The sequence below is a fragment of the Molossus molossus genome, unplaced genomic scaffold (genome assembly GCF_014108415.1).
Source record: "Molossus molossus isolate mMolMol1 unplaced genomic scaffold, mMolMol1.p scaffold_m16_p_6, whole genome shotgun sequence".
In the NCBI taxonomy this organism is placed as follows: domain Eukaryota; kingdom Metazoa; phylum Chordata; class Mammalia; order Chiroptera; family Molossidae; genus Molossus; species Molossus molossus.
The window spans coordinates 49663731-49807909 of NW_023425399.1; the positions used below are offsets into that span (position 1 = coordinate 49663731).

General features: G+C 39.4%; 2 protein-coding genes across 3 annotated transcripts; one reads left to right on the forward strand and one right to left on the reverse strand.

Annotated features, from left to right (window-relative positions):
• Positions 1-539: 539 nt before the first annotated feature.
• On the forward strand, positions 540-9938 carry GZF1 (GDNF inducible zinc finger protein 1). Of its 2 annotated transcripts, XM_036245616.1 has the most exons (7): positions 559-570; positions 921-1112; positions 3111-4501; positions 5831-5925; positions 7424-7591; positions 8304-8461; positions 8844-9938. In XM_036245616.1, the coding sequence occupies exons 3-7, from the start codon at positions 3132-3134 to the stop codon at positions 9192-9194; spliced, it is 2142 nt and encodes a 713-aa protein (XP_036101509.1). In that variant the 5' UTR covers positions 559-570; positions 921-1112; positions 3111-3131; the 3' UTR covers positions 9195-9938. The 2 variants fall into 2 exon arrangements, with proteins under 2 accessions (XP_036101510.1, XP_036101509.1); XM_036245617.1 differs by lacking the exon at positions 921-1112 and having other exon boundaries at positions 540-570.
• A 6262-nt stretch (positions 9939-16200) lies between these two features.
• NAPB (NSF attachment protein beta) lies at positions 16201-83847 on the reverse strand. Its single transcript, XM_036244960.1, has 11 exons — positions 83709-83847; positions 70025-70104; positions 65177-65293; positions 49892-49938; positions 49670-49747; positions 37355-37410; positions 37147-37231; positions 19147-19251; positions 18268-18336; positions 17850-17900; positions 16201-16694 (listed from the first exon to the last, which is right to left on the reverse strand). Exons 1-11 carry the CDS (start codon positions 83804-83806, stop codon positions 16584-16586), a joined length of 897 nt encoding a protein of 298 aa, XP_036100853.1. The 5' UTR covers positions 83807-83847; the 3' UTR covers positions 16201-16583.
• Positions 83848-144179: the final 60332 nt, after the last annotated feature.

Here is a 144179-nt window from a genome sequence, read left to right on the forward strand (position 1 = left end):
TTGTCGGAGGACCGTGCCCATTGTTGATGATCTCCTTGGGAGAGGCGAACCCCAGTCTGGGTAACAGGCAGTGCGCAGGCTATGGGAGCCGCAGACACGCAGCTGGAATAGACCCAAAAAGGACAACCAGCCCCATCGCTCACGTGACCTTTTGGGGCTGCCAGCACCACGCTCGCCGAATCTCAGCCGCAGTGCCTTGGTCGCAGCCTTCTGCGCAGGCGTAGACCTTGGCTCACGGCCAGTGACGTAATCTCGCACCGCTGCAGGACGCGAGACCCCGGTTTACAGCGGATCACGTAACTCTGGCCGAACGGCCTCCGCAGGTTGACGTGCGTGCGTAGGACCTGCCGCCGCCCCGTGGGGGGGCGGGGCCGGGCCGGGGCTGGAAGCAGCCAATCAACGGTGCCCGCGCCAGTGCCGCGCCCCGCCCAGCAGGCCAGCAAAGCCCGCAGGCCTGGCACAGTGGAAGAGCCGCGTAGTGGCGGCGGCGGCGGCGTAGGCGGTGGCGGTGGCGGTGGCGGTGTAGGCGGTGGCGGTGTAGGCGGCGGCGGTGGTGGCGGTGGCTTGAGGGTGAGTACTCGGCCCACGGGCCCGCCCAGTCTCCCTCCAACAGCTGCCTCTGGGTAGTCCGTTTAGGATTATCCGGGAGGAGCGGCGGGCCTTCAGAGGGCGGGCGCGGCCGAGCGGGAGGAACAGGCCGGATCACGCGGGCGCCATGGATGCCTGCAGCGTAGCAGGCACCCTGGTCTACTAGCAGCTGGTGCTGTGTGTCCTTGAGAAGTATGTGGGTCGGAGGGGCCGAGGGGCAGTCGTGCGCCGGCAGCGAGCTCGCTGTGGGGGCCCGGGAGCGGGCGCTGTCGGGTGCTGTGCTCAGTCAGGCTAGGGCCAGGCTGGAAAGCCACAGATTCCCTTCTGTGCAGGGGCGGACCGCAGAGAGCGTCCGACGACAGAGGTACTGCCGAGGTGCCAGCCAGTTACAGTGGGAGATGCCGCAGTCACCCAAGCCGAAACGTTTTTGTTGCTTTGATCACTGCTTCCCATAACCTGCTCGGGCAAAATGGGAAATAATGCTCGGAAACCATTTGACTTAGAAGTCACCGTCCGGCCGCCCTGTAAGTTCGCACATCTGCTCAAGGGCCGGGTACACAGACGTTTAGGGAAATGGAGGGCTGCGGGTGAGTATGGGTATGAGGCCAAGAGAGCCATATTATGCCATTTCTCCCAACATTGAGGCTGGAATCAGTGACAGTCCATGTGTTAGTGTTCCATCCCCCACACACTCCTCATATAGCCCTGACTTAGGTTTGGTCAGCCTTTTCAGTTTACTGTGGAGTCTCCTTCAGGTGACACTGCTCTGGTCCAGTAGATGTCCATTTTACAATTAAATCCCAGAGGGCAGTTGTTTTTCATGTTGGGATAGGAGTGATGGTCGTTGAAGGGAGCCAGTTGTAGCCTCAGGTATCACTGATGGGACTGGAGAAGTGGGGGGAGGTGAGACCGGTTTTCAAGGAAGACGAAGAAAGTCCTGCTGTAGACATATGGATTCTGAGGTGACATCTAAGATCTGGCTGAAGGAGATTAGTAAAAGGCGAAATATTTATACGATCTGAAGAGAAACCAGAGTATAGCTGAAGGAGATTAGAAGGAAGGTGGGCACTTAGGATGCGTGGGTGGAGATTTAGGAACCAAAGGGATCTTGGAAGAGGAAGGAGATTCAAGAGGAGAAGATTGGGGATGAACCTTGAAGAGAGAACACATGTTCACAGAGTCTGAGGTAAGAGGAGAACCAGTCAAGCAGAAGAAATGACCCAAGATGATTTGGGGTATCAAGGAAAGCAAGGAGAGGAGACCTCCGGATGGGGTGGGGGTGAAATCTACAGTGCCCATGGCTGTGGACAAATATAGGGAGTAAAAGCAGCCCTTTTTATTTGGCAAGGCTAAGGTGAAGGGTGTGCTGAGCAGTTTCAGTGTGAGTCCCACCAGGTGCAGGCTCAAGTCCCAGCCCAACCTCTTCCTGTTACCTTTTTAGTTCTTTCCTCATCTGTGAAATAGGGTTAATAGCACCTAGGTCTGGTGCATAGGAAGCCAGTAACAACTAGCTAACAAGTCTCACTTGGGGCTGTAAGCATTTGACTTATTTGCACTCACTGAAGCCTTGCAACAGCCTATCAGCCTCGTAAAAAGGAGCAAACTGAGGTTCATAAGTTACTTGCTCAAGGTAAAAGCTGTGAAACTTGGATTACTTCTGTAGAGTAGCAGTAATGCAAATTATGTGGTGTTTAGGGGTGTTGGAAATGGTCATAGATTGTGGACTACATTTCCATGAAGTTTTCCCATAGAAGTAGTTATTTTTCTTATCATTTGGTTGTTTTCAAAGGTAGACATGATTTTCTAAGGTTTGTTCCCAGATAGTGATAGCCATGTGTTTGGTTTGGTTTGGTTTCCTTATTAAAGAACTGGACATTGCTATTACCATAAATTCTGTTAATAGTTTTGGGTCTGTGTCCATATTCAAATTAGAAAGTGAACTAGCAAATTTACTGCTTTAGTATAGTTTTATTAATCATAGTTTTAATCATTTATGTTTATCCTTGGGGAAAATCTTAGTAATATGCTATTTTTTATTCAAATATCTTACAATGGTGCATCAGGACTTCACTTCAGAAAACTGTTAATAAGTGAAGTGTGATTTCTTTTTTTTTGTTGTTTATCCTCACCAGAGGACATTTTTCCATTCTTTGTTTAGATAGAGCGGGAGGGAGAGAGAGGAAGGGAGAGCAAGAGAGAGAAACATCGACTTGAAAGGGACACATCCAGTGCTGCCACCCACATGACCCAACTGACCCAACCAGGGCTGGGGACAAACTGCAACAAGGTACATGCTCTTAGTGGGAACCCATTCTGGGTCTCTCTGGACTGCAGACCGACGCTCTAACCGCTAAGCCAAACCAGCTAGGGCGTGAAGTGTGATTTCAAATTTTACATGAGAAAAGTTAGGTTTAGGTTCTTAATAGGTTTACATCCTGTAAAGAACTGAAATCATTATTTTTTAATCATTTTACTTCAGTAGTTGCTCATGCATGAAATAATTCTTATTTTTGTTTTCAAAGCTGTTTTTGGAAAGAAGAAACATGGAAAGTGGTGCAGTTCTGCTGGAATCCAAATCCTCACCGGTTAACCTTCTGCATGAAATGCATCAATTACGCCTTCTGGGTCACCTCTGTGATGTGACTGTCAGTGTGGAGTACCAGGGTGTCCGAGAAGAATTCATGGCCCATAAGGCGGTGCTGGCAGCCACCAGCAAATTTTTTAAGGAAATGTTCCTTAATGAGAAGACTGTAGATGGTACTAGGACTAATGTCTACTTAAATGAAGTGCAAGTTGTTGACTTTGCTTCATTTCTTGAGTTTGTCTACACCGCAAAGGTACAGGTGGAAGAAGATCGGGTGCAGCGAATGCTGGAAATAGCTGAAAAGCTAAAATGTTTGGACTTGTCAGAAACTTGTTTTCAATTAAAGAAACAGATGTTAGAGTCAGTACTTTTGGAGTTGCAGAATTTTTCTGAGTCTCAGGAAGTAGAAGGGAGCAATGGCTCCCATGGCAATATTACTTCTGACATGGGGGCAAGTGTTACTGTGGACAGTGCTCTCATCAATGGCCTTGTGGACTCCTCACATTCTCCAGTGCATAGAATCAGCAGTGGAATGTTGCCAGATATGCCCCCAAGGAAGTCCAAGGAAAAACCAGACAAGAAGAAAGATATAGTTAAGCCTTCCTACCCTAAAATTAGAAGAGCTAGTGGAAGGCTGGCTGGCAGAAAAGTATTTGTGGAAATTCCTAAAAAGAAATACACAAGAAGACTCCGAGAGCAGCAAAAAAGTGCTGAGGATGATGGGGGGGACTACAGGTGTACCCAAGACCCCAGCCCAGACACTGTGGGAACAGAGAATGAACCAATGACAAAAAATGAGAATTTCAGTGCTGGAGTGGAGTTTGGGGAGGTGCTACAGAAGATGGGGCAGGGGGGAGAGGAGGAGGAGGAGGAGGAGGAGGAATGTGAGGAGGAGGATAAGAAGAAGAGCAACTTTAAGTGCACTATCTGCGAAAAGGCCTTTCTGTATGAGAAGAGCTTCCTGAAGCACATCAGGCACCATCACGGTGTGGCCACTGAGGTGATTCACCGCTGTGACACCTGTGGCCAGACTTTTGCCAATCGCTGCAACCTGAAGAGCCACCAGCGCCACGTGCATAGCAGTGAACGTCACTTCCCATGTGAGTTGTGTGGGAAGAAATTCAAGAGGAAGAAGGATGTCAAGCGGCATGTGGTACAGGTCCATGAGGGCGGTGGTGAGCGGCACCAGTGCCAGCAGTGCGGCAAGGGCCTAAGCTCCAAGACAGCCCTTCGGCTCCACGAGCGGACACACACTGGCCATAAGCCCTATGGCTGCACAGAGTGTGAGGCAAAGTTCTCACAGCCCTCAGCACTGAAGACCCACATGAGGTATGAGCACCTGGCTCCAGCTGATTGGTGTGGGAAATAACAGAAAGCTTCAAAATATATTTTCCAGAATGTGGCTTGTTTACTTAATTTTCTTGAAATATGTGTCTAGAAATTGAGGTAGTTCTAGGATTTGGAACAGTGGCTACATTTCACTTCATAACTCACTTGTTCCCTATGTAAGTTGGGGGCCTGTTTTAAGATATTGAATTCTTTCTGGGTTGAGATGCTATGAGATGGTCTTGTTCTATACTACAGAAATCCTGTAGTGTTCCAATAGGCCTAAGGCTGATGACTATAGACAGCTCCTCCTGTCTGTAGTCACAGCGCAGAAGCTTGGACACAAAACCCGGGTGGCAGACAGCTGCTGAACATGCTAGGTCCTGCAGATCAGTTCTGGCATGTACTGTAGGCAAGGGCCCTCCCACTCCCAGAGGAGCCTCTAGTGTGTACACTTCCCACCACAGCTGGATGCTAATAACCTTTATTTTTCTTTTCCTGACAATTTAGAAATTGGGTTTGTGACCATCTGGGTCCCACAATTCCATTAATGAACTCAGATGACATTTTGGGGCTTTCAGACACTTCTCTGATTATGTTCTCCGGGCTTGGAAACTGCCATTGGTTAGTCTGAACTCCAGAATTAGTACGGACAGTGTTTTCTCTTTGTTAACTTTTGTACTATAGGTGAGTGATACTGTTTTTAAATAAGTTTCCTTGTGGTGCTCAAATCCAGACAAGCAGTTTTCTACCCTATTCTAGATCTGCCCTCAAACTTGGGCTAGTCTTTGGGGCAGTAGCATGGTGTTCCTCTTTTTACTCTATAACAAGTTAAAAAAATTGGCTTATTAGGAAGTGCTCAGTAAATCGTCGTTGATAGCTGCTTCACATTAGTTGTGAAATTAAAATGCTTATGCCTTTTCAGACACCAGATTTCTTCAGCATTTTGAGAACAGTTTTTTCTACACTGGTTATGTTATACATATTAGGAAATTATATAGTTAATTTTCTGGTCATGTGGTTCTTCATTGAAATAGTTCCTAGGGTGTTTGTGGTTGATTAGTATGAAGAAGGAAACTTTAGAAACATTACCATATGCAAAGGCATGGGCTCTGCCTGAATGGGCTGTACAATATAAACCCTAAGGCAGGTGTGGGTGGACATGCAGATGAGGATTTGGGGATGAAGATTATGGGCCTCTTTACCTTTCACTCCAGTCATTCTCATTAGGTCTCATTGACCAAACTATCTTTGAAGGTTAAAGTGGAAATTGTATTGCAAAGTGAGGTTTGAAATACATCCTAAGTTACCATCTGAATGTTGTACTTTCAGAACTCATACAGGGGAAAAACCTTTTGTCTGTGATGAATGTGGTGCAAGATTCACTCAGAACCACATGCTGATTTATCATAAAAGGTGTCACACAGGTAAATACCCCTGCTGTTGTGATTGAATGTCTTTCCTCGCTGTAGAAGGAAACTGCAGCTTATTAATTCAGAAGTTGACATCTACCAAAGTAGTGCAGGTTAAAGCCATGATCTCTTTCCCATTTAGAAAGTGAGCAAAAATGAATGAATAAAATATGCTTGTGGCAATGCCCTATTGCGCACTTGGCAGTAAGAACTGGCATGTGAGTCTTACATATCAAAAAGGCATGAAACAGTTCCTACTGTTTTAGCCCCAAATTCTGTTTTTAGGAATCTCTTAAGGAAATTGTTTAGAATATGGGAAAAGCTCTACTTTCCTCCTTGCTATTTCTAATAAAAATGCATTGGAAACATCCTGACTGTCTAACCACAGTGGTTCAGTAAACTGGAAAATCTATCCTCTCCTGGCTCACCCATTGGCCATTTGAGATTAGGGCTCTGGACATTATGAAAAATACCTGTAGATGGATATAGATTGAAAAATGCACAATAAGTCCCAACTATATTAAACACCTGCACAGAAGACTAGAAAATATATGATGTATTAAGGTAGTAGGATTATTTCCACTTCCCAAAATTTTTGTGATATTTTATGTGAGGGACGAAATTTAAGTTGGCTATATTCTGATTCTGCACAGTAACCCTGAGTTTCAGAAAACCCTATTAATGACACAGAAGTATACAGAATCTGTTTTATACTGTAGTTATCATGCTAACCCACTTCCTTATTTGCTTGTATTTTTAATTTTTTACTTGTAAACTCTATCATATGATCCTGAAGTTCAAATGCAAGTGAGACAGACATGAATCATTTAATGATGTGAATTACTAGTCTGTAAAATGAGCAGCAGAACTGGTGTCTAATGGATGCTTAGGGATAGAGGTGAAATCAAGTTACACTGAAGGATTAGGTTAGAATCAATCATTTGATGAAAGTATTACTATATTCAGATTTTATTAAACCTAATATTTTTATTTTGATGTTTGTAAAATCAGGGATATATCTAATAATCAGATGAACCTGACTTGCAGAATTAAGGATTCAAACTGCACAATGTGAAGTGGTGTTTAAACTTTTGTCATATAATCCAATCCAAATTGCTTGGGAGTTGCTGCTCTAGAGCAGTTTATGTATATATACCAATGTAAACTTCTTCTCCCTTTCAAGAGGTATTTTTATTCTAAAATATATCCATAAAAGTGCTTCTTTGAAAAAATCTAACAATTTCTCCAAATAAGTTGTATACTTATTTGTTTGAAATGACTAAATTTCCAAAATGTGAGTTGGATGGACTCTTTATTTCTTTCTTGAGATTTCCAAGGATATTTTACACCAACTTTCAGCAAGTAGCAAGCATCTTACATGAACAGATGTTTTATTGACAGCAGGCTGCCTGCGCTTTTGGAGTTCATATGGATATTAGAGTTTGGACCCACTGTTCCTGTGTGTTCCTATCCCTGTATCATTTCTAACTTTTTGTTTCATCTTTTCATGTAGGTGAAAGACCTTTTATGTGTGAAACATGTGGCAAGAGTTTTGCTTCTAAGGAGTATTTAAAACATCACAATAGAATCCATACTGGGTCCAAACCCTTTAAATGTGAGGTTTGTTTCAGGACTTTTGCCCAGCGGAATTCACTTTACCAGCATATTAAAGTCCACACAGGTATGGCTGGAATGTCACCAGAGAAGGGAGTTGGGTGTGCCAAGAAAAATATCCCAAAGGTTTTTTACTTACTGGAAAACTTGGAATTTAGTTTTAGGAAAAATCTTTGCTAAACTTTGTGTGTCATAATAGCTTTTTTAAATTTTTGAGTTTTTAGTTTCTGGCTCTAAGAAATTGAAAAGGAATGGATATGTGAACATTTTAACATCAGATTATAGTTAGGAATAATCTATATATATTAGTGTATATACACATGCAAGCAAATTCCATTGTGGGACTTGGGAATTTTATATTCCATTACTATGGAAATAGATAAAATTTGAGCTTATTATAAGTAGATTTTGGCCCTATTTGGTATAGACCATATTATAAGTATTCCTCCCTTCCAAAAGTTTGCATTAGGCCACTTTGCTTTCAGTTAGTTCTTGTTTTCACTAACTGAAAAAGCATAATATGAACTTTCAGAATGTGAGAAATATTCTTCACTTTATGCCATTTTGGCTTACAAAGGTTTCATGGGAATATTACTTTTGGATCATGGAAACCTTATAGTAGTAGTAGGTTTTTACGTGTCAGTTGACCCTCAACCGATCTTCCTTATGGTGGAATGCTGGCCCTTCCCACTAGTTTACCAACAGCATTATTCCAGATTGTATTTAAAATTATATACACCATGCTAACAAGATCAACCAGTCTTCTCTTCCTGTCTCAGGGGATCGTCCCTATTGTTGTGACCAGTGTGGTAAGCAATTCACCCAGCTCAACGCTCTCCAGCGCCACCATCGGATCCACACGGGAGAGAAGCCATTCATGTGTAATGCATGTGGAAGAACATTTACTGACAAGTCTACTCTCCGGCGGCACACCTCAGTAAGCAACAGTATGGCTTAAGAATGACAAATTGCTAGTCCCTAGGTATGCATAACCCTAGATAGTCAGAAATGCCTGTTATTCCATAAACTGGTTATAGAAGACAAACAACAGGTATTTTCTTCCTCAGGTTTTCTCTGCAGTGAGCAACAAAGACCTGAGGTCCAGGAAGGCACAATCCATGATAAACACTTTCTAACAGTGACGGTAGTGGTAGAGATACTTGATAATAAACAAAAGGTGTCTGCTGCAGTAGAAACTTAAATTGAAGAGAGACTATTGTTTTAAAAGATATATTTAATAAGTAGCAATGAATTGGAAGATTTACAGGTATTTGTTCAGAGACACATTTGGTGATTTTTGTTTTGTGTTTGGTTTGTAGGTACATGATAAGAATACGCCATGGAAGTCTTTCCTTGTTATTGTAGATGGCTCACCCAAGAATGATGAAGGGCATAAGACTGAGCAGCCTGATGAAGAATATGCATCATCCAAACTTTCAAATAAATTGCTATCTTTTGCAGAAAATAACCATTTTCACAACCTGGCCACAGTCCAAGGCAGCATATCTAATTTGCATGAGAATAGTTCAGCAGACACAGCCTGCAAGTCAGACAGTTCTGTGGTATCCCAGGATGCTCTGCTGGCCACCACCATCAGTGAGCTTAGTGAGCTGACTCCACAGACAGACTTGATGCCCACACAACTTCACTCTTTGACCAGCATGGAATAAAGGCTTGAAGTTACCTGCCAAATACGTCCCATCCTGCATCTTGTGCGGTAGCTGTATGCAAGACAGTGTGTTAGGAGCTAAGACAAAGAAATATCTGTAAGCAAAGAAATGGGCAAGAATGGCTTCTGATTTTCCTAAATGTCTGATACCTTGCACATTTTTATCAAAGTATTTTTAAAGCTCTTCCTTAAAAATCCTGATCTGCATGACCTAAGTTACACTTTATCAATACATAAGGCAATTAAACCTCACTTAATTCTGGTGTAGGCTACTATATGCATTAATCATTCTAATGCTTGATTGTCTTAATGTTTATGAAGTTTAGACAACTGTTTAATAGAGTACATCGCATTAATCCAGCTCATGAAATTGCTCCCTGATCTCTCAGCCTGCCTTATACTTCTATGTGGGTTTATTTCTCTGATACTTTTAAGAGCTTTCTACCTAGCTGTTGAATCAAAGCAAATCAGATTTGCTGTAGGGACCCTTGAATGGGACTGAAGAAATGAATTACTGCATTCATTCTCCTCCACTCCCCCAACCCCACACTAAAAAAAGAAGACAGATTGAACACTTGCAAAACAGTTTAGTATAACCTCTACTCACAGCACATATGTAGCTAGGAAATTCATCATAAAAATAGCTTTTGTGTTTTCGTTTTTTTTATCCTCACCCCAGGATACTTTTCCACTTTCTGTTCAGATAGAGTGGGAGGTGGAGAGAGAGAGAGAGAGAGAGAGAGAAACATCGACATGAAAGGGACACATCAAGTGGTTTCCACCCGCACGACCCAACCACGGCCAGGGACAAACTGCAACTGAGGTATGCGCCCTTAGCGGGAACCGAACCCGGGTCTCTAGGAACCACAGGCCGACGCTCTAACTGCTGAGCCAAACTGGCCAAGGCTTTTTTTTTTTCCCTCATAAAAATAGCTTTTGAAATGAAATGTGGCTGTTCAGTTTCGTTCCTAAAAATCTGATAAGGTAAAAGCTGTCCTACCAAAGATTTGAGCAGTAAACTAGATTGTGTGTGTGTGTGTGTGTGACTCATGCAAAGAGGTATGAAAAATTAAGCAAGAGACTCTAGAACATTGTGTACTCATTTTACTGAAGAGTAGCAATGATATAATTGTGGCAAATCTTGAGCACAGAGTATTAGTATTTCTGCCTGGGTTTTCTGACTTAATTTCTGCAATTTTCAGAAAAATCACCGAACTTTCTCATTGCTAAGTCAAGAGCTAGAAACAGGCAGGTAAATGTCACATTTGTTTCCTTGCGAGTATGTGAGAATATAGCAGAAGGGACCAAAAGCCTTGGTGCACATCACTGATTGTGCCTTAAGAGTATATTGTGAAGAACCAATAACTTGTCTTAAATGCTTCTTTGGCTGTCTCATGCTGGACTTAATGAATTTACAATGAAAAGATAATTCTGCTGTATTAGTTAAGCTTGATTCTTGGTTCCAGTAGTTTTTCTGTGTAGTCGTGACTCATGTAACCCTAAACATTAATTTAAAGACAACCTTAAAGGAGAAATCTTTTGTTTACCAGTTTTTCTACATTTTAATTTATTGACTTGCTGTGACAACACTTTCATTTTTAAGAGAAAACCTCTAAGAGAAAGAACTTATCCATAAGTTCCAAGATGAAGACAGCTGCAGTGCCATAAACTAATGAGGGAAGACTTTCTTCCTATGTGCTTATTTTGTTCTAGTTTGAAACACATTACATACTAAAGCCACTGTGAGGTCCTGATAACGTGTTTCACACATGTTCTTAAAGACAGCAGTACGTAACTACTTCAAATTCAATATGACAACATATCCTAATTGTGTTTACAGAACAACTACAAAAAACAGCGACTCACATAACCATTTTACTCTTGGTAAGAGAATGAACCCGGCCAACTGATGTACTGTTTCATGGAGTAAAGTCATTTTAATAAGGAATTTAAAAAATAGATTATTTTGTTACCTACTAGAATTTTTGTCTTGAATTTATTTCTTTAGAAATTAAAACAAAATCAATGTGTTAATAAATGTTTGTTTTGTAAAATGGTTTTGCAAATCTTAAGGTTTTTTTCCCATTAAAATTTAGGCTTTGTATATTGAAATAAGTATAATTTCCTTAATTTCACAGATAATGCCGTTTAAAATCAAGGTTATAGTCCTAGGAGTAATCTATTTTCTTTAGTTATAACTATGTGGACTGCACATTAATTCTTGAGAAGTGAAAGGCCTGATAAGTAACACCTCTGGCTTATGTAGACATAACCTGTACAGCTGGTGCTGTGGAGTGTGTAAATGAACTGGTTTCTTCAATGTTACGTTTAAGTTTGCATCATAGAGACATTTCCAATATATCGATTTCTTTTTCTGTTTTCTGGGAGGGTAAAGCTACCTCTAAGAACAAATCTGGAAACCTTGTGCAAGACTCATTGAGGGATTTGTGGGGCATCTACCCCTATTTCTCTTAATTCAAGTACAGCCTCCCTGAATGAAAGCAAGCTACCATCTCACTATGTCAGTCCTAAATCCATGATTAGGAAAGTGCCCTTGGTGCTGGCACTGCTTCTCCCAGAGCATCAAGACAGGCAACTAATGGTGGTGATTTGGTGCTTTCCAGCCATATTGTGGGATATATTCTCAGCCCAAACTACAAAGATCTCTACCACTTTTGGTTTTACCAAAACATTTGTGTTACAACTTGGAAAAAAATGGGTCATGTGGTGGGAGAAGACCTTTATAATAGATCATTTTAAGAGAAATGTAGTTTTGTCTGGCCAGTGTGGCTCAGTGGTTGAGTGTCAACCCATGCACCAGGAGGTCACCAGTTCAATTCCTGGTCAGAACACATGCCCAGGTTGTGGGTCTGATCCCCAAGTGTGGGGCATGTAGGAGGCAGCCAATCAATGTTCTCAATATTTCTATCTCTCCCTCACTTCCTCTCTCTAAAATCAATAAAGGGGAAGAAAAAAAGAATGTAGTTTTACAGATGATAATCCAAACCAACAAATTTGAGTATGAGAAAATTTTATCTTAACCTGTTAAGTTTTATGCCTTGTCACAAAGGGTCATTTTTTGAGACAAAATGAGTGACTGTCCCTTTAAATAAACTTGACAGTGGGAAACATGAAGTAATCTCATTATTTCAGTGGTGGAAGGGCACTCACACGAATAGCCATTTGTTCATATGTACCTAGATGAGTGCAGTATAACTGAGCAAACTTCAAACACAGGTCAGAGGGCCAAAGATATCACCCAGCCAAGCCCCAGAAACCACCCAGATACCTCTGCCAATTTGTACAGGGGCTTTTACCAAGGCTAGCCAAACCAGGTTTTTAAACCACCATGGTGGCTTCTCTCTGTTAGGAATTAATGATTGTGAAATAAACTAACATTGAATAATCAACAACTCAGAATACCTAAATTGGGATAGCCTGTTTTACCATTTTTTCAAAATTTGCTTTGACTTATCTAAATTGTAAATATGCTCATAGACCTTAACAATGCTTTTTGACCTGACGAGCTGACCCACGGTACTCCACATGGCATTCTCTTCCTCCACAGAACTTGTGGCCTGAGGGGTCAGGGGGCTCAACCATCCCTAGGGGCATGTACTGACCCTGTACAGATATCTCCAAAATTACATAAATGCCCACACTGCCAAGAGTTAAGTGGTTTGAGGGTTACAACCCTACCTTATAGTTTTCTGTGAACCAATCCTCCCTCAACTTTGCAAGTCACTGTATCCCAAAGGATACAAGCAACATGGGGCAGCCGAAAGGGATGAGCATTTGAGGCTTATAGAGTCATTGTGTAAACTTAGCGGACTGTACCAACAGACTATAACCAGGTCTTCTTTCATAAACCCTGTTTGCAAAACCATCACAGTGCCTGAATTTCCACCACGTAATGGAGATTTTAACATGGTCAAACTCATGTTTCAATGGATATTCAAAGAGCCTAGAGAATATTTATGTTCAATGCCTTAAACTTAATAGGAATAAGTTCAAGAAAAGGAAGATATTTGTGATCTGTGTAAATTTAGGTAGGAAAGACCTGTCAAAATATTTATAATTTCCACTTTATTTAATAATGTACAAGTTAACATAAAACATACATACTCTTTTCTGCTAAGGTAGAGTTATGGTTAGTTTTTATAATATAATCCACCTGAGAGCATGAGAGAGGAGAACACCACAGTGACCGACTCAGAACTTCACAGGCAGGAACTTGCACTCACACCACTGGTGGTGAATCACAGCATGCTGTGCTGCCAAACCCTCCAAAGCAAGCCACATATGTTTGCATTTGAATATTTTAAATGCACACTATCAAAGGAAACAATAAATGCACACACATTGGTTACAGTGACACCATCACACAGTCACGATTGTTCAAATAAACTCACAGAAGCTATAAAAATGTTGCCACAACTGATTCTATGAACTAACCCCAGATTTGCTAAAATACAAGAACTACAATCTAAACAGATATTACATTTTGTTCATAAATAACATTCTATAAATACTGAGAACATACCTTGGACCTCTGAGTTATGTCTGTCTGACAATGGAATATATCAAGGAAGGAAGTTTGGACACCATTAATGGGACTTTTCCCCTCTTGTTTTCCTTTTGCCTAATAGCAAATCTGTTCTAGTCATTACAGTTATTTTTACTCTTCCAGGTAAAATATTTAAAAAGTTCTTAACTCGGGCACTGATATCAGTGTTTATTTCAAAACAGACAAGCAAGTCTCTGACTGACAAAGTGTTGCCAATATTATTTTAAAAAACCATACCTCTTTTTTAGACAGGATTGTTAGGGGATCATGATAAAAGCTAAATAGAATTGTCTTAAAGCATTTAGTTTTTACTTTAAGTAGTCAGACCAGAAGTTTCTTTTAATAAGTGGAAACAAACTAGACTAGTGATAAAAGAAGCACGATGACTGGCTAGGATTTAAATGCTCTCCAGATGGGGCAGACCTATGGCCAAAGCACGTGGACTTACAAAATCACTCCCCATGCCTCTCTTTCACAAAAGTGCATCTGGAAAAAAGCTTTTTACAAAAGTACATTTGGATAGTTGTGGAACAGATTAGGTAAAGCAACAAAACTCCACTCTTCTATAATATTTTCATAAGAAATTCCAACAGAAAATAAAATAGTACAAAATAAACTCCATTCCAAATTGTACTATGATAGCCAGTTTTCTTGACTTTTGAAGGAAAAAAGAAATTCTTATCAGATTCCAGGGCCCAACACCAGAGTGTCCATGTCTTCTGGTCCCTTCCCTCTACCCTCAGTTGATAACTATAACACCACTAACCTTCCTCTCTGTCAACCCACCTTGCACACATTACTCTACATTTAGTGGTTCTCAACCTTCCTAATGCCACGACCCTTTAATACAGTTCCTCACATTGTGGTGACCCCCAACCATAAAATTATTTTGGTTGCTACTTTATAACTAATTCTGGTACTGTTATGTCTTAGGCGACTACTGTGAAAAGGTCGTTTGACCCCCAAAGGGGTCGCGACCCACAGGTTGAGAACCGCTGCTCTACAACTATAGCCAGCAATCCTCAAAGCCACCTGAGAAAGCCTCCACAGTCGTGCCTCAGCTGGCCCTTTCAACTTCCTTTTCTGCTGCCTTCTCCTTCATCCCAACTAACCTATTCACCACCCCCAAAGCTTCTTCCACACTGAGCCCTTGGTCTGGGCACACCCTCTCCACTGCTGTCCAACAAAGCCTACCAATTCTAGTTGAGGGCCATCCAAAAATGAAGACATCATTTTAATACCAGTTACTATCTAATAAAACATGGAACCTTTCATTACCTGTCATTAATGACAGCAGCACAATTTAGAAAAAAACACAGGCTATATCTGGCAACAAATGTATGTCAAACATAAATAATTTAAGCCTAAAAATATGCACAGAGGAGATTCAAGATACAAGACCACATTTAAAGTACAATGTCATCATGTAACCTAATAGATAGGGATCAAGTTCATTAATCAATAGAACACATATTATGTAAAACAAAATGAAAGGTTAAAGTTCAAAGTTCAAATGCAAAAGCCAAAACAAACCAATCAGTTAAGAGGAAAATCGGGTCTCCTTAAAAGCTATTTGCCCTGAGGCATAGAGTAAATCTCTGTGCTATATTAACCCTACCTAAACCCATCATGTTCAACACATGGATAAAATTATTGAAATCTTTTCTCAAACTTTGATTTATAATTTCCAGGCCCTCATGAAAATGTACATGACCATGAAAGTAAAGAGAAGGGATGTACCAGTTAAAACACCTTTATGTGAATATAAAGAAAAGGATTCTCACCCCAACAAAAAGTGGAAACTATGTCTAAGAAAAAGAAAAATTCCATTTCTGCCCTGGCCGGTTTGGCTCAGCGGTTAGAGCGTCGGCCTGCGGTCCGGAGAGACCCGGGTTCGGTTCCCACTAAGGGCACGTACCTTGGTTGCAGTTTGTCCCCAGCCCTGGTTGGGTCGTGTGGGTGGCAACCATTCGATGTGTCGCTTTCACGTCGATGTTTCTCTCTCTCTCTCCATCTCACTCTATCTGAACAAAATATCAAAAAATGTCCTCGGGTGAGGATAAAAAAAAAAAAGAAAAAGAAAAATTCCATTTCTCATAGATCATGTGTGTGTGTGTGTGTGTGTGTGTGTGTGTGTGTGTGTGCAAATACAAAGCAGTCAAATTCACCTTGACATTCATCCACATACATAAGCAAGCACTGCCAGGAAGCTCCCTTTTCTCATAGTGTTAAGTGATGCAGGCAGACCCTGGCTGTTCTGAATTTTCACATGCATGTTAGCATAGGGAACAATATCAAAAGCAAATAAACTGGTTATTAGCATCATCAAAAAACCAAAAGATAACAACAAATAATTTTTAATAAAGGTCATAAAATCATTCCTAACCACCACCCTAAACTAAACACATACACTTAGAGAATACATCCAGATGCAAATTTACAGAGAAAATACAAAGCATTGATTAGAGCAATGGGTTAAGTACTCAAGTCCAAGAAAAAGGACAGAAAAATACATGGCAAAATTAAACATGGGCTCTGCAAATATCAAATAACAAGAATACAATTCTGAAGTAGTACTCAGAAAAGTCGGGGCACTCTGGCAAGCATTAAATAGCCCATCACACCCACATAATGCAAAAGAGCTTCTTTTATTCATCTGCTTAACAGTCACATAAACACAGCAAACTTGAACCACACACACATAGATCATTTGGTTCATGTGCAACAAAACTGGGCCATTAAATGGGCATCCCATAAAGGTCACTTGACCCTAAGAGGAACTAAAGAGGATTTAGCCGCATGCCACAAAGACTTATAAATGTTTCACTTTAGGTCTCCATCTCCTTCTCCATTCCCTTGGATGGACTTTTTGATACGAAGCAACATGGTAGTAAGCCACTGATCCAAGCGAGATATTGAGTCAAATTCCTTCACCTAGTTTAAGGTTAGAGGAACAGAAATTAGTCCATGAAAATGCAATAAAAATAAAACAACAGCTGTTTAAACATAGTGATAATCCACCAACTTTCTTCATTTAAAATTATGTATTCTAATTCATAACTTTCATTAAAAACTTTATTTTTTCATTTTCTGTGCCTCCCTGGCCAGTGTGGCTGAGTGGATTGAGCATTATCCTATGAACTTAGAGGTCCTGGTTCAATTCCCAGTCAGGGCACATGCCCGGGTTGTGGACTCAATCTTCAGTAGTGGGCACGCAGGAGGCAGCTGATCAATGTTTTGCTCTCTCTCTCTCCCTTCCTCTCTCTCTACAAAATCAATAAAAACATATTTTTAAAAAAGTTTCTGTGCCTTTTATATTGTTCTGTATATAACATGTGATGACAAAAATTCCTAACAGCTTTTATAACTGGAATAAGAACACAATATGGCAAAGAAAATTAGACCATGTATAAGACTTAGAAGAGAAATGGAAAATTATAATAGTGTTCCAAAATCCAATGAACAAGAAAAAAGGTATTTGCAGAGACAGGATGTGTGGAAGCAGAATTCCATTAACTCATTTCAACACATTACTAAAGAATGATATTTCAATAAGATGGAAATGGTTTTGTAGCAAAAGTTAAATGGGAAAACATTCCTTCCCACTACTATGTCAAAGCACGATAAATATACTAATGGGGGATATTGAGAATCTTGCTTGATTCTAAACATAAGATGGCAAAAGATGAAAAAACAGAAGATAGATAAATATAAAGAAAACAATCTTCCATTTATTTTATGCCAGGAATATAGCAAACTCTCAGTACTGCTTTTATATTTTAAATTGTATTTAACTGATTTTACTATACACATATTTATGGAGATTATTTTCAAAAGAAAACATTCAAACAGCAAATTGTAACAATATGTGATATTTTTTTTCTTCAATGCCTTACATCTCAATTCATCATTGGCTAATGAAATTGTACAAATATATAGGTTTGTGGAATATATAAAACATGACCTTTGGAAATTACAATTTAGGTATTGGAATAATGTTCAAATAAATGTTCAGCATTTATATAATGAAAATAAAAAGTTTCTGTAACAAATCTTCAAAGACTGCATTATCTCAAAGACATGACTTACTGCTTCAGTGTAAGCTTCACTGTTCTGTTCTTCATGAGCTTCTAGAAGTTTCTAGTAACATAAATATAGAAAAATTAGTTTGGTAGGTAGAAAAGTTCCACCTATGAATAGAGATACTTTAAATACAGAAATAGCTTAGTATCACATTAACTGATATTGTTAAATACTTTACAAAATTGGAGAAATATGCAAAAACAAAGAATTAACTCAAGTCATGGATCTAGTATTTGTGCTAACAGTTCTGAATTGCCTGCTTCAGAATACAAGTCTATATTCCTGACTCTTAGTGGCATTTGAAACCTATTATGCAAAAGCAGGAAAGGTTCGTCAGCAGACTTCATAGAATTAAAACTTCACTTCATATCCAGTCCCATCTGACAGCAAAGGCTTTTTTCTTCAAAGTTCTAATACTACTTACTTTCAACAATTTACATTCCCTTGAATCAGTAAATGCTGGAAACATTTCCTCATATTTCTCAAGAGCAAGCTGAGAGAGAAAAACCATTCATTAATGTCCGAGTCACTAAACCAGGAAACAAAGCTTTGAACGTTCTGTTAACTTCAGTAGGACTCATCTACATCCTATTTAAGTGTATATGAAGTATGTATTAAATTCAGCATCAAAATCAACACAGGAACCTATCTATTCTGACTTTCAATTCCAGTTAAGAATAAATTTCTAAACCAATTTTTCTGAATTAGGTTGCTGTAGAGAAGATGTTGTGAATCAAATCTAATTCTGCAAACCTCATAAACTAGTGTCTCTTTGCATCCATTAAATGGAATTTGTTCTTAAGACTGTTATGATTCCCAAAATATCTGTTAGACCACTATTCAAGGCTGGAAGGAAAACTGCTTTTCTTCTTAGTGATTTTAATTCTACTCTTCCAACTCCAACTGAAAACAACACAGTTACTCAACTCTCTGTCCCTTGTCTCTCAGCTTTCACTTGGCTTTTCATTTTCTCCCCAATCCTCATTCCAATTACAATTCCACTTCTAAGTTTTTAAAAAAGGAAGTCATTCTATTTAGCTCTCTAATTTATTTAAGGCAAAACTGTTGACGAAAACGTGGTAACCAGGGAACTTTAACAGAACAGCTTAGGCAGCTGTTACAAGATTACAGCTGGGATACATACCATATTATTATTATTATTTTTAATGTACTCAGTTTAGTCTTGCAAATAATGAGTATCACCTAAACACAGTGATATAAAGAACAACAGAATACCTGACTGGGGCCTACTCTCATGGGTAATGTGTAGCAGAAAACTAGTACTAAAGAACTGACTACTTACCTTGGCATTTAACTCATCGACTATGAAGTGACAGAGGGCAGCTTTAAAGAAGTAATCCTTTGCACTGTATTTCAACAGAGGATTATCCATGGTGTTTGCCCCAACCTAGGCAAAGTAAGCAGAATTATTTATTTATTTATTTTTAATCCTCACATGAGGACATTTTTGCATTTATCTTCAGATAGAGCGGGAGGGAGGGAGAGAGGAAGAGAGAGAGAGAGAGAGAGAGAGAGAGAGAGAGAGAGAGAGAGAGAAACATCAATGTGACAGACACATCGAGTAGCTGCCACCCACACAACCCCAACCGGGACTGGGGACAAACTGCAACCAAGGTTCGTGCCTTTAGCGGGAACCAAAACCTGGACTCTACGGTCCACAGGCCAGCACTCTAACCACTGAGCCAAACCGGCCAGGGCCAGAATTAGATTTAAAAGATCTGGCTTGACCGAAAAATGGCGGCGGAGTGAACGGAGCTACACAGACCGTCTCCCAGAACCAAACTGGAATTCCAACTATAACACAGACAAATCGACGGGGAAAACCAACAGAAAAGCAGCTTGCGAGGACCATACAACGAAGGACACTGACTCCATCCCGGTAGGCTTGCGAAGGCGCGAGACGGGGCTGGGAGCCCACGGTCGGCAGCTCGGCAGCGGCCTTGGCTATAAGCGGCGCCCGCGGGTTACACTCCCAGGCGGCCCCACAGCGCAGCCGGGACAGAGGCTAAAATGGCCACAGCCACTCACCTTGGGCTCCGGCGGAGGGAGGGCAGACTGGACTGGAACTGTGTCGGGACACTCGGGGTTTGGAGGGCGCTCAGAGCTTTGGCTGAGTGCAGCCACTCAGGACGGTGGCCACATTGCTCTTTCCCAGAGCTCTAAGGAGAGGCAGCAGCCCCTCCCTCGGAGATCCAACCCCACCCTGTGGGCCATTGAAGTGCTAATTGAGGCTCAATAACAACCAGCATCTGCCCCACCCTCATGAAAGCCCCTTGGCTGAGCACCAGAGGGAGTTTTTCAATCAACTGACAACCCAAAACTCATCAATTAACCTAGACTGCTAGCTTCCAGGCAAAAAGCTAGAGGATAACAGTACGTTTCCTGGGCTGGCAACTTTAACCAGGAAAGTAAGACTTGACAGTGGTGTTCAACGTGGGTCCTCCCTCGCTCATCTAAACACAGGAGAGGGAGCCACAAACAGCAGAACACCAACACCCAAGGGAGAACTTGACAGGCTCCAAACCCCACAGTGATAGCCAAAATGGTGAAACACAGAAACAGAAGCCAAATGAAAGAGCAAGACACCTCCACCGAAGATGACATCAATGTGGAGCAATTAGGCATGTTAACAGAGCTAGAATTCAGAGCCATGATCTTGAGGAAGCTGAACAGCATGAGTAAGGACATAGAGACACTGAAAATAAGCCAAATGGAAATTAAAAACCAACAAGAAGAGATAAAAAATGACATATCAGAAATAAAAAACACATTGGAAGGTTTAAATAGCAGAGTAGGGGAAGCTGAGGACCGGATCAGTGAATTAGAAGACAGGGTAGAAAAAATCAACCAATCAGAAAAACAAAAGGAAAAAACTATTAAAAAACAGGAAGACAGCTTAAGAGAACTATGGGACAACTGGAAACGTAATAATATTCGCATCATAGGAGTCCCTGAAGAAGAAGAAAAGGAGCAAGGGATAGAGAATATATTCAAAAAAATAGTGAGAGAAAACTTCCCTAATTTGGTGAAGGAAGAAGGCATTCAAGTTCAAGAAGCACAGAGAGTCCCAAGTAAGAAGAACCCAAACAGGCCCACACCAAGACACATAGTAATTAAAATGCCACAAATTAAAGACAAAGAGAGAATCCTAAAAGCAGCAAGAGATAAGCAACAGGTTACCTACAAAGGGAACCCCATAAGGCTCTCAGCTGACTTCTCACAAGAAACACTACAGGCCAGAAGAGAATGGCATGAAGTTATCAAAGTCATGAAAAACAAGAATCTGAATCCAAGACTACTCTACCCAGCAAGGCTATCGTTCAAAATAGAAGATCAAATAAAGAGCTTCCCAGACAAAAAAAAGCTAAGGGAATACATTAGCACCAAACCAGCACTGCAAGAAATGTTAAAAGGACTGCTGTAATTAGCAGTAGAAATGGGAAGAAAAATAGAACCACACTAAACAAAAATGGCAATAAATAAGCACATATCAATAATCACCTTAAACGTAAATGGATTGAATGCTCCCATAAAGAGACACAGAGTAGCTGATTGGATAAGAAAGCATGACTCATCTATATGTTGTTTACAAGAGACCCACCTCTCAACAAAAGACTCACATAGGTTGAAAGTGAAGGGATGGAAAAAAATTTTCCAAGCAAATGGAAAGCAAAGAAAAGCTGGGGTAGCAATTCTCATATCTGATAAAATAGATTTCAAAATGAAGACCATAACTAGAGACAAAGACGGCCACTACATAATATTGAAAGGATCTATCCAACAGGAAGATATAACCTTGATAAACATATATGCACCCAATATAGGAGCACCAAAATATATTAAAAACCTTCTGGAGGACTTCCAAGGAGAAATCGACAACAATACAATCATAGCAGGGGACTTCAACACCCCGTTGACAGCACTGGATAGATCCTCTAGGCAAAAAATTATCAAGGAAACAGAGACTCTAAATGAAGCACTAGACCAAATGGATGTAATAGATATCTACAGAGAATTACACCCCAAAACTACATAATACACATTCTTCTCAAGTGCACAGGGGACATTCTCAAAGATAGACCACATGATAGGACACAAACTAAATCTCTACAAGTTCAAGAAGATTGAAATCATATCAAGCATCTTATCAGATCACAATGGCATGAAACTAGAAATCAATTGCAACAAGAACATGCAAAGACATTTCAACACATGGAGGCTAAATAGCATGTTATTAAACAATGAATGGGTCACCGAGGAGATCAAGGAAGAAATCAAAAACTTCCTGGAAACCAATGAAAATGAAGACACAACAACACAAAATCTATGGGATGCAGCGAAAGCAGTTCTGAGAGGGAAGTTCATAGCACTACAGGCCTACCTCAAAAAACAAGAAAAATTTCTAATTGACTGTCTATCCTCACAACTTAAAGAATTAGAAAGCAAACAAAAAGAAAACCCCAAAGCAAGTAGAAGGAAGGAAATAGTAAAGATCAGAGCAGGAATAAATGACATAGAGACCAAAAAAACAATTCAAAGGATCAATGAAACAAAGAGCTGGTTTTTCGAAAAGATAAACAAGATTGATGGACCCTTAGCTAGACTCACCAAGAAACAAAGAGAGAGAACCCAAATACACAAAATCAGAAATGAAAGAGGAGAAGTAACAACCAACACCACGGAAATACAAAAGATCGTTAACAACTACTATGAACAACTATATGGCAACAAATTCAACAATCTAAGCGAAATGGACAAATTTCTAGAGACACACAGTCTCCCAAAACTATTCCCGGAAGAGATAGAAAACTTGAACAGACCAATAACAACTAAGGAAATTGAAGAGGTAATCAAGACTCTCCCAGCAAACAAAAGCCCAGGCCCAGATGGTTTCACGGGGGAGTTTTACCGAACATTCAAAAAAGAACTAACACCCATTCTCCTCAAACTATTTCAAAAAATTCAAGAAGAAGGAAGACTTCCAAACACGTTCTATGAGGCCAGCATAATTCTAATTCCAAAACCAGAAAAAGACACTACGAAGAAAGAAAACTACAGGCCAATATCCCTGATGAACATAGACGCCAAAATCCTTTACAAAATACTAGCAAATCGAACCCAGAAATACATCAAAAAAATTATTCACCATGACCAAGTGGGATTCATCCCAGGGATGCAAGGCTGGTACAATATTCGCAAATCAATAAACGTGATACTCCACATAAACAAAATAAAGAATAAAAACCACATGATCATATCAATAGATGCTGACAAAGCATTTGACAAAATCCAGCATCCATTTCTGATAAAAACGCTCAGCAATGTAGGAATAGAGGGATCATATCTGGACATAATAAAGGCCATATATGAAAGACCTACAGCCAACATCATACTCAATGGACAGAAACTAAAACATTTCCATTAAGAACAGGAACAAGACAGGGATGTCCACTTTCGCCACTCTTATTTAACATTGTACTGGAAGTCTTAGCCACAGCAATCAGACATGAAGAAAAAATAAAAGGGATCCAAATTGGAAAGGAGGAAGTGAAACTGTCATTATTTGCAGATGACATGATATTGTACATAGGAAACCCTAAAGACTCCATCAAAAATCTATTAGACTTAATAAATGAATTTGGCAAAGTAGCAGGATACAAAATTAACGTCAAGAAATCGACGGCATTCTTGTACATCAATGATGAACTCACAGAAAGAGAAACTGAAAAAACAATCCCATTTACCATCGCTCCAAAAAAATTACGATACCTAGGAATAAACTTAACCAAAGAAGTAAAGGACCTATTTGCAGAAAACTACAGGTCATTGAAAAAAGAAATAGAGGAAGATATAAAAAAGTGGAAGCACATACCCTGTTCATGGATTGGAAGAATTAACATCATTAACATGTCCATACTACCCAAAGCAATCTATAGATTCAATGCAATCCCCATCAAAATACCAACGACATATTTCATAGAACTAGAACAAATACTTCAAAAGTTCATATGGAACCAAAAAAGACCCCGAATAGCCACAACAATCTTGAAAAAGAAGAACAAAGTTGGAGGGATCACAATACCAGATATCAGGTTATACTACAAAGCGACTGTAACCAAAACAGCCTGGTACTGGCACAAGAACAGGCATATAGACCAGTGGAACAGAACTGAAAACCCAGAAATGGACCCAAGGCAATACGCTCAATTAATATTTGACAAAGGTGGCAAGAGCATAGAGTGGAGTAAAGACAGCCTCTTTAATAAATGGTGTTGGGAAAATTGGACAGCTACATGCACAAAAATGAAACTAGACCATCAACTTACACCATAAACAAAAATAAACTCAAAATGGATAAAAGACTTAAATGTGACCCGTGAATCCATAAAAATTCTAGAAGAAAATGTAGGCAACAAAATTTCGGATATCATACGGAGCAGAATTTTCACTGATACATTACCTAAGGCAACAGAAATAAAGGAGAAAATGAACACATGGGACTACATCAAACTAAAAAGCTTTTGCACAGCAAAAGAAACAATCTTCAAAATGGAAAGGCAACCCACTGTATGGGAGAACATCATTGCCAATGATGTATCAGATAAGAGGTTAATTTCCAATATATACAGAGTGCTCATACAACTCCACAAAAGGAAGACAAAGAACCCAATTAAAAAATGGGCAGAGGAGCTGAATAGACACCTCTCCAAACAGGACATACAAATGGCCAGGAGACATATGAAGAAATGCTCAACATCACTAATCATCAGAGAGATGCAAATTAAAACAACAATGAGGTATCACCTCACACCTGTCAGAATGGCCGTCATCAACAAATCATCAAACAACAAGTGTTGGCGAGGGTGTGGAGAAAAGGGGACTCTAATACACTGCTGGTGGGAATGCAGACTGGTACAGCCGCTATGGAAAACAATATGGTGCTACCTCAAAAAATTAAAAATTGAACTTCCATTTGACCCAGTGATCCCACTGCTGGGAATATACCCTAAGAAGCCTGAAACACCAATCAGGAAGAATATATGTACCCCCATGTTCATAGCAGCAGTATTTACAATAGCTAAGATGTGGAAACAGCCCAAGTGTCCACCAGTAGACGAATGGATAAAAAAGCTGTGGTACATATACACAATGGAGTACTATGCAGCGGTAAGAAAGAAAGATCTCTTATCCTTTGAGACGACATGGAGGGACCTGGAAAGTATTATCCTAAGCCAAAGAAGCCAAGCAGAAAAAGACAAATACCACATGATCTCACTTATATATGGAATATAATGAACATAACAGTCTGAGGAATACAGTAGACCCAGACACATGGAAGTAGGGCACAGACTGACATCCCTCAGAAGAGGGGATGGGGGGTGGGGGGGTGGGAAGAGATAAACCACAGAACTTATATGCATGTATGCATGACCAATGGACATGGACAACTAAGCCGGGGACATGGTGGAGGGGGGGGGGTGCCAATGGGGTAAAAAGGTAAAATGTCTGTAACAAAAAAATAAATAAATAAAAAAATTCAAAAAATAAAAAATAAAAATAAATAAAAAAAAAAAGATCTGGCTTTTTTGCTTTTTCTTTTACTGAATTTATTGAGGTGACACTGGTTAATAAAGCCATATAGGTTTCAAGCATACAATTCAATAAAACATCATCTGCATACTGCATCGTAGACTCACCACCCAAAGTTAAGTAAGTCTATTTCCATCCCCACTTATCCCCCCACCTTTGCCCACTTCCACCTCCTCACAACTACATTTCCCTCTGACTATCACCACACTGGTTTCCATGTCTGTGTGTCATATGTGTGTGTGTGTGTGTGTGTGTATGTATATATATACACATATATTATTTTTTAAAAGGGTTGACTTCTTATATTAGGCAAGCTGATTCTAATCTATTGTCTTTAGAAAATAATTCTGTATCTTGTGTTAGTTTAGCTATGAAATACATTCTTTTAATCTAATATCATAACTAAAAAATTTTACTAAAATAAATAATATTTAATACATAAAGTGATGACCTATTAAAAATGACTCAGAACACTTCCACTTGTAGAAAGATGGAATAAACATACTTTGCTCTATTTCTCCTAAGTACAACTGAAAGCCCCAGTCATTTTATATAAAACAAATGTAAAACTGAAAGGTGAAGAAAAAATAGCAGACTAATGGGACCTTGAGACACCACGGAAAACATGGGTTTTCTTTCTCTTTCATATATTCCTCATTTTTTATAGAAAAAAGCCTGCAACCAGCAACCTATAAAAGTCATTGGATATGTGTGTGTGTGTGGTGGTGAAAGAATAGACAAAAGTCTGCTGTCTCTAGTCAAAGGACCAGGAAAGGGGCAGCCTAACAAAAAAGAAGATGTTTAGATAATAACTGTTCTACCTCAGCCGAACAACACAAGAACACTGTGGACTTACCCTCACTCACATCATCAAAGGCCAAAGAGGAAATCAAGAAGTCCATCCTTTCAAGACTACAAAGAGGAGCCCAATATTCTTACTGAGGTGGCTTCAGAGAAGGCCAAGAAGGGAGCCAAGCCTGCATCGCTGCCAGCTAGTAGTGAACTCACTCCTCCACGCCTGTTGCTGAGGCAGTGTAGACCACACGAGTAGCCTAGATTATACCTCTCTCCTGTAGGAATGAGGTATTTTCATCTATCGGCAGGCATGGTTTCAGAAGATGCCTTCTCATCTATCAGCAGCCATGGTTTCAGAAGATGCCTACTGGAGGGTTAAGAATTTCACCATCACCTGGCAATAGCAAAGATAACCACAGGATGGAGGTGGAGGTGAGCAAGGAGGAGCTGGAATAAAATAAGGGCCCACCCCAGATGTCAATGGAGGCCAAGTGAGAAGCCTCTACCTGGTAGTAGTGTTGCAACACACCCTTTCAGAACCAGAGCAATGTCACAGAAAACCAGAAGACAGAGAAGGTTTAAGTAATATCCAGTCTCATAACATAACGTGAAAATGCCCACTTTTCAATGGAAACTTACTCACCATACAAAAGAAAGAAAATCTTAGGCTAAAAAAAAAGGAAAACTAACAGATGACATGTCTGAGATAGCATCAATGTTAGAATTATCTAACAAAGGTTTTGAAAGAGCCCTCATGAAAATGCTTCAAAATAGTAATACAAAAATACCTCAAAGCAAAACAAAACAATAACAAAACAAAACAAACAAACAAACAAAAACAGAAAGCATCAACAACAACAAAAAAATCCACAATAAAAAAATCCCTGAAGACATAAAGAAGAACAAAATGGAAATTTCAGAACTGAAAAATACAAAATCACATAAAAAGTAGATGGCTCGAGGTTGTTAAAATGGTGGCTGAGTGAATAGAAACTACATAGACGATCTCCCAGGACCAAATGGGAATTACAACTAAAATAAAGACAAATCATCACAAAAAAGCAACAGAAAAGCAGTGGAACAGGACCGTATAACCAGGGACACTGGTAGGTTCTGCGGAGGTACTAGAGGGTGGCGGGCTAGAAGCCCACAGACAGCAGTGGTCTTCGCTGTCAGCGGTGCCCTCGGCAATAAAAGACCAAGCCTGCTCCACAGTGCACAGAGCCAGGACAGAGCGCTAAAACAGCCACAGCCACTCAACTTGGGCTCTGGCGGATGGAGGGTAGACGGGACTGGAACTGTGTGGGGACAGCGGGGATTGGGAGGGTGCTCAGAGTTTTTGCTGAGTCTCGTCCACAAAGGACCGTGGCCAGCTTGCTCCTTCCCAGAGCTGTTGGGAAAAGCAGCAGCCCCTTCCTCAAAGATTTAGCCCTTTCCAGGTGAGGCAAAGAAATGCAAATTGAGGCTCATTAATAACCAGCATCTGTCACACCCACTGAAAATCCTCCCACTGAAAATCCTCTTACGCAGAACACCAGGGCTACATTAAAAGGCCCCGAGTAACTGAGACTAAGAGCCTGCAGGCAAAAAGCTAGAAGATAACTGAACCTTTCCTGGGCTTCAAAATCTACCCAGGAAAGTAAGACTTGACAGTGGTGTTTAACGTGGGCCCACCCAGGCTAATCCAAACCCAGTAGAGGGAGCAACAAACAGCAGAACACCAACACCCACAGAAAATGTTTGGCAGGCTCCAAAGCCCACTGAAATAGCCAAAATAGTGAAACAAAGAAATAAATCCGAAATAAAAGAACAAGAGAACTCAATTGAAGATGAGATCAGTGAAATGCAGCTAAGCTAATTAACGGAGGTAGAGTTCAGAACTATGATCTTGAGGATGCTCAACAGCATGAGTAAGGACCTCAACACCATGAGTAAAAATATAGAAACATTGAAAACCAACCAGATGGAAATAAAGAATGACATAGCAGAAATGAAGAACACATTGGAAAAACTAACCAGCAGAGTAGAGGAAACTGAGTACCGGATCAGTAAATTAGAAGACAGGGTAGGAAAAAAATCAACCAATCATAAAACCGAAAGGAAAAAAACAATTAAAAATAGTAAAACAGCTTAAGAGAACTGTGGTACAACTGGAAACATAATAATATTCACATCATAGGAGTCCCCAAAGAAGAAGAAAATGGGCAAGTATTAGAGAATATAACTGAAGAAATAGTGACAGAAAGCTTTCCTAACTTGGTGAAGAAAGAAGGCATTCACGTTCAAGAAGCACAGAGAGCTCCAAGTAAGAATACAAACAGGCCCGCACCAAGACACATAATAATTAAAATGCCAAAAATTAAAGACAAAAAGAAAATCCTAAAGGCAGCAAGAGATAAGCAACAGGTTACCTACAAAGGAACCCTCATAAGGTTATCATCTGACTTCTCAACAAAAACACTACAGAGCAGAAGGGAGTGGCATGAAGTAATCAAGGTCATGAAAACCAAGGATCTGAATCCAAGACTACTCTCTCCAGCAAGGCTATCATTCAAAATAGAAGGTCAAATAAAGAGCTTCCCAGATAAAAATAGTCTAAGGGAATATATTAACACCAAAGTAGCAGTGCAAGATATGCTAAAAGGACTGTTGCAATTAGTAGAAGAAATAGGAAGAAAAATATAACCAAAATAAACTAAAATGTCAAAAAATAAGTACATATCAATAATCGCCTTAAATGTAAATGATTTGAATACTCTGATAGAGAGACACAGAGTAGCTGACTGGATAAGAAAGCATGACTCACATATATGTTGTTTGCAAGAGACCCACCTCACAACAAAAAAATACACATAGGTTGAAAGTGAAGGGATGGAAAAAAGTATTCCAAGAAAATAAAAAGAAAAAAAAAGTTGGGGTAGCAGTACTCATATCTGATATATTAGATTGCAAAATGAAGGCCATAACTAGAGACAAACAAGGCCATTACATAATATTGAAACGATCTATCCAACAAAAAGATATAACCTTGGTAAACATATATGCACCCAATTTAGGAGCACCAACATCTATTAAAAGTCTTCTGGAGAACTTCAAAGGAGAAATAGACAGCAATACAATCATAACAGGGGTCTTCAACACTTTGCTGACATCTGGATAGATCCTCTAGACAAAAAATTAACAAGAAAACAAAGACTCTAAATGAAGTGCTAGATCAAATAGATTTAATAGATATCTACAGGGAATTATACCGCAAAACTACAGAATTCACATTCTTCTCAAGTGCACATGGGACGTTCTCAAAGATAGACCACATGTTAGGGCACAAACTAAGTCTCTACAAGTTCAAAAAGATTGAAATCATATCAAACATCTTCTCAGATTACAATGGCATGAAACTAGAAATCAATGGCAACAAAACATGCAAAGATATTTGAACACATGGAGGCTAAATAGCATGTTATTGAACAATGAATGCGTTACCATGGAGATCAAGGAATAAATTAAAAACTTCCTGGAAAACAATAAAAATGAACACACAACAATACAAAATCTATGGGATGCAGCAAAAGCAGTTCTGAGAGGGAAGTTCATGCCCTACAAGTGTACCTCAAGAAGCAAGAAAAATGTCTAATAGACAATCTAACCTCATAACTTAAGGAGCTAGAAAGCAAGCAAACAAACAAACAAAAAACTCCAGATCAAGTAGAAGGAACAAAACAGTAAAGATCAGAGCGGAAATAAATGACATGCAGACCAAAAAAAAAAAAAAACAATTCAAAGAATCAATGAAACAAAGAGCTAGTTCTTTGAAAAGATAAACACGATTGATGGATCCATAGCTAGACTCACCAGGAAACAAAGAGTAAGAACCAAAATACACAAAATCAGAAATGAAAGAGGAGAAATAATAACTGACACCACAGTAATACAAAGGTTTGTTAACAAATATTATGAACAATGCTATGGCAACAAATTCAACAATCTAAGCAAAGTGGACAAATTTCTAGAAACACATAGTCTCTCAAAACTGAATCAGGAAGAGATAGAAAACTTAAACGGGCCAATAACAACTATGGAAATTGAAAATGTAATCAAGAAACTCTCAGCAAACAAAAGCCCAGGCTGGGACGGCTTCATGGGGGAGTTTTACTGAACATTCAAAGAAGAACATCTATTCCCCTCAAACTATTTCAAAAAATTCAAGAAGAAGGAAAACTTCCAAACTTGTTCTATGAGGCCAGCATAATTCTAATTCCAAAACCAGGAAAAGACACTACAAACAAAGAAAAGTACAGAACAATATCCCTGATGAACATAGATGCCAAAATCCTGAACAAAATACTAGCAAATCGAATTCAGCAATACATCAAAAAACTATTCACCATGACCAAGTGGGATTCATCCCAGGGATGCACAGCTGGTACAATATTCGCAAATCAATAAATGTGATACTCCACATAAACAAAATGAAAGATAAAAATCATATGATCATATCAATAGACCCTGAAAAAGCACTCGACAAAATCTAGCACCCATTTCTGATAAAAACGCTCAGCAGTGTGGGAATAGAGGGGTCATATCTCGACATTACAAAAGCCATATATGAAAGACTTACAGCCAACATCATAGTCAATGGGCAGAAACTAAAAGCATTTCCCTTAAGAACAGGAACAAGACAGGAATGCCCACTTTTGCCACTCTTATTTAACATGCTTCTGGAAGTCTTAGCCACAGCAGACAGAAAGAAAAAGTAAAAGGAATCCAAATTGGAAAGGAGGGAGTGAAACTGTCATTATTCACAGATAACATGATATTATACATAAAAAATCCTAAAGACTCCATCAAAAATCTACTACACTTAATAAATAAATTTGGCAAAGTAGCAGGATACAAAATTAATGTCAATAAATCAATGTCATTCGTACACACCAATGATGAACTCACAGAACAAGAAACTAAAATAAACAAACCCATTTACTATTGCAGAAAAAAAAAATTAAGATACCTAGGAATAAACTTAACCCAATAAGTAAAGGATCTATTAGCAGAAAACTACAGGACATTGAACAAAGAAATAGAGAAAGATATAAAAAAGTGGAAGCACCTACCTTGCTCATGGATTGGAAGAATTATCATCTTTAAAATGTCTATACTATCCAAAAAAATCTATAGATTCAATGCAATCCCCATCAAAATACCAATGACATACTTCACAGAACTAGAACAAATACTCCAAAAGTTCATATGGTACCAAAAAAGACCCCAAATAGCCACAGAAATCTTGAAAAAGAAAAACAAAGTAGGTGAGATAACAATACCGACTATCTGGTTATGCTACAAAGCTACTGTAATCAAAACAGTCTGGTACGGGCAGAAGAACAGGCATATAGAGCAATGGAATAGAACAGAGAACCCAGAAATGGACCCAAAACATTATGCTGAATTAATATTCGACAAAGGTGGCAAGAGCATACAATGGAGTAAAGACAGCCTCTTTAATAAATGGTGTAGGGAAAATTGGACAGCTACATGCAAAAAAATGAAACTAGACCATCAACTTACACCATACACAAGAATAAACTCAAAATGGATAAAAAAACTTAAATGTGACTTATGAATCCATAAAAATCCTAGAAGAAAATGTAAGCAACTAAATTTCAGACATCATACGCAGCAGAATTTTCACTGATACATCACCTAAGGCAACAGAAACCAAGGAAAACATGAACACATGGGACTACATCAAACTCAAAAGCTTCTGCACAGCAAAAGATACAATCATCAAAATAGAAAGGAAACCCACTGTATGGTAGAGCATAATTACCAATGACACAACAGATAAAGGGCTTATTTCCAAAATATATAGAGTGCTCAACAACAACAAAAAAAAAGACAAAGAACCCAATTAACAAATGGGCAGAGGACCTAAATAGACACTTCTTCAAAAGGGACATAGAAATGGCCAACAGACATATGAAGAAGTGCTCATTGTCACTAATCATCAGAGAGATGCAAATTAAAACAACAATGAGGTATCACCTCACACCTATCAGAATGGCTGCCATCAACAAATCATCAAACAACAAGTGTTGGCAAGGGTGTGGAGAAAAGGGGACTCTAGTACACTGCTGGTGGGAATGAAGACTGGTGCATCCACTATGGAAAACAGTATGATGTTACCTCAAAAAATTAAAATTTGAACTGTCATTTGACCTAATGATCTCACTTCTTGGAATATACTCTAAGAAGGCTGATACACCAATCGGAAAGAATATATGCACCCCTATGTTCATAGTAGGACTATTTATAATAACTAAGATCTGGAAACAGCCCAAGTGCTCATCAGTACAGGAGAGGATAAAAAAGCTGCGGTACATTTACACAATGGAATACTATGCATATGTAAGAAACAGAGATCCATTGCCCTTTGAGATGACATAGAAGGACCTGGAGAGTATTATGCTAAGCGAAATAAGCCAGTCAGAGAAAGGCAAGTATCATATGATGTCAATTATATGTGGAAGATAATAAACAAAATAAGCTGTCGACCAAAAGAGATCCAGAATCATGGAAGTAGGGAACAGACTGACAAAGCTCATAGGGATGGGGGATGGGAGGGATGGGAAGAGATAAATCAGAGAACTTATATGTATATATGCAATTCAACTGACCTGGACACTAGGCTGGGGAAGGCAGCAAGGGGGGATGGGAGAAGGAAGGAGAGGATCAATGGGGAAAAAAGGGGGACATCTGTAATACTTTCAATGATAGAAAAAAAAAAAAATGAAATGAAGTCTTGCAGTGGGACATTTTGATTCCTTTGAGGTAAAGAGAAAAAGAGAGTAGCTAAAAATGTACTAGAAGAAATATAGCTAAAAAAATTCCCAAATTTGATTCAAGAAGTTTATTGAAACCCAAATAGGATAGAAGTAAAACTATTCATGCTAAGCCACATTAACTGCTTAAAACTAAAGACAAAGAAAAAAATTGAAAGCAGCCAGAGAAAAATCACCCCTTGTTTACCAGGGAAAACCAACAAGAATGACAGCCAACTTCTCATCAGAAATCAGAAAGACCATAAGTGGCACTTTTTCAAGTACTAATACTAAACAAAACAACAAAACATCAACCTAGAATTCATACCCAGAAAAAATATGCTTCAAGAATAAAAAGGAAATCAAAACATTCCCATATGAAGAAAAACAAAAATAATATATTGCCAATAACCTACTCTAAAAGAATGGTAAAAGAATATTCTTTAAACAAAAAGGAAACAATAAAGATGTAATCTCAAAAAATCAGGAAGGAAGAAAGAATACAGCAAATAAAATGTTATGAATACAATAATCTTTTCTTCTCTTGTCTTTTCTAAATTATGTTTGATGGTTGAAGCAAAATTGTGACACTGAACAATGTGGTCCTAAAAGTATATAATCAATAAATCCAATGAAATAAATTTTAAAAAATAAAACAATATAGTAGAATTTTGAGACACAGCCAAAGCAGTGCTGAGAGGGAAACTGATAGCACTAAAGCTGCATGCACACAAAGAGGAAAATCAGTAAGCTAAATTCCCACTTGAACTCACTACAAAAAGCAAAGTAAACCCAAAAATAGTGGGAGAATTAAAAATAAGAAAGGTAACCATGAAAATCAATGAATTTGAAAACAGAAAAACCATAGAGCAAATCATTGAATTGTTGTTTAAAGAATGAGTACCAATCCTTCACAAACTCTTCTAAAAAACAGAAGAAATGGGAATACGTCCCAACCCATTCCATAAGGCCAGTATTACCTTGCTACCAAAACCAAACAAACACATCACAAGAAAACAAAATTAAAGATCAATATCTCTTATGAATATAAATGCAAAATCCTCAACAAAATATTAGCAAAATAATTCTGGCAACTTACAAAAAGGATTACATGACTATACAGTTAAGGATTAATTTTGTCTAAAGTGAGGTCTGGCCTTTGCCCCTGACTCCTGGGAGGTATTCTCTAAACCCTTAGAATGTCCAGCCTTATAAGAGTGTTTTTTGTTTATTTGGGGTCCTTGGGTAATGTGGTTTGACTCAACCTATGGAGGACCTGGAAGAACTGGAGAATATGGTCAGCCACAGAAAGTTCCACACTTGGAACTCTCCTGGACCCTGCCCTATGGCACCAATTACTTTAGCTGATTTTAATGTGTATCTTTTTTATAATATAACATAACTGTGTGTATAATAGCTTTCATTGAGATCCATGAGCTCCAGAGAATTTTCAAATCTGAAGGTTTTCTTGGAGATCTCTAAACTTTGCAATGAACAAGAAAAATTTATCCTAGGAATGTAAAGTTGGTTCAAGATATAAAAATCAATGACATGTACTATCTAATAGACTTAAAGGACAAAACAATGCAATCCTCTCAATAGATGCAGAAAAATCAATTGACAAAATCTAATATCCTTTGATGATAAAACCAGTTAAGCCAGAAAGAAAATGAAACTTCCTCAAACTAATACAGGACATCTATTAAAAAAAAAAAACACAAAAAAAAACCCCACAGCTAACCTCATACTTTATGGTAAAAGGCTGAAAGCTTTCTTTCTAAGATGGAAACAAGACAAGGATGTCTGCCCTTGCTGCTTCTATTTAACACTGTACTGGAAGTTTTAGCCAGGACAAATGACAAGAAAATGAAGTAAAGGGCATTCAGATTGAAGAAGTAGTAAAACTATCACTATTGGCATATGACATCATTTTGTATATTAAAAAATCCTTAAGAAATTCACAAAACAAACATTAGAGCTAATAAATAAGTTCAGCAAGTTTGCAGTATATAAAACTAGCAAACAAAAATCTGAAAAGAAAATTAAAAAAACAATTCCATTTATAATAGTATCAAAAAATAAAATACTTAGGAGTATACTTAACTAAAGAAGTGCAAGACTTGCACATCTGAAAACTATAAACATTGAACAAAATTAAAAATCTAAATAAATGAAAAGGCATCTTGTGTTCAGACTGTAAGACTTAATGTTGTTATGATGACAATATTTTCCAAATTGATCTACAGATTCAATGCAATCCCCATCAAAATCCCAGCTAGTTTCTTGCAGAGATTGACAAGCTGATGCTAAAAATCATATGGAAATGCAAGGAACTCCAAATAGCCAGAGCAATCTTTAAAAAATAAAGTTGGAAGACTCATACCTCCCAATTTCAAAATTTACTACAAAGCTACAGTAGTTGAACAGTGTGATACTGGCCTAAAGACAGACATATAGATCAATGGATTACAACAGAGAGCCCAGAAATAAACCTTTGCATACTGGTTAAATAATTTTCAACAAGGTACCAAGACCACTCAATGGTGAAAAAGACAGTGTATTCAACAAATAAACAATCTACAGGCCAAAAAAAAAAAAGAATGCAGTTGAATCCTTAACTAACATCATATATACAACATTTACTCAAAATGGATCAAAGATTAAACCTATAAAACTCTTAGAACAAAACATAGGGGGCAAAGGTTCATGACCTTGGGTTTGGCAATTTCTTGGATATGACATGAAAAACACAGGCCAAAAAAAAGAAAAAAATAGAAAAATTGTACTCAATAAAAATTTAAAAATTTGAGTATCAAAGGACACTAACAACAGAGTATAAGGGCAACCCAAAGAACAGGAGAAAATATTGCAAATCACTTATCTGATAAGGGATTAATGTGAAGAACTTCTAAAACTCAATACCAAAAAAACAAATAACCGGTTTCAAAAATGGGCAAGGGAACTGAATAGACATTTCTTCAGGGAAGATATATGAACAGCCAATAAGCATATGAAAAGATATTCAACATCACTAATCATTAGGGAAATGAAAAATCAAAGACACAATGAGAGACTGTTTCACTAATTAGGGTGATTATTAAATAAACAAACAAATAAACAGAAAGCAGTAAGTATTGGTGAGGATATGGAAAAACTGGAACTCCTGTATATTGCTGGTAGAAGAGTGAAATAGTGCAACAACTGTGGAAAACAATTTGGCAGTTCCTCAGAAAGTTAAAAAAGAACTTGTCACATGTTCCAGCAATCCCAATCCTAGGTATATAGCCAAGAAAACTGCAAATATACCATCAACAAAAATTTGAACACGTCATAGCAGCATTATTCATAACAGCCCCTAAGTGAAAGACACCCAAATGTCCATCAATTGATAAATGAATAAACTACGAAATATTATTCAACTATGAAAATGAAGTATCAATATATGGTACAATATAAGTGAACCTTGAAAAAACTTATATTAAGTGAAACAAGCTAGTCACAAAAGGCCACATATATTGTAAAATTTCACATATATTAAAGGCCTAGAATCAGCAAAACCATTTAGATGGACAATAGATGGTGGTTTCCAGGGACTGGGAGGAGAAAATGGGGGTTTTTTTGGGGATGATAAAAATGTTTTGGAATTAAGTTATGGTGATAGGTACACACCCTTTGTGAATATACTAAACACCACAGACATGGTAATCCTTAAAAGGATTAATTATAGCCCAGCCCAGTCTCAGTGGGTTGAGCGTCACCCCATGGACTGAGAGGTCCCAGTTTGATTCGTGGTCAGGGCATATGCCCAGGTTGTGGGTTCCATCCCCAGTAGGGGGCTTGCAGGAGGCAGCCCATCCATATGTCTCTCTCACACTGATGTTTCTATCTCTCTCTCCCTTCCTCTCTCTCTAAAAAATCAACAAAAAAATCTTTTTAAAAAGGATTAATTATATAATGTGTGAATTAGATCTCAACTAAAAGACATTAAATTTAAAAGTAAAAAAAAAAAAAAGATTCAGAGTAAATTTTACTGGAAATCGAACAGATAACTGGAAATTTTACTGGAAACTGAATCTCACCTGCTCATAGATCTCGATGGCTTTCTGGTATTGCTCAAGCTGGGCAGCATATGCTGCCACCTTTAGCAGGCACTTGTTAGCTGAACTGAAATCAAGAACAAGAGAAGAATAAGTAACAAATTAATAGAGAAATAAAAAGATATCTCAGTATACTTTCATTTGGTATGGTATAAAACACTCACAAGTACAGTAGAAAACTAATACTTGCCTATTGGATTCTTCTCCTTTGTAATAGTCAGCCGATTGTTCATAATGTGCGATAGCCTAAAAATACACACATGTATTATTCAAACTACTTGTTTAAAGAGTTGCATCTAAAAAACTACATTTGCATAAGTATTTTTCTTATAAATAAGCCTATCCCAACAGTAAACCTTTCATAACTTGGTCTACTTTATTTAGGGCACACAAAAATGTATGCAACTCTGGAAGCCTGGTGGCAGAATGCTCAATATCCATCAAAATCTCTTCTCCCTCTCCCCTGTGGCAAATACTCAAGCTACACCATTTTCCCAGCCTGTACTGCAATTACAGTAGCCTAAGACCTATTCTTTCCAAAGGAATATAAACAAACATGCTGTAAACTACTTCCAGGCTTGGTCCATACATCTGACTGCATCCTTCTCCAGGCCTTTTCCCATTCTCATGTGCTACAATGGCAAAGGACAAGTCTAGAGTGACAATGGAAGCCACAAGCCAAAGGAGGCAGAACTTTTGTCAGCTTGGTTCCTAACTAATTACAAAGGGCAGCAAGAACCTCAACACGCAAACCCCCACTACTGCCAAACCGAGAACAGCTACACTGGATTGTGATTTTTGAGATATGTGAAGCTCTATTAAATTTAGATTCATGGCTTGCTAAAGCAGTACAGACTATCCTTACAAATAACCCAAGTGTCATCTAGAATAAAGATGTTGTTTTCATTTTATTTTTTTTAATCCTCACCCGAGGATATTTTTCCATTTTTTGGACAGATAGATTGGGAGGGAGAGAGAGGAAGGGAGAGAGAGAGAGAAACATCGATGTGAAGGGACACATCGAGTGGCTGCCACCCGCACGACCAACCAGGGCCGGGGACAAACTGCAACCGAAGTACGTGCCCTTAGCGGAAACCGAACCCGGGTCTCTCCAGACTGCAGGCCGACGCTCTAACCGCTGAGCCAAACTGGCCAGGGCTAAAGATGTTGTTTTCAAACTAAAATGATGAATTAATAATTAAGTGGAGAAGAAATGGAATGCAGGCTGGAAAGCCAGAAGCTCTTGTCCTGCTGTGACATAAGATTTAGTGAAATCAAACATGTGTCAATTCAGAAGGCAAAACACATGCAAGCTCACTCTTTTTCTCTCTTCAGAACACCTGTGCTTTTTCCCACCCCCTTCTTTCCCCAGGACTCACTAGTTCTCTCTCTCTCTCATCCCCACCCTCCCTCTTTCTGGAGCAGGCTGGAGACTTTCTGCCACTCCTTCCCCCAGCACATTTTCTTTGCCTTTCTTTTTCCTAAGCTCCAAGGGCCCTTCTTTTGCCTCTGTAACTTGTTTCTTGAGCCCATGTAGCCCAGCTGACTCACTTCTTCCAGGGCTCCCTTAGTTCTACCTCTGTGGCTTTCTAAATAAACTCTTGCTTGTATTTAGAAAAAGAAAAAGAAAAGCCCATGTGCCTACTAGAGCTAGAAACTATGAAAATAAGGTCTATGGAAAGAACCAGATGATATTGTATGCTGTTATTTTCAGCCAGGTTTTATAAGAAAAAAAGAACTCTTAAGGAATTAGCCAGTGTGTAGGCAATTATGAAAGAAAAGAGACAAAGTCCAGAAATAGGATAAGATTGGAAAGGCCAATACCTCTAATGGCAGTCTAAATAAATTATGGGTGAGAAAAGCTTTTCTGTAACAGGCCACATAAGAAATATGTTAGGCTATGTGAACTATACAATCTGTTCTCACTATGTTTTCTCTCCTGTGGTAGCACAAAAGCAGCCACAGATGATGCATAAATGAAAGAGTGTGGCTATATGCAAATAAACTTTATTCATGGACTATGAAATTTCAATTTCATTTAATTTTGTGTCATAAATGCTTTTCCCCTCAATGACTAAAAAATGTGAAAACCATTCTTAGCTTGTAGACATACATAAACAGCTGGTGAGTTTGTAAACCGCTGCCTTAAATTTCAAGGTTTTTCTAGTAAACCTAAAAGAAACCTATGTGAAAATCAGATTTCAGGTGCTGCTCATCAATTCAATGGCTTCAAGGCAGCCCTAATGAGTTAAGAGAGGCCCAGAAACACACACACACACACACACACACACACACACACACACACACACACAGAAAATATAACAGGCTAGGGAACTGTATTATGAAACCACTTTGGTGTGGTTATGGGCACAGGGAACTGACTGGAGGCAAACAGACCTGGCCCACAATACATAAGGTCCCCTTTCCTGCAGATGTTAAGGGTGAGAACCAAGAATGCAGATCCACAGGCTGATGGGGGCAGAGGCAACATTGACAAAACTGGACAGTTTATATTTATTTATTTTTTCTCTCACCATTTATCCCCCTTATACCTTCATCGACCTCCCCCATCTGACCCCCCTGCAATCACCAAACTGTTGTTTGTGTCCATGGGTTCTTTCTTTTATTTTTTTTCCTTTTTTGCTCAATCCCTTCACTACCCTCCACTCCCAGAAGAACTGTATGCCTGCTCTCTATGAATCCAGACAGTTTTGTGAAAAATTGACATTTCTGTGTTTGAATGATTATTTTGGGGTCTATTTGTTTCAGCCACTTAGCCTACTCAAACTAATATGCTCCCCTCCCCCAAATATTCTCAGCATTATTGAAAGGGTTCATAATGTTTTAACAAAATTAAATTCCATTCTGACGAGTTATTCCTGCACATAAACACCCGAATAGTTTTCTAAAAAACATGGGAACCATAAAGATAAGGGGTTAATGATGGCCTTGGGAAACTTGAAGGGACCATAAAAAAGAAGGAGATTAATGATGGCCCATACCTCTGCTAGAGCAGACTCCTTACCTCTAAGACCACTTATATCAGCCCTGACACCAATTATGCAGTGCAAAGAGAATGTGAGTTTTTGAATGTAGTTTTTTTGTGGTTTATTTCTGTAGTTTGGGCCTATAAAAACCAGAGAATAAAGAGATTTCAATGTTGGGCTCTTTTAAGAAGTCAGCCTGCCTGCACCCAGGCATATGCAATAAAGCCATTTTGCTCTACATTGGCCTTGCGTTGTAGATGTGATCTCCCACTGGCTCAGACCTTTTAATTATTAATTTAAGTGGTTAAATATAATGGGCTACCTTGCTATGATTAAAAGTAATGGATAGAGTCCTGGCCAGTTTGTCTCAACGGTTAGAGTGTCGGCTCATGAACCAGAGAGTTCTGAGTTCAGTTCCCCACTAAGGACACATACCTGGGTTGCAGTTTGTCCCCGGCCCCAGTTGGGGTCATGTGGGTGGCAACCACTTGATGTGTCTCTATCACATGGATGTTTCTCTCTCTCTCTCTTCCTCCCTCTCTCCCTCCCACTCTATCTGAAGATAAATGCAAAAAAAAAAAAAAAAAAAAAAAAAAGTCCTCGGGTGAAGATAATAAATAAAAAACAAATGAAGGTAATGGATAGAACCCAGCCAGTGTGGCTCAGTGGATTGAGCATCATCCCACAGACTGAGAGGCCCTAGTTTGATTCCCAGTTGGGGCACATGTCTAGGTTGCAGGCACAATCCCCAGTGGGGGACGTGCACGAGTTAGCTGATTGATGTTTCTCTCTCACATCAATGTTTCTCTGTCTCTCCCTTCCTCTCTCTCTCTTTCTAAAAAATCAATAAAAACATATTTTTAAACAAGTAATGTATAGAAAATTCAACATGAAAGACTTCCAGTCAAAATGGCAGTGTAGGTAAACATGGTACTTGTCTCCTCCCATAACCACATCAAAATTACAATAAACTACAGCACAACCATCATTCAGAACTGCCTGAGATCAAGCCGAATGGAAGTCCGACAACTACGAAATTAAAGAGCAACCACATCCAGGCTGGTAGGAGGGTAGGAGGTACAAACGGGCTGGTCCCACACCCACATGTGACAGATAAAAATCAGGAGGACACCTCAGCTGTGAAGGTCCTCCCTGAGAAATGAGGGGTCCTCATCCCACACCAGGCACCAAGCTCAGGGTTCCAGTGCCAGGAAGAGAAGTCCCCATAACCTCTGACTATAAAGGCAGTGGGAACTGAGGCTGAAGGAGGCTGAGGCTGCTGGAGCCCCAGGCAGCTCCTCTTAAAAGGCCTGCACATGGCCCTGGCCAGTTTGGCTCAGTGGTTACAGCATTGGCCTGTGGTCCAGAGAGACCTGGGTTCAGTTCCCGCTAAGGACACGTACCTCGGTTGCAGTTTGTCTCCAGCCCTGGTTGGGTCGTGTGGGTGGCAACCACTCGATGGGTCCCTTTCACATCAATGTTTCTCTCTCTCTCTCCCTCCCTCCCACTCTATCTGAACAAAATATCAAAAAAATGTCCTCGGGTGAGCATAAAGAAAAAAAGCCCACGCATGGACTTACTGGGACTCACTCCTTCTGAGCCCCAGCATGGAGGGGAGGTAGCTTGAAAGGCACCAGAGACATATGGGAAGCAATAACCTGTTTGGCCTTGGGGCAAGGGCTGGAGAGGCAGCTTTCTCATAGACAGACTTGCTGGTGGAGGCCATTGTTCCTTTTGTGAGCCCTTCCCTGGGGCGGTAGACAGCCCCCATACCTGGGACTCCAGCAACCTGGCTCATGCCGTTTGCCCCACCCTGGCTATTCCCTGAGACGCTGCCACACCCAACTTTCAGACCTATGCAAGCTGTTTCCAGTGGTTTTGCTACAGGATTTTGTTTGGCTCCTGCTTCAGATTTTCCTAAATTCTCTCACACAAGCAGCATCTGGCCACAGAGAGCCCCATACCTCTCACTACGTGGTCCCAGGCCCAGCACTAGAAGCAGCCAGCCTTGGTTCACAATTTGGCTTTGCCTGGGCACCTCTAAGCCCAGCACAAGCAGCAGCCATCAGCAGATCGCTTTGTAGCTTATGTCTGGTGGCCCCAGGTAGAACACAGATAGTGGCTGACCTTGCCCCAGAGCCAGCACACCCAGTGGACAGCTTCAGACCACGTCAAAGGGCCACTACCCAACCACCTCCACAAGTGACACATAAGGAATAGACTCAGGGGGTACCAGACCACTGCTGAACTAAGTCTTGCTCTGTGTGGTGGGCTCCTGCACAGCTGATCTTCCAAGAGAGTCAGAGGTTCAGTGGTCAGTGGTTAGTGGGCACAGCCAGTCCTTATAGTTGATAAGTGTCAGTAAAACCCCACGATCTATGTGCCAACAGAAATTCTGTTCAATTACAACAGAAGGGTGTAAAGTCCACACAAGTGATACACCTCGAGGACCCAGCTGGGTGATCAGGGAGGCTGTGCCACTGGACCCTACAGGACACCTACAACAACAGGCCACCCTAGAAAACCTAGGAAACATAGCAACTCTACCTAACACATAGAAACAAACACAGGGAGGCAGACAAAGTGAGGTGACAAAGAAACATGTCCCAAATGAAAGAACAGAACAAAACTCCAGGAAAAGAACTAAACAAAATGGAGATAAGCAATCTAACAGATGCAGAGTTCAAAACAATGATTATAAGGATGCTCAGTGAACTTAGTGAGAATTTCAAGGAACTTCATGAGGATCTCAAGAGCATAATAAAGGACCAGTCAGACATGAAGGATGCACTAATTTAAATATAGAATAATTTACAGAAAATTGATAGTAGAGTTGGTGAAGCCAAGAAGCAAACCATCAATTTGAAATATAAGGAAGCAAACAACACCCAATCAGAACAGCAAAAAGAAAAAAAGAATCTAAAAAAATGAGGATAATATAAGGAGCCTGTGGGACAACTTCAAATGTGCCAACACTCGCATCATGGGTGTGCCAGAACGAGAAGAGAGAGGGCAAGAAATTGAAAACCTATTTGAACCTGTCTGGTCTCGCTCAGCAGTTGAGCGTGGACCCATGCACCAAGGGGTTACTGGTTCAATTCCTAGTCAGGGCACATGCCCAGGTTGTGGGCCAAATCCCCAGCAGGGGAGGGGGTGGGGCACATGCAGGAGGTGGCCAATCGATGTTATCTCTCATCGGTACTTTTTTTTTTTGGACATTATTTTTTATTTTTATTTTTTATTTATTTATTTTTTTAATTTTTTTTTTTATTTTTGTTACAGATTTTTCTCCTTTTTTACCCCATTGACACCCTCCTCCCCATCCCCCCCCACCCCATCTCCAGCTTTGTTGTCCATGTTCATTGGTTATGCATATATGCATATAAGTTCTGTGGTTTATCTCTTCCCATTCCCCAACACCTCCTCTTCTGAGGGTTGTCAGTCTCTACCCTACTTCCATGTTTCTGGGTCTATCCTATTCCTCAGACTGTTATATTTATTATATTCCATATATAAGTGAGATCATGTGGTATTTGTCTTTTTCTGCTTGGCTTGTTTCACTTAGGATAATACTTTCCAGGTCCCTCCATGTCATCTCAAAGGATAAGAGATCTTTCTTTCTTACAGCTGCATAATACTCCATTGTGAATATGTACCACAGCTTTTTGATCCATTCGTCTACTGATGGACACTGGGCAGTTTCCAGATCGTAGCTATTGTAAATAGTGCTGCTATGAACATGGGGATACATATATTGTTTCTGATTGGTGCTTCAGGCTTCTTAGGATATATTCCTAGGAGCGGGATCACTGGGTCAAATGAAGTTCAATTTTTAATTTTTTGAGGTAACACCATATTGTTTTCCATAGTGGCTGCACCAGTCTGCATCCCTACCAGCAGTGCACTAGAGTCCCCTTTTCTCCACACCCTCACCAACACTTGTTTGATGATTTGTTGATGGCGGCCATTCTGACAGGTGTGAGGTGATACTTCATTATTGTTTTAATTTTCATTGGTGTTTTTATCTCTCTCTCCCTCTTCCTTCCTCTCTCTCTAAAATCAATAAAGAAAAAAAAAATTGAAAAAAAAAGAAAACCTATTTGAAAAAATAATGACAGAAAACTTCCCTAACTTGGTGAAAGAAACAGATATACAAGTACAGGAGACACAGATATTCCCAAACAAGATAAACCCAAAGAGGTCCACACCAAGACACATCATCATCAGAATGCAAAAGGTTAAAGACAAATGGGGAATCTTAAAAGCAGCAAGAGAAAAGAAGTTAGTTACTTACAAGGGAGCTCCCATAAGGCTATCAGCCGATTTCTCAAAAGAAACTTTGCAGGCCAGGAGGGAGTGGCAAGAAATATTTAAAGTGATAAAAAGCAAGGACGTACAACCAAGAGTACTCAATCCTGCAAAGCTATCTTTTAGAATCAAAGAATATATCAAAAGTTTCCCAGACAAGAAAAAGCTTAAGGAGTTCATCACCACCAAACCAGTATGATGTGAAATGTTGATGGGTCTTCCTGAAGAAGATAAAAATGGTAATAAATACATATCTGTCAACAATGAATCTACAAACAAAATGAGCAAGCAGAACAGAAAAATACTCATAGATACAGAGAACTTTTTGTTGCTTGCCAGATGGGAGGGGAGTTGGGAGAAAAAGATGAAGGAATTAAGAAGTATAAATTGGTTGTTCGACTGATGAACCTCAAAGGGAAGGGGGGAAGTGCAGGGGGAAGAGAGAAACCAAAGAACTTATATACATATATGCATAACCAATAGACATTGACAATAGTGTGCAGAAAGCAGGAGGTGGGCAGGATTGGGAAGGAGGTGGTCAAGGGGTACAAAGAGTGATATCTACAATACATTCACTAATAAAGATAAGTTTTAAAAAAAATTCAACATGGAAAATTCTTCAAGAAATATTAAAGCCATAAAAGAACAGATACACTATAGTCCTCTCTTCACAAATACCTGTATATAGACACATCCAGAAAACGTCTGGTAGAATATATTCCTTTAGAGCACATGTCAGAGCTATTACATACATACATATGTACACGCATGGGATTATATGACGAATGTGTATTTTCTCCCACTAAAATATAAGCTCTGTGAAGGCAGGTCTCATGATGGTTTTGCTCACCATTATGTCCCTAAGCCTAGCATAATGCCTATCATACAGTAAGTGCTCAATAAACAGATACTAAGTGAATAAATGCAAAATGAATTTCAAATGAAGTCCCTTATTAAACTATTACCAATATCTTGATTAATTTGGAATGCCCAGGAAAGTTTTTCACTGGATATATGATTAATCAAAAATAATCTTCTTTGAACTGTCCTCATTCTCTCAAGTATTTAGCACCAGTTTGTACCAGAATAGGGGAATAGGGTAACATGAGAAACATTACCAAATCTTTTTGTAAAGAGTATCAGTTATATAACCTCTTCCTAAAGAGGAAATGTAGCTACTTCCCAGTTCTAACAGCACCAGAAGTCAATGAATAGAGTTGGGTTAAACCATATGTAACTGCTGTTTTGGAGGTTTAAAAAACAAAAAAGGCTCAATGTCAACACCTTGGTTTAACCTAATATTTACTAAATAATGATACTGGTTCATCAACATGTTATACCTGTAAACTATAGCTAGGTTTATCATAGTAAAAGAAAAAAATTAAATTTAGTTTTTAATAATGCTAATTAAACCAATAATCAAAAATCATGGTCTTCCAAACATTTGAAAGAGACTAAAGTTGAAAGGAAAGCTTATCTAGTGGCTTAGAGAAGTTTCAGAGAAAAGAGATTGGCCACAGGTTATCTTCGATGTTCCACCTAGTTTGGAATTTTAACACGTAGTGAAACATAACAGGCAGAAACAGACCCTTACATACTAGAAATCAGCCGACCGTATCTTATAGTCCCAAAGATAATAATATAAAAAGTAGAACACGGCAACTAATAACAATAGCACACATAACAATAAATCTAGAAAAACCCAGCTGATTATCCTATTATTTAAGTAGCAAGCCAAAGGGATCATAATACTCCTTGGGAGAGTTGGTAAAGAGGTACAATGCTGGCGAATACATAGATCGTGAAATAAAAGACAAGACTCTCTAGGACTGCATCCATCATCATTAAAGCAAATGCAATTTCCAAGATTCATGCTTAGGGGTTCACTCTATAGGTAAAATAGCCTGAAATAGCCTTAATATGAGATCCATCCTTTTAGAACATATAACCCCAGACAGAACCTAGCAGGAACCTGACCTATTACATGTAATACTACATTGTAATCAAGAGTATTAAATCATGTTCTCTGGGGACTTAAAACAAAAATGAGTCACAATTCCCCTGGATTATTTAAAAAAGACCCATTTATCATATGGTTTAGTGTTTTACTTCATGAAATCAAGAAGTGATATACTCATATGAAACTTCACACTTCATTGTTCTCTAGCTAAAATCTATGAATGAATCAGAGGACATATAGAGGCTAGTATTAAAAGGAAAGAAATTCATTTGTTAGAAATGAGATGTGAAGTACCTTGGTGTAACTGATTTTTTCAAACTTGAAGTTCACATACCACCAACCAAAATCTGGTAGGTTCAACCAGAGATGCGAAGGCAATGATGTTTCTAAACACAGGAGGCCAAACATGAGTGAACACAAGTTAACCCTGTGTGTGTGTTGAGTAATATTCTTAAATTGCATTTTAAAAAGAGAACACATGCCCTGGCCGGTTTGGCTCAGCGGTTAGAGCGTCGGTCTGCGGTCCAGAGAGACCCGGGTTCGGTTCCCGCTAAGGGCACGTACCTCGGTTGCAGTTTGTCCCCGGCCCTGGTCGGTCGTGCGGGTGGCAGCCACTCGATGTGTTCCTTTCACACTGATGTTTCTCTCTCTCTCTCTTCCTCTCTCTCCCTCCCACTCTACCTGAACAAAAAATGGAAAAATGTCCTCGGGTGAGGATAAAAAAAAAAAGAAACTTTTTAAAAAGAGAACACATCAATGAAAAAAGATGTCACCTACTGGCCAACTCACAAAATGGCAGGAACACTGTGAGCAGTGAGTAATGAGGGTTTCGGAAACTGCCATGGCAAATCATCAATTTTTTTGAAAAGAAAGAAACAAGAGTACACCATAAATCATTTTTCTACCCTCAATTCTAAGGAACACCATGTGGTGAAGTAGTTGCCCGAGACTTAGCCCTGGCAGCAGACATGGCACAGAGCACATCAGGCTTTTGCCTCTAGAATGCTCTTCTGACCACTGTGGACAAGGAGCTGATGCAGTGGCCTCAGCTGGCAAGATGATACACAAACGGTCATCTCCCCAAGACTGAGTCTACTTTAATAAAGACAGTGAGAAGTATTGAGACTTGGGAGTTTTGCGGACAGTGTCCACAGAAACTGCTCACAGGTTGGATGTGGAGAAAGAGAAAAGGCAAGTATGCCTGTGGTTTGGAGGGGAATATCAGGGTGGGAGAGAGGGCAGGATCAAAATTCATTCATATAGCCCTGGCCGGTTTGGCTCAGCAGTTAGAGCATCAGCATGCAGTCGGAGAGACCCGGGTTCAGTTCCCACTAAGGGCATGTATCTCGGTTGCAGTTTGTCCCTGGCCCTGGTTGGGTCGTGTTGGTGGCAGCCACTCGAAGTGTACCTTTCACGTCAATGTTTCTCTCTCTCTCTCTTCCTTTCTCTCCCTCCCACTCTATCTGAACAAAAAAATGTAAAAATGTCCTCAGGTGAGGATATAAAAAATAAATTAATTAAAAAATTTCATTCTTACATATGCTTGGCTCGAGACTACAGTAGAAAGGTTGGCAGACATCGGGGCATAGAAATCTAAAGCTCAGAGAGAGAGGTCTAACCTGCAGACAGATTTGCTAGTTACTGGGAAACAAGATATTTAAAGTTGCGATGCTGAGTGAGTACAGAGAGATACCAAGGGAGCAAGACTGAGAAAAGACAATGACCCAACTCCATGGCACGTCATACTACAGGGTGAGGAGAAGAAAAGAAACAGCTAAAGAGTCAGGAAGGGGGCGTTCATTGAGGTGGCCAGAGAACCAGGTGGGAGATGTGTTCCAGCAGCCAAGGAAAGAAGTAAAACAGAGTAAGAGTGACAGCTGTCCAATGCCACAGCAGGCACAGGGAGTGCCATGACCACTGAGATAGGATGCAACTGGAACCTTTCAGCATGCTTAGTGTTCATTAGTCTGAAAGCGATGACCTCCACTATCATTTCTCTTTCTGATTCAAAACTGTTGTCTTCCATAGTACTTAGGAAGACAGTTTTACATAAATATTTGTTTCCAGTCTGAGTTGAGGCAGCCTCTGAAGTCTGGCAAATGTGTTTTTCTCTCACCAAGGTACACTCCAATCCTGCTAGAGATCCCCTAACTGAGAAGACAGCAGAAGATAGGAGAGTGCTGGGGCCAGCTCTGCATAAGCTCCACTTGTTTCAACCTGAGTAATCCTAGGCAGTGCAACTATTTTGAGTCCTAGTTTTTCCACAGCCATAAAGCTGAAATGTAGTAAAATTCATTGCATGCCACCAAGAATAAAGTTTGGAAAACAACAGATGCTCAATAAATGTTTCCTCCTTTCTCTTTTCTTCTGCTACTAGAGGCATACCTCGTTTTATTGCATTTTGCTGATATTGCATTTTCATTGGCATCAAAGAAACATCTCCACCAGTTGAAGGCTCAAATGATGGTCAGCACTGTCTGGCAGTAAAGTCTCTTTATTAATTAATGTAGGTATACATTGTTTTAATAGACATAATGCTTTTGCACACTTAATAGACTACAGTAAGTCCTCACTAATGCTGTTGATAGGTTCCACCACCTTAAGCGAGACTAAATAACATAACCCATTTTACCATAAGCAATTGATAAACACAAGAGTAAGTTCCTACCGTATCTATCAACATTATAATGGAACAACACTGAACAAATAATGCTGTACTAGTATGTGCTGTACATTGTAAACATAGCTTTTATATGCACTGGGAAACCAAAATATGTGTGACTCACTTTGTTATGATTTTCACTTTATGGTGGTAGTCTGGAACCAACCCACAGTATCTCCGAAGTATACCTGTATAAACCACTGCTTAGAAAGCCAAACTTGAGTGAAGCAGATATGTGGCCAAGTTGGTGTTCACCTACCTTCTTCCCCAAGTTCAAGGCCTGAAGATAAAGATGTGTAAATGTCCACAGCACTTAAGCTGCCTTCGCAGGCCCACAAAGGCCTCAGCAAAAGAGATGAAGATTATTCTGATGTGAATTACATAAGCAGAAACAGCAAGTAAATCTTAACTAGCTTTTATCTCAGATACTTACACCAGAAAAACAGTCTATCTACTCCTTAGTCACCAGGCCCCTAAAACTTCCATGTGAAACCATGTATGATTGATCATTCTATTCCACTGAACTCGGGTCCTTGGAGTCAACCATCTGCTTCACACCAAGTTTGAGAACATGAATCCATTGCTTACCTTCTCGATGTCTACTAGTTCAGTCTCATAAATCTCAGCAATGGTAATATGGTGTTTGGCTGCGATTGTAAACCTTCCCTAGGGAAAAACAAAAAACACAGCCACATTCCTGTTTTACCTATTTTAATTGCAATCAGTTTAAAAACAAAATAAAAAAGAATAAAACTCTAAGCCATTTCAAGGAGTCCACCCCATAGTCACTCAAGCAAGGCAATGTCTTACCATGTCTGTGTAAATGTCGATGGCTGCATTTAAGCAGTTGATAGCCTCTGAAGCGTAGGCATTTAAAAAACACAATGAAAAATCCATTCAGTTAAAGAGGGTTCAGTTGAGCCTATTTTCCTGGCTGCTACTAGAACATTAAGGAGGTCCTATTTGGGGCAGAGAGTGGGCATGCTAGTTAAGGAGAAGAAAAAATGAATCACGTACAAGTCCAGACCCCCTCAGCATGCTCTGCCTGAAGCAGCTGCAGTACAACTTAGGGAACTGGAATTAAGAGTGGTACTGCATTATAAAGAAAACAAATGGGGGTTGTCATCAATACTGATCATCTACATCTGCTAAAACACAAATGTAAATAGTATTTTTCAGTGACACAATATATGTATAAATTTGGAAGAAAGTTCTTTATAAGAAGGATGCTTCAATAGAATACTCTTCCTGCAGCCAAAATCAAAAGCACTTTCAAATCTTTGTTCAGACAACTCTTAAGCAAAGTCAACATTTTGTTGTACAATGTTAAAGGTGCTAACTTTTGGTGTACTAACATAGACACAAAATGAATTTAAATATCTAATAAATGACAATATTAATATAGTATATTAATTTTCTTTTTAATATATTTTTTATTGATTACATTATTTATTATTGTTGCAGATGTTTCTCCTTTTCTCCCCACTGATTTCCCCCAGCTTCTCCCTCCCTGCCCTGACACCAGCTTTGTTGTCCATGTCCACTGTTCATGCATACACACATATAAGTTCTGTGGTTTATCTCTCCCCCACCACCCCCTCATCTGGGGATTGTCAGTCTGTACCCCACTTCCAAGTCTCTGGGACTACCCCATTCCTCAGACTGTTATGTTCATTATATTCCACAAATAAGTTAGATCATATGATATTTGTCTTTCTCTGTTTGGCTTGTTTCACTTAGGATAATACATGCCAGGACCCTCCATGTGGTCTCAAAGGATAAGAGATCTTTCTTTCTTACAGCTGCATAGTACTCCATTGTGTGTAAGTACCACAGGTTTTTTTATCCATTCGTCTACTGATGGACATTTGGGCTGTTTCCAGATCTTAGATTTTGCAAATAGTGCTGCTACAAAAATGGAGGTACATATATTCTTTCTGATTGGTGCTTCAGGCTTCTTAGGGTATATTCCTAGAAGTGGGATCACTGGGTCAAATGGAAGTTCAATTTTTAATTTTTTGAGGTAACACCATATTGTTTTCCATAGTGGCTGCACCAGTCTGCATTCCCATCAGCAGTGTACTAGAGTTTCCTTTTCTTTGCACTCTCACCAACACTTGTTGTTTGATGATTTGTTGATGGCGGCCATTCTGACAGGTGTGAGGTGATACCTCATTGTTGTTTTAATTTGCATTTCTCTGATGATTAGTGATGTTGAGCATTTCTTCATATGTCTCTTAGTCATTTGTATGTCCTATTTGGAGAGGTGTCTAGTTCCTCTGCCCATTTTTTAATTGGGTTCTTTGTTTTACTTTTGTTGAGTTGTATGAGCACTCTAGATATATTGGAAATTAACCCCTTATCTGATATATCATTGGCAATGATGCTCTCCCATACAGTGGGTTGCCTTTCCATTTTGATGATTGTTTCTTTTGCTGTGCAGAAGCTTTTGAGTTTGATGTAGTCCCATGTGTTCATTTTCTCCTTTGTTTCTGTTGCCTTAGGGGATGTATCAGTGACAATTCTGCTGCGTATGATGTCTGAAATTTAGTTGCTTACATTTTCTTCTAGAATTTTTATGGATTCATGAATCACATTTAAGTCTTTTATCCATTTTGAGTTTATTCTTGTGTATGGTGTAAACTGATGGTCTAGTTTCATTTTTTTTTTTGCATGTAGCAGTCCAATTTTCCCAACACCATTTATTAAAGAGGCTGTCTTTACTCCACTGTATGTTCTTGCCACCTTTGTCAAATATTAATGGAGCATATTGCCTTGAGTCCATTTCTGGGTTCTCTGTTCTGTTCCACTGGTCTATATGACTGTTCTTGTGCCAGTACCCGGCTGTTTTGATTACAGTGGGTTTGTATATAACCTGAAATCTGGTAATGTTATCCCTCCAACTTTGTTCTTCTTTTTCAAGATTGCTGTGGCTATTCAAGATGTTTTTTGGTTCCATATGAACTTCTGAAGTATTTTTTCTAGTTCTCTGAAGTACGTCGTTGGTATTTTGATGGAGTCTGCATTCAATCTATAGATTGCTTTGGGTAATACGGACATTTTAATGATGTTAATTCTTCCAATCCATGAACAAGGTATGTGCTTCCACTTTTTTATATCTTCCTTTATTTCTTTTTTCAATGACCTATAGTTTTCTGCGAATAGGTCTTTTATTGCTTTGGTTAAGTTTATTCCTAGGTATCTTAATTTTTTTAGTTTCTCTTTCTGTGAGTTCATCATTGGTGTATAAGAATGCCATCGATTTCTTGATGTTAATTTTGTATCCTGCTACATTGCCAAATTTATTTATTAAGTCTAGTAAATTTTTGATGGATTCTTTGAGCTTTTCTATGTATAGTATCATGTCATCTGTGAATAATGACAGTTTCACTTCCTCGTTTCCAATTTGGATCCATTTTTTCTTCCTGTCTGATTGCTGTGGCTAAGACTTTACGTACTATGTTAAATAAGAGTGGCAAAAGTGGGCATCCCTGTCTTGTTCCTGTTCTTAAGATAAATGTTTTTAGTTTTTGCCCATTGAGTATGATGTTGGCTGCAGGTCTTTCATATATGGCCTTTATTATGTCGAGATATGATCCCTCTGTTCCCAGAATGCTGAGAGTTTTTATCAGAAATGGGTGCTAAATTTTGTTGAATGCTTTTTCAGCACCTTTTGATATGATCATATGATTTTTACCTTTCATTTTGTTTATGTGGTGTATCACATTTATTGATTTGCGAATATTGTACCAGCTTTGCATCCCTGGGATGAATCCCACTTGGTCATGTTGAATGTTTTTTGTGATGAATTGCTGGATTCGATTTCCTAGTATTTTGTTCAGGATTATGGCATCTATGTTCATCAGAGATATTAGTCTTAGTTTTCTTTGTTTGTAGTGTATTTTTCTGGTTATGGAATTAGAATTATGCTGGCCTCATAAAACAAGTTTGGATTCTTAATTTTTTCTGAAATAGTTTGAAAAAAATGGGTATTAGTTCTTCTTTGAATGTTTGGTAAAATTCCCCCCTGAAGCCATCTGGGCCTGGGCTTTTGTTTGCTGGGAGAGTCTTGATTACATTTTCAATTTCTTTTGTTTTTACTGATCTATTCAAGTTTTCTATCTCTTCCCGGTTCAGTTTTGGGAGACTATGTGTCTCTAGAAATGTCTCCATTTCACTTAGATTTTCGAATTTGTTGTTGTATAATTGTTCTTTACATCTGTTAACAATTCTTTGTAGAAGAACAGAAAATGGCGGGGAAGTGAATGGAGGGACCCAGACCGTCTCCCAAGACCAAACTGGATTTACAACGAAAACAAAGGCAAACCGTCAGGAAAAGGGCAGCCGAAGGACACCTTGGAGGACCACTTAACCAGAAACACCCACTCAGTACTGGTAGGCTTGCGAGAACCGGAGAGGGGACCAAGAGCCCAGGGTCCGCAGCGGCCTGGGCAGGGGCCAGGGAACTAGAGGGGAAGTTAACTCCCACCGTTTCTTCCCACCGTGCACGGCCCTGGAAACTCTGTAGCCGGCTAGGCTAGGCTAGGCTCTCAGCTGAAGCCGCACAGACTCCTGGCCCCCAGGGAACTGGGCGGGACCAGTGAACTCGGAGGGACCGGGGAACTAGGCGAAAAGTTAATTCTACTGCCTCCCCTCCTGCCGTGCAAGGCCCTGTAGCCACTGAAGCCGCACAGACTCCTGGCCCCCAGGGAACTCGGCGGGACCGGGGAACGCGGCGGGGAGATAATTCTACCGCCTCCCTCCCCGCTGTGCACGGCCTGGAAACCCTGTAGCCGGCTGGGCTAGGCTCTCCGCTGAAGCCGCACAGACTCCTGGCCCCCAGGGAACTCGGCGGGACCGGGAAAGGCGGAGGAAAATTAATTCTACCGCCTCCCTCCCCGCCGTGCACGGCCTGGAAACCCTGTAGCTGCTGAAGCCGCACAGACTAGCAGACCCCAGGGAACTCGGTGGGACCGGGGAACGCGGAGGAAAATTAATTTTACCGCCTCCCTCCCCGCCATGCACGGCCTGGAAACCCTGTAGCCGATGAAGCCGCACAGACTAGCAGACCGCAGGGAACTCGGTGGGACCGGGGAACGCGGCGGAAAATTAATTCTACGGCCTCCCTCCCCGCTGTGCACGGTCCTGGAAACTCTGCAGCCGCTGAAGCCACACAGACTCTCAGACCCCAGGCAACTCGGTGGGACCAGGGAACGCAGTGGAAAGTTAATTCTACCGCCTCCCTCCCCGCCGTGCACGGCCTGGAAACCCTGTAGCCTCTGAAGCCGCACAGACTCGCAGACCCCAGGGAACTCGGTGGGACCGGGGAACGCGGTGGAAAGTTAATTCTACCGCCTCCCTCCCCGCCGTGCACGGCCCTGAAAACTCTGTAGCCGCTGAAGCCCCACAGACTCACGGCCCCCAGGGAACTGGGCGGGACCAGGGAACTCGGCGGGAAATTATTCCCACCGCCTCCCTTGCCACCCTGCATGGGCCCTCCTAACGCTATAGCCTGCTAAACTCTCCGCTGGAGCCACACAGACTCCCGGAGAACAGGGGACTTGGCGGGATTAAAGTGGGTCCTCCCTGGTGCATCCAAACCCAGGAGAGGGAGCCACAAACAGCAAAAAAACCAACACCCACTGGGAAAACTTGGCAGACTCCAAAGCCCACTGTGATAACGAAAATGGTGAGAAACAGAAACAAAAGCCAAATGAAAGATCAAGAGACCTCTAAAGAAGATGAAATAAATGAGGTGCAGTTAAGCAAGTTAACAGAACTAGAATTTAGAGCCATGATGTTGCGGAAGCTCAACAGCATGTGTAAGGACATGAGCAACATTAGTAAAGACATAGAAATGTTGAAAATAAACCATCTGGAAATGAAAAACCAACAGGAAGAAATGAAGAATGACATATCAGAAATGAAAAACACACTGGAAGGTCTAAAAAGCAGAGTAGGGGAAGCTGAGGACCGGATCAGTGAATTAGAAGACAGGCTAGAAGAAATCAACCAATCAGAAAACCAAAAGGAAAAAAAGATTAAAAAACAAGAAGAGAGCTTAAGAGAATTGTGGGACAACTGGAAACGTAATAATATCTGTATCACAGGAGTCCCCGAAGAAGAAGAAAGTAAGCGAGGGCTAGAGAATATATTCAAAGAAATAGTGACAGAAAACTTCCCTAATTTGGTGAAGGAAGAAGGCATTCAAGTTCAAGAAGCTCAGAGAGCCCCAAGTAAGAAGAACCCAAACAGGGCCACACCAAGACACATAGTAATCAAACTGCCAAAAATTCAAGACAAAGAGAGAATCCTAAAAGCAGCAAGAGATAAGCAACAGGTTACCTACAAAGGAACCCCCATAAGGCTCTCAGCTGACTTCTCACAAGAAACATTACAGGCTCGAAGGGAATGGCATGAAGTAATCAAGGTCATGAAAAACAAGGATCTGAATCCAAGACTACTCTACCCAGCAAGGCTATCGTTCAAAATAGAAGGTCAAATAAAGAGCTTCCCAGACAAAATAAGGCTAAGGGAGTACATTAGCACCAAACCAGCACTGCAAGAAATGTTAAAAGGACTGCTGTAATTACCAGGAGAAATGGGAAGAAAAATAGAACCACACTAAACAAAAATGGCAATAAATAAGTACATATCAATAACCACCTTAAATGTAAATGGACTGAATGCTCCCATAAAAAGACACAGAGTAGCTGATTGGATAAGAAAGCAAGACTCATCTATATGCTATTTACAAGAAACCCACCTCACAACAAAAGACTGGCATAGATTGAAAGTGAAGGGATGGAAAAAAATCTTTCAAGCAAATGGAAAAGAAAAAAAAGCTGGGGTAGCAATACTGATATCTGATAAAATAGACTTCAGATTGAAGGCCATAACTAGAGACAAAGAAGCCCACTACATAATATTGAAAGGATCTATCCAACAGGAAGATATAACCTTGATAAACATATATGCACCCAATATAGGAGCACCAAAATATATTAAAAATCTTCTGGAGGACTTCAAAGGAGAAATCGATAGCAATACAATCATAACAGGGGACTTCAACACCCCGCTCACATCACTGGATAGATCCTCTAGACAAAAAATTAGCAAGGAAACAGAGACTCTAAATGAAGCGCTAGACCAAATGGATTTAATAGATATCTACAGAGAACTACACCCCAAAACTACAGAATTCACATTCTTCTCAAGTGCACATGGAACATTCTCAAAGATAGACCACATGTTAGGGCACAAACTAAGTCTCTACAAGTTCAAGGAGATTGAAATTATAACAAGCATCTTCTCAGACCACAATGGTATGAAACTAGAAATCAATTGCAAGAAGAACATACAAAGACATTTTAACACATGGAAGCTAAATAGCATGTTATTAAACAATGAATGGGTCACCGAGGAAATCAAGGAAGAAATAAAAAACTTCCTGGAAACCAATGAAAATGAGGACACAACAATACAAAATCTATGGGATGCAGCAAAAGCAGTTCTGAGAGGGAAGTTTATAGCACTACAGGCCTACCTCAAAAAAGAAGAAAAATCTCTAATAGACTACCTAACCTCACAACTTAAAGAACTAGAGAGTAAACAAAAAGAAAACCCCAGAGCAAGTAGAAGAAAAGAAATAGTAAGGATCAGAGCAGAAATAAATGACATAGAGACCAAAAAAACAATCCAGAGGATCAATAAAACAAAGAGCTGGTTTTTCGAAAAGATAAACAAGATTGATGGACCCTTAGCTAGACTCACCAAGAAACAAAGAGAGAGAACCCAAATACATAAAATCAGAAATGAAACAGGAGAGATAACAACTGACCCTACAGAAATACAAAAGATCGTTAACAACTACTATGAAAAATTATACAGCAACAAATTCGAAAATCTAAGCGAAATGGACAAATTTTTAGAAACACATAGCCTCCCAAAATTGGATCAGATAGAGATTGAAAACTTGAACACACCAATAACAACAGAAGAAATTGAAGATGTAATCAAGACTCTTCCAGCAAACAAAAGCCCAGGCCCAGATGGCTTCACAGGGGAGTTTTACCGAACATTCAAAGAAGAACTAATACCCATTCTCCTCAAACTATTTCAAACAATTCAAGAAGAAGGAAGACTGCCAAACTCGTTTTATGAAGCCAGCATAACTCTAATTCCAAAACCAGAAAAAGACACAACAAAGAAAGAAAACTACAGGCCAATATCCCTGATGAACATAGATGCCAAAATCCTGAACAAAATACTAGCAAATCGAATCCAGCAATACACCAGAAAAATTATCCACCATGACCAGGTGGGACTCATCCCAGGGATGCAAGGCTGGTACAATATTCGCAAATCCATAAATGTGATACACTACATAAATAAATTGAAGAATAAAAACCACATGATCATATCAATAGATGCAGAAAAAGCCTTTGACAAAATCCAGCATCCATTTCTGATAAAAACGCTCAGCAGTGTGGGAATTGAGGGATCATACCTAGACATAATAAAGGCCAACATCATACTCAATGGGCAAAAACTAAAAGCATTTCCCTTAAGAACAGGAACAAGGCAAGGATGCCCACTTTCGCCACTCCTATTTAACATAGTACTGGAAGTCTTAGCCACAGCAATCAGACAGGAAGAAAAAATAAAAGGGATCCAAATTGGAAAGGAGGAAGTGAAACTGTCATTATTTGCAGATGACATGATACTGTACATAGAAAATCCCAAAGACTCCACCAAAAGCTTACTAGACTTAATAAATGAATTTGGCAAAGTAGCAGGATACAAAATTAATGTCAAGAAATCGATGGCATCTTATACACCAATGATGAACTCACAGAAAGAGAAACTAGGCAAACAATCCCATTTACCATTGCGGCAAAAAAATTAAGATACCTAGGAATAAACTTAACCAAAGAGATAAAGGACCTATTCGCAGAAAACTACAGAACTTTGAAAAATGAAATAGAGCAAGATGTAAAAAAGTGGAAGAACATACCCTGTTCATGGATTGGGAGAATTAACATCATTAAAATGTCCATATTACCCAAAGCAATCTATAGATTCAACGCAATCCCCATCAAAATACCAATGGCATACTTCAAAGAATTAGAACAATTACTTCAAAAGTTCATATGGAACCAAAAAAGGCCTCGAATAGCCACAGCAATCTTGAAAAGGAAGAACAAAGTTGGAGGGATCACAATACCAGATTTCAGGTTATACTACAAAGCCACCATAATCAAAACAGCCTGGTACTGGCACAAGAACAGGTATATAGACCAGTGGAACAGAATAGAGAACCCAGAAATGGACCCTAGGCAATATGCTCAATTAATATTTGACAAAGGTGGCAAGAGCATACAGTGGAGTAAGGACAGCCTCTTTAATAAATGGTGCTGGGAAAATTGGACAGCTACTTGCCGAAAAATGAAACTAGACCATCAACTTACACCCTACACCAAAATAAACTCAAAATGGATAAAAGACTTAAATGTAACTCATGAATCCATAAAAATCCTAGAGGAGACTGTGGGCAACAAAATCTCAGACATCATACGCAGCAGAATTTTTACTGACACATCACCTAAGGCAATAGAAACAAAGGAGAAAATGAACACATGGGACTACATCAAACTCAAAAGCTTCTGCACAGCGAAAGATACAATCATCAAAACGGAAAGGCTACCCACTGTATGGGAGAGCATAATTGCCAATGATATATCAGATAAGGGGTTAATTTCCAATACATATAGAGTGCTCATACAACTCCACAAAAGGAAGACAAAGAATCCAATTAAAAAATGGGCAGAGGAACTAAATAGACACCTCTCCAAACAGGACATACAAATGGCTAAGAGACATATGAAGAAATGTTCATTATCACTAATCATCAGAGAGATGCAAATCAAAACAACAATGAGGTATCACCTCACACCGGTCAGAATGGCCACTATCCACAAATCATCAAACAACAAGTGTTGGCGAGGGTGTGGAGAAAAGGGGACTCTAGTACACTGTTGGTGGGAATGCAGACTGGTGCAGCCACTATGGAAAACAATATGGTGTCACCTCAAAAAATTAAAAATTGAACTCCCATTTGACCCAGTGATCCCACTTCTGGGAATATACCCTAAGAAGCCTGAAACACCAATCAGAAAGAATATATGTACCCCCATCTTTGTAGCAGCACTATTTACAATCGCTAAGATCTGGAAACAGCCCAAGTACCCATCAGTAGACGAATGGATTAAAAAGCTGTGGTACATATACACAATGGAGTACTACGCAGCAGTAAGAAAGAAAGATCTCTTATCCTTTGAGACTACATGGAGGGACCTGGAAAGTATCATCCTAAGTGAAACAAGCCAAGCAGAGAATGACAAATTTCATATGATCTCACTGATTTCTGGAATATAATGAACATAACAGTTTGAGGACAATCCGCTAAGGAGTGGGGAGCTGAGAGAGGGATGAACAAGAGAATTTATATGCATGTTGGCATGAACAGTGGACATGGACAACAATCGGGGGAAGGGGCAGGGAGGGAAGGGGGAGGGGGGAATCACTGGGGGAAAAAAGGAGAATCATTTGTAACAAAAATTAATCAATTAAAAAACAACAACAATACTTTGTATTTCTATGGTGTCAGTTATTATTTCTCCTCTTTCATTTCTGATTTTATGTATTTGGGTTCTCTCTGTTTCTTGATGAGTCTAGCTAAGGGTCCATCAATCTTGTTGTTCTTTTCAAAGAACAAGATCTTTGTTTCATTGATCCTTTGAATTGTTTTTTGTTTTTTTTTTGAACTCTATATCATTTATTTCTGCTCTGATCTTTATTATTTCTTTCCTTCTATTTGCTCTGGGGTTTTCTTTGTTTGCTTTCTAGTTCTTTAAGTTGTGAGGTTAGATACTCTATCAGAAAGTTTTCTTGCTTCTTGAGGTAGGCCTGTAGTAGTATGAACTTCCCTCTCAGAAATGCTTTTGCTGCATTCCTCAGATTTTGTGTTGTTGTGTGTTCATTTTTATTGGTTTCCGGGAAGTTTTTAATTTCTTCCTTGATCTCCATGGTAACCCATTCATTGTTCAATAACATGCTATTTAGCCTCCATGTTTTCAAAGGTCTTTGCATGTTCTTGTTGCAATTGATTTCTAATTGCATGCCATTGTGATCTGAGAAGATGCTTAATATAATTTCAGTCTTCTTGAACTTGTAGACACTTAGTTTGTGCCCTAACATGTGGTCTATCCTTGAGAATGTCCCATGTGCACTTAAGAAGAATGTGAATTCTGAGGTTTTGGGTGTAATTCTCTGTAGATATCTATTAAATCTATTCGATCTAGTGCTTCATTCAGAATCTGTGTTTCCTTCTTAATTTTTTGTCTAGAAGATCTATCCATTTATGTCAGCAGGTTATCAAAGTCCCCTGCTTTGATTGTATTACTGTTGATTTCTCCTTTGAAGACCTCCAAAAGATTTATAATATATGTCGGTGCTCCTAAATTGGATGACGTTGATTACTTCATGCCAATTCCTTCTGGCTTGCAGTTTTTCTATTGAGAAGTCAGCTGAGAGCCTTATGGGGCTTCCTTTGTAGGTAACCTGTTGTTTATCTCTTGCTGCCTTTAGAATTTTCTCTTTGTCTTCAATTCTTGGCATTTTAATTCCTATATGTCTTGGTGTGGGCCTGTTTGGGTTCTTCTTACTGGGGGCTCTCTGTGCTTCTTGAACTTGAATGCCTTCTTCCTTCACCAAGTTAGGAAAGTTTTCCATCATTATTTCTTCAAACATATTCTCTAATTCTTGCCCATTTTCTTCCTCTTCAGGGATTCCTATGATGCAGATGTTATTTCTTTTCCAGTTTTCCCACAGTTCTCTTAAGCTGTCCTCCTGTTTTTTAATTGTTTTTTTTTTTTTCCTTTTGGTTTTCTGATTGGTTGATTTTTTTCTACCCTGTCTTCTAATTCACTGCTCCGGTCCTCCACTTCCTCTACTCTGCTGTTTAGTCCTTCAAATGTGTTCTTAATTTCTGCTATGTCGTTCTTCATTTCCACTTGGTTGATTTTCAGTGTTTCTATATCTTCACTTATGGTGTTCATGTCCTTACTCATGCTGTTGAGCTTCCTCAAGATCATGGCTCTGAACTCTACCTCTGATAATTTGCTTAGCTGCATATCATTGATCTCATCTTCGATAGAGTTCTCTTCTTCTTTAATTTTTGGATTAGTTTCTTTGTTTCACCATTTTGGCTATCTCAATGGGTTTTGGAGTCTGCCAAATATTCCCTATGGTTGTTGGTGTTCTGCTGTTTGTGGCACCATCTGCTGGGTTTGGATGAGCCTGGGTGGGCTCACGTTAAACACCACTGTCAAGTCTTACTTTCCAGGGTAGATTTGCAAGTCCTGGGAAGGTTCAGTTATCCTCTAGCTTTTTCATGGTGGCTAGTAGTCTCAGTTACTCAGTGCCTTGGAATTTAGCCCTGGTATTCTGCATAAGAGGATTTGCAGAGGGTGTGACAGATGCTGGTTATTAATGAGCCTCAATTTGCATTTCTTTGCCTCACCCAGGAAAGGCTGAATCCCCCGGGGAGGGGGGGGTGCTGCTTTTCCCCACAGCTTGGGAAAGGAGCACACTGGCCACTGTTCTTTGTGGCCAAAACTCAGCAAAAACTCTTAGTGCCCTCCAAATCCCAGTTTTCCCCACTAAGTTCCAGCCCAGTCTGTCCTCTCTCTGCTGTAGCCCCCAGGTGAGTGGCTGTGGCTATTTTAGTGCTCAGTTCTGGCTCTCTGCACTGTGGAGCAGGCTTGGTGTTTATTGCCCAAGGGCACTGCTCAGAGCTAAGACTGCTGCTGTCCGTAGGCTCCCAGCCCGCCACCCTCTGCACCTCTGCAGATCCTACCAGTGTCCCTGGTTATATGGTCCTGTCCTGCTGCTTTTCTGTTGCTTTTTTTGTGATGATTTTTCTTTATTTTAGTTGTAATTCCGGTTTGGTCCTGGAAGATCATCTGGGGAGCTTCTATTCACTCCGCCTTCATTTTTCACATCCTCTATGCCTATCTTGTGAGCAGCGGGTTCATACAGGCCTTTCTGGTGCCCCAGAACCCTGCAGGTCCCGAGGGTAACTGGGTTGTACAGTTCCTTTAGGGATAGGCCTCTATGCCTATGTTATGGACTGCTGGGTAACACAAGCCTCTCTGGTGCCCCTGCACCCTGCAGGTCCAGAGGGCGGGAAGCTGGATAGCATCAGTCTCTCTAGGGCTCTGGCTTCCCACTGCTCTTGTGAGCTACTGGACTGCACAGGCCTCTGTGGAGCCACAGGTCCCGGAGCTGGTAAATGGGGAGTGCTGCTGTCCCGTGGGGCTCAACTCCTGCTCAGCTTTTGTTGTAGTTTTTGGGGATGGGTCTCAGCTGCTGGTCTGTGCTTCTGTTGCCTGGGGATGGATGTCTGCTCCCCAGCCTCTGTTGCTGGGGTTATATCTCAACTCTAATTGGGCTGCTACTGTGGGGGATGGTGCTGGGCTCCGGGCTGTCTGCAACTTCCATGACCGGCACCTTGGGAGCTCCAATACTGGGCACTGGTTTGTGTTGACACAGAGTGTACACTGGTGCCAGGTACGCTGGTGGGCTCAGGATGCTGGGCCCTAGCCGCTCCCACTGTATCCTCCCAGGGAAGACCTAGGATCTTCCACAATGATGGGACCTCTCTGAGGCGCAGGGAGAAGCGCCCTGAAGGGCTGCTTACCGCGGTAGCCGGCTACTCCTGTCCACAGCACAGGAAACTTCTGCTCCAGGTCTCTACACTGTTCGGGTTTGGTCGTCCACCTTTGTGTCCACTCACACTCTCTCATACACTCACTCACTCACCCTCCCTCTGGTCCTGCCCGCCGCCATCTTTAAAGTATATTAATTTTCCAAAAGTTAGGCTGTGTTCAGAGCCAGCACACTGTCATAAAATAGTGGTGTTTATAATTCTGGCACATGTTTGACAGCTCCACGTTTATTGCTTCTGGAAAAGAGGCAGTAGAGTAAAAATGCCTAACTAAAGAATTAGAAAGTAGATTAACAAACATTAAAAGCAACATTCTCCTAGAATATATAAGAAAATGTGAATTCACTGTCACTCCTTTAAAAATACAGGAAAAATAGACTGGCTGGTGTGGCTCAGTGGACTGAGCTTCATCCCATAGACTGAGAGGTTCTGGTTCAATTTCTGGTCAAGGCACATGCCCAGGTGTAGGCTCGATCCCCAGTAGGCGGTGTGCAGGAAGCAGCCTCTCTCACATGGATCTTTCTACCTCTCTCTCCCTTCCTCTCTCTAAAAAAAAAAAAAAATCAATAAAAACATATTTTAAAAAATAAAAAATAAAATAAAATACAGAATAATACAAAGAGAAACTTTAGCACCCATATAATCCCACTCAAATTAACTCAGTATTTGATATTCTTTGCCTTCCAGTGTTTTGTTTTTTTTTTTGACGCATTTCTATGTGCATGGACCTTACTATGAATTTGAGATCTCAATTCTCATTCAGTTCTTTAACTACCATGTAAACATTTACCAGGTCACTAAAGGTTCTCTGAAATCAGGGACTGTAATAATGACATCATATTCTACAATACTAATGTATTATAACTTTACCATTCTCATCTTATTGCTCATTTAGGCTGTGTTCAGTTTTTCACTTTTAAAAATAAACTGTGATCAATCTTTATACAAAAGCCTTTGAAAATGTTATTTCTGTATGATATAGTAATAAAATTTGAAATTTCTATGTTAAAGGGGACTGCTAAAAGAAAAAAGAGAAACTTCATAGCTACCAGTGCATATGTGGGAGGAACTAAATTAATGCTTTTATTGCTAAGTATGCATTCCTCTAACTAAAAGAAAAATCACTTTTTGCAAAATTTTACCACTTTACCCAACTTCGTTCTTTCCTTAAAACAAATACCAGGAAAAACACTTTTAAAAATCATGTGAATACTGTGTGAATAACTGGCCAGGCAGTTCAGTTGGTTTGAGCATTGTCCCCAATATGTCAATATTATAGGTTCAATTCCCAGTCAGGGAACATATAAGAATCAACCAATTGCCGGGCCGGTGTGGCTCAGTGGAATGAGTATCGTGCCATAGACTGAGAAGTTAGGGTTCGATTCCCAATCAAGACAACATGCCTGGGTTGCAGGCTTGATCCTCAGTAGGGGGTGTTCAGGAGGCAGCCAATAGATGTTTCTCCCTTACACTGATGTTTCTATCTCTCCCTTCCTCTCTCTCTCAAAAAAAAAAAAAAAATCAATTTAAAAAAACAACAACAATTAATGTATAAGTAACTGGAACAACAAATCGATGTTTCTCTCTTAAAAGCAAAGAAACAAACAAACAAAATACCATCAGATATTATAATTTCCCATTAACTGGATCTTAAAACACATTACATATTTAGGAGTGAGGGAACATGGCAGTTTCCTTTAATAAGCAATATACATATTCATAAAATTAGAATATAGTGAGTCCTAGATAAAATTAAAGCCAATTTCCAAAAAATTCTCCAAAATGCAACATAAATGAAGTTTATGAAAATGGTGCTAAGCAACTAAACCACCTGGATAAATTAAACATATCTTCTCCCAATTAAAGCTTCAAATGATTAAAGAAAAATTCCTAAAGTTACCAAAATCTTTATTATCCCAAAATACAAATATTTATTTTTACCAGGGCTCAAAAGATCTAGCAGTATAAACTGAAAAAGGTCACCAATATTGACTCTATCATCCTAGACGAGCGATTTTCAACCTTTTTTATCTCACGGCACACATAAACTAATTAGTAGAATTCTGTAGCACACCAACAAAATATATTATATTCTTTGCAGATCCAATAAAAAAAAATAGGTATAATTCTGATTTATTCACACTGGATGGCTATTGTTCCATTGGCTACCATCATTTTTTAAAATTTTACAATATAAGAGAAAAGAGGTCAGTGCCCCTGACTAAATAGTCAGGTATTGCATGTTTTAAAAATTCTTGTGGCACACTGGATTGAAAATCGCTGTCCTAGACAGAGGTGTGCCTTACCTTGAGGGTCTGCCTTTTTGTAAGCATTCCCAGCATCCACAAAGCTGGTGGCAGAATCATGTTTGCTCTGAAGCTGCATATGGAGCTTGGCTGCCTGACAAAATGCATTTCCTGCAGCTGAGGAAGATAAATTACTACAATAAACAGAGATGAACAAGTATCCACACAGAGCAGCCCATGTCCTAAGTGCTAGAAAGTTCCATTCCACTTAAAAGCAGCATTTCATTCAGAAGCAGATAAAAATGAGATCAAATACATCTTATGTGTATATAAGCCAGAGTCAAGTCAAGCAGTAATGAAAGCTTTTCTTGGCCACAGAAGACCTCCCAAACGGCCCTGGGCAATAAGCTTCCACTCAGTAGCAACAGCCTAGTACCAAGAGCAACAGCCTAGTACCAGGCAGTTCAATTCTGTTGCAAGGCATATATTGAACACTGACTGGCAGATTCAAACTACTAATTTTTAAAGAGAGGTAAAACACTGAAGTCAAGGATATTATTTGGTCATCTTTCTATCTTACAGGTCCAATGGACTTAGTTGTGCTTGTTGAAGAAACTGCTAATGAAGGCTTCATGGACAGTTTCTCAATAGACCCACAATTGAGGAATTCAAAGTTTTTTACTTAAGTTTATGACAAAGTCTGACTGAAATGTATAAGAGGTTTATTCTGTCTGTATCCCACTTAGTCTGAAAACCTGTACAGTTTCCTGCAGAATCACAGATAGCTTTGGTTATGGGGTCTTCCACCAGGACACGGCACAGTGTGAAAGATTTGTGCACTAAATTTTTCAGAAACGGTTCTAGATCAGGGACTATGAATTCTGGAATGGCAAAACAGAATGAGGGAAGGAACGCCTGGCAGAGAAGCCACATGAACAAGGAACAAATGCTTGAAGGCAAGAAAGGGCTGGAACTAGGCCAATGACAAGCCCATGCTGCTTATAGGAGGAGGAATGAAAATGCAAGGGCAGTGGAAATCAAGGCTGAAGATGCCAGCTGACAGGTCAGTTCAGGAAAGGTTTCTATGTCAACATAAGGGCCCTGGCCAGTTTGGATCAGCGGTTGGAGCACTGGCCTCTGGTCGAGAGAGACCCGGGTTCGGTTCCCGCTGAGGGCATGTACCTTGGTTGCAGTTTGTCCCCGGCCCTGGTTGGGTTGTGCAGGTGGCAGCCACTCAATGTGTCCCTTTCACATTGATGTTTCTCTCTCTCTCTCCCTCCGGCTCTGTCTGAACACAAAATGGAAAAATGTCCTCGGATGAGGATTAAAAAAAAAAAATTTAAATGTTAACATAAGGAACCTAGACAAGGATTCATCATGAGGTTCTCAATTCAGAAAGAATACCATGGCAGTGCCTCATAAAAATGAGCACCATAGACTGAGGAGCACAAAGGCCTATGGAGACATAGCTCAGTAAGGTCTGGAATAGAGAAGTCAGTACTAACAGGAATGGAGAGGAAAACATTTGTTTTACTAGGAAAAGCACAATTAAGAATATCACAAAATCTTTTGGTATTATAAAACACAATTCAAAAACATACAGAAAATAGAAACAGATGCCTAAGCACCCACTGCTGGTGTTAAATATTTACTTTAAATTTCTTTTTAAGAAATAAAACATTCATTTCCATTAAAACTTTATCTGCTATCCTTTGTCCCCATCTCTTCCAGAGGTCCCCACATAATTGCCACTTAAGTTTTTGGACTTTCACTTGGGGTAAAAGACACAGTACAAACTCCCCAGCCAGCCTTCCCAGGTTTAATTCTTGCTCTGTGCAAGCTAGAAAGAGTGCCCAGGAAGTTTTGAAAATATTTAACCACCAGCATTGAACAGAGAACCTCTCCCCACTAGACTTTAACCCTTTCTTTGGTGAATCGTGAGGGTTTCCCAGAGGAGGGGCCAATGCCACTGCAAGGGTAGTGGACAGGCCCCCTGAAGTATTTGGGGCAGCAGCTAACTTCTAAGTGGCAGTTCCGGAATGTATCAGCTAAATGGAAGCTTTGATAGGCTCTGCCCAGAAGAGTGTCATAATAACTTGGATCTCCCAGTAAAGTGTTTAGAATAGACTGGCTCCAATTACATGTACCAGTCATTATCATTATTATCTATAAGTCTGTCTTACAACCAATACCAGTGGTTTGGCATGATTAGATGTCCTTTATAACCTACATCTTTCCTTTTCTATCATTAATTTCATTTTTTGTAGTTTATCTATGTTGACTGTCCCAGAACCAATCATGGTCCATCCTTTCCTCACTAAATATAATATCACAACATCCAGGTTCTCGAGGCTAACTTCATTTCTCCAGACAACAGTAAATGCTTTAATTTTATCATTTCATGCTCTCACCTTTCAACACTATTTGCTTGCTTACTTTTTCACTGAGCACTCATTTCAATCACTGCTTACAAATGCCAGGTCGATTTCCCTAAACTTAAAAGTATCTTTAAAGGAGCATATATTAAACTAAAGTCATATAACTTCTCAAGCTAAATTTCCTCACCTGTAAAATTAGTCTAATACCTGCCAGGATAATCTCTCAAAAGCTCAGTATCAAACAAATTAACTTAATCTTTATAAAAGACTTTAAAAACTAGAGATGCAATGGTGCTATGATAACCACCATTGAAACACAAAAATAATTTTACAGAATCTAATATTTATTTAATCATTTACTATATAAATATTCTGAGCATCTCCCGTGTTCCAGGCCCCAGTCCAAGTCCTGCAGGGATAGCAGAGACAGAACACAGAAACATCCAGGCCTTCTATGGTTTATATTTTAGTGAGGGGGCAGCACATAATAAAAACACATACACAATATAAATTAATAAACATTTTTTTTTTTTTGTTAATCCTCACCTGAGGATATTTTTCCATTGATTTTTAGATAGAGTGGAAAGGAGGGAGGGAGAGAGAGGGAGAAACATCAATGTGAGAGAGACACAATGACTGGTTGCCTCCTGCACAACCATGACAGGGCCAGGGATCAAACCTGCAACCCAGGTACATGCCCTTGACAGGGAATCAAACTTGCAACCCCTTAGCCCACAGGCAGATGCTCTAATCACTGAGCTAATCTGGCCAGGACATAAATTAGTAAACATTTTTCACTTTATTTTGCTAGATGGTGGATTGCTATCTTTAAAAGGGGTGGCTAGAAAAGCCCTCACTGAGAAAACAATTGAAGGAGATAAAGGAAACAGAGAATCAGTCAGACTCTATTTTGGGAAAGAGAGTGCCAGAAAGGCTCTAAGGAGGAAGTCAGGTGAATGAGGGGAGTGGGTAAGAAATGAGGTCAAAGACAGAAAGAGACAAGGATCAGTAGGTCCTGGAAGGCCACAGTTAAGGACTTTAGCTCTTATTTGAAATGACACAAGCTGACTTATATTTGAACAGAATTACTCTGGTGGTTCATTAAAACAGACTAGAAAAAAATGCAGAAGCTGAGATGTCAGAGTAAGCAAGAGATGATGGGGGAGGATAAATACAAAGCCACTTTAGATATATTAATGTTAATAGCCTCTCTGAAATAGAATTTCCTGAGGGTTAGACCATCTGATCATCAGTTAAAATAATTAAGTGATCTTTCTCGATAAGATCACTTTTTACCTATGATTACAAGACTTGAACTAAATAAAAGATGTGAATGCTGAAATAAGACTCTTTTCTCCTCCACTTTAATTTTTTGTAATACATTATAATTCAGCATAAGTGTGCTTTGAAAACATATCACATAATCTTTTTATCTAAAACTAAACCTATAAAAAAGATTTAGAGCCAGAAAAGACCTTTCAGATTCATCTAGTTCAATAGCATTTTCTTCACTGATTTTTTTTTTTTTCATTGAAAATTTTTTTAAAGCTGGCCTTGAAAGCAAATGGGCAAATCAGCATGTTATACCTCTTAAACTTATGCAAGGTTTTGTGTCAATCATATCTCAATAAAGCTGGGTTGGAGATAGCAAATGGGAAAATGAACCTATAGAGGACCAGGACCTCATTGTAGGTCATGTAGCAGGTACAAGCCAAGGCCCGAGACCATGTCCCTGTTCTGGTTGAAGCCCACCTCCATTTCAGTCCAGAAATACCTTACCATTTTCCAAGGTAAGGATAACTTAGTTTCTCAAATCGGTGTTAGAAAGAAACATCCCCTCTCAAACCAATGAAAATAATAATTCTGTTGATTCTGTTATGTGTAATTTCACTGGGTAGAAAGCATTACTTTAAAAAAATTACAATAAGTCTGTTGAGGGTTATATAAATAACACTCCCACTGTCACATTTCCCAATGGAACCACAATCAATGATCACAGAACTGTTCTCAGAGTAAGAAATAGAAGTTCTCTATTAATGTTTACGTAGTAGAAATTTATTCTACTTGCTTTTTGTTGAGTGTTACTATAACTATCCATCTTTATGGCAATAGATTTACTTGAGCACATTAGTTAGAAGCAAAAATTATGGTTTGATTTCTAGTCGTAACACATTCAGGAAGCAACCTATGGATGTATTTCTCTCACATCAGTGTTTCTCTCTCTCCCTTCCTCCATCTCAAAAGTTAAAAAAAAAAAAGAAAGAAAAAAAAATTACTCTTACTGTATGAAGTGGTTTATAGACACTAAAACAGACCCAGTTCTTATGTTTAAATTTTATGTTAGGATTTCAACTTCATTCACTAAATCAAGGTCCTTTAATCCCAGTTCATGGCCACACCACTTATTCAGCACTGACACGTGACTTGGGGACAATAGTCTTATTTTCTAAGGGGAGTAGTCATCTCCTCCTTCAAAATAATTGTAAAGTTATCTGCCCGAAAAGCAAATAAACAAAAACTGTATACATACCATTCCAATTTTTAGCCATCTTGAACATATTTGCAGCTCTGGTATACATTTCACAAGCCTCTTCTATTCTTGTGTTTCCTCTGAGAAAAATTTTAAAATGTGATTAAGTTTCAATATAATAACCATACATGTCTTTAATCTTCAAATAAGCAAAGCCTTCTCTCACTCACACCTCATGCTCCTTTTCCTCTACTTCAAATTACATATACATACAACTTTTTCATGTTAGTAATTTTTCATTGTGGAAATTAGCTAATTGGTGTATACCAATGAAAAATTCCTAATGTGAGAAAGTTTTCAATCTTAGCCATAGCTCCTTGGAGCTAACAAAGGCCATTTTCTTGTGTCTTATTTTTTCAGAGCTACAATGCCTACATTATGCCAGGTTTGATGCTGGATATTTCCACAATATGTCTTTCACTATTACAACAACTATGAAAGATGCTATATATATTTTATGGAAGAAAAAACTATATCTAGAGGTGAATGGCTGACCCAAGGTCATTCAGGCAATGTCAGTGGTAAAACTGACACCTGATTTCAAGTTTAGTGATCATTATAAAAATATTAAGTGAACCCTGCTAAACTCAAGATCCTCACCTCTCTTAAAACAGATGTATTTTTATTTTAAAAGTACTAGAAAAAGTAATTTGTCATAGAAAGAAGTTTAAAACTTAATGGAAAAAAGGGCTTTTGAAATTATTCCAAATGCCTACTTGTTTACATATAAGAAAGTTCATTTTTACACATTTTAAGGACAAATATTCAGAGTTCACAATTAAATAATTCAACTGATTGGTATCCAGAGACCACATAAGAGGTAGAAGAGTTTAGAAAACAGAAACAAGTTTCTGTGAGGGAATCTACATAATAAAGTGATATAATGTATGTACATGGCACTAAATTGACATTAAGAAAGCTAAATTGAGTCAAACTATTTTTTGGCAGTATGGTATCTTGATCTTGAAAAAGAAAACACTTTTACCACCATGAAGAAACAGGGACCAGCCTGCATAAGGACAACAAGCACCAGCCCCACCACCAAGCAGCCCCAGGAGACCTTCCCCCTTCCCTCCAATTTCTGAGCTCCCTCCTCTTTTTGACCATGCTTATTCAGAAATCATTCATTGAGATAAGTGTGTGCCAGAAAACACAGAAAATAAAGTTTCTGCCCATGAGGTCATAATGCTTATGAAAGAATATTATAGTTCAGGTTAGAAAAAAATTAGAGTCCAACCCCCAGCCATGTTCCAAGGAAGCTTGGTCAGAGCCACATGTCCCACCAGACACCAATGAATGGGGGAGCTGTCTTGAATCCTTAAGTTCAGCCTCTGAGTCCCTGCCTCTCTTCAGTATGCCATTCTGTTCATTCCCATTTATATGATTGGTGGGGAAGCAGCTCAGGAAAATTATGGGCCCATTATTTCAGAAAACTCAGATGATATCTACATGCAGACAAGTCATTTGTCTTTTAAAAACCAATTAACCCTCAAATAAACTAAAGTTGTGTTTTTTCCTTGTGAAACTAAATAAATGAAACTTCATTTAAAATGGAGTTGGAGCCCTGGCCGGTTTGGCTCAGCAGTTGGAGTGTCGGCCTGCAGACCAGAGTCCCAGGTTCGGTTCCTGCTAGGGGCACATACCAATAAATTAATTAATTAATAAAAAAATGGAGTTGGAAAGCCCTGAAAGGGGAACATCTCACCCACCTATCACTTGTTACAGTCTGAATAATCAACAGGAAAAAGGAAAACTTACTTTGACAAGGGAGAATATTAATCACGTGGAATGTCATCCCTACTTTTAACACAAAGGAGGAATATCCTTTCCTTCCCCAGGAACAAACACATTAACTACTGCTTTCAGCCAATGAGAAACCACCAAAACTTCAAACTCTTGCTCTTTCCAGTGAACTTTTGTTCAAACCAAATCTTCCCAATTTCCTCCTAAAACCTAATAAAAGCAAGCCCTTCTTCTTTGTTCTTTAGACTGCAATATGATTTTGCCATAACTTGCTTGTCCCAATTTGTAATTCTCTGCTATCCTCAAACCCATTTTGCTCATAAAGTAATTGGTTGTTTTATTTTCAAGATCGACATTACCATCCAGAATAACTATTTTGGAGCACTGTGAAACACTGGCAACTACAGAATATGCTCTTTTAAAACTGGGTGGGAAGATAGAGAAATTAAAGTAGAATACATGGGCACAAATGGCACACACGTCATGAGATGTATCCAAAATAAAAGTAAAAACTGCTGAGGTAGTAATAAAGTTGCTTCTAAAAATCACAAGATAAGCCCTGGCCGGTTTGGCTCAGCAATTAGAGCATTGGCCCATGGACCAGAGAGTCCCAGGTTCGGTTCCCGGTAAGGGCACATACCTCAGTTGCAGTTTGTCCCTGGCCCAAGTTGGGGTCGTGTGGGTAGCAGCCACTCAATGTGTCTCTCTCACATTGATGGTTCTCTCTCTCTTCCTCCTTCTCTCCCTCCTGCTCTATCTGAAGATAAATGCAAAAAAAAAAAAAAAGTCCTCAGGTGAAAATAAAAATAAAAAACAATCATAAAATCACAAGATATTAGAAATATAAAAAGTGACTGTGACAATGTTGTGATGATGTAAAAGCAGAACTAGAGACAAAATTCAGGTCTATCATCAGAATACCCTGAAGAATGTCAAACTGTGTCAAAGGGCTGAAAACGGATCATTTTTAGCAGTTCTCAGGACCCTCTGGGGAAAACCCCACCATCTAGGATAACTCTTATTACTTATGTTTAGGATAGGGAGATTCAGGGAAATTTTTACTTTTCAACTGAAATAGTTCTGTATTCCTTGCATTATTCTACCATATGTAGCTATTATATTTATAATAAATAGATATTTAAGTAAAACATAGAAGTGACATGAACTCCCGTTCATGTTGTTGCTTTTGCTCTTGAAAACCAGACAAAAGAGTAAAAAAAAAAAAAACAAAACAAAACAGCATTTTTATTAGCATTCACACATTCATTCTCTCCACCAATATTCACTAAGTGCCTACTGCATACTATGTGCTGTATGACTGATTGTACAGAGCAAGAACAGAGGGAACTTTTTGGATACTTTTGACAATCTAAAATGGACACAAACATGTGTGACTGACTCCTTTTGGGAATGTTCCCTTGATCACAATGAGGTATACCACAATAATAAAATAAGACAGACTCCCCAGGAGCTTACATTCTAGACCCATATACCACCACTGGGTTATCCCTACCTTTTTCAAACAAGTCTGTACCTCACAAGGATCACAAGAATGAGAATACAGAACACTACAAAAATAAAAATAGAATAAGACAGATCTGATAACAGTTCATTATTTGATACATAAACTGTAACCTGACACTATAATTTGAACACTCAAATTATTATAATAGCAATATAGCTCTCTGTACCTTAGTAAGAATTCTGATACCTCATTCAATCCTTACAATTCTGAAAAGCAGATCTGGAGAGAGAAACATAGATGTGAAGGGGACACATTGAGTAACTGCCACCCGCACAACCAACCAGACTGGGACAAACCACAACTGAGGATTCCAAAATGGCGGAAGAGTGAATGGAAGCTACACAGACCATCTCCTAGGACCAAACTGGAATTACAACGAAAATAAAGACAAATCGTCAGGAAAAAGCAACAGAAAAGCAGTTTGCAAAGACCATATAACCAGGGACCCAGACTCGATCCTAGTAGGTTTGCAGAGAGGGGGGCTGGGAGCCCAGAAATTCAGCGGCCTTAGCTGTGACCAGCACCCTCGGGTTAAACTCCCAAGCGGCTCCATAGTGCAGAGCTGGGACAGAGGCTAAAATAGCCACAGCCACTCACATTGGGCTCGGGCAGAAGGAGGGAAGACTGTCCTGGAACTGTGTGGGGACACTCGGGATTTGGAGGGTGCTCAGAGCTTTTGCTGAGTTGCAGCCAAGCAGGACTGTGGAAATCTTACTCCTTCCCAGGGCTCTGGGGAGAGGCAGCGGCTCCTCCAAGGAGATTCAACCCCACCCAGTGGCCACTGAAATGCAATTGAGGCCCATTAACAACCAGCATCTGCCCCACCTTCTGAAAATCCCCTTATGCTGAACACCCGAGGGAGTTTTTCACTCAATTGAGCAGCCAAGGCTCTTCAAGTACTGCTACTGATAGCCACCAGGTAAAAAGATAGAGGATAACTGTACCATTCCTGGGCTAGCAAACTCTAAACAGGAGAGTAAGACTTGACAGTGGTGTTTAACATGCGTCCTCCCAGGCTCATACAAACCCAGGAGAGGGAGTCACAAACAGCAGAACATCAACACCCACAGGAAAAATTTGGCGGACTCCAAAGCCCACCATGAAAGCCAAAATGGTGAAACACAGAAACAAAAGCCAAATGAATGAATAAAAGACCTCTACCGAAGATGAGATAAATGATGTGCAGTTAAGCAAGATAACAGAACTAGAGTTCAGAGCCATTAACTTGAGGAAGCTCAACAACATGTTTAAGGACATGAGCACCATGACTAAAGACACAGAAATGTTGAAAATCAACCAGTTGAAAATTAAAAACCACCAAGGAGAAATGAAGAATGACATATCAGAAATAGAGAACACATTGGAAGGTCTAAACAGCAGAGTAGAAGAAGCAGAGGACCAGATCAGTGAATTAGAAGACAGGGTAGAAATAATCATCCAATCAGAAAACCAAAAGGAAAAAAACCATTAAAAAAACAGGAGGACAGCTTAAGAGAACTGTGGGACAACTGGAGATGTAACAATATTCGCATCATAGGAGTCCCCAAAGAAGAAGAAAATGAGCAAGGGTTAGAGAATATGTTTGAAGAAATAGTGACAGAAAACTTCCCTAACTTGGTAAAGGAAAAAGGCATTCAAGTTCAAGTAACAAGAACCCAAACAGGCCCACACCAAGACACACAATAATCAAAATGCCAAAAATATAAGACAAAGAGAGAATCCTAAAAGCAACAAGAGATAAGCAACAGGTTACCTACAAAGGAAACCCCATAAGGCTCTCAGCTGACTTCTCAACAGAAACACTACAGGCCAGAAGGGAATGGCACAAAGTAATTAAGATCATGAAAAACAAGGATCTGAATGCAAGAGTACTCTACCCAGCAAGAATGTCATTCAAACTAGAAGGTCACATAAAGATCTTCCCAGACAAAAAAAAAAAAAAAAGGCTAAGGGAATACATTAGCACCAAATCAGCACTGCAAAAAAAAATGTTCAAAGGACTGCTGTAATTAGCAGGAGAAATAGAAAGAAAAATAAAACCACACAAAACAAAAATGGCAATAAATAAGTACCTATCAATAATCACCTTAAATGTAAATGGACTGAATGCTCTATAAAAAGACACAGAGTAGCTGATTGGAAAAGAAAGTATGACTCACATATATATTGTTTACAAGAGACTGACCTCACAACAAAAGACTCACATAAGTTAAAAGTGAAGAAATGGAAAAAAATCTTCCATGCAAACGAAAAGGAAATACAAGCTGGGGTAGCAATACTCATATCCGATAAAAATAGATTTAAAAATGAAGGCCATAACTAGAGACAAAGAAGGCCACTACATACTATTGAAAGGATCTATCCAACAGGACGATAAAACCTTGATAAACATATATGCACTCAATATAGGAGCACCAAAATATATTAAAAATCTTCTGGAAGACTTCAAAGAAGAAATCAATAGCAATACAATCATAGCAGAGGACTTCAACACCCCGCTGACATCACTGGATAGATGCTCTAGACAAAAAATTAGCAAGGAAACAGAGACTCTAAATGAAGCACTAGACCAAATGGATTTAATAGATATCTACAGAGAATTACACAGCAAAACTACAGAATTCACATTCTTCTCAAGTGCACATGGGATATTCTCAAAGGTAGACCACATGTTAGGGCACAAACTATGTCTCTACAAGTTCAAGAAGACTGAAATCATATCAAGCATCATCTCAGATCACAATGGCATGAAACCAGAAATCAATTGCAACAAGAACATGCAAAGACATTTGAACACATGGAGGCTAAATAGCATGTTATTAAACAACAAATGGGTCACAGAGGAGATCAAGGAGGAAATTAAAAACTTCCTAGAATCCAATGAAAATGAACAAACAACACAAAACCTATGGAATACAGCAAGAGCAGTTCTGAGAGAGAAGTTCATAGCACTACAGGCCTACCTCAAGAAGCAAGAAAAATCTCTAATAGACTATCTAACCTCAGAACTTAAAGACCTAGAGAGCAAATAAACAGAAAACCCCAGAGCAAGTAGACGGAAGGAAATAGTAAAGATCAGAGCAGAAATAAATGACATACAGACCAAAAAAACAATTCAAAGGATCAATGAAACAAAGAGCTGGTTTTTTTAAAGATAAACAAGATTGATAGACCCTTAGCTAGACTCACCAAGAAACAGAGAGAGAACCCAAATACACAAAATAAGAAATGAAAGAGGAGAAGCAACAACTGATACCACAGAAATAGAGGAGATTGTTAACAGCTACCATGAACCATTATATGGCAACAAATTCGACAAACTAAGCAAAGTGGACAAATTTCTAGAAACACACAGTCTCCCAAAACTGGACTTGGAAGAGACAGAAAACTTGAACAGACCAATAACAACAGAAGAAATTGAAGATGTAATCAAGACTCTCCCAGCAAACAAAAGCCCAGGCCCGGAAGGCTTCACGGGGGGGGTTTACCAAACATTCAATAAAGAACTAACACCCATTCTCCTCAAACTATTTTAAAAATTTCAAGAAGAAGGAAGACGTCCAAACTCATTTTATGAGGCCAGCATAATTCTAATTCCAAAATCAGAAAAAAACGTTACAAAGAAAGAAAACTACAGGCCAATATCCCTGATGAACATAGATGCCAAAATCCTGAACAAATACTAACAAATCAGATCCAGCAACACATCAAAAAAATTACTCACCATGACCAAGTGGGATTCATCCCAGGGATGCAAGTGGGATTCATCCCAGGGTACAGTATTCTCAGAGCAATAAATGTGATATACCACATAAACAAAATGAAGAATAAAAACCACATGATCATATCAATAGATGCCGAAAAAGCTTTGGACAAAATCCAGCATCCATTTCTGATAAAAACGCTCAGAAATGTGGGAATAGAGGGATCATATCTCGACATAATAAAGACCATATATGAAAGTCCTACAGCCAACATCATACTCAATGGGCAAAAACTAAAAGCATTTCCCTTAAGAACAGGAACAAGACAAGGATGCCCACTTTCACCACTCTTATTTAACATAGTACTGGAAGTCTTAGCCACAGCAATCAGACAGGAAGAAAAAATAAAATGGATCTAAATTGGAAAGAAAGAAGTAAAACTGTCATTATTCACAGATGACATGATACTATACATAGACATCCCCAAAGACTCCATCAAAAATTTACTAGACTTAATAAATACATTTGGCAAAGTAGCAGGATACAAAATTAACATCAAGAAATCGATGGCATTCTTATGCACCAATGATGAACTCACAGAAAAAGAACCTAAGAAAACAATCCCTCTATTTTGTTGTTGTTGTTAATCCTCCACCGAGGATATTTTCCCATTGATTTTTAGATAGAGTTGAAGGGTAGGAGGGGAAGAAAGAGAAGGAGAAACATTGATGTGAGAGAGACACATCAATTGGTTGCTGGGAATCAAAACTGCAACCTAGGTACTTGCCCTTGACTGGCAATCAAACCCATGACTCTTTGGTCCACAGGCTGAAGCTCCAACCACTGAACCAAACTGGCCAGGGCAGTTATTCTATTTTTTATTAGTTCATAAGAAATATAATATCTGTCTCTAACTAATTCTGAGCTAATGACTTTTTTTGAAGTTCAATCTGCATTTGAATATCTATTGTAAATGAGAAAGACCTAAAGCTTTACAAATGGTATCACAAATCCCCATATTTTAGAAAAACTTAAAACAAAATCTTCGTCAAAATAAAGCTGAGTAAATACCGAGCCTTGGCTGGACAGCTTAGTTGGTTAGAGCACTGTCAAAATATGCCATGGTTGTGGGTTCAATCTTCCATCAGGGCATATAAAAGAATAAACCAATGAATGCATAAATAAGTGAACAACAAATTGATGTTTCTCTCTCTCTCTAAAAAAAAAAAAAAAAAAATACTGATAATTCATGGTCTACAATGATTAAGAAACATTCCCTATTTTTACAAGTGAATAAGAAATTATACTTATAAAACAGGGTTATTTAATTAAATTGACTTTGACACTGCCAGATTTATGCCTCTTTTATAAACTTTAAGATTGAGGAACATTCAAAAGCAAGAGAAGAAAGCATTACCCATCCAGAACATCTTCCCATTGTCATTCTTAAGCAGCCACTCTCTTCTATGTGCACTATGCAGGCTATCTCTAATCGGGGTCTCCTAGTAACAAGATGGAAAGGATGGTAAGAGAGACCTTAGCCATTCAAAACCATCTTACTAAGGTTTCAAAATCTTAGTAAGATGGTTTTGAATGGTCAAACCCAGGCCATACTAAGCAGTTCATTTAGAAATCATTCTAATCATTCCCTATTTTCACTAAGATTTTAAGTTGAAATTTGAAATCAAGTATCAAATTCAATAGCTCACCTCTGGAGACATAAAATGAAAACTAATCTTTTGCGGGCAGATTTGCTGTACTATGGTAACCCATTCAGAAAATGTAAGTGTTTATTTTTTGTTTGTTTTATTTTTTAACGTTTGTTTTGATTTTTTTTAGAGGGAGAGAGAGATAGAAAGATCAGTGTGAGAGAGAAACATCGATAGGCTACCTCCTACATGCCCCCTACTGGGGTTAGAGCCCGCAACCCAGGCATGTGCCCTGATCAGGAATTGAACAGTTCATGGGACAACGCTCAATCCACTGTTCCACGCCGGCTGGGCAAGTTTTCATTTAATTCCACAACTACAAAATGCATCACTGTTTAACTGGCAGTCAAGAAGAAATACATAATACCACTTACTAACTGGTGTCTTGTGATGGTTGTGTCTCCTTGGCATTTCTTTTTCTATGGGGGGATATGGGGAAGAAACACTGACATTTCTAAGACAACCATGGGACTTGTGCCTTACACATGAAAGAATACATGATTTCTTCTTGGAAATATACAATGCATGTTTTTATTTAATTTTACTGAAAGCCACAAAAAGGAACAGATTAACAGAATAGTTGTGAGAATACAGTATTGCCATAAAACCACTGTGGGTGGTGGATAAACAGTACGTGAAAATGAACTCCTAATAGGTTTTAATGTGCAGTTAAGAATGAGTCCACGAGCCCTGGTCGGTTTTGCTCAGCGGTTAGAGCATTGGGCTGTGGTCCAGAGAGACCTGGGTTTGGTTCCTGCTAAAAGGGCACGTACCTCGGTTGCAGTTTGCCCCCGGCTCTGGCTGGGTCATGCGGGTGGCAGCCACTCGATGTGTACCTTTCACGTTGATGTTTCTCTCTTTCTCTCTCTTCCTCTCTCTCCCTCCCACTCTATCTGAACAAAAAATGGAAAAATGTCCTCGAGTGAGAATTTAAAAATAATAATAAATAAGAATGAGTCCATGATATAAAATATCTGCAAAATGCTGAACATTTTAATGCCATTTTAATGGCTGCCACATCCTCAAAACAGTATCACTGTCCCATTTAAAGCACCAGCAGGTCAGCTCTTAAATATACAGGTGCAAATGATACTAACGACAATCATATCAATATGTATATTTTGTTATTTCCGGAGTTTGACATGAAGGAATACACTGTGGTTTAAATAAAAGATAAGAAATACCTGGGAAAATTCTATAGCTAACGGAAGGGGAGATGGATGAGGTAACATGAATTCCAGCCCAGAGGGACAATGACATGTGCAAGTGATGCCAGATATAATGTAAGGTTCAGAATATCAAAAACTGATACAGAATCTGTCTTCGTATTGTCACTGAGAGAGCAATTAGGCCCGTTTTTTTGCTTCAAATAATTATACACTACGATGAAGAAAAAAAATCACTGAACGGAGTACTCTTCTTCCCTAAACTTCCCTGGAGCCAAGAATAACAAAATAACACAGTGAACCATAGTATATATAACATTTATATGGTACAAAGCTCTTTCATATAGTTTATTTCCTTAAAAGGCTGCCTTGGCCAGTGTTGTGCAGTGGTTAGAGTACAGAACTTCAAACCAAAGGGTCACAGATTTGATTCCCCACTCCAGTTGGGGCGCATGAAGGAGGCAATCAATTGATGTTCAGGAGACAACCAAGCAACTGAAGTGTCTCTCTCACACTGATGTTTCTCTCTCTCCCTCCCTCCTTTCCACTCTATCTAAAAATAATAATAAAAATAATAACTGGGACTGACAATTTTTATGAATATGCTAATTATTTCCAACTGTTCTAAATATTTTATAAACATAAACTCATTGAACCCTCATTAACTATGATAAGAACTATTATTACCAACAGCAGAGGAAACTGAAGCACTGGCCCTGAGGTCCCAAGGCTAGTAGAATACACTGACCTGCTGTATCCAGTCAGATCTAAGATGATACAAACTGAGTATGAATGGTGAAAATGGCCTGTCAATAAAATAGGTGGTCACCAGCCAAGGAAGAAAAAGATGTTCCTTTCAAAAAAAAAAAAAAAAAGGAAAATTTTCAAAATCCTTTTAGGAATAACAAGATTTGGCATAGTTTCACAAAAATAATAATGCAACACCTCTTAAAAAAAAGGCAATGTATCATGAAAATGGAAAGGCTACCCACTGTATGGGAGAGCATAATTGCCAATGATATATCAGATAAGAGGTTAATTTCCAATATATCTAGAGAACTCATACAACTCAATAAAAAAAAGACAAAGAACCCAATTACAAAATGGGCAGAGGAACTAAATAGACACCTCTCTAAACAGGACATACAAATGGCTAAGAGACATATGAAGAAATGCTCAACATCACTAAGCATCAGAGAGATGCAAATTAAAACAACAATGAGGTATCACCTCACACCTGTCAGAATGGCCACCATCAACAAACCATCAAACAACAAGTGTTGGCAAGGGTGTGGAGAAAAGGGGACTCTAGTACACTGCTGGTGGAAATGCAGACTGGTGCAGCCACTATGGAAAACAATATGGTGTTACCTCAAAAAATTAAAAATTGAACTTCCATTTAACCCTTGATCCCACTTCTAGGAATATACCCTAAGAAGCCTGAAACACCAATCAGAAAGAATATATGTACCCCTATGTTCATAGCAGCATTATTTACAATAGCTAAGGTCTGGAAACAGCCCAAGTGTCCATCAGTAGACGAATGGATGACAAAGCTATGGTACATACACACAATGGAGTACTATGCAGCTGTGAGAAAGAAAGATCTCTTATTCTTTGAGATGACATGGAGGGACCTGGAAAGTATCATCCTAAGTGAAACAAGCCAAACAGAGAAAGACAAGTATCCTTTGATCTCACTTATTTGTGGAATATAATGAACATAACAGTCTGAGGAATGGGGTAGTCCCAGAGATGTGGAAGTGGGGTACAGACTGACTATCCCCAGAAGAGGGGGATGGTGGGGAGAGATGAACCACAGAACTTATATGCATGTGTGCATGAACAATGGACATGGACAACAAAGCTGGGGAGAGGGCGGGGAGGGAGGGAGAGGGGAAATCAGTGGGGGAAAAAGGAGAAACATCTGTAACAAAAATAAATAAATTAATTAAATAAAAAAAATCAACAAAGGAAAAAAAATTTTTAAAAAGCAATGTGTGCACCCAGATGTGGCTCAGCGAACTGAGCGTTGTCCTATGCACTAAGAGGTCACAGGTTCGATTCCCCATCAGGGCACATGCCCAGTTTCCAGCTTGGTCCCCAGTAGGGGGCCTGCAGAAGGCAGAGGATAAATGATTCTCTCTCTCCCTCACCCTTCCTCTCTCTAAAAAAAAAAAAAAAAATCAATAAAAACATTAAAAATAATAATAATAAAGCAAAGTGTTCCCCTGAAATAAGCATCAAGTGCTGTAAAGCTTTTTCCTTCTGACAATTACAAATTGTCTTCCAGGGAAGGACATCCTGACTTGAAATATGCTGTTAAATACAGTAAAACATCTCCTGGCATGAGGCACTATGAATTAAATTTTATCTAAATAAATTTTAAACATCTTCTGATTCTGAGAAAGGAGCTATTGTTTGGTGTTAGCATGAAGTATTGGGTAGTGTTTCCTATTTACTGTGGTATCTTTTAAAGGGGAACAAATTTATAATTCATTGTTGCATTTCAAACTACACATCACTTGAGAAATTTAGAACCCAGCTGGGATAAATGCCCTCTGAAAGGTTCTTGAGGACAGGAACCCTTACCCTTATGTATCTTTGCATCCCCACTACATTGCATGAAACCTGCATTTACGCAGTTCCTGGCGCTGTGTCAAAAATGGTAAAGTATTGTAACCAAAACATCGAAGCTTTTAAAACAAAAGCATATTCCAAACTGAATTTGTACGGAAATAAAACCCCGTCTAATAACGCAATGGTTAAGTATGTGCCACTTGCCCTTTTCAAGAATAAAAATATGCTCTTGGTGTCGGCAGAGGATCTTTCCCTTTCAAAAGCAAAAGCAAAAAAACACGAAATTTCTGCCTTTCTAATCCTACTGAACAGCTGAATCATTCGCATATTCAACTGCCCATAATTCTTCCAAGAACTGTCAGAGTAGGCTTTGCTTTTCGTCAAGTCCGAATTTAAGACCTTCCCTGGAAGAGCATGGAAGAATTACAGAAAATTAAAGTGATTCCCAAAAGACGCTATTGTTATTTATTTATTTATTTATTTATTTATTTATTTATTTATTTATTTATTTATTTTGATGTGCCCCTAGCGGGAACCGAACCCCGGACTCTCTGGTTCGCAGGCCGATGCTCCAACCACTGAGCCAAACCGGGCAGGGCGCAATGTCCTTCTTAATCAACAGGAGGCACTGGCTATCACATCAAACTCTGGTGAAGGAAAAATACTATGCTGATAAAATATTCGTTCATCCAAGGAGTATTTATTAAATGTCTACATGGCGCAATGCAAATAGGCAAAGGGACGCTGGGATGGGGCAGCTGAAGGCCGCCTCCTACGTGGGGCGTTTCGCCCTGCCGTTACTACCCCAGATGCGCGAACCAAGGGTCCCAGAACAGCCCCTCTGGCTTTACCCGGGCCATCTCACTCTGACGCGACAAAGGTCTCCCTAGCTATGGGGTTCAAGAGTGGAGAAACGAACAAATTGGTCTGGCCACCACGGTTAGAGCCAACGCATACCCCGGGCTGCCGCGGACCCGTGAGGCCATAGGATCCTCGCACCAACACGAGGATTACGCTGCGCCCGAGGAGACATGGAGGGGGTGGGTCACAGGAGGGGGTCTGGGGTCCCTCTCTGGAGGATGCGTTGGGGTTGGGGGTCCCTGGGCTTTCTAGGAGTTTTAGACATCGTCTTGTGCGGAGGCCTGGGAGCCCTAGAGGCTCCCTGGGGGATGCGTGGGGTGGGGGTGGGGGGTAGCGCTGACCGGGATGGGGCCTGGGGTGGAGACACCCTCAGGGCACGCACGGTGTGACACTCACCCAAACAGCCCTCGGAGAAAGGAGTGGGATGCCTTAACTCTCTTCTCTGCCTCTGCCATGAGCTGGACTGCTTCCCGCTCCTTCCCTGCGCTGTCCATACTGCCTAACGCTGCTGCCACAGCCTCCTCTGCCGGCTAGAACACGCCTTTGGCGCCTTCGCTCCCTCCTAGCGCCGATGTCAAGCGCAGGCGCAGTGTGCACGGCCTGACAGAATTTGTAGTCTGGGACCCACCCTGGAGGCGGGGAGCGCAGGCGCGGCGTGTACATTTTGCCGGGATCTGTAGTCCTAGGCCCTGGCTAAGCAGCTGGGGATTCTGAGTCAAGGACAGTTCTCAGCACTGTGCAGAGCTGAACCAGGTGGGATCGGCTCTTGCTGACCGCTGGCCCCAGCGGCCAGGGGGCCGTAGACGGAGTTGAACTTCAATCCTTTAAATATGTTGGAAATGGAAAATGACCCCTGGTTTCCAGTAAACATTACCTCCGCAGTAGGTTACACTCAGCAGTATGTTGGTTCAGGAATTCCTGCCCAGCACAATTAACATGTGGCAATGGGATGGATGAGAAAACAGGATGACATAATGTAACTCTCAACCTATAGGCTACTTCCTCAAAAGGGAATCTAATGCAGCCAAAAAAAATAATTAACTATGTGATGCAGTCATTTTTATCTCCAGAGCAAGACATTTAAGAATGTATCATCTTCTCCCACCTAGTATAAATTCAGAGTTAATTTTCAGTCTCCCCACGTTGCAACCTTCTTCTAATGATCTTTCCTTGCTTGGTTGTAATTGAGTTGTGTATGTGCAATATATGGATAATCCACTCTTTTTATTGACTGAATTCTTTTTTTTTTTTTTTTCTTTCTTTCTTTTTTTTTCTTTTTCAGAACAGGAGAGAGAGAGACATCCAGTGATTGCCACCCACAGGACCCCAGTACAAACTGCAAGTGAGATGAGATATGTGCCCTTAGGGGGAACCCAACTCAGGCCAGCGCTCTAACCGCTGAGCCAAACCTGCCAGGGCAATTGACTGAATTCTTTTAGTGGATGTGAGCCATTGAGCTCTCTTATCCTGTCTATAGGTGGTGGATCTCCTGGGACACAATTTCTGACTACCAGGAAGAATTCTAATCTCCTGGGAGACATATCCATAGGTAGATGTTATCTTCTGCCAAAGATTTCCAGGACTGTCCCAGAGGGATTATTTTTTTTAATACAAAGTCTAGTCTAGATTGTTTATATTTAGCAATGTGAAAGCAGAGGTGGTGAAGCAAATACAAAGATCATTTCAAATGAAAACTTGTGACAATTTCAAACTATTAATAAGTATACTGTGGGAACTGGCACACAAAACATATCTAAGAAAATGTAGTCTGCTTTTAGAGAACACTGCAAAAAGACCCATACTCCAAAAAAGAAAGATAACTAAAACAAGTGTTACAGAGTTTATGCATTGCAGTATTATCTGTGAGGAGCTCTCCATGTCCCACCTGTTATTAGGGAAAATGGGCTTCTTTCTATGTCACACACACACACACACACACAATTTTCTGAGACTCACACAGGAGGATGCAATATTGTAGAAAGCTTTATTTCTGTGGAATTAAACCCCTGAGTTTCCAAGGTCCCATTTCCCTTTGTCCCACCAAGGAAGAAATCTGGCTGTGCCTTTAGCAGGGCTAGGTTGAAAGCTGTTTCCCAGAGTTTCCATTCCATTCCAACTTCAGGCTAGCTTAGTTTGTGTTCCTGCTACAGTCCATCAGTCCATTGCTTGTGAGGTCTGCATTACCATTGGCCAAATAGCTATGGAGAAACATGGGTGAATGCAAGAGAGCCATAAGAGCCAAGAGAGTGAGAATTTATTTGTCTTGTGATTATCTATGCCCAAATTTCCATGGGTTTGCAGTGGCCACACCACTTCTAGCCAATGATTTCTGTTCCCAGGATTGACTGACAGGTACCTTTCCCAGTCACCCAAACTTTACTGCACATGTGTCCATCTACCCACATGTGACCCCTTCCCTCTGTGATCTGTGGGGAATGGGCCAGTGGTTCCCTAAAGTTGCAGCTTCCTGGTGAAGCTGCCCAGAAGTTTGTGCTTATAATGTCTGGTCTCCCCTTTTGCTCCTTGCCTGTTATTAAGAACTAATTACAACTACATCAGCAGGATGCTAGAGATAGAAGGAAATCTCAGATCTTCAAGCAGAGTTTATTTACTATTACTACATCCATTACCTCTAACTTGTGTGCTTTCAGGACAGGAAGTGGCAGTAAATGGAGGAGTAAAGAGGAAAACTGAAAATTATATATATATATATATATATATATATATATATATATATATATGAAAAGCAGAGCAGTTTATGAGTGAGGCAGGATAGTAAGAAGCTAGGAAAATTCCTTGACAAATGGAATAGGGAAACTGAGATGAATAGTTAAATGGCTGAGCCGTTTACAGCTATCTAGTAAATCACAAAATCCTTTTTCCATAACCAAGAACACTTAAGAGTAAATGGTTTACACTTTTCCTTCCTAATCAGATGGTAAATAGCTTAAATCATCCTACTCAGGGAGATAGATAGCAAAAGTCCAACTACCCCATTTGACAATCACATCCAAGGATAGATGAATTTAAGGAAATAAATCTCATTTTGATGCATCAGCATAAAGCTGATGACTATTCTATTGAAGTCTTTCCCCTAAACTCCCAGTCTTTAAAACTTTCAAAACAAAGGACTCAGTGTACACTGTTCCTCCCAGGACCATGCCCACACCTTTCCCATACCCCTCATCTTCCCTCATAGGTATGCATCTTCTAAACTCTAAGGGACCCCAGGATATTTGCAACCAGGGGAGTAATGGGCAATGGCAGCTTGTCCAGGGCTAACCCCCTAAACCTGTCTCCAAGGACCCTTTTCTCTGGCTATCTAGTGAGCTGACAAAAGGCCCACCTTGGCTTACTTCTTTCCTTTAACATTTCTAGAGAGCCAAAGCAGTTCCACCTAATCTCTCTCTTGTTGCTTCTTCTATCCTAGGCCCTTCCTTGTTTCACTGTCCCCAGCTTTAATAAACATTCTCTCAAAATCACCTGTACTCATGTTTTGAAAAATTTCCAGCATGAAATAAAAAACCCACACACTACAGGCTGTCCAGAGGCACACCCACTCTGGATGGTCCCTGTCCAGTAATGTGGGGATTTAAAGTGGAGGGGCCAAGTCAAAAGCTCTGAAGTTCAGCATCAGTATGTTGATTAAAGCAGTTCCCAAACTTGGCTCAATATGAAAATCTAAACGATGTTCAAGAAATACTGATTCCTAAGTCACTAGCTTTATTTTTATTTTTTTAATTTTTTAAGTGTTTTTACTGATTTTTAGAAAAAGAGGAAGGGAGAAGGAGAGATAGATAGAAACACCAATGTGAAAGAAACATTGATTGGCTGCCTCCTGAATGGCCCCCAACTGGGGATTGAGCCTACAACCAGGGCATGTGCCCAGACCAGAAATCAAACCAGCGACCTCTCGGTGCACAGGTCAATGCTCAACCACTGAGCCATACCGGCAGGGTGCCACTAGCTTTTTGTATCAGGACCTCCTAAGTTGGGGTCCAGGAAGTGTACATTTTAAAAAGAACTCTTCATGACTATGCTAAAGCTTACAATTCTAGATTATCAAATCTAATCAGCTGAAAAGAAAGAGGAATGAACTGGATCCTCTAAACTAGAACTTGTGGTTTAAGGTGTCAGCATAACAAACATTCAAACCTATAGAGAATTTTTGTGAGTTTTGAGCCAAACTGTCAACAATTTCCGGGAAGCAAAATCTCAACAGATTGAGATAATATTCCAGAGAATGGCATTGTTTGCACCTTACTTTATACATTACAATCAAAAGAAGAGATGGAAGTAAGCTATGTGAAATCCATTGGTAATAGATTAGGAAGGCAGGAGAAAGCTAAGTGGGGACACCTCTGGGATGGATAAAAAGTAAAATGATAGACACATAAATCTTTTACATAGATAAGTACAGGATGGTTAACAGTAACATGATAACAATAACAGGTTATGGTCTCTGCCCTGGTGCATTATTGGTTGTGCCCTGATGGGGTCTGGAAGAAGGGGAGTTACCTGACACTCCAAAGGAATGTTATTGTAGATGCAAAAGGCAATAGATAGGCATAGTTAAGGTAAATATTAACTTTTGTCAGGGAAGATTCTAACCTAGAATACTAGGCAGCTGTAAGAAAGATCTCTTACCCTTTGAGATGACATAGAGGAAATTGGAGAGTATTACATTAAGTGAAATAAGCCAGTCAAAGAAAGACAAGTACCATATGATCTCACTTATTTTTGAAAACTAGTAAAATAAACTGCCAAACAAAATAGATATAGAGATGTGGAAGTAAGGAACAGACTGACAAACCTAAGAGGGAAGTGGGGTGTGGGGGGCAGGAAGAGATAAAACAAAGAGCTTATATGCATAATCAATGGACACAGACAACAGTGCAGTGAAGGTGGTAGGGGAGGAGGGGAAGAGTGTGTCAATGGGGAAAAAAAGGAGGAACATCATAATACTTTCAACAATTAAGATTAAAACACACACACACACACACTCTGGGTTAACCTATAAGCTATTATGATCCAGGTATTGTTAGTTGTTTATTTATTATTTTAATATTTTGCACCTAGTATAACATTCTCTTATAGTGAGAGTGTAATATACACCTTCAGTAATTATTAACAGTTGTGCTATATCCATAGGGTTTGAGAAAATCCTAAAGAACCAGTATAATTATTATTATCACTATATTAACAGCAACATTAATTTGTAGATATACAGGACTTGTTGACATTTTGGGATAGCTGTCTGCCTCTGTGGTCGGACACTTCTAGTCCTTGAAATGTCTTTGATCTCTACTGTAGATGGGGGTGAGTGTCAGAGACGGGAAGATGTCCATTTGCAGTTAGGAACCTTATAAAGTAAGATCCCTTCCAACACTGTTGGAGGAAGCCTTTAATTAATGTCTTTCTCAATGTACAAAAATCTTTTGATTCTAAGTTGTCTTTGGAAGTCTTTGTCTCCTGGGAGTGCACTGTGAAATGAATGTTACTAATTTATCATTCCCTATAACATTATTAATATACTATTGATAATGTAGAATGTCTCCTTTTAGCTTTGCTTATATTTGGAAAACAAAAAGATTAAAAAATTAGCAATATTTAAAACAGAGTCATAAGTATAATAATTTTTTTCAGTTCATAAACTTATAATCACTCTTTTTTTTCTTACCCTGATTATAAAAGGTCTGAGCCAGTGGGAGATCACATCTACAACCCAAGACCAATGTAGAGCAAAATGGCTTTATTGCATGTGCCTGGGTGCAGGTGTGCTGAGCTGGAAAAGGGTCAGCCTCAAATAATAGTTGGGGTATAGGTTATATACTCTACTTCTAGCTTCCAGCAGTTTCTGCTGACATACTCTGCCTGGCCCGTTATCCACTTTGCAGTTGGACTGGTCTGGTATCTTGTCCTGCAACTACTGGCTGATTCATTCATTGTCTTGCGGATAATCCAGATAGTCCTTACTCAATAGAAGGCTGAGCAGACGTCATGCAAGCAACACATTTTTTACAGTTTCCAACTTTTGCAAGCTTTGACCTTTACCCTTTAAAACATTACTAACCCTTTCATTCCCATCATATAATGATGATAAAAAGGGAAAAGGGGTGAAGTTTCTCTTTGTTTAGTTCCTGCAGGTGTGGGGTTGTCATGGATTCCTAAAAATAATTTGTTAGATAACTTCTTGGAGGATAGGGCAATAGTATCCTTTTACTTGTGCTAGAACAAATTTTCCAACTATCTGGTTTACTAAAATTTTGCAGTCAATTTTTTACAAGCCTTGTAATCAGGAGTAAAAGGCAGGGCCTGAAAATCAAGAATAAGAAGGCTAATACTAGGGGCCCTATAAAGGGTAATGGCCAGGTTAGTTTAGGCAAGGCTGCTTTTATACTTGTCCAGATAGATTGGGCTAGGTGATCCTGACTGCATTCTTTTAGCCACTGGGCATTATCTAGAATCCATTGTGTCCCCTCCTTGACTTGGCCAGTTGAATTAACAGAAGCAACAAGATGTATTTGCTATCATGCATACACCTCCTTCTTTGGCTAGTAAATAGTCTAGTGCAATGCGGTTATCTACTACCATGCAGGCAAAAGAGTTGAGGGATTTTAAAAGAAGTTTAAGATTTTCACCTGTATCTCTACCTGTATTTGCCATGGTGGCGGTTATGTTTTTTGCTATTATGGCATTATAAGTAATTCCTCCAACTAGGCCTGCAGTAGTAATTGCAGCTATGACTCCTGCTATGAGGAGTCTGATTCCCCATTCTGCCCTATGATGGCTTCTGGGTTCAGGGCTTGATGAGGTTGAAATAGGGATGAAGAACTGAATTGAGGTATTGAATGGGTGACATATCCTACTGCCCATAAGCCACCCTGTTTTGCTGGGTTTAGGCATTGAATAGCAATCCCTCTCCTGGGGGCAGAAATGTTTAGTGCACCAAAACACATCATTCCCACTGGTAAGCAAAATAGGCCAGTCATATTTGGGCCTAGGATGGTGTTTGATAAACCCACAGTAAGGCTTGAATGATTAAACCATGATAGAGGGAGGAGAGGGCTAGTGCCACTGGCAGAACTGCACCCTGGATAGTGACTAATTTCCCTAGGATAATTTTCTTGGTGTTGTTTTTAAGTCCCTCTGAGCTTGCACATATAAACTCCAGGGGTTGGACACATCATGAATAGTTAGATTACAGGTACTCCTCATATGTTATACTGAGAGATATTATACATGGTGCCTGCTTGGTATATTTGGTTGAGTATAGTGTGTCTAGGTTTGGAGGTGTTAAAGATTGTCATGTTGCCATTATATTGAAAGCAACATAAAGGTGTTCAGGGGCTGTCCATCTCTAGGAAATAAGATGGGGTGAAAGAATGCTTGTCCTCTGGGTTGAGAAAAAGCCCTTGTCAGTCCTGATGGAAGCATGTGAATGTAGGATATGGAAGGCATATTTAGAGTCAGTGAAGATGTTTGCACTCTGGCCCTTTACTATGGTTAGAGCTATGATTAAGGTGATTAGATCTACTTTTTGAGAGGTTGTGCTTCACAGAGGGGACCAACCTCAATAACCTCTTTAGGCTCCAGGGTTACAATTACATAACCAGCATAGGAGGCATCCTGCTTACTGTAGGTGCTGCCATCAGTGACCCATGTAAGATCTGCCTATGGAGAAAGGCTGTTCTTTAATGGGAAAGGGTGATAGACTGGAGTCTAAAACTTCTAAACAGCTGTGTGTCCCTTCTTTTCCTCTTTTAGATGGTAGAGAAAGTAAAGTTGCTGGATTAAGGAAGAGGTAGACACTACTGGGACGTGAGGCATTTGGAGGAAAAGGGTGTGTAGCTGCTGAATGCGAGACGGTGACATTAAATTTTGTAAATGTCATTGAGATAGAATATTCTTTAAATTATGAGAAGAATGGACAGTGACTTGGCTATAAAAGGTAATCTTTAGGCTGTCTAGGGTGAGGACTGCTGCCACTGATAAGGCCCAAAGGCATGGTGGCCATTCCAGAACCGTATTATCTAGCTGTTTGGGAAGGTATGCTACAGACTGGAGGGTGGGCTCCTTCAGCTGCCCTAGAAGTCCTACTGCCACTCCTTGCCTTTCATCTATGTACAAAATAAATGGCTTGGTTAAGTCTGGCAGAGTGAGGGCAGGAGCCTTGGTAAAGGCTTGCTGTAATTTCTGAAAAGGAGCCTTAATGGGAGTGACAAGATCTAAGGGTTCATCAAGACTCCCTTTGGCAGCCTGACAGAGAGGTTATCTAAAAGTATGAAATTAGGAACCCACAGCCTGAAGTAACCTGCTAAGCCTGAAAATGAAAGAAGCTCTTGTTTAGTCTCCAGGACTGGGGTTTCAGAGATGAGGGAGATTTGGCCTGCAGGGATCCCTCTGGAATGGGGAGTAAGAGTGAGCCCTAAGTAGGTTACTCAACGAGATGTAAGTTGAGTTTTTTTAGGGGAAACCTGGTACCTTTTTTCTGCAAGAAAGTTCAATAAACAGGCGGTATAATTTTCAGAATCCTCTCTGGTGGGACTACAAAGGAGAAGGTCATCTACATACTGAAGAAGTGTGGACACTTTTATTTCTAATTGCTGCAAGTCACTGGCTATGGTCTTCCCAAAGATGTGGGGACTGTCCTGAAATCCTTGAGGGAGAACAGTCCAGGTTAGCTGTTGGGACTGCCTGGTGTCTAGCTCAGTCTAGGTGAAAGAAAAAAGGTTTTGAGAATGTGGATGTAAGGGAATAGTAAAAAAGGCATCTTTCAGGTCTAGGACCATAATGAACTCTGTGTTAGCCAGGATTTGGGAAAGAAGGATATATGCGTTAGAAACAACTGGCTGTATTGGCTGTGTGGCCTTATTTATGATGTGAAGGTCCTGTACTAGACGGTAAGATCCATTGTGCTTTTGTACAGGTAAAATGGTAGTATTATAGGGAGAATTGGTAGGGTGGAGTAAATTTTTTCTTTAGGAGTCTAGTTAAGACAGGTTTCAGTCCTTTTGGGTTTCGGGGGGGGGGGGGAGGGTATTATTTCTGAGCCAGGAGAAATGAAGGATATTTGAGAGATAGCTTGATTGGCATATGGTGATTAGATCCAGAAGGAAGGGATGTGTCCCACACTACGGGGTTAACTAGTTCTGAAGGTAGCGGTAAGGGGGTTATGTTAGGAGAGGAGGCTGATTCCTGGAGGAGGCAAAGTAAAGAATGAGAGTGGTTGGTGGGGAGAGAAGAAGTAAAGGTTAAAGTAGTATGGAGTTTAGATAGAATGCCTTGCCTTAAAAGGGAGTGGGGTAGGCTGGTAACACTAAAAAAGAGTGGAGAAAGATATAAGGGCCTAAGGAACAAGTGAATGCGTGTTTGCCCTGGGTTGTGATATTTGCCCATCAATTTCCACAACTGAATCCCCAGAGCATCAAAGAGGTCTTCTGAACTTGGGGAGGGCAGAGTAGGTTGCCCTGGTAGCAATTAAAAATAAAATTGGCCTACATGCTACCATCAGAGTTACCCGAAGTTTGAAGTTCGAGATGGTGGTCAGGGTATCTGTTCTTGGGCACCTTCAATCTTCAGCCACAAAGCCAATCAGATCAAGGCCTGGATTGCCCATTCCACCAGCCTGAGGAAGGAATGAAGAACAACTCTGTGTAGCCTGACTGCAGTCCAACTTCCAGTGGGGTCCTCCACATTAAGGACATGGTTTAGGCAGTGGTTGGGGATTGGGGTATTGTCTTCCTCAATGGCCAGTTTAATTGCGTTTAAAGCAAGAACCTAGGTATCTGCTCTGCTGATTCTGGTGGGCACCCTTCTTTTGTCCCCTGAAGTGGGTTTGCTGACCCCTTTGATTAGTGGGACCTCTGATGGCAGAGGCAAGCATTTGGAATTCTGCTATTTGCTGTTTAGCGTCTTCATCCCAATTATTTGAAATGTTAAAGGCTAGATTTAGAAATTCCCATTGAGGGATTTGAGGGCTATCTTTCAGTTTTTGTAACTTTCTCCTAATGTCTGGGGTCAACTGAGAGATAAACTTCAGGTTTAACAATGACAGTCCCTTTTGGGCTGGTAGGATCTAAGTTAGTGTATCTTCTCATAGCCTGTGTACGGTGGGATACAAAGGTTGCAGGGTTTTCATTCCTTTCCTGGATTATTTCAGACAGTTTTTCTTAGGTATCAGCCTTTTGTGAGATTTTTTTTAAGTCCCTCAATGAGACATATTATCATATGGTCCCTGGCTTTCCTACCTACCCCATTGTCCTGATAATTGGACTTGGGGTCCTGGCTAGATACTGCTTCAGCCCCTACTGGGTTAGTGGGACCTGTTGCCTCAGATTATTGGCATGGCCCTGGACATTAACTTAGACTTGATTTTTATCTTCCAGATTAAGGGTGTAAGAGAGAATATCTTGAATATCATTCCAAGTGAGATTATAGGACTGGGTAAGGCACTCAAATTTCTGAGTATAATTGGTGGGATCCTCAGTAAAGAATTCTAGTCTTTTATTTATTTGGGACAAATCTGAGAGAGAGAGAAGGGGACATGAACTCTGACAATCCCAACTTCCCCGAGGAAGCATTTTAAAACGGGGGCCGAAGTAGGGGACAGATAGGGACCAAAGATGGTTCCCAACCACGTGTGTAAGGGAGTCATTTGTGGTGGTAGAACAATTGGGGCCAGAGTAGTAGGGTGGTGGGGCCCACAGAAGGGGCTGGAAGAGGAGTCCCTGCCAGAGGGGATAAGGCAGGAGGTGGTGGAGCAAGGTTAGCTGGGTCAAAGGAGAAAACAGGAAAAGTTAGCACATCATCTTCAGAGGGAGGTTTGGGAGGACTGGAATGGAGTAAGAAGATTTGGGAGGGAGAGCAAAAATCACATAAAAAGTGGTGTGATTTGAGTACAAAGGGGCCTGGATGTAAGGAACCTCAGACCTCCTTTTGGACTGGGATCAATCACATCCTCAGCCAAATACTGGATCTCCAACCTTTTCTGCCAATTGAGCACCAACACCAGACACTAATTTGCTGGTGAGTGTTTTTGCCTACCATTCTGAGGATGTGATTGATCCCAGTCCAAAAGGAGGTCTGGAGGACTTCAGTTGCCGGTATTTGCCCCCTATGCATGATCCTCACAGACCTCCTGGGTTTCAGCACCAAATAAAAAGTCTTAGCTGGTGGGAGATCACATCCACAATGCAAGGCCAATGTAGAGCAAAACGATTTTATTGCATGCACCTGGGTGCAGGAGGGCTGAGTCAAAAAGGGGTCAGCCTCAATTAACAGTTGGGGTGTAGGTTACATACTCTACATCTAGCTTCTGGCAGTTCCTGCTGACGTACTCTGCCTTGTCCATTTGTCCACTTTGCAGCTGAACTGGTCTGATATCTTGTCCTACATCTGCTGGGTGATTCATTGTCTTGAGGATAATCCAGGTAATCCTTACTCAGTAGAAGTCTGAATATACGTCATGCAAGCAACACGTTTTTCAGTCTGCCTTTCACAAGTTTTACCATTACCCTTTAAAATGTTACTAACACTTTCCAAATATTTGCCAATATTTTTATAAATTCAGTAATTCTTTAGAGTTTTATAGATCTTTATCTATCTCAAAGATATGACCTCTTTTAGAAACCTGCAATTTAGAGTAAGTCTGAGTTCTTTGCACAGACTTTTCCAAAAATGTAACATATTTGCAAATGCGTCAGAGTTAAACATGACTGTCTATAAATGACCAAACTTAAAATAACATGGTTATAAACTTGATTATAATATAATTGTAAAGAACTGTGTTTTTCTGTAAGATATAACTTTCCAATATAACAATTTCTTGGTAAATAATAATTACCATGAAATGGAATAAAAGAACAATATAACTCTCAGACTTTTAGATTCAGTATACAATTTCAATACATAAAGAATAAATAATAAAAAATATTTAAAACTCTGTTCATGGCTTGTTGGAAGTGTGTATTGAGCACTGAAAACAATTCATAAATGACCCAGTGTGTAGATCACAAACACCCAGAGCACCACCTCTGGATACCCCCACAAGGAACCACTACTTTTGGCTTTTCTGGTGTCACTGATCTGCTACGCCTGGAAGCTCCCTGTTTGAACTTGGCTTTGAATCCTTACAATTTTCTTCCTAGGGCAGACCAAAATTTTCATAACATCCATTATAACATAATAAAAATATAACATAATAAAAATATATGTATACAAATTAAATGGTTATTATTTTTTATTTTGAAAAGCTTCCCATGTAATTTCAAGTATATTAAATAGGTCTAATTAGTTTAAACTATATATATATATATATATATATATATAGAGAGAGAGAGAGAGAGAGAGAGAGAGAATAAATCCTTGAGGTATTCCAGGGTCCATTGAAATAACTCAAAATCATCTCTCACTTTAAAAAGTCTCTTAAAACTTAAACTTTAGGAAGGTTGTCAAACAAACTTAACCAAAACATTATATAACAAATTCTTTGTACATCTAGGTGAAACAAACACATATTTTATGGTAATAATTCTAAAACACATCAATCAAACTTAAGCCGGTTTTAATATCACATATTTTGTCTAGATTACAGGATCCTGCTTAACCTATATAAGTATTAATTTCTTTAGGCCAATAAAATATCACCCCTTATTAATGCCACCTGGAGACAGAGAACATACCAGATATAGTACACAGGCAAACACATAAAATCCATACACAATTTGAATTATTACTATTTTGTAGAGATGACACAAGATTTTTCTCATTTGCTAGAAGACTACAAAAGGGGAGCGAAGTTCCTAAATATTAAGCGGGAAGACCTGCTGAGAGTCTCAATATAAACCTCAAGAGCTGTATATGAGCTATGGAAACAAAGAAACTCTTGGCTCCAATTTAAGCAACAGGAGAGAGCTCTCTGGTTCTTAAATATTTTTTCTTTATAAACTTAAAACTTTCACAAACTTTTATACCTTTCACAACCTTTTACAAACCATTCTACAATTTTTCAAGACCTTCTTTTCCATTCAGAAATAACTACCTTTTTAAAAAATTATTAATTAATTAATGTCTGTTACAGATGTTTCTCCTTTTTCCCTCATTGATTCCCCTCTCCCCCTCCCTCCCTGCCCTGATCCCAGCTTTGTTGTCCATGTCCATTGTTCATGCATACATGCATATAAGTTCTGTGGTTCATCTCTCCCCCACCACCCCCTATTCTGGGGATTATCAGTCTGTACCCCACTTCCACGTCTCTGGGATTACCCCATTCCTCAGACTGTTATGTTCATTATATTCCACAAATAACTGAGATCATATGATACTTGTCTTTCTCTGTTTGGCTTGTTTCACTTAGGATGATACTTTCCAGGTTCCTCCATGTAGTCTCAATGAATAAGAGATCTTTCTTTCTTACAGCTGCATAGTATTCCGTTGTGTAATGTACCAAAGCTTTTTTATCCATTCGTCTACTGATGGACACTTGGGCTGTTTCAAGATCTTGGCTATTGTAAATAGTACAGCTATAAACATTGGGGTGCATATATTCTTTCTGATTGGTGTTTCAGGCTTCTTAGGGTATATTCCTAGAAGTGGGATCAATGGGTCAAATGGAAGTTCAATTTTTAATTTTCTCAGGTAACACCATATTGTTTTCCATAGTGGCTGCACCAGTCTGCATTTCCACCAGCAGTGTACTAGAGTCCCCTTTTCTCCACACCCTCGCCAACACTTCTTGTTTGATGATTTGTGGATAGTGGCCATTCTGACAGGTGTGAGGTGATACCTCATTATTATTTTAATTCGCATTTCTCTGATGCTTAGTGATGTTGAGCATTTCTTCATATGTCTCTTAGCTATTTGTATGTCCTGTTTGGAGAGGTGTCTATTTAGTTCCTCTGCTCATTTTTTTTTTTTATCCTCACCCGAGGATATTTTTCCATTTTTTGTACAGATAGAGTGGGAGGGAGAGAGAGGAAGAGAGAGAGAGAGAGAAACATCGATGTGAAGGAACACATAGAGTGGCTGCCACCCGCACGACCAACCAGGGCCGGGAAAAACTGCAAATGAAGTACGTGCCCTTAGCGGGAACCGAACCCGGGTCTCTCCGGACCGCAGGCCGACGCTCTAACCGCTGAGCCAAACTGGGCAGGGCCCTCTGCTCATTTTTTAATTGGTTCTTTGTCTTCCTTTTGTTGAGTTGTATGAGCACTCTATATATATATTGGAAATTAACCCCTTATCTGATATATCATTGGCAATTATGCTCTCCCATACAGTGGGTACTCTATCAGTTTTGATGATTGATCTTTTGCTGTGCAGGAGCTTTTGAGTTTGATGTAGTCCCATGTGTTCATTTTCTCCTTTGTTTCTATTGCCTTAGGTGATGTATCAGTGAAAATTCTGCTGCGTATGATGTCTGAGATTTTGTTGCCTACAGTTTCTTCTAAGATTTTTATGGATTCATGAGTCACATTTAAGTCTTATCCATTTTGAGTTTATTCTTGTGTAGGGTGTAAGTTGATGGTCTAGTTTCATTTTTCTGCATGTAGCTGTCCAATTTTCCCAAAACCATTTATTAAAGAGGCTGCCCTTACTCCACTGTATGCTCTTGCCACCTTTGTCAAATATTAATTGAGCATATTGCCTTGGGTCCATTTCTGAGTTCTCTGTTCTGTTCCACTGGTCTATATGCCTGTTTTTGTGCCAGTACCAGGCTGTTTTGATTACAGTGGCTTTGAAATCTGATAATGTTAGTCTTCCAACTTTGTTCTTCTTTTTCAAGATTGCTGTGGCTATTCGAGGTCTTTTTTGGTTGCATATGAACTTTTGAAGTACTTGTTCTAATTCTGTGAAGTATGCCGTTGGTATTTTGATGGGGATTGCATTGAATATATAGATTGTTTGGGTAGTATGGACATTTTAATGATGTTAATTCTTCCAATCCATGAACTAGGTATGTGCTTTTATGTTTTTATATCTTCCTCTATTTCTTTTTTCAATGACCTGTAGTTTTCTGCAAATAGGTCCTTTATTTCTTTAGTTAAGTTTATTCCTAGGTATCTTAATTTTTTGTCGCAATAGTATATGGGATATTTTTTTTTAGTTTCTCTTTCTGTGAGTTTATCATTGGTGTATAGGAATGCCATTGATTTCTTGACGTTAATTTTGTATCCTGCTACTTTTCCAAATTCGTTTATTAAGTCTAGTAAATTTTTGATGGAGTCTTTGGGGATGTCTATGTATAGTATCATATCATCTGCAAATAATGACAGTTTCACTTCCTCCTTTCCAATTTGGATCCCTTTTATTTTTTCTTTCTGTCCGATTGCTGTGGCTAAGACTTCCAGTACTATGTTAAATAAGAGTGGCGAAAGTTGGCATCCTTGCCTTGTTCCTGTTCTTAAAGGAAATGCTTTTAGTTTTTGCCCATTGAGTATGATGTTGGCTGTAAGTCTTTCATGTGTGGCCTTTATAATTTCTAGATATGATCCCTCTATTCCCACATTGCTGAGCGTTTTTATGAAAAATGGATGCTGGATTTTGTCGAAGGCTTCTTCGACATCTATTGATACGATCATGTGTTTTTATTCTTCATTTTATTTATGTGGTGTATCACATTTATTGATTTGTGAATATTGTACCAGCCTTGCATCCCTGGGATGAATCCCACTTGGTCATGTTGGATAATTTTTTGGTGTATTGATGGATCTGATTTGTTAGTATTTTGTTCAGGATTTTGGTATCCATGTTCATCAGGTGTATTGGCCTGTAGTTTTCTTTCTGTGTAGTGTCTTTTTCTGGTTTTAGAATTAGAATTATGCTGGCTTCATAAAATGAGTTTGGAAGTCTTTCTTCTTCTTGAATTTTTTGAAATAGTTTGAGGAGAATGGGTGTTAGTTCTTCTTTGAATGTTCGGTAACACTTTCTCATGAAGCCATCCGGGCCTGGGCTTTTGTTCGCTCGAATAGTTTTGATTATATATTCAACTTCTTCTGTTGTTATTAGTATGTTCAAGTTTTCTGCCTCTTCCTGGTCCAGTTTTGGGAGACTATGTGTTTCTAGAAATTTGTCCATTTCGCTTAGATTGTCAAATTTGTTGCCATATAATTGTCCATAGTAGTTGTTAATGATCTTTTGTATTTCTGTGGTGTCACTTGTTACCTCTCCTCTTTCATTTCTGATTTTTTTTTTTTTTTTTGTGGTTCTCTCTCTTTGTTTCTTTGTGAGTCTAGCTAAGGGTCCATCAATCTTGTTTATCTTTTCAAAAAACCAGCTCTTTGTTTCATTGATCCTTTGAATTGTTTTTTTAGACTCTATGTCATTTATTTCTGCTCTGATCTTTAGTATTTCCTTCCTTTACTTGCTCTGGGGTTTACTTTTTGTGTTGTTGTGTGTTCATTTTCATTGGTTTCCAGGAAGTTTTTAATTTATTCCTTGATCTCCTCGGTGACACATTCATTGTTTAATAACATGCTATTTAGCCTCCATGTGTTGAAATGTCTTTGCATGTTCTTGTTGCAACTGATTTCTAGTTTCATGCCATTGTGATCTGAGAAGATGCTTGATATGATTTCAATCTTCTTGAACTTGTAGAGATTTAGTTTGTGTCCTATCATGTGGTCTATCTTTGAGAATGTCCCCTGTGCACTTGAGAAGAATGTGTATTCTGTAGTTTTGGGGTGTAATTCTCTGTAGATATCTATTACATCCATTTGGTCTAGTGCTTCATTTAGAGTCTCTGTTTCCTTGATAATTTTTTGCCTAGAGGATCTATCCAGTGCTGTCAACGGGGTGTTGAAGTCCCCTGCTATGATTGTATTGTTGTCGATTTCTCCTTGGAAGTCCTCCAGAAGATTTTTTTTTTTTTATCCTCATCCAAGGACATTTTTCCATTTTTTGTACAGATAGAGTGGGAGGGAGAGAGAGGAAGAGACAGAGGGAGAGAAACATCGATGTGAAAGGGACACACTGAGTGGCTGCCACCACACGACCAACCAGGGCCGGGGACAAACTGCAACTGAAGTACATGCCTTTAGCGGGAACTGAACCCGGGTCTCTCTGGACCGCAGGCCGATGCTCTAACCGCTAAGCCAAACCGGCCAGGGCCTCCAGAAGATTTTTAATATATTTTGGTGCTCCTATATTGGGTGCATATATGTTTATCAAGGTTATATCTTCCTGTTGGATAGATCCTTTCAATATTATGTAGTGGCCGTCTTTGTCTCTAGTTATGGTCTTCATTTTGAAGTCTATTTTATCAGATATGAGAATTGCTACCCCAGCTTTTTTTTGCTTTCCATTTGCTTGGAACATTTTTTTCCATCCCTTCACTTTCAACCTATGTGAGTCTTTTGTTGTGAGGTGTGTCTCTTGTAAACAACATATAGATGAGTCATGCCTTCTTATCCAATCAGCTACTCTGTGTCTCTTTATGGGAGCATTCAATCCATTTACATTTAAGGTGATTATTGATATGTACTTATTTATTGCCATTTTTGTTTAGTGTGGTTCTATTTTTCTTCCCATTTCTACTGCTAATTACAGCAGTCCTTTTAACATTTCTTGCATTGCTGGTTTCATGCTAATGAATTCCCTTAGCCTTTTTTTTTGTCTGGGAAGCTCTTTATTTGACCTTCTATTTTGAATGATAGCCTTGCTGGGTAGAGTAGTCTTGGATTCAGATTCTTGTTTTTCATGACTTTGATTACTTCATGCCATTCTCTTCTGGCCTGTAGTGTTTCTTGTGAGAAGTCAGCTGAGAGCCTTATGGGGTTCCCTTTGTAGGTAACCTGTTGCTTATCTCTTGCTGCTTTTAGGATTCTTTCTTTGTCTTTAATTTGTGGCATTTTAATTACTATGTGTCTTGGTGTGGGCCTGTTTGGGTTCTTCTTACTTGGCACACTCCGTGTTTCTTGAACTTGAATGCCTTCTTCCTTCACCAAATTAGGGAAGTTTTCTGTCACTATTTTTTTGAATATATTCTCTATCCCTTGCTCATTTTCTGCTTCTTCGGGGACTCCTATGATGCGAATATTATTACTTTTCCAGTTGTCCCACAGTTCTCTTAAGCTGTCTTCCTGTTTTTTAATAGTTTTTTTCTTTTGTTTTTCTGATTGGTTGATTTTTTCTACCCTGTCTTCTAATTCACTGATCCGGTCCTCAGCTTCCTCTACTCTTTTTAAACCTTCCAATGTGTTTTTCATTTCTGATATGTCATTTTTTATCTCTTCTTGATGGTTTTTAATTTCCAATTTGCTTATTTTCAGTGTCTCTATGTTCTTACTCATGCTGTTCAGCTTCCTCAAGATCAGGGCTCTGAATTCTAGCTCTTTTAACCTGCCTAATTGCTCCACATTGATGTAATCTTCAGTGGAGGTCTCTTGCTCTTTCTTTTGGCTTCTGTTTCTGTGTTTCACCATTTTAGCTCTCACAGTGGACTTTGGAGTCTGTCAAGTTTTCCCTGTGGGTATTGGTGTTTGGCTGTTTGTGGCTCCCTCTCCTGTGTTTAGATGAGTGAGGGCGGACCCACGTTTAACACCACTGTCAAGTCTTACTTTCCTGGTTAAAGTTGCCAGCCCAGGAATGGTACTGTTATCCTCTAGCTTTTTGCCTGGAGGCTAGCAGTCAAGGTTACTTGAAGCGTTTTGGGTTGTCAGTTGATTGAAAAACTCCCTCCGGTGCTCAGCACAAGGGGCTTTCACGAGGGTGGGGCAGATGCTGGTTGTTAATGAGCTTCAATTAACACTTCAATGGCCCACAGGGTGGGGTTGGATCTCTGAGGGAGGGGCTGCTGTCTCTCCTCACAGCCCTGGGAAGGAGCATTGTGGCCACCGTCCTGAGTGGCTGGCCCTCAGCAAACGCTCTGGGTGCCCTACAAATCCTGAGTGTCCCGACACAGTTCCAGTCCAGTCTGCCCTCCCTCTGCCGGAGCCCAAGGTGAGTGGCTGTGGCTGTTTTAGCCTCTGTCCCGGCTCTGGCCTGTGGGGCTGCTTGGTAGTGTAACCTGAGCGCGCCACTCCCAGCTAAGGCTGCTGCCGAGCTGCTGACCGTGAGCTCCCAGACCCCGTCTTGTGCCTTCGCAAGCCTACCGGGATCGAGTCGGTGTCCCTTGTTATATGGTCCTCGCAAGCTGCTTTTCTGTTGCTTTTTCCCATCAATTTGTCTGTGTTATAGTTGTAATTCCAGTTTGGTTCTGGGAGATGGTCTGTGTAGCTCCGTTCACTCCGCCGCCATTTTTCGATCTTGTGTTAAAATTTCTTTGTCTGGCCAGTGTGACTCAGTAGTTGATCATTGACCCATGCACCAAGACGTCTCCAGTTTGATTCCTGGTCAGGGCACATGCCCAGGTTGTGAGCCAAATCCTCAATGGGGAGCGTGCAGAAGGTGGCCAATCGATGTTCTCTCTCATTGATGCTTCTGTCTCTTTCTCCCTCTTCCTTTCTTGCTTTCTAATATCAATAAGAAAATTAAAAAAAAAAAAATTTTTCTATAATTAACATGTCCCAGAGTGGAAGCTTTGCTAAATCTTTAGAGATTAAAATAATTTTTTTATTAATTTTCAGAGAGAGAGTAAGGGAGAGGGAGAAAGAAACAGAAACATCAGTAAGAGAGAACATTGACTGGCTGCCTCCTGCACACCCCCTACTGGGATCAGGCCCACAATCTGGGCATGTGCCCTGACCTAGAATCGAACCGGTAACCTCTTGGTGCTTGGGTTGATGCTCAATTAGTGAGCCACACCAGCTGGGCTCTTTAAATATTTTAATAGCTTGTTTCCCTTCTGGGTTCTACTAAATTGGATCAGGTTAATTTAATTTTAATATGACATATAGAGGCTGAGACATTAGCAAAAAAATTGGAACTCATTTGTGACAATATTTAGTCAAACACAGGAATCCTCTAACTTTTTGTTTTGTTTTGTTTTTAAGAGATAAAGATAGGTTTCTTCTGAGTGTTTTAGGGTTAATTTAGCAGCCCATCTTTAGATTTTAGAACCAAAGTATTTTTCTAAATATTTTTTTTATTGATTTTAGAGAGAGAGGAAGGGGGAGAGAGAGAGAGAGAGAGAGAGAGAGAGAGAGAGAGAGAGAGAGAGAGAAACATTGATGAGAGATAACGTCAATTGGCCACCTCCTCCATACCCTCATTGGGGATTTGGCCCACAACCTGAGCATGTGCCCTGACCAGGAATCAAACTGGCAACCTCTTGGTGCATGGGTTGACACTCAACCACTCAGCCACACCTTCCAAACTGGAACCAAAGTATTTTACCTGAGGTAAACAGAATCAGAGCTTGTTTTTTTTTTTTTTTTTTATACCCAATGTAACTTTATAGCTAGCTGTTGCAATAGGTATATTGTGTCTTTTTGGGAGTGTAGTAATTTTTCTAGAGCACAAATTAAATCACTAATATGTAGGATTAGAGTGCAATATCTAGGACATTTAACATCATTTAGATTAGCTTTTAGTAGCTAAGATAATAGATGGGACTCTTCTCATATTCTTGGGGTATCACTGTCCAAGTAAATATGTAATCTTCCCAGGTGAAAGCAAAGAGGTTTTGACTCTATTTTTCTACTGGAATGCTGAAAAAGGAACTACATAAATATATTGCTGAAAAAATATTGGTAGTCACAGGAATGGCTGGTAATAAGGTATGTGGATTTGGAACCATAGGATGTCTGGGAATAATTAGACTATTTATAGCTCCAAGATCTTCATCTTTTCTAGATTTTCATGTACAAATCTTCATCTTTTTTATTTGGTTTCTTTACTAGAATTACAGAGTTTCATACATGGAATTATAAGCTCCTCCTTTTTATGATTTTAATTTCTCCTACACAATTAATAAAAAGGATGAATGTCTTCTCATAGTCCTCAGAGCAACCTTATACTTGTTTTTGTTTTTTTAATCTCATTTTATTTTTCTATAACCTTTAAAGTGGACAAAATGCTCTACAAGAGTTTTCTTGCAAACCTTATTGATTAAATCTGTTGCTTGTGTTCCCAGAAATAAGTAGGTACATTAATTAGAATAGTCAGAATTATATGTTCTAACAGTTAAATAGCTTTGTGAACCCATCAGAGTCTCAGATACAATCACTGGTTCCTCTCTGTCTGAGAGGAGCTTTTCTCCAAAAGGAGCTGTTAGAATTTCTACTCTCATTGTCTCATTTAATTAGTAGGGAGTAGTAGAATGAAGAAGGGAGGGGAAGGGCAAGTCTGGCCAAGGTAGCTCAGAGAGCAAAGGATATAGTGGAAGAGCTATGTATAGAAGGGGGAAGAATGGGGTGCAGGCATTTATTAGCTTCAGAATAGTTCAGAGACAGTTTCTAAAAATTTTTATTAATTTCTTAATTTCCAAATTAAGATACATTTCCCATTCATCCATTCAATTTAATTTTAGAGCTGGCATTTTTCTAATTTTTGCCTGCAAAAAAATTAATTTAGGCACTCAAAGACAACTGTATTTTGGCCATTTTTTAAGTTAATATTTTCTAGTTAAATTTTTCTATTTCTGTAAAGTACTTGCAGGTAAAGGCTTCTTATTAGGAGTATTAATGAGGACTGGGATCTGGGAGTTTCTGACCTTGGAGATATAACTTCCCATGTCAATTTTTTTTTAAACATCTGCAGAGACTGAGCAAATTTTCTAGGTATGTTATGTAGTGAGTTGAACTTTGCTGCTTATAGATTGAGCTCCACAAGGCTCTTACCCCTCGAGTAGCATTCAACTCTTTTACATGTCTCAGTTTCTCTCTCCTAGCAATCAGAAGGGTTTGGGGCAGGTTAACCAAACCTTATGTGTACTTCCCCTGGATGAGCTGGTCAGTTAATTATAGTTAAGTCAAAATTTTTTATGGGGCTCCTGCAAGTCATGAGGCATGACCTCTGACACCTTCACAAAGATTCTTAGTTTCCTAAGAACATTTGAGATACAGGCTGTAGGGAGGATGTGCCCCTTTATCTTCAGAGCTAAAAGAGTTGTTCAGCTCTCATTTATCCATTAGAGGTTTTTTTTTGTTTTTTGTTTTTGTTTTAGCAAGATTTAGAAATATCTATGTGAGAGGGTGAGAGGTACATCAATTGGCTGCCTCCTGCACACCCCGTGCGGGGATTGAGCCTGCAACCTGGACATATGCCCTGACTGGGAATCAAACCAGGACCTCTCAATTCATGGGACAATGCTTAATCCACTGAGCCACACCAGCCAGGCTGGTGAAGGTTTTTTTGCTCAGTCTCTCAAAAAGCAATTCCAATTAAAAAGCCAAAATCAAAACCAGCCACCCATTTTTTTTTTCTACTGTTTTGCCTTAGCCTGGATTCTGTCAACCGTTAACCTCAAAAATTAAAAAATACAGCTCCAATAAAGTCAGACTCTCTACCACAAGCAAGGAGAGGTCCTGGATACAAGAGACAACTCACCCAAGTTCACCCAATGATCAGGAAGCCAGCAGGCTCAATGGGCCCTTTGCTGGATCCTAGCACTTGTTCCAGGCCCATGGGGTCGTCCTGGGTGAGCATCTTTGGAATCCTGACACACTACTCCAGGTAAAACTCAATGAACTGAGATAATGCTCCGGAGAATGACACTTTTTCACTTTATTTTATTTTATTTTATTATTATTATTATTTTTTTTATCCTCACCCGAGGACATTTTTCAATTTTTTGTTCAGATAGAGTGGGAAGGAGAGAGAGGAAGAGAGAAACATCGACGTGAAAGAGACACATTGAGTAGCTGCCACCCGCACGATCCAACCAGGGCCGGGGATAAACTGCAACCGAGGTACGTGCCCTTAGTGGGAACCGAACCCGGGTCTCTCTGGACCGCAGGCCAACGCTCTAACCGCTGAGCCCAGCTGGCCAGGGCTGCACTTTATTTTTACATTACAATCAAAAGAGGAGCCCTGGCCGGTTTGGCTCAGGAGTTAGAACGTCAGCCTGCGGTTCAGAGAGACCCGGGTTCAGTTACTGCTAAGGGTGTGTATCTCAGTTGCTGTTTGTCCCCGGCCCTGGTTGGGTCGTGTGGGTGGCAGCCACTCGATGTATACCTTTCATGTCGATGTTTCTCTCTCTCTTTCTTCCTCTCTCTCCCTCCCACTTTATCTGAACAAAATATGAAAAAAATGTCCTCGGGTGAGGAGACGTAAGTGGGTTACATAAAATCCACTGGTGATAGATTAGAAATGTAGGAAAAAGCAAAGCAGTGAAACCCCTGGCTTTGAATAAAAAGCAAATCCTGTCCAGTGTGGCTCAGTGATTGAGCATCAACCCATGAACCAAGAAATCGCTGGTTGATTCCCGGTCAGGGCACTTGCCCAGGTTATGGACCTGATCCCAGTGGGTTCTCTCTCATCGATGTTTCTATCTTTCTCTCCCTTCTTCTCTCTCTACAATCAATAATAATAATAAAAAAGTAAAATAGTAGACGCATAAATTTTTTACATAGGTGAGAAGAAGATAGTTATGATAACAATAACAAAGAGAGGATTTATGGTCTCTGCTCTGGTGCATTGGTTGTACCCTAAGGGGTCTATTTTTTTTTACAAAGACTTTATTTGAAGCTTTAAAAAATAACATTAATTTGTACATGTATGCAGGTTTGACACATTTTATACCATATCAAAATTGCTAGAAATATTTCCGCAGGTAATTTTTTAATATTATTTAGCATTTCTTGAAGAAATTCAGGCCGGAGAACTACAAAAGCTAAAATTAAAGATTGATAAATATCTTTTAAAAGATACATAAGAAATTTTGAAGTTAAAATAAATACTTATGAGCCAGCCTGTGTGGATCAGTGACTGAGCATCAAACCATGTACCAAGAGGTCACGTGTTCAATTCCTGGTCAGGGCACATGCCCAGGTTGTGGGCCAAATCCCCAATGGGGGACAGGCAGGAGGTGGCTAATTGATGTTCTTTCTCATCAATGCTTCTATTTCTCTCTCCCTCTTTCTTCCTCTCTCTCTAAAAATAATTTAAAAAAAGATAAAAAAATAAATTCTTATGAGAAAATAATATTAATGTTAGTAAATTTTATTTGTTGATATGAAATTCTATAAACAGATTTTGAAACTGACTAAATGCTTTTAAATATAGGAAATGGGCATAAAAACAAAGATGACACAACTTTCATTTATATGATATATTCTAAGACTTTTCTTCTCCATTCTTTTTATTTCCTTTATATATTTTTTCCAATTATTATTAATTTATTTTTCTTACAGATGTTTCTCCTTTCTCCTCCCAGAAGCACTTCTCCCCATTCCACATGCCCAACCCCCAGCATTGTTGTCTGTGTCCATTAGTTATGCATACAGGTATGTAAGTTCTTTGGTCCATTGAATCCATCTTTCCCACCCCAGATACTCTGGGTTCATCAGTCTGAACCATATGCCTTTCTATGTCTCTGGGTCTACTTTATTTATCAGCCCACCGTGTTCATTATATTCCACAAATAAGTGAGATCATGTGGTATTTGTTTTTCTCTGATTGGCTTATTTCCCTTAACATAATACTCTTGAGGTACCTTCATGTCGTCTCAAAGGATAAGAGATCTTTCTTTCCTACAGCTGCATAGTATTCCATTGTATATATGTACCAGAGCTCTTTTATCTACTCCTCTATTGATGAACACTCGGGCTGTTTCCAGATCTTAGTGACTGTAAATAGTGCTACTGTGAACATATGGGTACATATATTCTTTCTGATTAATGTTTCAGGCTTCTTAGGATATATTTCTAGAACTGGGATCACTGGGTTAAATGGCATGTGATTTTTAAGTTTTTGAGGAAGCACTATACAGTTTTCCATAGTGGTTACACCTGTCTGCATTCCCACCAGCAGTATACTAGAGTCCCCTTTTTTCCACATTCTTGCCAGCACTGTTGTTTGATGATTTGTAGATGACAACCATCCTGGCAGGTGTGAGGTGATAACTCATACTTGTTTTAATTTGCATCTCTCTGATGATTAGTGATGCTGAGCACTTTTTCTTATATCGCTTGGCCATTTGTATATCCAGTTTAAACAGGTGTCTATTTAGGTCCTCTGCCCATTTATTAATTGGGTTATTTGTCTTCCCTTTGTTGAGTTGTATCATTGGCAATTATGCTCTTTCATACAGTGGGTTCCCTTTCCATTTTGATAGTTGTTCCTTTTGCTGTGCAGAAACTTTTTAGTTTGATGTAGTCCCATGTGTTCATTTTATCCTCTGTTTCTGTCACCTTAGGTAATGTATCAGTGAAAATTCTGCTGTGTATGATATCTGAAATTTTGTTGCCTACGTTTTCTTCTAGGATTTTTATGGATTCACAAGTCACATTTAAGTCTTTTAATCATTTTGAGTTTATTCTTGTGTATGGTGTGAGTTGATGCTCTAATTTCATTTTTTTTTTGCTGTCTAATTTTCCCAACACCATTTATTAAAGAGGCTGTCTTTACTTCATTGTATGCTCTTGCTACCTTTGTCAAATATTAATTGAGCATAATGTCCTGGGTCAATTTCTGGGTTCTCTGTTTTGTTCCATCAATCTATATGCCTGTTCTTATGCCAGTACCAGGCTGTTTTGATTACAGTGGCTTTGTAGTATAACCTGATATCTAGTATTTTGATCACACCTACTTTTACTTTGTCCTTTTTTTCCAAGATTGCTGTGGCTGTTCGGGATCTTTTTTGGTTCCATATGAACTTTTTTTTTATTTTAATTTTTTTTATTCTCACTAGAGGACATTACTCCATTTTTTTGTTCAGATAGCATGGAAGGGAGAGAAAGAGAGAGAGAAACATCAACGTGAAAGGGACACATCGAGTGGCTGACACCCACACAACCCAACCAGGGCCGGGGACAAACTGCAACCAAGGTACATGCCCTTATTGGGAACTGAACCTGGGGCTCTCTGGACCACAGGCCACTGCTTTAACCGTTGAGCCAAACCGGCCAGGGCTCCATATGAACTTTTGAAGTATTTGTCTGTTTCTGTGAAATATGTCACTGGTGTTTTTGATGGGGGTTGCATTGAATCTATAGCTTGCTTTGGGTAATATGGACATTTTATAATGTTAATTCTTCCAATCCATGAGCAAGGTATGTGCTTCCATTTTTTTATATCTTCCTCTATTTCTTTTTTCAATGTCCTGTAATTTTTTTGCAAATAGGTCCTTTACTTCTTGGGTTAAGTTTATTTCTAGGTATCTTAGGTTTTTTTTGCCACAATGGTAAATGGGATTTTCTTTTAGTTTCTCTTTCTATGAGTTCATTATTGATGTATAAAAATGCCATCAATTGGGAGCCCCAGCTGTGTTGCTCAGTTGGTTGGAGTGTCATCCTGTACACCAAAAGGTTGCAGGTTCAATTCCCAGTCAGGGCACACATAATGCCTGGGTTTCTGGTTCGATCCCCAGTTGGGGTACATGCCGGTGGTGACCAAGGGGTGTGTACAGGTGGTGAGCAATGGATGGCTCTCTTTCCCACCCCTCCCCCCTCTCTAAAATCTATAAAATAATATCCTTGGATGAGGATTTTTTTAAAAAGCATAGATTGAAATTTTGATTCAAATCATGTTTTGAGGAAAGAGACTGGGGACTGCAGCATAGCTTTGCCTGAGCGTCAGCATACTCTGGGTGGAGAGGAAAGAAAAATGAAACAAAAGTTAGTAAACATAGCCACATTTGGTATCAGCCAGTATGAGAACAATGCTAGAAATGTATGAGAAAGGGAGAAAAACCCACCAAAATCCTTTACAAATGCATGTACATTATTTAAGCTGGTATTTGTTACACTGAATGAGAGCTTTTTAGTAAATGGCTCTGGCAGTTCAAGCTTGGCCCACAGCATTGAACTTATAAAGTTTGTTTGATTTTTTAAAAATTCTTTTTTTAAAATCCTCACCAAGAATATTTTTTTGCTTATCTTCAGATAGAGTGAGAGGGAGGGAGAGAGAGAGGGAAACATTGACATGAGAGGGACACATTGACTGGTTGCCTCCTGCATGACCTTGACCAGGGATGAATCACAGTGAAGGTACATGCACTTGACTTGAATCAAACCCGTGACTCTTTGGTTGTTGGGCTGACACTCTAACTGCTGAGCCAAACTGGCTAGGGTAACCCTGTGATTTTGTAAATGATGATTTAGGGGGCAGATGTAAATTTTCAGTTACCATCTGTGTGGAAATGAGCTATCATCATTTAATTATTTTAAATCTTTGAAGTATTTATTGCCATTTCCTTAACAAATGCCAGAGAATCGCTGATGAGTGTAATGCAAAGTTGACAGACACAGGTAATAGCAGTGGGTTAAAATGGATTTGGTGGAGCCCTGGCCAGTGTATCTCAGTGGTTAGAGCATTGGCCCTTGAACCAAAGGGTCTCAGGTTTGATTCCCAGTCAAGGGCAGGTACCTGGCTTGCAAGTTCGATCTTCAGCCCCAGTCGGGGCACATACAAGAGGCAGCCAATGTGTCTTTCTCGCATCAATGTTTCTCCCCTCCCCCCACCTCCCTCCCTTCCACTCTCTCTAAAAATCAATGGAAAAAATAGCCTCAGGTGAGGATTAACCAAAAAAAAGGGGGGGGGGACTCAATGGAATGCAGCCATCATAGATCCAGGAGAATTGGCTTTCTCATAGCCTTTTCCTACCATTACATTTTTGATGCAGGGAATCAAATGTTTAAGAACCACATTTCTCTCTGTCCTCCCAAACAGTGTTTCTCCATGGGGATGTGAGAGAGGAGATTCTTCTGAACCTCTGTGAGCTTAACCTGGGCTGGTTTTTATTGGACAAATTACTTTTTCACTGGGTGAAGGTAGATTTTTGTTTATGTCCAATTTTGGAAAGACTGTTCTGAAGGGAAATTATCTTTTAGGCTTTTCAACACCACAGCTTTTCAAATTCTGAAATACTTCCACTGTTAGACCTCATTTATCCACAACTTCTATTCACTAATTTTGGCCAATGAATATAATTAGAAATTTGAGGAACCTGGAGAAGTGAGAACTTGATGAAGTTATGAAAAACTGTAATTTGTCCTGCTAAATAATTACTACCACCCTCAGTCCAATTTGTTATAGATTCTTCAGATAAATAGCACATTGAGCCCGGCCATTGTGGCTCAGTGATTGAGCATCAACCCATGCACCAAGAGGTTGCTGGTTCAATTCCTAGTCAGAGCATGTGCCTGATTTGTGGGCCCGATTTCCAGTGGGGGGTTTTCAGGAGGCAGCTAATCGATGTTCTCTCTCATCGATGTTTCTCTTCCTCTCTCTCTCAAATCAATAAAGAAAAAAAAAAGATAAATAGCACATTGACAAGCCCTTCCTCTTTTTGTTTTAAAGTGTTCATTCATCAATTTTGCCACCTGATTATTTTGTGTTCCTTACTGCTGCTACTTTTAGTTTGTCATAATGTGACAAGGGCCCTAGTAATTTAAGATACATTTGTGGAGTAGAGGCCAACCCCAGTTCTGTTGCCAAGTTTACTTCAAAGCCAAGCTAGTTTGGTTAGTATAAATAAAACAGATTTTGTTTGGCTATAATGAAAATTGCCTTTGTTTTTTGGGTGATCAAACACAGGAGTGGCCACAGGGAGGACTTTGGAAACCTATAAGAGAGAGGGAGAAGGTCCAGGAAATTTATGTCGAGGTCTTTTCCTGCTTTCAGGCAAGTTACATGGTTTGCTCCATTCTCTTAAGGCTCTAACTCTTTGATCCTTATAAAAAATCATTTCTGTCTGTTCTGACAGAGGTGTCTGTTCAGTTACTTTACTGATGTGCCAAAGAAGAAAGACAAATCAGTAGTCAGGAGTATATAAGATGGATATTGTAGAAGTACTTTGGTTTAAAGCCTATTTTAAAAATTATTTTTAGATTCAACAGACAAAGCTTTCCCTATCAGGTTGCTATAGAAATTTCTAAACTCTTAGTCTCAATTCCTTAGCTGATTGCAGACTTAGAGATGGAGTAACAAACAAGCCTCCTTCTTCTCTGTAGTTATTTCTGACCAAGGAGCATTGAAATTAAGACCTGCTGTTGTTAAGTCTCCAAATGTGATTTTTTTTTGGTTTGTTTTTTCTTTCTGTATTGATATGTTGTTACCTCACTGTGAAAGACAGAACAGTTCCATTAATAATAAAAGAGGAGATTGGTGGAAATCAACCTGATTTATCTAAAAAGCACTTTATGGAAAGTAGCTGCCAGAGTAGCGCTGCAAGGTAATTGTGTGTCATTTAGAAGCACTTGTTAACAGTGTGGTCAGACAGATCAGAGAAGTCAGGTAGATTCTGGACAGCTGTGAGGAGGCCATGTCCTAGCTCGCCCTGATGACATTGGATTAGCCTGAGGTCATGGTCTGTATTCATCTCCTTTAGATGGTTTCATTTATTTTATTTTGTTTTTCTTTATTGATTTTAGAGAGAGAGGAAGGGAGAGGGAGAAATAGAAACATCTATGGGAGAGAACATTGATTGGCCTGAATGCCCTCCGCTGGGGATTGGGCCCAAGGCCTGGGCACATGCCCTGACGGGGAATCGAATCGGTGACATCTCGGTGCATGGGTCGATGCTCAGCCACTGAGCCACACCGACCAGGCTTGGATTGTTTTAAAGTATGGGGTTTTGGGTTTTTTATTTTGTTTTGTTTATTGTTGTTGTTGTTTTTTTTGTATTTGTAGTACATTGGACATATTTTCCTGAGTTACGTAAAGGATACTTACTATAGGACTTGAGTACTTGTTGGGGATGCATGTGCTCCTGTTTCTTGTGGAGCAAGATTGTAGCAACAGGAAACTTAGGTGACCCTTTCTCTCCACGCTTCAGTTCCTAACTGTGAGGGCTGTCATTCTGGAAAGCATCATACTGGATTTTTACTTGTAGTTCACTTTGTGTGTAGTGTTATGTTAATTCTATAGAATGTTCCAAAAATTCATAAAATGCAGTGATAAAAGCAGTAGTAGCTTATTTCTGACATTTTGTTTTAATCTAAGAAGACCTCTTTTCCCCCTTGGATGTCTTGGTTTCAGTTGGCTAACTCAAAACTTATACAAGTTTTAGGAACATGGACTTTTAATTTTAATATTTAGTTTTTGAGGAACTTAGAGAAACTACAGTTTTTCAAAATTATAATTTTTCATTGGTGTCCAGTAGGAGTCCATATGGAATTCTTACAGAGTATATATCATAACCAGTATTTCAGTTTAACTCTCAAACGAGGGGAGGAAATAAATGTCTTTAAAGTTTATGGTAGCTTTTCTCCCATGTCTTCTACTAAAAGTGCCTCTCTGCCCTGGCCAGTTTGGCTCAGCAGTTAGAGCGTCAGCCCTCGGACCAAAAGGTCAAGGGTTCGATTCCCAGTAAAGGGCGTGTACCTCGGTTTCAGGTTTCACCCTCAGCCCCAATTGGGGTTGTGGAGGAGGCAACCAATTGATGGGTCTTTCTCAAATCCATCTCTCTCTCCCTTTTTCTCTCTCCCTTCCACTCTATCTAAAATCAATGGGAAAGGAAAAATCCTGGCATGAGAATTAACAACACTATAATAAAAATAAAAGTAAAGGTGCCTCTTTGTGTGTGTGATTATTCTAAGGCAAGTGTTAGAATATGGCTTAACATTGAAATGAGACCTGGCATTAAAAAAATAATAAATTTGAAAATGGCGGCGGAGTGAATGGAGCTACACAGACTGTCTCCAAGAACCAAACTGGAATTACAACTATAACACAGACAAATCGATGGGAAAAAGCAACAGAAAAGCAGCTTGCGAGGACCATACAACGAGCAACACTGACTCCATCCCGGTAGGCTTGCGAAGGCGCGAGAGGGGGCTGGGAGCCCACGGTCAGCAGCTCGGCAGCAGCCTTAGCTGGGAGCGGCGCCCTCGGGTCACACTCCCAGGCGGCTCCACAGCGCAGCCGGGACAGAGGCTGAAACAGCCACAGCCACTCACCTTGTGCTCCGGCAGAGGGAGGGCAGACTGGACTGGAGCTGTGTGGGGACACTCGGGATCTGGTGGGCGCTCAGAGCTTTGGCTGAGTGCAGCCACTCAGGACGGTGGCCACATTGCTCCTTCCCAGGGCTCTGAGGAGAGGCAGCAGCCCCTCCCTCAGAGAACCAACCCCACCCTGTGGGCCATTGAAGTGTTAATTGAGGCTCACTAACAACCAGCATCTGCTCCACCCTCATGAAAGCCCCTTGGCTGAGCACCAGAGGGAGTTTTTCAATCAACTGACAGCCCAAAACTCATCAATTAACCTAGTCTGCTAGCATCCAGGCAAAAAGCTAGAGGATAACAGTACGTTTCCTGGGCTAGCAACTTTAACCAGGAAAGTAAGACTTGACAGTGGTGTTCAACGTGGGTCCTCCCTCGCTCATCTAAACCCAGGAGAGGGAGCCACAAACAGCAGAACACCAACACCCACAGGGAGAACTTGACAGGCTCCAAAGCCCACAGTGATAGCCAAAATGGTGAAACACAGAAACAGAAGCCAAATGAAAGGGCAAGACACCTCCACCAAAGATGAGATCAATGTGGAGAAATTAGGCATGTTAACAGAGCTAGAATTCAGAGCCATGATCTTGAGGAAGCTGAACAGCATGAGTAAGGACATAGAGACACTGAAAATAAGCCAATTGGAAATTAAAAACCAACAAGAAGAGATAAAAAATGACATATCAGAAATGAAAAACACATTGGAAGGTTTAAAAAGCAGAGTAGGGGTAGCTGAGGACCGGATCAGCGAATTAGAAGACAGGGTAGAAAAAATCAACCAATCAGAAAAACAAAAGGAAAAAACTATTAAAAAACAGGAAGACAGCTTAAGAGAACTATGGGACAACTGGAAACGTAATAATATTCGCATCATAGGAGTCCCCGAAGAAGCAGAAAATGAGCAAGGGATAGAGAATATATTCAAAAAAATAGTGAGAGAAAACTTCCCTAATTTGGTGAAGGAAGAAGGCATGCAAGTTCAAGAAGCACAGAGAGTCCCAAGTAAGAAGAACCCAAACAGGCCCACACCAAGACACATAGTAATTAAAATGCCACAAATTAAAGACAAAGAGAGAATCCTAAAAGCAGCAAGAGATAAGCAACAGGTTACCTACAAAGGGAACCCCATAAGGCTCTCAGCTGACTTCTCACAAGAAATACTACAGGCCAGAAGAGAATGGCATGAAGTAATCAAAGTCATGAAAAACAAGAATCTGAATCCAAGACTACTCTACCCAGCAAGGCTATCATTCAAAATAGAAGATCAAATAAAGAGCTTCCCAGACAAAAAAAAGGCTAAGGGAATACATTAGCACCAAACCAGCAATGCCAGAAATGTTAAAAGGACTGCTGTAATTAGCAGTAGAAATGGGAAGAAAAATAGAACCACACTAAACAAAAATGGCAATAAATAAGTACATATCAATAATCACCTTAAACATAAATGGATTGAATGCTCCCATAAAGAGACACAGATTAGCTGATTGGATAAGAAAGCATGACTCATCTATATGTTGTTTACAAGAGACCCACCTCTCAACAAAAGACTCACATAGGTTGAAAGTGAAGGGATGGAAAAAATTTTTCCAAGCAAATGGAAAGCAAAAAAAAAAGCTGGGGTAGCAATTCTCATATCTGATAAAATAGATTTGAAAATGAAGACCATAACTAGAGACAAAGACGGCCACTACATAATATTGAAAGGATCTATCCAACAAGAAGATATAACCTTGATAAACATATATGCACCCAATAGAGGAGCACCAAAATATATTAAAAATCTTCTGGAGGACTTCCAAGGAGAAATCGACAACAATACAATCATAGCAGGGGATTTCAACACCCCGTTGACAGCACTGGATAGATCCTCTAGGCAAAAAATTATCAAGGAAACAGAGACTCTAAATGAAGCACTAGACCAAATGGATGTAATAGATATCTACAGAGAATTACACCCCAAAACTACAGAATACACATTCTTCTCAAGTGCACATGGGACATTCTCAAAGATAGACCACATGATAGGACACAAACTAAATCTCTACAAGTTCAAGAAGATTGAAATCATATCAAGCATCTTCTCAGATCACAATGGCATGAAACTAGAAATCAGTTGCAAAAAGAACATGCAAAGACATTTCAACACATGGAGGCTAAATAGCATGTTATTAAACAATGAATGTGTCACCGAGGAGATCAAGGAAGAAATTAAAAACTTCCTGGAAACCAATGAAAATGAAGACACAACAACACAAAATCTATGGGATGCAGCAAAAGCAGTTCTGAGAGGAAAGTTCATAGCACTACAGGCCTACCTCAAAAAAAAGAAAAATTTCTAATTGACTGTCTAACCTCACAACTTAAAGACTTAGAAAGCAAACAAAAAGAAAACCCCAGAGCAAGTAGAAGGAAGGAAATAGTAAAGATCAGAGCAGAAATCAATGACATAGAGAACAAAAAAACAATTCAAAGGATCAATGAAACAAAGAGCTGGTTTTTCAAAAAGATAAACAAGATTGATGGACCCTTAGCTAGACTAACCAAGAAACAAAGAGAGAGAACCCAAATACACAAAATCAGAAATGAAAGAGGAGAAGTAACAACCAACACCACGGAAATACAAAAGATCGTCAACAACTACTATGAACAACTATATGGCAACAAATTCGACAATCTAAGCGAAATGGACAAATTTCTAGAGACACACAGTCTCCCAAAACTGTTCCCGGAAGAGATAGAAAACTTGAACAGACCAATAACAACTAAGGAAATTGAAGAGGTAATCAAGACTCTCCCAGCAAACAAAAGCCCAGGCCCAGATGGTTTCACGGGGGAGTTTTACCGAACATTCAAAAAAGAACTAACACCCATTCTCCTCAAAATATTTCAAAAAATTCAAGAAGAAGGAAGACTTCCAAACACGTTCTATGGGGCCAGCATAATTCTAATTCCAAAACCAGAAAAAGACCCTACAATGAAAGAAAACTACAGGCCAATATCCCTGATGAACATAGACGCCAAAATCCTGAACAAAATATTAGCAAATCGGATCCAGAAATACATCAAAAAAATTATTCACCATGAGCAAGTGGGATTCATTCGAGGGATGCAAGGCTGGTACAATATTCGCAAATCAATAAACATGATACACCACATCAACAAAATGAAGAATAAAAACCACATGATCATATCAATAGATGCTGAAAAAGCATTCCACAAAATCCAGCATCCATTTCTGATAAAAACGCTCAGCAATGTAGGAATAGAGGGATCATATCTCGACATAATAAAGGCCATATATGAAAGACCACAGCCAACATCATACTCAATGCACAGAAACTAAAAACATTTCCATTAAGAACAGGAACAAGACAGGGATGTCCACTTTTGCCACTCTTATTTAACATTATACTGGAAGTCTTAGCCACAGCAATCAGACATGAAGAAAAAATAAAAGGGATCCAAATTGGAAAGGAGGAAGTGAAAGTGTCACTATTTGCAGATGACATGATATTGTACATAGAAAACCCTAAACACTCCATCAAAAATCTATTAGACTTAATAAATGAATTTGGTAAAGTAGCAGGATACAAAATTAACGTCAAGAAATCGACGGCATTCTTGTACATCAATGATGAACTCACAGAAAGAGAAACTGAAAAAACAATCCCATTTACCATCGCTCCAAAAAAATTACGATACCTGGGAATAAACTTAACCAAAGAAGTAAAGGACCTATTTGCAGAAAACTACAGGTCATTGAAAAAAGAAATAGAGGAAGATATAAAAAAGTGGAAGCACATACCCTGTTCATGGATTGGAAGAATTAACATCATTAACATGTCCATACTACCCAAAGCAATCTATAGATTCAATGCAATCCCCATCAAAATACCGACGACATATTTCATAGAACTAGAACAAATACTTCAAAAGTTCATATGGAACCAAAAAAGACCCCAAATAGCCACAGCAATCTTGAAAAAGAAGAACAAAGTAGGTGGGATCACAATACCAGATATCAGGTTATACTACAAAGCGACTGTAACCAAAACAGCCTGGTACTGGCACAAGAGCAGGCATATAGACCAGTGGAACAGAACTGAAAACCCAGAAATGGACCCAAGGCAATACGCTCAATTAATATTTGACAAAGGTGGCAAGAGCATACAGTGGAGTAAAGACAGGCTCTTTAATAAATGGTGTTGGGAAAATTGGACAGCTACATGCAAAAAAATGAAACTAGACCATCAACTTACACCATACACAAAAATAAACTCAAAATGGATAAAAGACTTAAATGTGACCTGTGAATCCATAAAAATTCTAGAAGAAAATACAGGCAACAAAATTTCGGACATCATACGGAGCAGAATTTTCACTGATACATCACCTAAGGCAACAGAAATAAAGGAGAAAATGAACATATGGGACTACATCAAACTCAAAAGCTTCTGCACAGCAAAAGAAACAATCATCAAAATGGAAAGGAAACCCACCGTATGGGAGAACATCATTGCCAATGATGTATCAGATAAGGGGTTAATTTCCAATATATATAGAGTGCTCATACAACTCAACAAAAGGAAGACAAAGAACCCAATTAAAAAATGGGCAGAGGAGCTGAATAGACACCTCTCCAAACAGAACATACAAATGGCCAAAAGACATATGAAGAAATGCTCAACATCACTAATCATCAGATAGATGCAAATTAAAACAACAATGAGGTATCACCTCACACCTGTCAGAATGGCCGCCATCAACAAATCATCAAACAACAAGTGTTGGCGAGGGTGTGGAGAAAAGGGGACTCTAATACACTGCTGGTGGGAATGCAGACTGGTGCAGCCGCTATGGAAAACAATATGGTGCTACCTCAAAAAATTAAAAATTGAACTTCCATTTGACCCAGTGATCCCACTGCTGGGAATATACCCTAAGAAGCCTGAAATACCAATCAGGAAGAATATATGTAACCCCATGTTCATAGCAGCACTATTTATAATAGCTAAGATCTGGAAACAGCCCAAGTGTCCACCAGTAGACGAATGGATCAAAAAGCTGTGGTACATATACACAGTGGAGTACTATGCAGCGGTAAGAAAGAAAGATCTCTTATCCTTTGAGACGACATGGAGGGACCTGGAAAGTATTATCCTAAGTGAAAGAAGCCAAGCAGAAAAAGACAAATACCACATGATCTCACTTATGTATGGAATATAATGAACATAACAGCCTGAGGAATACAGTAGACCCAGACACATGGAAGTAGGGCACAGACTGACATCCCTCAGAAGAGGGGATGGGGGTGGGGGGGTAGGAAGAAATAAACCACAGAACTTATATGCATGTATGCATGACCAATGGACATGGACAACCTAGCCGGGGACAGGGTGGAGGGGGGGTCGGTTGGGGGGTGCCAATGGGGTAAAAAGGTAAAATATCTGTAACAAAAAATAAATAAAAATTCGTTTAAAAAAAAAGAGTATACGGTTTTAATTTTGTGAAGTCCAATTTATCAATTTGTTTTTTAATGGATGATGCTTCTAGCATCCTATGTCAGAAACCTTTCCTAAACAAAAAAGCTACAAAGATTTTCTACTGTGTTTTCTTCTATAAGTTTGATCATTCTTTATTTTACACTTAGGTTTATGAACTATTCTGAGTTAAATTTTATATATGATGTGATGTATATATTGAAGCAATTTTTTTTGCATAGAAATATCTAATTATTCTGGCATCATTGATTTAAAAATTCTCCTTCCTCTACTGGTTTACCTTGCCTTTCCACTCCTGTCAAAAATGATTTGTCCATATACGTGTGGGAATATTTTTGGACTTTTAATTTATTTTGTTCTATTAATTTGTCTATTAGTTTACACCTGTATTACGATGTCTTAATTAGTGTAGCAATAAGTCTTGAAATCAGATAGTGTTAGTTTTCCAGCTTTATTATTTCTTTTCAAAGTTGTTTTGGCTATTCTAGTGCCTTTTGCTTTTCCATGTGGATTTTAAAATCATCTTGTAAATTTATATAAAATGCCTGCTAGAAGTACATTGAATCTATAAATCATTTTTAGAAGAATCAATATTTAAAATATTGAGTATTCAGTCCCTCAAACAAGGCATGTCATTAAATTTGCTTAAATCTTCTGACTTTTTTAGCAATGGTTTATAGTTTTAATGCTGTTCTTGTTTCCCTTTTCCAGATTTATCTCATAGTAGTTCATGATTATTATGCTTTTAATTTTTTTACTGTATTTTAAATTTGAATTTTCTATTGCTGTTGATAGCATAGAGATTTATAATTGATTAATATATGTCATTTATCCTATGTCTTTGATAAACTCCCTGATTCATTCTAATAATGTTTTTAGATTTCATCAGATGTTCTCTATTGGCAATCAAGTAAAATGTGAATAAAAACATTTTTAGTTCTCTTTTCAAAAAATAAATAAATAAATAAATAAATAAATAAATAAATAAATAAATTTAACATGCCTTAAAACTATTAAAAATCTGTAGAAATTTTCTTTCACAGAAAATTCTGAGTTTTTTCTTTTGCAATCACTCTTGACTTTGAATCAATGACTTCTCTAGTTTTGGAAACTACCTAGTTAAGAATATGTGCTTGTTGGGAATTTAAAAAATCAGCCAGTGAATCAATCAAGCAATATCCAGGATATAAGATAATAATACACGATTTCTTTCATGTGGAAAGTGCCCAGTTAATAAGCGATGGGAATGACGTGGTTAATGGAGGTGTTATTACGTCAATAGGGGAATGGTGGACTCTTTAATAAATGTTGATGGTACAACTGGCAATTTGTATAGTTAAAATCAACCTCACCCAGTAATAACGGACCTGTAATATAAAAGAGAAATGCAATAACATTTTTCACCCATCAGTTTGACAAATATAAAAGTGAGGTGGTTATCAAGTAGTGAATATGCAAAGATGTAAGGAGGGCATGCTCTGACTTGGCATGTGGGGTGGAATGTGGCACAACCACTTGGGAGGGTGGTAAGTAGTGTCTGTTCAAGTTGAGGACGTGGCACGCATTCCAGTGCATTACAGCTTTGTTTGCAGTGGTGGGATTGATTGCTCTCAGTAGAAGAAGATTGGAGAAACATATATAGTTTAATTAAGTAAAGTGAATTATGACTATGTATATAAATATGGGTAAATTTTCAAAAGAGTGGAAAAAGGAAGTTAATATCATTTATGTTAAAGAGAATAAAAACAGCCCTGGCTGGTTTAGCTCAGCAGTTAGAGTGTCGGCCTTTGGACCAAAGGGTCAAGAGTTAGTTGCAGTCAAGGGCGTATACCTCTACTGCAGTCGGATCCAGGCCCTGGTTGGAGTCATGTGGGAGGCAACCAGTCAATGTGTCTCTCTCACATTGATGTTTCTCTCTCTCCCTCTTATCCATCTCCCTCCTCTCCTCCCTTTCTCCTTCCCACTCTATCTGAAAATAGATGGGAAAATATCCTAAGGGTGAGGATAAAAAAGAGAGAGAGAACAAAAACAGTATTATATGTTATGTGTTGGAAAAAAAATACACATAAAATATGCACAAAACAAACCCTCTGGGAATAGGGCAAGGAGATGTGGAGGTGGATTAGGGGTCAGGGATATACAGTTTATCTGTAATGTTCTAATTTAAAATATTCATGTCTTCATTTTTTGTGTAATTGAGAAAAGAACATACACAGAAAAAGGCCTGGGGACAAATAATTCTGGGTAGTGGGGACCTGGAGATTGTTTTCTTCTTTGTGTTTCTAGGTGTGTTTTTGAACCTTCCTCAAGAAGAAAGTATTCCTTTGTCTTCCCTGGAAATATTTATGGGCTGTAATTTCATTCTGTTTTCCTAGAAAACGTGGACACAGACTTGCAGGCCAGCCTGGGGCAGAGTGAGGTGAAGCCGTGCCCACTGCCCCTGTGGGCAGCCCCGTGGCCCCAGCGCCAGTACCATCCTGAAGAAACTCCCCTGGTGGTAAGTCCAGCTTTGTCTTGGGTTAGCTCCGACTGTCCTGAACTCATTACGTTTGTTTTTTTGTTTCCTACATGTTTGTGAACTGCACAGCTTGAGCCTGAACTGTACATCTTTTGGATTTGTTTCATTAAAAAAGAAGCACTTTAATGAAAAAAAAAAAAAAAGAATGCCATCAATTTCTTGATGTTAATTTTGTATTCTGCTACATTGCCAAATTAGTTTATTAAATCTAGCAGGTTTTTGATGGAGTCTTTAGAGTTTTCTATGTATAATATCATGTCATCTGTGAATAATGACAGTTACACTTCCTCCTTTCCAATTTAAATTCATTTTATTTATTTATTTTTTATATCTGATTGCTGTGGCTAAGACTTCAGTACTATGTTAAATAAGAATAAAGAAAGTGGGCATCCCTGTCTTGTTCACGTTCTTAAGAAAAATGCTTGTAGTTTTTGCTGATTGAGTATAGTGTTTTTCATATATGGCCTTTATACGTCAAATTATGATTCCTTTATTCCCACATTGCTGAACATTTCTATCAGATATAGGTGCTGGATTTTGTTGAATGCTTTTTCAGTGTCTATTGATATGATTATATGGATCTTATTTTTCATTTTGTTTATGTGGTGCATCACATTTATTGATTTGTGAATATTGTACCATCTTTGCATCACTGGAATGAATCTCATTTGGTCATAATGAATAATTTTTTTAGTGTATTGCTGGATTTGATTTGCTAATATTTTCTTAAGGATTTTGGCATCTATGTTTATCAGTGATATTGTCCCGTAGTTTTCTTTTTTTGTAGTGTCTTTATCAGGTTTTGGAATTAGAATTATGCTGACCTCATTGAACAAGTTTGAAGTCTTCCTTCTTCTTGAATATTTTGGAATAGTTTGAGGAGAATGGGTATTATTTCTTTTTTGAATGTTCGGTAAAACTCCACCATGAAGACTTGCAGGCCTGTGCTTTTGTTTGCTGGGAGTTTTTTTTTTTTTTTTTTTTTTTAATTACATCTTCAATTTCCTTAGTTGTTATTGGTCTGTTCAAGTTTTCTATCTCTTCCTGGTTTAGTTTTGGGAGACCATATGTTCCAGAAACTTGTCCATTTTGCTTAGATTATCCACTTTGTTGCCGTATAATTGTTCATAGTATTTGTTAAGGATCCTTTGCATTTCTGTGGTGTCAGTTGTTAGTTCTCTTCTTTCATTTCTGATTTTGTGTATTTGGGTTCTCTGTCTTTGTTTCTTGGTGAGTCTAGCTAAGGGTCCATCAATCTTGTTTATCTTTTTGAAGAACCAGCTCTTTGTTTCAGTGATCTTTTGAATTTTTTTTTTTTTTTTTTTATCTCTATGTAGTTTATTTTGTTCTGATCTTTACTATTTCTTTGCTTCTACTTGCTCTGGGGTTTTCTTTTTAGTTCTTTAAGTTGTGAGGTTAGATAGTCAATTAGAAATTTTTCTTGTTACTTGAGGTCGGCCTGTAGTGCTGTGAACTTCCCTCTCAGAACTGCTTTTGCTTTATCCCATAGATTTTGTGTTGTTGTGTGTTCATTTTCATTGGATTCCAGGAAGTTTTTAATTTCTTTCTTGATCTCCTTGGTAACCCATTCTATGTTTAATAACATGCTATTTAGCCTCTATGTGTTCAAATGTCTTTGTTGCAATTAATTTCTAGTTTCATGCCATTGTGATCTGAGAAGATGCTTGATATGATTTCAATCTTCTTGAACTTGTAGAGACTTAGTTTGTTTCCTAACATGTGTTCTATTTTTGAGAATGTCCCATGTATACTTGAGAAAAATATGAATTCTGCAATTTTGGGGTATAATTCTCTATAGATATCTATTAAAGCCATTTGATCTATTGTGTCATCTAGAGTCTGTTTCCTTGTTAATTTTTTGTCTAGAGGATCTATCCAGTAATGTCAGCAGGGTGTTGAAGTCCCCTGCTATGATTGTATTGCTGTCGATTTCTCCTTTGAAGTCCTAGAAGATTTTAAATATATTTTGGTGCTCCTATATTGGTTGCATATATATTTATCAAAGTTATATCTTCCTGTTTAATAGATTATTTCAGTATTATGTAGGGACTTTCTTTGTTTCTAATTATGGCCCTTATTTTGAAATCTATTTTATCAGATATGAGTATTACTATCCCAGCTTTTTTCTACCTTTCCACTTGCTTGAAAACATTTTTTTCCATCCCTTCACTTTCAACCTATGTGAGTCTTTCATTGTGTGGTGGGTCTCTTGTAAACAACATATATATGAGTCATGCTTTCTTATCAAATCAGCTACTCTGTGTCTTCTGATTGGAGTGTTCAATCCATTTATATTTAAGGTTATTATTGATAAATACTTATTTATTGCCATTTATATTTATTGTGCTTATATTTTACTTCCTATTTCTTTTATTAATTACAGCAGTTCTTTTTAAAATATCTTGCAGTCGTGGTTTGGTGCTAATATATTTCCTCAGCCTTTTATGTCTAGGAAGCTCTTTATTTGACCTTCTATTGTGAATGATAGCCTTGCTGGGTAGAGTAGTCTTGGATTCAGATCATTGTTTTTCATGACCTTGATTACTTCATGCCATTCCCTTCTGGCCTGTAGTGTTTCTGTTGAGAAGTCAGCTGATAGACTTATGGAGGTCTTTTTGTAGGTAACCTGTTGCTTATCTCTTGCTGCTTTTAGGATTCTCTCTTTGTCTTTAATTATTGGCATTTTAATTATTATATGTCTTGGTGTGGGCCTATCTGGGTTCTTCTTATTTGGGGCTCTCTGTGCTTTTTGAACTTGAATGTCTTCTTCCTTCACCAAGTTAGGAAAGTTTTCTGTCACTATTTCTTTAAATATATTCTCTAACCCTTGCTCATTTTCTTCTTTTTCTGGTACTCCTATGATGTGAATGTTGTTACGTTTCCAGTTGTCCAACAGTTCTCTTAAGCTGTCTTCCTGTTTTTAAATTATTTTTTCCTTTTGGTTTTCTGATTGGTTGATTTTTCCTACCCTGTCTTCTAATTCACTGATCCAGTCCTCAGCTTCCTCTATTCTGCTAGTTATTCCTTCCAGTGTGTTGTTTATTTCTGCTATGTCATTCTTCATTGCCACTTGGTTGGTTTTCAGTGTTTCGATATATTTACTCATGGTGTCAAGCTCCTTACTCATGCTGTTGAGCTTCCTCAATATCATGGATCTGAACTCTACCTCTGATATCTTGCTCAATTCCCTTTCATTTATTTAATCTTCTGTCAAATTATCTTGTTCTTTCTTTTGGAATTTGTTTCTCTGTTTCACCATTTTGGCTGTCTCAGTGGGTTTTGGAGCCTGCCGAATTTTCCCTGTGGCTGTTTGTGTTCTGCTGGTTGTGGCTCCCTCTACTGCAGCAATTCTCAACCTGTGGGTCATGATCCAGTTGAGGATTGAATGACCCTTTCACAGGGGTCACCTAAGACCATCGAAAAACACATATTTCCGATGGTCTTAGGAACCAAATCACTACTTCTCTATTTATCTGCAGGTGGGTTCACCCACATACTGATATGCCCACATACAATATGAGGAACTGTATTAAAGGGTCATGGCATTAGGAAAGTTGAGAACCACTGTTTTACTGGGTTTGGATGAGTGTGGGAGGTTCCACATTAAACACCACTGTCAAGTCTTACTTTCCTGGGCAGATTTGTAAACCCAGGAAATGTTTAGTTATCATCTAGCTTTTTGCTTATAAGCTCTTGTTCTCAATTACTTGATGAGCCTTGTGTTGTACCCCTCAGTTGAATAAAAAACCCTCAAGTATTCAAGGCAAGAGGATTTCCAGAAGGTGGGGCAGATACTGGATGTTAATGAGCCTTAATTTGTATTTCTCTGGCTCTGCTGGGTGGTATTAAATCTTTGAGGGATTGGCTGTTGCTTCTCTCCAGGGGTCCAGGAGGGGGGAAGCCCAAGCCAAGTAACCCCTTAATTGACTCCTGCTGTTTTCTCAACTGCCTTATTCTATTTATTTAATTTATTTTTTCTTCACCATTTATTCCCCCAGTATTCTCTTCCACCTACATCCACACCCCTCCCAACAATCAACACACTGTTGCCTGTGTCCATGTGCTCTTAATCTCTTTTTTATTTCTCTTTTGCTCATTATTTCACTCCCAGCCAACACCCTTGAGCCAGAGTTGTCTGCCTGCTCTCTATGAGTCTGTATTTTGTTCATTAGTCTAAGTTTTTTTTTTATTTTTTTAAATTCCACATATGAGTAAAATCATATAGTCCTTGTCTTTCTTTGACTGGCTTATTTCACTTAGCATAATGCTATCCAGGTCCATCCATACTGTCACAAAGGGTAATTTTTTTTTTTTTTTACAGCTGAATAGTATCCCATTGTGTAAATGTGTCAAAGCTGTTTTATACACTCATCTACTGATAGACACCTGGGCTGTTTCCCAATCTTGACTATTGTAAATAACACTGCAATTATTATAGGGGTGCATATATTTCTTCAGATTAGTGTTTTGAGTTTCTTTGGGTAAATTTCCAGAGGTGGAATTTCTGGGTCATACGGTGATTTCATTTTTAATTTTTTGAGGTAACTCCATACTGCTTTTTACAGTGGCTGCCCAATCTGCCTTCCTACCAACAGAGCACAAGGGTGTCTTACAATTTTTTAATTACAGGTCTTTTACATCCATGGTTACATTTATTCCTAGGTATTTTATTATTTTAGAAGCAATTGTGAATAAAATTATGTTTTAGTTTCCTTTTTTGATAGTTCATTATTGGTTTATAAAAATGCAACTGATTTCTGAATATTTATTTTGTATCCTGTTACTATCCTGAGTTTATTTTTCAGTTCTAGTAGTTTTTTTTGGTAGAATCTTTAGAATTCTCAATATATGGTACCATGTCATCTGCAAATAGTGACAGTTTTACTTCTTTTCTAATTTGGATGCCTTTTATTTCTCCTTGTCTGATTGTTGTGGCTAAGAATTCCAATACTATGTTGATTAACAGTGGTGAAAATGAACATTCTTGTCTTATTTCCAATCTTAAGGGGAACACTTGTATTTTTTGCCCATTAGGTATGATGTTAGCTGTGGGTTTGTCATATATGGTCTTTATTATATTGAGGTATGTTCTTTCTATTACCACTTTACTGAGAGTTTTTCACATTAATGGATACCGGTTTTTATCAAATGCTTTTTATGCATTTATTAATATAATCATTTGATTTTTAGCCTTCATTTTGTTTATGTGGTGTATCATGTTTATTGTTTTGTGAATCTGTAGAACCAACCTTGCAGCCTCAGAATAAATCTCACTAGATCACGATGTATGATCTTTTTAATGTATTGCTGGAATCAGTTTGTTAATAATTTGTTAAGGATTTTAGCATCTATGTTCATCAGGGATATTGGCCTATAATTTTCTTTCTTTATGCTGCCTTCATCTGGTTTTGGAATTAAGATAATGCTGGACTGGAAAAATGGTCTTGGGAATCTTTCCTGTTCTTGATTTTTTTTGAATAGTTTGAGAAAGACAGATTTTTTTAAAGTTATTTTTATTGTTGAATGTATTACAGAGGTCCCCCTTTATTCCCTCACTGACCCCCCTCCTCCTCACTCTCACCCCCACTCCTGCCATCCCCACACTATTGTTTATGTCCATTGGTTATGCATATTTGTATAGAAGTTCTTTGGTTTATCTCTTCCTGCCCTCCCTTCCCCATTTCCTTTGAGGTTCTTCAGTCTAACAACCAATTTGTATTTCCTAATTTCTTCATCTTCTTCACCAATCCCCCAACACACTCCCATTTGGCAAGAAAGTAAAAATTCTCTGTATCTATGAGTCTGTTTCTGTTCTTTTTTTATGAATTTTTATTTATTTTTTTGTTACAGATATTTTACCTTTTTACCCCATTGGCACCACCCACCCTACCCCCCCTCCACCCTGTCCCCGGCTTAGTTGTCCATGTCCATTGGTCATGCATACATGCATATAATTTCTGTGGTTTATCTCTTCCCACCCCCCACCCCCCATCCCCTCTTCTGAGGGATGTCAGTCTGTGCCCTACTTCCATGTGTCTGGGTCTACTGTATTCCTCAGACTGTTATGTTCATTATATTCCGTACATAAGTGAGATCATGTGGTATTTGTCTTTTTCTGCTTGGCTTCTTTCACTTAGGATAATACTTTCCAGATCCCTCCATGTCGTCTCAAAGGATAAGAGATCTTTCTTTCTTACCGCTGCATAGTACTCCACTGTGTATATGTACCACAGTTTTTTGATCCATTCGTCTACTGGTGGACACTTGGGCTGTTTCCAGATCTTAGCTATTGTAAATAGTGCTGCTATGAACATGGGGGTACATATATTCTTCCTGATTGGTGTTTCAGTCTTCTTAGGGTATATTCCCAGCAGTGGGATCACTGGGTCAAATGGAAGTTCAATTTTTAATTTTTTGAGGTAGCACCATATTGTTTTCCATAGCGGCTGCACCAGTCTGCATTCCCACCAGCAGTATATTAGAGTCGCCTTTTCTCCACACCCTCGCCAACACTTGTTGTTTGATGATTTGTTGATGGCGGCCATTCTGACAGGTGTGAGGTGATACCTCATTGTTGTTTTAATTTGCATCTCTCTGATGATTAGTGATGTTGAGCATTTCTTCATATGTCTCTTGGCCATTTGTATGTCCTGTTTGAAGAGGTGTCTATTCAGCTCCTCTGCCTATTTTTTAATTGGATTCTTTGTCTTCCTTTTGTGGAGTTGTATGAGCACTCTATATATATTGGAAATTAACCCCTTATCTGATACATCATTGGCAATGATGTTCTCCCATACAGTGGGTTGCCTTTCCATTTTGATGATTGTTTCTTTTGCTGTGCAGAAGCTTTTTATTTTGATGTAGTCCCATGTGTTCATTTTCTCCTTTATTTCTGTTGCCTTAGGTGATGTATCAGTGAAAATTCTGCTCCGTATGATGTCCGAAATTTTGTTGCCTACATTTTCTTCTAGAATTTTTATGGATTCATGGGTCACATTTAAGTCTTTTATCCATTTTGAGTTTATTTTTGTGTACGGTGTAAGTTGATGGTCTAGTTTCATTTTTTTGCATGTAGCTGTCCAATTTTCCCAACACCATTTATTAAAGAGCCTGTCTTTACTCCACTGTATGCTCTTGCCACCTTTGTCAAATATTAATTGAGCGTATTGCCTTGGGTCCATTTCTGGGTTTTCAGTTCTGTTCCACTGGTCTATATGCCTGCTCTTGTGCCAGTACCAGGCTGTTTTGGTTACAGTCGCTTTGTAGTATAACCTGATATCTGGTATTGTGATCCCACCTACTTTGTTCTTCTTTTTCAAGATTGCTGTGGCTATTCGGGGTCTTTTTTGGTTCCATATGAACTTTTTTTTATTTTTTATTTTTATTTATTAATTTTTTTATTAATTTATTTTTGTTACAGATGTTTCTCATTTTTCCCCCATTGACACCCTCCTCCCCTCCCCTCCTGATCCCATCCCCAGCTTAGTTTTCTATGTTCATTGGTCATGCATACATGCATATAAGTTCTGTGGTTTATCTCTTCCCACCCCCCATCCCCTCTTCTGAGGGATGTCAGTCTGTGCCCTACTTCCATGTGTCTGGGTCTACTGTATTCCTCAGACTGTTATGTTCATTATATTGCATATATAAGTGAGATCATGTGGTATTTGTCTTTTTCTGCTTGGCTTCTTTCACTTAGGATAATACTTACCAGGTCCCTCCATGTCGTCTCAAAGGATAAGAGATCTTTCTTTCTTACCGCTGCATAGTACTCCATTGTGTATATGTACCACAGCTTTTTGATCCATTCGTCTACTGGTGGACACTTGGGCTGTTTCCAGATCTTAGCTATTGTAAATAGTGTTGCTATGAACATGGGGGTACATATATTCTTCCTGATTGGTATTTCAGGCTTCTTAGGGTATATTCCCAGCAGTGGGATCACTGGGTCAAATGGAAGTTCAATTTTTAATTTTTTGAGGTAGCACCATATTGTTTTCCATAGCGGCTGCACCAGTCTGCATTCCCACCAGCAGTGTATTAGAGTCCCCTTTTCTCCACACCCTCGCCAACACTTGTTGTTTGATGATTTGTTGATGGCGGCCATTCTGACAGGTGTGAGGTGATACCTCATTGTTGTCTTAATTTGCATCTCTCTGATGATTAGTGATGTTGAGCATTTCTTCATATGTCTCTTGGCCATTTGTATGTCCTGTTTGGAGAGGTGTCTATTCAGCTCCTCTGCCCATTTTTTAATTGGGTTCTTTGTCTTCCTTTTGTGGAGTTGTATGAGCACTCTATATATATTGGAAATTAACCCCTTATCTGATACATCATTGGCAATGATGTTCTCCCATACAGTGGGTTGCCTTTCCATTTTGATGATTGTTTCTTTTGCTGTGCAGAAGCTTTTTATTTTGATGTAGTCCCATGTGTTCATTTTCTCCTTTATTTCTGTTGCCTTAGGTGATGTATCAGTGAAAATTCTGCTCCGTATGATGTCCGAAATTTTGTTGCCTACATTTTCTTCTAGAATTTTTATGGATTCACGGGTCACATTTAAGTCTTTTATCCATTTTGAGTTTATTTTTTTGTATGATGTAAGTTGATGGTCTAGTTTCATTTTTTTGCATGTAGCTGTCCAATTTTCCCAACACCATTTATTAAAGAGCCTGTCTTTACTCCACTGTATGCTCTTGCCACCTTTGTCAAATATTAATTGAGCGTATTGCCTTGGGTCCATTTCTGGGTTTTCAGTTCTGTTCCACTGGTCTATATGCCTGCTCTTGTGCCAGTACCAGGCTGTTTTGGTTACAGTCGCTTTGTAGTATAACCTGATATCTGGTATTGTGATCCCACCTACTTTGTTCTTCTTTTTCAAGATTGCTGTGGCTATTCGGGGTCTTTTTTGGTTCCATATGAACTTTTTTTTATTTTTTATTTTTATTTATTAATTTTTTTATTAATTTGTTTTTGTTACAGATGTTTCTCATTTTTCCCCCATTGACACCCTCCTCCCCTCCCCTCCGGATCCCATCCCCAGCTTAGTTTTTCTATGTTCATTGGTCATGCATACATGCATATAAGTTCTGTGGTTTATCTCTTCCCACCCCCCATCCCCTCTTCTGAGGGATGTCAGTCTGTGCCCTACTTCCATGTGTCTGGGTCTACTGTATTCCTCAGACTGTTATGTTCATTATATTGCATATATAAGTGAGATCATGTGGTATTTGTCTTTTTCTGCTTGGCTTCTTTCACTTAGGATAATACTTACCAGGTCCCTCCATGTCGTCTCAAAGGATAAGAGATCTTTCTTTCTTACCGCTGCATAGTACTCCATTGTGTATATGTACCACAGCTTTTTGATCCATTCGTCTACTGGTGGACACTTGGGCTGTTTCCAGATCTTAGCTATTGTAAATAATGTTGCTATAAACATGGGGGTACATATATTCTTCCTGATTGGTATTTCAGGCTTCTTAGGGTATATTCCCAGCAGTGGGATCACTGGGTCAAATGGAAGTTCAATTTTTAATTTTTTGAGGTAGCACCATATTGTTTTCCATAGCGGCTGCACCAGTCTGCATTCCCACCAGCAGTGTATTAGAGTCCCCTTTTCTCCACACCCTCGCCAACACTTGTTGTTTGATGATTTGTTGATGGCAGCCATTCTGACAGGTGTGAGGTGATACCTCATTGTTGTCTTAATTTGCATCTCTCTGATGATTAGTGATGTTGAGCATTTCTTCATATGTCTCTTGGCCATTTGTATGTCCTGTTTGGAGAGGTGTCTATTCAGCTCCTCTGCCCATTTTTTAATTGGGTTCTTTGTCTTCCTTTTGTGGAGTTGTATAAGCACTCTATATATATTGGAAATTAACCCCTTATCTGATACATCATTGGCAATGATGTTCTCCCATACAGTGGGTTGCCTTTCCATTTTGATGATTGTTTCTTTTGCTGTGCAGAAGCTTTTTATTTTGATGTAGTCCCATGTGTTCATTTTCTCCTTTATTTCTGTTGCCTTAGGTGATGTATCAGTGAAAATTCTGCTTCTTATGATGTCCGAAATTTTGTTGCCTACATTTTTTTCTAGAATTTTTATGGATTCACGGGTCACATTTAAGTCTTTTATCCATTTTGAGTTTATTTTTGTGTATGGTGTAAGTTGATGGTCTAATTTCATTTTTTTGCATGTAGCTGTCCAATTTTCCCAAAACCATTTATTAAAGAGGCTGTCTTTACTCCACTGTATGCTCTTGCCACCTTTGTCAAATATTAATTGAACGTATTGCCTTGGGTCCATTTCTGGGTTTTCAGTTCTGTTCCACTGGTCTATATGCCTGTTCTTGTGCCAGTACCAGGCTGTTTTGGTTACAGTCGCTTTGTAGTATAACCTGATATCTGGTATTGTGATCCCACCTACTTTGTTCTTCTTTTTCAAGATTGCTGTGGCTATTCGGGGTCTTTTTTGGTTCCATATGAACTTTTGAAGTATTTGTTCTAGTTCTATGAAATATGCCGTTGGTATTTTGATGGGGATTGCATTGAATCTATAGATTGCTTTGGGTAGTATGGACATTTTAATTATGTTAATTCTTTCAATCCATGAACAGGGTATGTGCTTCCACTTTTTTATATCTTCCTCTATTTCTTTTTTCAATGACCTGTAGTTTTCTGCAAATAGGTCCTTTACTTCTTTGGTTAAGTTTATTCCTAGGTATCTTAATTTTTTTGCTGTGCTGGTAATGGGATTGTTTTTTCAGTTTCTCTTTCTGTGAGTTCATCATTGATGTACAAGAATGCCATCGATTTCTTGACGTTAATTTTGTATCCTGCTACTTTGCCAAATTCATTTATTAAGTGTAATAGATTTTTGATGGAGTGTTTAGGGTTTTCTATGTACAATATCATGTCATCTGCAAATAATGACAGTTTCACTTCCTCCTTTCCAATTTGGATCCCTGTTATTTTTTCTTCATGTCTGATTGCTCTGGCTAAGACTTCCAGTACAATGTTAAATAAGAGTGGTGAAAGTGGATATCCCTGTCTTGTTCCTGTTCTTAATGGAAATGTTTTTAGTTTCTGTGCATTGAGTATGATGTTGGCTGTAGGTCTTTCATATATGGCCTTTATTATGTCGAGATATGATCCCTCTATTCCTACATTGCTGAGCGGTTTTATCAGAAATGGATGCTGGATTTTGTGGAATGCTTTTTCAGCATCTATTGATATGATAATGTGGTTTTTATTCTTCATTTTGTTTACGTGGTGTATCACGTTTATTGATTTGTAAATATTGTACCAGCCTTGCATCCCTGGAATGAATCCCACTTGGTCATGGTGAATAATTTTTTTGATGTATTTCTGGATCCGATTTGCTAATATTTTGTTCAGGATTTTGGCGTCTATGTTCATCAGGGACATTGGCCTGTAGTTTTCCTTCTTCATAGTGTCTTTTTCTGGTTTTGGAATTAGAATTATGCTGGCCTCATAGAACGTGTTTGGAAGTTTTCCTTCTTCTTGAATTTTTTGAAATAGTTTGAGGAGAATGGGTGTTAGTTCATTTTTGAATGTTCTGTAAAACTCCCCCGTGAAACCATCGGGGCCTGGGCTTTTGTTTGCTGGGAGAGTCTTGATTACTTCAATTTCCTTAGTTGTTATTGGTCTGTTCAAGTTTTCTATCTCTTCCGGGAATAGTTTTGTGAGACTGTGTGTTTCTAGAAATTTGTCCATTTCGCTTAGATTGTCGAATTTGTTGCCATATAGTTGTTCATAGTAGTTGTTAACGATCTTTTGTATTTCCGTGGTGTTGGTTGTTACTTCTCCTCTTTCATTTCTGATTTTGTATATTTGGGTTCTCTCTCTTTGTTTCTTGGTGAGTCTAGCTAAGGGTCCATCAATCTTGTTTATCTTTTCGAAAAGCCAGCTCTTTGTTTCATTGATCCTTTGAATTGTTTTTTTTGGTCTCAATGTCATTGATTTCTGCTCTGATCTTTACTATTTCCTTCCTTCTACTTGCTCTGGGGTTTTCTTTTTGTTTGCTTTCTAAGTCTTTAAGTTGTGAGGTTAGACAGTCAATTAGAAATTTATCTTGTTTTTTGAGGTAGGCCTGTAGTGCTATGAACTTCCCTCTCAGAACTGCTTTTGCTGCATCCCATAGATTTTGTGTTGTTGTGTCTTCATTTTCATTGGTTTCCAGGAAGTTTTTAATTTCTTCCTTGATCTCCTCGGTGACACATTCATTGTTTAATAACATGCTATTTAGCCTCCATGTGTTGAAATGTCTTTGCATGTTCTTGTTGCAACTGATTTCTAGTTTCATGCCATTGTGATCTGAGAAGATGCTTGATATGATTTCAATCTTCTTGAACTTGTAGAGATTTAGTTTGTGTCCTATCATGTGGTCTATCTTTGAGAATGTCCCATGTGCACTTGAGAAGAATGTGGATTCTGTAGTTTTGGGATGTAATTCTCTGTAGATATCTATTACATCCATTTGGTGTAGTGCTTCATTTAGAGTCTCTGTTTCCTTGCTAATTTTTTGCCTAGAGGATCTATCCAGTGCTGTCAATGGGGTGTTGAAGTCCCCTGCTATGATTGTATTGTTGTCGATTTCTCCTTGGAAGTCCTCCAGAAGATTTTTAATATATTTTGGTGCTCCTCTATTGGGTGCATATATGTTTATCAAGGTTATATCTTCCTGTTGGATAGATCCTTTCAATATTATGTAGTGGCCGTCTTTGTCTCTAGTTATGGTCTTCATTTTCAAATCTATTTTTTCAGATATGAGAATTGCTACCCCAGCTTTTCTTTGCTTTCCATTTGCTTGGAAAATTTTTTTCCATCCCTTCACTTTCAACCTATGTGAGTCTTTTGTTGAGAGGTGGGTCTCTTGTAAACAACATATAGATGAGTCATGCTTTCTTATCCAATCAGCTACTCTGCGTCTCTTTATGGGAGCATTCAATCCATTTACGTTTAAGGTGATTATTGATATATACTTATTTATTGCCATTTTTGTTTAGTGTGGTTCTATTTTTCTTTCCATTTCTACTGCTAATTACAGCAGTCCTTTTAACATTTCTTGCAGTGCTGGTTTGGTGCTAATGTGTTCCCTTAGCCTTTTTTTGTCTGGGAAGCTCTTTATTTGATCTTCTATTTTGAATGATAGCCTTGCTGGGTAGAGTAGTCTTGGATTCAGATTCTTGTTTTTCATGACTTTGATTACTTCATGCCATTCTCTTCTGGCCTGTAGTGTTTCTTGTGAGAAGTCAGCTGAGAGCCTTATGGGGTTCCCTTTGTAGGTAACCTGTTGCTTATCTCTTGCTGCTTTTAGGATTCTCTCTTTGTCTTTAATTTGTGGCATTTTAATTACTCTGTGTCTTGGTGTGGGCCTGTTTGGGTTCTTCTTACTTGGGACTCTCTGTGCTTCTTGAACTTGCATGCCTTCTTCCTTCACCAAATTAGGGAAGTTTTCTCTCACTATTTTTTTGAATATATTCTCTATCCCTTGCTCATTTTCTTCTTCTTCGGGGACTCCTATGATGCGAATATTATTACGTTTCCAGTTGTCCCATAGTTCTCTTAAGCTGTCTTCCTGTTTTTTAATAGTTTTTTCCTTTTGGTTTTCTGATTGGTTGATTTTTCTACCCTGTCTTCTAATTCACTGATCCGGTCCTCAGCTTCCTCTACTCTTTTTAAACCTTCCAATGTGTTTTTCATTTCTGATATGTCATTTTTTATCTCTTCTTGTTGGTTTTTAATTTCCAATTGGCTTATTTTCAGTGTCTCTATGTCCTTACTCATGCTGTTCAGCTTCCTCAAGATCATGGCTCTGAATTCTAGCTCTGTTAACATGCCTAATTGCTCCACATTGATCTCATCTTCGGTGGAGGTGTCTTGTCCTTTCATTTGGCTTCTGTTTCTGTGTTTCACCATTTTGGCTATCACTGTGGGCTTTGGAGCCTGTCAAGTTCTCCCTGTGGGTGTTGTTGTTCTGCTGTTTGTGGTTCCCTCTCCTGGGTTTAGATGAGCGAGGGAGGACCCACGTTGAACACCACTGTCAAGTCTTACTTTCCTGGTTAAAGTTGCTAGCCCAGGAAACGTACTGTTATCCTCTAGCTTTTTGCCTGGAGGCTAGCAGTCTAGGTTAGTTGATGAGTTTTTGGTTGTCAGTTGATTGTAAAACTCCCTCTGGTGCTCAGCCAAGGGGCTTTCACGAGGGTGGGGCAGTGCTGGTTGTTAGTGAGCCTCAATTAGCACTTCAATGGCCCACAGGTTGGGGTTGGATCTCCGAGGGAGGGGCTGCTGCCTCTCCTCAGAGCCCTGGGAAGGAGCAATGTGGCCACCGTCCCGAGTGGCTGCACTCAGCCAAAGCTCTGAGCACCCTCCAAACCCCGAGTGTCCTGACTCAGTTCCAGTCCAGTCCGCCCTCCCTCTGCCGGAGCCCAAGGTGAGTGGCTGTGGCTGTTTCAGCCTCTGTCCCGGCTCTGCGCTGTGGAGCCGCCTGGGAGTGTAACCCGAGGGCGCCGCTTACAGCTGAGGCCGCTGCTGAGCTGCGGACCGTGGGCTCCCAGTCCAGTCTTGCGCCTTCGCAAGCCTACCGGGGTCGAGTCGGTGTCCCTCGTTGTATGGTCCTCGCAAGCTGCTTTTCTGTTGGTTTTTCCCGTCGATTTGTCTGTGTTATAGTTGTAATTCCAGTTTGGTTCTGGGAGACGGTCTGTGTAGCTCCATTCACTCCACCGCCATTTTTCGGTTCTCAGCCTGTTTCTGTTCTGTTTGCTCATTTTGTTTGTAGATTCAATAGTTGATAGATATGTATTTATTGACATTTTATTGTTCATATTTTTGTGTTCATATACTTCAAGAAGATCCTTCAACATTTTTTTCTTTCAACTTCAGTGCATGTATTTTTTTAATAAGTAATTTTTCTTATAGATGTTTTTTCTTTTTCCTTCTAGACACCCTCTTCCCTATCCTGCTCCCCTCCCTCATAGTACTGGTTTGGTGGTGATGAACTCTTTTAGCTTTTTCTTGTCTGGGACACTCTTTATATGTCCATCGATTCTAAATGACAGCTTTGCAGGATAAAGTAATCTTAGTTGTAGGTCACTGCTTTTCATCACTTTGAATATCTCCTGCTACTCCTTTCTGGCCTGCAAAGTTTCTTTTGAGAAATTGGCTGACAGTATTATGGGAGTGCCTTTGTAGGTAGCTAACTGCTTTTCTCTTGCTGCTTTTAAGATTCTCTCTTTGTCTTTAAACATTTGCATTTTGATGACAGTGTGTCTTGGTGTGGACCTCTTTGGGTTCATCTTGTTTGAGATTCTCTGTGCTTCCTAGACTTTTATACCTGTTTCTTTCACCAAGTTAGGGAAGTTTTCTGTCATTTTTTCAAGCAGGTTTTCTTTTTATTTTTTGCTATATCTCTTCTCCTGGCACCCCCATTATGTGAATGTTGGCATGCTTGAAGTTGTCCCAGAGGCTCCTTACACTGTCTTTATTTTGGGGGGATTCTTTTTTCTTTTTGCTATTCTGATTGGGTGTTTTTTGCTTTCTTGTATTCCAAATCAGTGGTTTGCTTCTTGACTTCACTTACTCTACTATTGAGTCCCTATAAATTATTCTTTATTTTAGATAGTGCATTCTTTATTTCTGACTGGTCCCTTTCTATTGTTGATGTTCTCACTAAGTTCTTTGGAGTTCTCCTTAAGTTGCTTGAAGGTCTCACTAAGTTGCTTGAGGATCTTTATAACTACTGTTTTAAATTCTGCATCTGATTGATTGCTCATCTTCATTTGTTTAGTTCTTTTTTTTTTATTGATTAATTTTTGTTACAGATGATTCTCCTTTTTCCCCCCACTGATTCCCCCCTCCCCCCCCTCCCTGCCCCTTCCCCAGATTGTTGTCCATGTCCACTGTTCATGCATACATGCGTATAAGTTCTGTGGTTCATCCCTCCCCCACCTCCCCACTCCTTAGGGGATTGTCAGTCTGTACCCCGCTTCCATGCCTCTGGGACTACCCCATACCTCAAACTGTTATGTTCATTATATTCCACAAATAAGTGAGATCATATGAAATTTGTCTTTCTCTGTTTGGCTTGTTTCACTTAGGATGATACTTTCCAGGTCCCTCCATGTAGTCTCAAAGGATAAGAGATCTTTCTTTCTTACCGCTGCGTAGTACTCCATTGTGTATATGTACTACAGCTTTAATAGAGCAAGATATAAAAAAGTGGAAGTACATACCCTATTCATGGATTGGGAGAATTAACATCATTAAAATGTCCATATTACCCAAAACAATATATAGATTCAACGCAATCCCCATCAAAATGCCAACGGCATACTTCACAGAATTAGAACAATTACTTCAAAAGTTCATATGGAACCAAAAAAGGCCTTGAATAGCCACAGCAATCTTGAAAAGGAAGAACAATGTTTAGTTCTTTTTCTGGAATTTTGTTCTGTTCTTTCATTTGGGACATGTTTCTTTGGCTCCTCATTTTGGCTGCTTTCCTGTGATTGTTTCTATATATTAAGTAGAGTTGCTATGTCTCCTAGGCTTTGTAGGGTGGCCTATTGTTATAGATTTCCTGTAGAGTCCAGTGGCACAGCCTCCCCAATTACCCTAGCTGGGCCCTAGGGGTGTGAAATGTATACCCTTCTTTTGTAACTAAATCTTGATTGCTGTTGGCACACCAATGGGAGGGATTTACTCAGGCTGATCAGCTGTAAGGACTGGCTGTGCCCACTGACCACTGGCCTCTGACCCTCATGGAGGATCAATGATGTAGGGGCCTACCACACACACAGCAAGACTTAATTCAGCAGGGCTCTGGTACCCACTGAGTCCACTCACTGACTGTGTCACTTGTGGAGGTGTTGGGTGGTAGTGCTTTGATGTGGTCTGAAGCTGTCCAGTGGGTGTGCTGGCTCTGGGGTAAGGTCAGTCTCTGCTTGTGTTCTAGGCAGAGCCACTCGTCATAAGTTATGAAGTGATCTGCAGCTAGTTGCTTCTTGTGCTGGACATGGAGGTGCCCAGGCAAAGCCAAGTTGTAAACCAAGGCTGGCTGCTTCTAGTGCCAGGTCTGGGGCCACTTAACAAGAGGTATGGGGCTTACTGAGACCAGAGGGTGATTGTTTGAAAAATTTTAGGAAAATCATAAGCAGGATCCAAGACAGGCCAATCCTTTGGTAAAGACACTAGAAATAGCTTGGGTGGGGCATGACCTCAGGGAATCACCAGTGTGGGGCAAACACTGTAAGCCAGGTTGCTGGAGTCCCAGATATGGCTGCTGTCTGCTGCCCCAGGGGAGGGCTTACCAAGGGAACAATGGCCTCCAACAGCAAGTCCAGGAGAAAGCTTCCTCTCTAGCTCTTGTCCTAATGCCGAACAATTCAGTGCTTCCCCATATGTCTCTGGTGCCTTTCAAGCTGCTTCCCCAATGCTGGAGCCCAGAAGGAGCCAGTCCCAAAAAGTCTATGTGTGAGCCCTTTAAGAGGAGCTGCCTGGGGTACAAACAGCGTCAGCCTCTCTCAGGCTCAGTTCCCACTGGTTTTTAAACCAGAGTAATGGGGACCTCTCTTCCTGGCACTGGAACCCTGAGCTTAGAGCCTGGTGTGGGACAGGAACCCCTCACTCCTCTAGGAGCACCTTCACAGCTGAGGTATCCCTCCTGATTTTTATCTACCACATGTGGGTGTGGGACCAGTCTATCCATGCCTCTGCCCCTTCTACCAGTCTCAATGTGGCTTCTTTTAATTTTGCAGTTGTAGGACTTCCATTCAACTTAATGTCAGGTGGTTTTGAATGATGGTTTTTCTGTAGTTTAGTTTTAATTTTGATGTCAAGATAGGTTTTTTGAATGTTTGGCTAAATTCACCTGTGAAGCCATCCCATCCAACAATTTTGTTTGTTGGGAGTTTTATTTTAAATTATTTTTTCTTTATTGATTTTAGAGAGAGAGAAAGGGAGAGTGAGAAAGATAGAAACATTGATAAGGGAGAACATTGATTGGATGCCTCCTTCATATACCCCACTGGAAATTTGGCTCACAAGCTGGGCATGTACTCTGACTGAAAATTGAACTAGAAGCCTCTTGGTGCATGGGTCAACACTCAACCATTGAGCCACACCAGCCAGGCTAGACACAGAGAACTTTTTGATGGTTCCCAGATGAATGAGGGGTTGGAAGATGATGGAAAATATAAAGGGATTAAGGAGTAAAAGTTGGTTATTTGGGGTATAAACAGCAGAGAAAAGAAGGGGGTGTGCAGGAGAAGATAAACCAAAGAACATATGCATCTATGCATAACCATTTTGGGAGTTTTTTAAAAATTTTTATTACTACTTCAATTTACCAATTGTAATACATATATTTAGATTCTCTGATTCTTTCTGATTTATTTTGGAAGATATTTCTAGGGATTTGTCTGCTTTGCCCAGGTTGTCCAATTTGTTGGCATATAGTTGTTTATAAAATTTTCTTACAATTTTTGTATTTCTTTGGTGTTTGTTGTAACTTCTCTGCTTCATTTTTTATTTTATTTATTTGGGTCTCTCTCTCTCTTTTTCTCTCTTTTTTTCATGAGTCCGGTTAAAGGTTTGTCAATCCTATTTATCATTTCAAAGAACCAGCTCTTGTTTTTTAACTTTTTTTCTTCATTAATTTTAGAGAGAAAGGAAGTGAGAGGGAGAGAGAAATAGAAACATCAATGAGAGAGAACATTGATTGGTCGCCTCCTGCGTGCCCCCCACTGGGGATTGGGCCCACAACCTGGGCATGTGTCCTGACCCTGACCAGGAATCAAACCAGCATCCTCTTGGTGCATGGGTCAATACTCAACAACTGAGCCACACCGGCTGGACAAACCAGCTCTTGTTTTAATTGATCTTTTGTATTGGTTTTTAGAATCTATTTCTCCTTTCATCTTTTTTATTTCCTTCCTTCTACTCATTCTGGGCTTTGTTTGTTGTTCCTTTTTAAGTTCCTTTATGTGTAATTTTAGATTTTTTTTCCTTCTTCTTGAGACAGTCCTGTAATGCTATGAATTTTTCTCTTAGGACCGCTTTCTCTGTGTCCCACAGATTGTAATTTGTTGCATTCTCATTTTCATTTGTCTTAAGTTATCTTAATTTTTTTTAAATCTCATTGTTAACCCATTCATTCTTTAGTACATGTTATTTACTGTCCATGTCGTTGTATGTTTTTTAATAATCTTCTTATGATTAATTTCTAGTTTCATACTATTCTGGTCAGAGAAGATGCTTGATATGATTTCAGTCTTTTTATATTTATTGAGACTTGTTTTGTGTCCTAACATGTGGTCTAGCCTAGAAAAGGTTTCATGGACACTTGAATAGAATGCATATTCTGCTGCTTTGGAAAAAATGCTTTGAAGATACCAATTAAATTCATTTGATCAAGTGTACCACTTAAGGCCACCATATGCTTGGTGATTTTCTGTCTAGAAGAATGGTGAAAACTTTTAGTGACCTGGCATACATTGTTCTAGCTAAGACTGGACAAGGCAACACCCTGCTTTATTTTTATTTTGTAGTTCTACTATAAATAAGTGTCCATTCTGTGGTCTATTTAGTGCCCCTATTTTTCTTCTTTCTTTCTTTCTTTCTTTCTTTCTTTCTTTCTTTCTTTCTTTCTTTCTTTCTTTCTTCTTTTTCTTTCTTTCTTATAATTTTTAGTGGTTATTTTACCACCAAAGACGTCTAAAACATCTTCCAAGTGTAATGCAGAAGTACTGTCTATAGTTTCTGAATGAAAGAAGGCTGTGTGATGTGCCTACAGAGAAGCTTTGCTCAGGCATGAGTCAAAGTGCTCTTGGCTGTGAGTTTAATGTTAATGAATTAATTATATATGCCAAATAAGATGTCTTAATTTATTTTTATTGATTTTAGAGAGAGGAAGAGAAAGAGAGAGAGAGAGAGAGAGAGAGAGACTGATATGAGAGAGAAATATTGATCAGTTGCCTCCCTAATGTGCCCCGATTGGGGATTGAACCTGCTACCTGGGTATGTGCCCTGACCAGAAATCAAACTTGTCACCTTTGGTGTATGGGATGACATTCTGACAGGGCCAAATAAGGTGACTTTAAAAAGAAACACATATAAAACTTAATATCAAACTGGTTGCCAAAAATGTTGTTACAAGAGACTCACAGGAACAGAACTTGTATTTCTTTTAGGAACTCTCATTCAATATTTGCTAATTCAGTGTTGTGGTGACTTCATAGAACATAACTACCTGTAATGACAAGAATTGACTGTACATTGGAAGGGTGTTTAGATTAGGAAAATAAAATGAACCAGATCGTAGAATCTCTCGTTCACAATCCTTAAAATAAATGGACAAAAAAGTAAAGCTCTAACAACTCTTCCAGAGACTTAAAACAGATAGGATTCTCCCTGTGTTGGATTACTCATTTGCTCCCCTGTCCCAGAGTACTAGCCTATATGGACTTCATCAAATGGCGTCCCATGCCCTCTGACTTCTTGTTGCATTTGGCCAACAAGGTGACCATAGTGAGGTGGCGGGCAGAAGATAATTGAAATCATGGTATTTTTTCCCTGGTCCCTCCACAAAGGGGCTGCTTGAGGCTCCTTGACCTCTAGATGGCCCCCCTCTTCCATCACGCCTTGCAGTGCTAGCATGGGAACCTCTAGTTGCAGATGAAGGCCATAGCCTCTAGGGTTCTTTTGCACCTGCAGCATTATAAATACCTTCTGGAAATAAACCCTCCTATTACAAGTTTGCCTCTGTTTACCTCAGGGATTCTGAATGAAATGCTCACCAGATCACTGTATGAGGTTGGTTGCTATAACCTGGAAACCCAAACCAGAAAATACTAGTATGAGAAAGCGTAATCTTGGGCCTGTCTCACTAATGAACACAAATACAAAAATTCTGAACAAAACATTAGCAAAAACACCATGCACAAAAATCTAGATGGTTATGGACATAAATGTAAAGTGCTAAACCTTAAAATTTTTAGAAATTTTAAATACAGGAAAGTGGTTTATGACTTTGATTTTCCAAATCAAACACTAAAATTGCAAATTATAAAAGAAAAAAATAATATATTCACTCCATTGAGATTAAACATTTCTTGGGGAGCATCCTATCTAATTGCTAGATTGGATGCTGCCCAATTCATGAGATTTATGAATAGGTTAATAAAGCTAAATTAGGTGTTAAAAAAACCAACATAGCCTGGCCAGTGTGGTTCGGTGGATTGAGCATCTTCCCATGGACTGAGAAGTCCTGGTTTTGATTCCCTGTCAGGGCACATGCTCGGGTTGTGGGCTTGATCCCCAGTAGGGGGCGTGCAGGAGGCAGCCAATTGATGTTTCTCTCTCACATCAATGTTTCTCTCTCTCTCTGTCCCTTCCACTCTCTCTCTCTCTCTCTAATATATATATATATATAAAATTCATTGTTATCAATATAGCATCACTCAAATGAAAAAACAAAACAACAACCCAAAAAAAGATATTTGTAGCACATATACCTCAAATAATCATAATTAAAGATAAAAATATCTTACAACTGGGTGGAAGACAAACAACCAAATAGAAAAATGAGCAAAGGACCTGAAGACTGAAGGCCACAATGAAGTCTTGGTCCTCTTCAGCTTTTGCTGCTCTTTGCTTCAGGAGCATGTCTGATCACAGAAAAAAGGAAAGAGAGCAGGAGCAGGAGAGCTGCTGCCTGCAGAACCCCTGTGCTTTTTATTTGTTTCCAAAATGAGAACTGATGGCAATTTAAAGCCTATTTAGGATCTGACAAACCAAATCAGGCTTTTCCAAATTTTGAATTATA

Excerpts from the sequence above, each read along its gene's own strand:
- GZF1 (XM_036245617.1), top strand. The coding sequence starts at position 3,132 with ATGGAAAGTGGTGCAGTTCTGCTGGAATCCAAATCCTCACCGGTTAAC. Across the intron at positions 4,502-5,830 it reads GCACTGAAGACCCACATGAG|AACTCATACAGGGGAAAAAC; the intron begins GTATGAGCACCT and ends TTGTACTTTCAG. Across the intron at positions 5,926-7,423 it reads TCATAAAAGGTGTCACACAG|GTGAAAGACCTTTTATGTGT; the intron begins GTAAATACCCCT and ends CTTTTCATGTAG.
- NAPB (XM_036244960.1), bottom strand. The coding sequence starts at position 83,806 with ATGGACAGCGCAGGGAAGGAGCGGGAAGCAGTCCAGCTCATGGCAGAG. Across the intron at positions 70,105-83,708 it reads TTTCTCCGAGGGCTGTTTGG|AGGAAACACAAGAATAGAAG; the intron begins GTGAGTGTCACA and ends AATTTTTCTCAG. Across the intron at positions 37,232-37,354 it reads AAAGGAGAAGAATCCAATAG|TTCAGCTAACAAGTGCCTGC; the intron begins GCAAGTATTAGT and ends TCTTGATTTCAG.